The sequence below is a fragment of the Pinus tabuliformis genome, chromosome 1_1 (assembly GCF_031772625.1).
Source record: "Pinus tabuliformis cultivar Carrire ecotype Pingquan chromosome 1_1, CPIR1, whole genome shotgun sequence".
In the NCBI taxonomy this organism is placed as follows: domain Eukaryota; kingdom Viridiplantae; phylum Streptophyta; class Pinopsida; order Pinales; family Pinaceae; genus Pinus; species Pinus tabuliformis.
This window is the reverse complement of record NC_142297.1, coordinates 245,543,151-245,687,329: the sequence shown is the minus strand read 5'-3', so window position 1 is coordinate 245,687,329 and position 144,179 is coordinate 245,543,151. Positions and strand designations below refer to the sequence as shown.

Here is a 144,179-nt window from a genome sequence, read left to right as displayed (position 1 = left end):
ATGACAATTTTCGTGCAAAGAATATAACACATACTTAACATTTATTTTTATTGAAAACCTAGAAAACTCAAAAATAAAAAATATGCACAATTAACACAACTGAGTTGCTAACAAATTATGCACAACAAAAACAAGAAATCCAAGAACATAAAATTTCTACACAACTTTTGTAGGTTTTAACCTCGTACAGAAATTACCTGCATACGAATTATAAAACACAGAAAATAAACAATGCGAGAGCATAACACATAAAACACATATACACAAAGATTTTCCCCTAGATCCCAAAACCGGGACTACCAGCTTGATTTTTCATTATGTTCCTTTCAATGCTACAAAACATATTTATACATACCGAAGCATCCAATACCATGGACCGAAAACCATCACTTCAAAAAAAAACATGTGCGAAAATCATGCACAAAACCATAGGTAGGTCCTCCTAACCTAATATAGGGTCCAAAAAACAAAAATTTTCGAGGCACTGCCTCGGACCCCATAGAGGGGGGTTACTTGCACCCCTCAAACCCCCTATGACCCCCCCCCCGCTACGCAATTGACACAACGAAGGGGGGGCTCTAACCCCCTGGTTAACTACATGGGCTAGTCGTGGAAAGAATATAACATAACCCAACATTCTCCCACTTGTTGTTTTCTTTCCACAAGGGGCCACAAGAGAGCTTAGTCAATTATCCAGCCCTGCAACGCCCATTGTTTCTCTGCACCAAGAGAACTTCTCAGAGCTCACAGATTTTATCAATGCATCTGTAGTATTCTTCAAAGTGTCCACCTTTACCAACAACACCTTTTTTCCTTCTATCATATCCCTCACAAAGTGATACTGAACATCAATATGCTTTGTATTTGAATGATATGCAGGGTTCTTTGCCAAGAAAATTTCACTTTGGCTGTCATAGTCTATCCTTATAGCTCCCTGTACTAACCCCATACTTAAACACAATCTCTGCAACCAAACTGCTTCCTTGCTTGCATGAGTGGCTGCCATGTATTCTGCCTTTGTAGTTGATAGTGCCACTACAGATTGTTTCTTACTCATCCAACTGACTGCACCTCCAAATAGGTTAAACACATACCCACTTGTAGATCTTCTCTGATCAAGATCTCCAACCCAATCTGCATCAACAAAGCCACAAATATCCAACACTTTGTCCAATCCTGGTCTTTCTTGGTAGCACAAACCATAATCACTAGTGCCACACAAATACCTGAAAACCCGCTTCACTGTTGTCTAGTGCTCCTTCCCTGGTTTTGACATAAACCTGCTCAATACTCCCACTACATGTGTAATGTTTAGTCTAGTATAGACCATTGCATACATTAGGCTACCGACTGCACTTACATATGGAACACGGGACATGTCCTCTTCCTCTTCTTGTGTCTGGGGACACTGTTCAACAGATAACCTCACACCTATAGGAATAGGAACCTTCACTGGTTTACTATCTTGCATATTAAACCTCTACAGTATTGTCTCGACATACTTCCTCTGGTTTAACCAGAGCTTCCTCTTTTCCTGATCTCTTTTAATTTCCATGCCCAAAATATAGTTTGCAGCACCAAGATCTTTCATGTCGAATTTGGAGGACAATTGGGTCTTCAAATCCTGTATAATTTCTTTGTCATTTCCAACCAACAACATATCATCCACATACAAGACCAGATAAATAACACGGTCACCAATTACTTTAAAATACACACAGTGATCTGCTTTGCTTCTGGTGAGGTCAAGTCCCCGTATAAATGTATCAAATATCTGATACCACATCCTTGGTGACTATTTTAACCCATACAGAGACTGCTTTAACTTGCATACTAGTACTTTCTTACCCTTCATCGCAAAGCCTTCAGGTTGCTTCATGTAGATTTCCTCTTCCAGATCCCCGTGAAGAAATGATGTCTTCACATCCATTTGTTCTACCTCAAAATCAAAAGCAACAGCAACAACAACATATAAAAGTAATCTAATAGAAGTTACCTTGGCAACAGAAGAAAAAATATCACCAAAGTCAATTCCCGGCACCTGGGAATAACCTTTTGCTACCAACCGAGCTTTGTATTTCTCCACCTTTCCTTCTGCATTTGTCTTCTTCTTGAACGCCCATTTCCTGCCAATGGGTTTCCTTCTAGCCAGCAACTCCACCAGATCCCAAGCCTCATTTTTGTGTAATGATGCCATTTCATCAACCATGGCCTCTTTCCAGAGTTTTCCATCCTCTGAATCTAATGCTTCTTTCACAGTTCTAGGATCATCGTCAGTAATAGATAAAGCAAAATTTGAATAAAAAGCAGATGGACTATATGTTTCTAGCTACCTTATTTCTCGAACTGATCTTCTCACACCCGGAGATTGTGGCTCTTCATCTTCTGATTCCTCCTATGTTGTAGAGTTTGATTCTTCCTCCTTGAGCTCAAACTCTATCTTCTCAAGTTCCTTTCATTGGAATTCATGTTTAATAACATCTTTTACCTCTCTGAACACCACATCTCGGCTGTACACAACCTTCCTACTGGGTTCCAAAGCTTATAACCCTTTAAACCATCCTTATACCCAATAAAGATGCACTTTTCAAATTTACTATCCAACTTGGTTCGTTTCTCCTTTAGAACATGTACATATGCATCACATCCAAATACCCTCAGATGTGAAAGAGAGGGTTTCTTTCCTGTCCATACCTCTTGTGGAGTCTTATCCTCCAACGCTGATGAAGGTGATCTGTTGACCATGTAACATGCTGTGTCCACCGCCTCTGCCCAGAATTCCTATCCTAACTCGGCACCACTGAGAATGCTTCTTGCCCTTTCCATCAACGTCTTGTTCATTCTTTCTGCAACTCCATTTTGCTCAGGTGTGTATGGAGTAGTCTTCTGTTGTGCTATACCACACTTCTTACAGAATTCTTCAAATTCCTTACTGCAAAACTCTCCACCGTTATCTATCCTCAACACCTTTATCTTCTTCTTTGTCTGGTTTTCCACCAGAACCTTAAATTCTTTAAACCTATCAAAGACTTTAGATTTGTTCTTAAGGAAATATATCCATGTATTCCTTGAGAAGTCATCTATAAATGATACATAGTACATAGACTTACCCAGTGATGGAACCTTCAGAGGTCCAAACACATCACTGTGCACAAGTTCTAATATTTGTTTCGCCCTCTTACCACCAAAGGGGAAACTCACCCAATTCTGCTTCCCATATACACAATTTTCACAGAAATCTAAATCCAGAGAGTTATTACTCGTACCTTCTACCATACCTTTACCATGAAGTATATGAAGGCCCTTCTCTCCAATATGTCCAAGCCTTTGATGCTACAGCACGGTCTTCTCTCCAGAGACCACTAGATTTTATGCTCCACTTTCAGGAACCACAGAGTTGTTGCACCCATCAACAATAGTGCTACCTTGCATCTTGTACAGAGCTCCAATCGAAATTCCCCGCATCAATACCAGTGCTCCCTGAACCATCTTGCAGGTATCCTTCTCGAACACTGTTTTTACACCTACATCATCTAGTTTTCTTACAGAATTCAAATTTCTGGCCAATGCAGGAATATGCAGAACACCTGGAAGTGTTCTAACCCTTCCACCTTGCAACTTCAACTTTATTTTTCCGCGACCAACGATTCGAGCTTTCCTATCATCCCCTAAGAAGACATCACCACCATCATATTTCTCATACTCACAGAACCACTCTCTATGGGGAGTGAAGTGAAAGGATGCACTTGAGTCAATCAACCATGCCTCATGATCTACATGTGTACTTGAAGAAGCCAAGTACACATCCCCACCTTCATCTGAGGTGGTTTTCGCCTTTGTAGAAGGAGCATCATCAGATCCCTTTCCTTTATCAGGAGCTTTAGATTTATAGTCCCTTTTGTAGTGCCCTTCCTTTCCGCATTTCTAGCACACCACCTTTACAGGATTTCCTGGAGATTTAGATCTCCCACTCGATGACTTATTTTTGCTTCTGTTCTGGGAACATCCTCGTACAGACAAGGCAGCACCATTCTGGCTCTCCATATTTTTCCATCTCATCTCCTTCGTTAGCAAGGATGAGACTATTTCATCAAACTGCAAGGCAGTTGTATTGCTACCTATTGCAATAATCAGAATATCCCACGAATCTGGTAGAGAACACAACAAACTGATGCACTTATCTTCATCTGAAATTTTAATATCAACAGATAATAACTGACTTACCATAGTATTAAATGCGTTCAAATGCTCTGTCGCCAAGTCTCCATCTTTCATCCTCATGTTATACAACTTTTTCCACAGAAACAGTTTATTCATCAAAGACTTAGATTGGTACAAAGTCCCTAACTTGTCCCACAGAACCTTCATTGTCGCTTCCCCTGATACATTCAACAATACTGACTCTGAGACACACAATCGTATTGTGCTCTTTTCCTTCCGATCCAACTTCTTCCATTCTTCATCAGACACTCTTGTTGGTTTAGTACCCGAATCTACCATGATCCACTGATCTTTATCCACCAACAGATCCTCCACCTTGAGTTTCCACAACTCAAAACTCTGACCATTAAATTTCTCAATCTCTATCTTTCCACTACTCTCCATCTTCTTTCACCACCAGAATCGATCTCGCAGATCTCCCACTGAACAGGGTCTACCACAGGCCTGAGCGAAACCCCTCAACAACAAAGGCGTCCCCTTGAAGCCAAAACAACTCTGATACCAAATGTAGGTTTCAACCCCGTACAGAAATTACCTGCATAGGAATTCTAAAACAAAGAAAATAACCAATGCGAGAGCATAGCACATAAAACACATATACACAGAGATTTTCCCCTGGATCCCAAAACAGGGACTACCAGCTTGATTTTTCATTATGTTCCTTTCAATGTTACAATACATATTTCTACATGTCGAAGCATCCAATACCATGGACCGAAAACCATCGCGTCCAAAAAAAACATGTGCGAAAATCATGCACAAAACCATAGGTAGGTCCGCCCAACCTAATATAGGGTCCAAAAAACAAAATTTTCCAGGGCGCTGCCCCGTGCTCCATAGAGGGGGGTTACATGCACCCCTCAAACCCCCTGTGAACCCCCCCGCTACGCAATCGGCGCAATTAAGGGGGGGCTCTTCCCCCCTCTAACCCCCCGGTTAACTACGTGGGCTAGTGGTGGAAAGAATATAACACAACCCAACAACTTTTGCCCTAGAAAACCCAAGTTTTGGGAAAAATGACAAAGATGGATTTTATTAGGCTCCAGAGAAAAAATTTAGGAAATAAATTACAACAATAGATCCAGAGAATGCATAGCCAAGAACGGCCATAGAAATCATCTCTCTCCCCTCTACAATGGTACTCCCTGAAGTATGACCCCCTTTCTTTAACAAAACTCCACCAGGCTTTAGCCTCTCCTCCAATAGGAAACTTAACCTCAATACTCAACCTCTCTCTCCTACAAACATAGTGTAGAAAAACCTGTAGATTCACAAGCTCGTGTAATATACTAAAACAAGAGACAAGAATCTACTTCTACTCTTTACAACGGAAGCCCATAAACATCGAGCAAATAATAATCAATAGAGGAAGAGAATCAAAGGCACATAACACAATAAATATCCAGGGAAAGCCACAGCTCAAAACCCCACTATTTGTTTTGTATTAATCAGGAAAATCAAGATGAAATTACAATGCTTGTTCTCTCTAGAACAATCCCAAGGCTCAGCAAATTCAATCTCCAACTTATAAGCAAGCTCAAGGCCAAATCTTAGCCAATTCACAAGCTCTCCAAGTCTCTATTCCAACGTGTAATTCCTATGAAGAATAGCTTGTATTTAAAGAGAAATAAAGCCTCTAAAAATAGCGCAATCCCTCAAGGATCAGTTCCTGATTGCATGCATTATCAGTGCAACTCAGAAAAATCTAAAACAATTAGTACATTGTCCCTACACTCCAGTCTCAACTGGGTCTTTCTCAGAACCAACATGCATGAGTTTCTGATGGTGGAATCTTCAGTTAACTAGAGTATCACTAATTAGGTCACTAGTGTCCCAAATGATTGTTTACTCACTATTAGTTCCTGAAACTGATTGGAACTAATTTAACTAGACTTAACTCAATAAACTGAGTTAACTAATTACAACTCATTCATAACTCATCCTAGACTCCTATAAGTTAGGGAGAACATATACATGTCTTCTAAAAGACTTCCAATTCGAATTTCCTAAATTAGTTAAGTTAATTAAACTTAATTAATTATTTTCAAATTGCTATGAGAAAAGAATTATATTTTAATTCACAGTTTAATTCAAGGACAAGTTAAACTCGAATTTCTTGTTGCCATTTCTCAACACTCCCTCTCAACAAGAAAGGGATTATCCACAACCCCGATCTTGTCTCTCTGAAACTCGAATTTACATCTTGGCAATTCCTTTGTCAAGATGTCAACATCTTTCTCCTCCGTGGAAATGTAATCTAACAACATGATCTGCCTCAATACACAATCTTTGAGATGATGATACCGGATATCTATATGCTTGGACCGATCATGAAAAACTGGATTTTTAGAGAGTTTGATACAAATCTGATTACCACAATAAATCACTGTCAAATCCATCTACTAACCAAACAAATCAACCAGGATCTTCCTCATCCATATAGCCTCACATGCTGCTTGACTTGCAACCATGTACTCTGCCTCTGCTAAATTGAGTGCAACCGATCTCTGTTTCCTGCTGTACCAAGAAACTACAGCTGACCTAATACTAAACATCCCTCCTGATGTGCTCTTCCTGTCAAATGGACTTCCCGCCCAATCTGCATCGGTGAAGCCTTGAAGCTTCACTCCCTTTGTTCGTCTGTACTACAACCCAAACTGAGTAGTTCCTCTGAGGTATCTCAATACATGCTTTGCCACCTTCCAATACATCTTGGTAGGCCTAACCATCGCTTGACTAAGCTGGTTAACTACATAACACATATCTGGTCGTGTGTTCACCAAATACATGAGTGAACCCACAAGCTACCTGTAAACAATAACTTCCACTACTTCTCCTGAAGTAGCATCCTCCTTCTTCTAGTTACCAGTTAGAGGAGTCTCCATGGGTTTACTGCTCTCCATGCGGAATCTCCTAAGTATATCATTGGCATACTTGCCTTGAGAAACAAACAACTCCCCATCTCCTTGCCATACCTCCATGCCAAGAAAGTAATGCATGAGCCCCATGTCCTTCATCTCAAACTCTCTTGCAATACCCTCCTTGCAATTTTTGATGAGCTTCTCATCACCTGTCAGTATGAGATCATCTACATAAAGTACAATGATCAAAAGCTTATCTTCCACCACTATGTGATACAGGTTTGCATCTGCTTCACTCTTTGTGAAGCCCAACCCAATGAAGTAGTTATCTATCATGGTGTACCAAGCACGGGGTGCTTGCTTCAGCCCATACAATGCTCTCTTGAGTTAGTACACATGTGACTCATCGAGCTACTCTATGTACACCTCTTCCTCAATCATGCCATTGAGGAAGGCAGTCTTCACATCCATCTGATGGATACTCCAACCCATCTGTGCAGATAGTGCCAAAATAGATCTGATAGATGAGTACCTTGCAACAGGAGCAAAGGTCTCATCATAGTCAATCCCCTCTACCTGTGAAAAGCCGTGGGCCACAAATTTGGCCTTATGCTTCTCAACACTACCATCTACAGCTTGCTTTACCTTGTAAAGCCAACGGGAGCTCACAACTAACTTGTCCTCCGGTCTTGAGACCACATCCCAAACACTGTTTTGAACTATGGAGTCATACTCCTCCACCATCACATCAACCCAAACTGGCTGCTGCACTACTTCCTGAAAGGAAGATGGCTCTGTCACAACACATGCACCCATAAGTTCCATGTATCCAATGTACCTCTCTAGTGACCTCCTCTGTCTGCGTTGAGAAGAGGGTGCTCCCACATTCTCTCGTGCATCATCCAACAATCTATCAGCCTCTCTAGTGTGCTTTCTTCCCTCTCTGGAAGACTCTGCTTGAGTGGATGTCTCCACTCCTAGAACCTTTACATGTGGCTGCTCCACATCAATTTGAGGCTCCTCAACCTTAGAAACTAAAAGTTCCTCCTCTGCATGTAGCTCAAGCTCCCTCTCAAGGGATACTCGCATGACCTTCTCCTCATCAAACTTGACATCCCTGTGAACCACTGTCATCCAACTGGTTTGCATGTACACTCGATAGTTGTGGGGAGTATCAGTGTACCCCACAAAGATCCCCAACTCTGATGTTGGCTCAAGCTTCTTCCGTGCATCTTTGGTCACATGGCAATAAACCGATGACCCAAAAATCCTGAAGTGACCAACATCTGGCCTCTTACCGGAATAAGCTTCCTCTGGTGTTTTACTCTCAAGTATCCGATGTGGGCTACGGTTCTGAACATAAACCACTATGTTGCATGCCTCATCCCACAAGTGTAGTGGTAGGCCCTGATCATGCAACATCGCCCTTACTACCCCTACTATGCTCCTGTTCTTCCTCTCAGCAACCCCATTCTGTTGAGGGTTATGAGGTGTCGTCAACTCTTGTTTAATCCCTTCCACTACACAAAATTTCTTAAACTCATTGGAGACATATTCTCCACTGTTATCACTCCATAGAGCTTTAACCTTCTTGCCTGACTCTTTCTCGACCAATGCTTTGAATTCACAAAACTTTGTGAATGTCTGATCCTTTCTCTACATGAAAAATATCCAACATTTACGAGAATAGTCATCTACAAATATAACATAATACCTGTGTTTGGCGGTGGATACTGTCGAGAATGGTCCACACACATCTGAATGGACTCTCTCCAGAATAGACTCTGCTCGACTGTCTCTATCTCCAAAGGAAGACTTGGTGTATTTTCCCAAAGTACAACCCTTGCATGTATCAACTTGCTCAAGCGTACCTTTGGGAAGATCGGTAGAGATTTGTTGCAATATCTTCAAAGCCCCATGATGCAAGTGGCCCAATCACCTATGCCACAACTCATTGACATCTCGGCTCAACATCTTTTCCACTTTTGAACTCAAAGCAGCAAAATCCTCTACCTCTATCTTATAAACATTATGAACTCGAATCCTTATCTTCTTTACTTGACATGTGGCTATGTGTCAAAGGAATGCCTTTCCTTTCAAAAAGATCACATCATAGCCTCTATCCTCAAGCATGGCAATGGATACCAAGTTCTTCATCAGTCTCGGTACATGCATAACATTCTTCAAGGTGAGTGAAGTCGCATGCTCCCTCTAAAAAGTAATAGTGCCCACATCAGTAACACTATACTTACCATCATCATCCATCTTGATATGCATCTTGAGATCTTTCTCCTCCAGTTCACTAAATAACTCTTTGTCACCAGTCATGTGGAAAGAAGCTCCATTGTCTAAGTACCAGACACTTCCCATCATTGAAGACACCATGCATGCAATGAGGGAAAAGTCCAATTCGAATTGGGAGGCCAAATCCTCACTCGCCACTCCTCCTGAGGACTTCTCCTTGGACTTCTTCAATGGAAAATTTGTAGCAAAGTGATCCATCTTGTGACAATGAAAGCATTTAACTTTCATCATGTCCTTCTTCTTACCTCCATGATAAGAATCTGATTTGGAACGAGAAATTTTACCATTCCCCTTCCTTTCCTTAAACGCTAAGGCACATTTCTCTTCATCATTAGTCTTTGATGAAGATCCATCCCTAGTGTTGCTCCTGATCTCATCCAGCATCAAATCCGACCATAGTCATTCCCAATCTGGCAGCTTCTCCCGACCATTGACAGAGTCCTGATAACTATGCCAACTCTTTGGGAGTCCAAGAAGAGCAAGGCTCACCATATCCTCCTCGGAAACTGTGATTCCAACACTTCCAAGTTCATCCCAACATTGGGTGAACTTAGTCAAGTACTTTGGAATCATCTCACCTTTCTCCATCTTGATTTTACAAATTTTATCCTTCAGTACCAACTTCCTTTGATCACTGCTATTCTGATACAAGTCCGTCAATGTTTTCCACATAGTATGCGGAGTTTATTTTCCATGGAGACTCGAGACAATGTGGTCTCGAACTCCCTCAAGGATTATTCGCCTTGCCTTCACCACACTTCTTCCATTCGTCCAAGTTATGTGCATCTGTAGCTACTGGCTTGGGGACTTCTTGATCAATGAATTCCTTCAAGCCATTATCTTATAGCACAGTCTCCATCTTGTCCCTCCAGGGTATAAAATTTGAGTTTCCTTCCAAGGCATACTCAAGCCTCAACCCATGGAATGCCATCTTCTGATCCTGAAGTATGTATGCAAATTCGACTTTCACATGTAACCCAGAAACTCAAAACTTCGAAATCTCTTCTAGAGAGTTGATTGTAAATCAACGATATCTCCCTCATCCAAACTCCGATTCGGCCGATTTTTTTTGAATTTGGGTATATTTTCCCAAGAAATCCAAATATGCAATTTGTTTTTGAAAAAAAATCACATAAATTCTCTGCAAACTCTCGTCCCAAAAAACAATCTTGCTCCGATACCATGTAGAAAACTATATAGATTCACAAGCTCATGTAATCTACTAAAACAAGAGACAAGAATCTACTTTTACTCTTTACAACAGAAGCCCATAAACGTCGAGCAAACAATAATCAATAAGGGAAGAGAATCAAAGACACATAACACAATAAATATCTAGGGAAAGCCGCAACTCAAAACCCAGCTATTTGTTTTGTATTAATCAGGAAAATCAAGATGAAATTACAATGCTTATTCTCTCTAGAACAATCCCAGCACTCAAAATATTCAATCTCTAACTCATAAGCAAGCCCAATGCCAAATCTTAGTCAATTCAAAAGCTCTCCAAGTCTCTATTTCAATGTGTAATTCCTATGAAGAATAGCCTGTACTTAGAGGGAAATAAAGCCTCTAAAATAGTGAAATCCCTCAAGTATAAGTTCATGATTGCATGCACTATCAGTGCAACTCAGAAAAATCTAAAACAATTAGTACAATGTCCCTGCACTCCAATCTCAATTGGCTCTTTCTCAGAATCAACATGCATGAGTTTATGATGGTGGAATCTTCAGTTAACTAGAGTAGCACTAATTAGGTCACTAGTGTCCCAACTGACTGTTTACTCACTATTAGTTCCTGCAACTGATTGGAACTAATTTAACTAGACTTAACTCAGTAAACTGAGTTAACTAATTACAACTCATTCGCAACTCATCCTGAACTCCTATAAGTTAGGGAGAACATATACATGTCTTCTAAAAGACTTCCAATTTGAATTTCCTAAATTGATTAAGTAATTAAACTTAATTAATTATTTTCAAATTGCTATGAGAAAAGAATTTTATTTTAATTCATAGTTTAATTCAAGGACAAATTAAACTGGAATTTCTTGTTTCCATTTCTCAACACATAGCCTAGGGATTTACCCCTCTCTCGTTGACCAACACTACCATGCTATGACCCCTCTTTCTTTGAAGAAGACGGCCCCTTCTCTTAGTTGCTCGACCTTCCTTCTTCTCACCCAAATCAACCCTCTTCTCTCTCGCTCGATTTGACCTCTAATGTGTCCCCACTCATTCCAACAATTTATAATTTCTCTCATAACCTTGTTTCCTCCTTGAAATCTTCAAAGAAAATATCAAAGGCCAAAATTTGATCTTATCACTTTCGTTGATTTTTTCAAATGGAAATATTAATTTTCAAAGTTATAAACTTTAGAAATCTGAGTTACAAAGCCAATAATAACTAATTAAATTAATTATCATGTTTTTCCTAAATTTGGACTTAGTAAGAATTAAAAAATGTCAAAATAAGTAAAATTTCAAGATATATTTTGCATGCTTGGACACAAAATCTATGTGGATAGACCTACCTGAGCTACAATTTTAACACTCCCTTTGAGCGGGGAAGGTGTTCTACACTGCCCCCAACTTGTCCCTAAAGAATACAAACTTGTATATCATTAAGGCTTATGTGAGGATGTCTACAACTTTCTCATATGTAAGTACATATTACAACTTCACTATGCCTTTCTACACACAATGTTGGATGAAGTGGTACATGATTTGTGTGTGTTTTCAATCTATCATGAAACACTAGATTCTTTTAGAGCTTAATGTAGCTTTGATTGTCATAATGTATCACAATTGGCTCCAACTTTTGATCAAATTACCCCATGAGTAGATTCCAAAGCCACATGACTTTACATGATTCAAAACTTGTTACGATGTACTCAACCTCAACAGAACTTAATGAAACTGAATTTTATTTCCTATTGAACTAAGAAATCATTCCAGACACCAAGTTTAAATAAAACCTGAATTACTTTTCTCGTCAACTGTGTTCTCTGCCTAGTTAGCATCTGAATACCCAACTAACGTCACCCATCTTCGTGGACATAACTCAACACATGTTCCATAATACCACATATATACCTAAGTATGTGTTTTGTTGCCACCCAATGCACTCATTTTAGCTCAATGATAAATTGACTGAGTGTATTTACAATAAAACATATATGGGGTTTGGTGTTGACTAAATACATAAGAGACCTGATTCACAACATGTATAAAGGTGGGTAAACTACCTTTGACTTGGAAGCATAATTTTTCTTCCAATTGGTCACCATTGGCATAGCCATAGGCCCACAATATTGCATCATGAATCGCTTTAGGATCTCCACAACGTACTTCCCTTGTTCAAGGAAGATCTGCCCATCTCTCTTCCACACCTCTAGCCCCAAAAAGTAGTGCATCAACCCCATATCCTCTGTCTCAAATTTCAAAGAAAGATCCCTCTTGCAATCTAGAATAAGATTCTATAAACATGTAAGAAATAATTCATCTACATATAACACAAGAATGAGTGCCTCTCCCCTTACCAATATGTAGTACAAGTTTGAGTCAGCATCACTCTTGGTGAAGCCCACATCCAATAGATAGTTTTCTATCTTGGAATACCATGCACTTGGTGCTTGCTTGAGTTCGTACAATGCTCTTTTCAACCTACAAAAATGGGAATACCTCCCATGCACCTCAAATCCCTCTTACTGCTCTATATATACCTCCTCCTCAATCACACCATAAATAAATGTTGTATTGACATCCATCTGATGGATCTTCTAACCCTTCTCTACAACAATGGAAATCATGACCCTAATGGAGGAGTACTTGGCTACAGGGGAAAATGTCTCATCACAGTCAACTCCCTCTCTTAGAGAGAACCCCTTAACCATGAATCTTGCTTTGTAATTCTCAACACAACCATCAATAATGTGTTTTGTCTGATGGGTCAACCTAGATCCCACCACTACTTTCCCTTCAAGTTGTGGGATGACCTCCCATATATCATTCTTCATGATGGAAGAGTACTCTTCCACCATGGCATCCCTCCATACATGTTGCTCAAATGCCTCCTGAAAACTAGAAGGCGCAACCTCAATCAACTTGCTCATAAGAGACATGCTATGAAACCAGCTCAAGAAAAGATAAATCAACGCCTTAGAATTTAGCCTCTTCGAGGGGGAAACCTCCTTTACATTACATAAATGAAAAATTCTTGGATGATACAAATGAAAAGACCTCCTTTCTATATATAGGAGTCTAAGGGGTCATAACATAATCAGAGCCGACATAACAATAATAATGTAAGGGCACAATAATAACAATAGTGGGCTTCTATGGGGCACAATAGTAACAATATGGGCACTACATGGGTATATCAATATAATAAGTGGGTTTTGCTAATAACAATAAGGGGTTACACTAGTATTACAGGGGCCTAACATGCCCCTCTCCTTCAAAAAGCGTTGTCCTCAACGCTTGAGTAGTTCTTGATGCTTCTGTATAAAATTCTTGTCCTCCCATGTGGAATCTTCAGCAGGTAAGTTCTTACACTTGATGAGATACTCTGAAATTGATTGATTTCGTAGCTGTCGGGTTCTTGTTTCTATGACTGCTCCAGGTTCTAATATGATTTTTCCTTCCTCTTCAATTTCTGGCAATATTGTTTGAATTGAGATCTTTTGCAACTTTTGAATAAGTGGCCATACTTCTTCATCCTTCTTCCATTCATCCCTTGCTCTGTTTATCCAATCTGGTTGGATAATAGAAATAGCACAAAACAATGCTTCCACATCCTCATCCTTGAAGAGTCTTCCCATTCGGTAAGGTCGCCATTTTTTAAGTGCATGTAGTATTGCCAACATTTCCTTCTCATAAATAGCTTGCTTGAGATGTAGCTGTAAAAATACCCAATCACCTACATCAAAACATTTTTCACTACGATGTTGATCTACCTGTTGTTTTGTTTGATTTTGCACCGAAGTGGCATTATCCTTTAAAATTTGGAGAACTTGTTGTTGATGCTCGATATGATCTTTCACTGCTTGAACCTTTTTCTTGTTGATATGTCCTTCTATCTCTAGAGTTTGAGGAGAGGTAATTTCTTCCAATCCTTTACAAGATATGGTCAGATTCATTTCTTGATGCTCGATGTGATCTTTCACTTCTTGAACATTTTTCTTCTTGATATGTCCTTCTATCTTGATAGTTTGAAGAGTGGTAATTTCTACCAATGAATTACAAGATATGGTTGGATTCATTTCTTCTTTCTTGATGTGATATTTCACTTCTTGCACCTTTTTCTTCTTGATATGTCCTTCTATATTGAGAGTTTGAGGAGTGGTAATGCTTGCCAATGCTTTACAAGATATGGTTTGATTCATTTCTTCTTTCTCTGGGGTGGGGTCCTGACGTATATCTTCTTCTTTTGATGTTTCTTGATCCTTTTCTTCCTCCTCTTCATATTCTATGTAAAATAATTTCTTCTCAGCACACTTATGACCTTTAGCGCATTTGCTATCACAATTGTAACAAAGGCCTTTTTCTCTTTTTTCTTCCAATTGTTGTGGTGTAACCCTTGTAGGTTGTGGAAGGCTAGGAGGAACAACACTTCCATATTTATAGATGTGAGGGGTATGCTTCCTGGTTTCCATAATTTTTCTTTCCACTATGTCACAAAGCCCTTTTACTCTTTCCAATTGTTGTGGTGTCGCTCTAAAGAAGGTGTTGCTCTTTGTATCCTCATAATGTGCTATCATTTCCTCCGTGAAAATTGACCACGTAACAAGTTGTTTACGAGAACAAAGCCCTTCATACCATAAAAATTGATCTGGTTCTAAATATGAAGATGCAATACATACCTTTTGTAACAGTGGTACACCATGTAAATCAAAATATTGCTCCATCTGAAGTATCCAATTTACCGGATCCTTGCCATCAAACTTCCTCATCTTGCTTTTTCTTGATTTTAGGAGCTCGATCTTGAAACGACTCTAACTCTATAATTTCGGATCTTTAAGTTCTGAAATTGCGACCTATAGTAGCCCTCTGTGTCCTCTTTCCAATGCCACCAGTCTAATCCAAATTGGATTCCCCAAGAAAGAGTTATGCACAATCTCCCAAGATGACCTGATTATAGACATTTCTAGAAGTGAACTTGTATGAAGTGCCACGAATCACAGTTTCGACCTTTGGCTCTAAAAAAGATATAAAAGAAACTACAGTCCGTCCTCTTTCTGTATCTTCTTACAAAATTTCAATCCGATCCCCAGAGAGAAAGTTATGACGATTTTCCCCAGGTCACCTATTTGGAATGTAACAGGAGTCTGCAAAAAGACCAACTTCCTCAGATCATATCTCCGCAAATATAGCGCGAAAAGCTCTGAAATTCGGACCAAGGTTCAGCGCGATTTCTTCTCAAATGGGTTTTTTTTGCAACTTCTTAGACGTTGCAGAAAAAAAGTTATAGCGAAAATTCCACGAAGACCTGTTTGGAGCAGCGAAACCCTAGAATCCAAAGCTCTGATACCAAATGTTATGAAACCAGCTCAAGAAAAGATAGAAAAGATAATAAGTGGGTTCTACTAATAACAATAAGGGGTTACACTAGTATTATAGGGGCCTAACAGACATGTAATTGGAAAATTTATGTGGTGGTTCACTCTCCCTAACTAATGTCCTAAAAGCATCCACCAACTCCTAAGATTCCCATAAGGTACACTCTAGCCATTTCGACCTCTTCATCCAGGAGGTATTGGCTTGGGTAAATGGAGCATCCTACTCCTCCTCATGCTTATGTTGTTCAATCTACACACAAGTCTAGAGTATTGCAATCTATAATGGTTCTCTCTCTTCTTCCTTTGGTGCTTCCTACTTCATAACCTCTACTATAGCTAGCACTAATCCATGAGACTTTTTGAAAGCCCTATCCTCCTTGAATTTTGCATCCCTCTGCACCAATGTCATCCTAAGTGCAGTATTGTAGACTATGTAAGCCTTTGAGGTCTCACTCTATCCAATGAAGAAACCATTATTTGCAGTAGGCTTGATCTTCATACTCTTCTCTAATGGAACATGGCAATAAATCAAGCACCCAAAAAGACAAAGATACCCAACATTTAGCTTATTTCCCTATGGATGCCTCTTCAAGGGTCATTCTCCCCAACACTTTGTATGAAGTCCTGTTTTGTAAATAAAATATCGTGTTACACGCTTCTTCCTATAAGAACAAAGGCATATCTTGATCATGCAACATTACTTTCGTTGCCTCAACAATGGCTCTTTTCTTCCTCTCTGATGCTCTATTCTGTTATGGGTTATATGGAACTATCAACTCCCTCTCAATTCCATAATCTACACAAAACTCCTTAAAGGAATTTGAGTTGTACTTGCCTTCATTGTTAAAGCTAAGCACCTTGATCTTTCTCCCTATCTAGTTCTCCACAAGAGCTTTAAAATATTGGAATCGAATAAAGATCTCGTCCTTGGTCTTCATAAAATAGATCTATTTTTTCTTGGAATGTTCGTCTATGAAGGTCATGTAGTAGTTGAACACTTGAATAGACATGGTTAACATGGGCCCACATACATCTAAATGGATAAAATATAAATCCCCTTAGACATGTTGTCACTAGCAAGAAATATGGTCTTGGTGTACTTACCCATGGTACACCCCTTACACAGGTTATGTTGATCTATAGTGAAATCAAGGCACTCGTTAATGGCCTCCATAAGCACTTTGAGTACTCCATGGTGAAAATATGCCATTCTCCTATGCCATAGCCCCCCCAAGTCACGATTGTTGTTATTGTTGCTCACTGACACTTTAGTTGGATTGAAGTGAAGTCTATATAGCTTGTTCCTTCTCACTTCAAGCACCTTTGTTGTAATGAAGATGGAACCCTTGGGACAAATATACACCTTTACATATTGGAAAATCACCACATAACCCTTGTCCTCCAAAGTTGAAACAAAAATGAAAATTTTCCTCAATACTATAATGTATAACACATCCTTCACCAGTAGAGGCTTCCCGGGCTCCCTCTCAAACTTAACAGTTCTATTTCCTACTGGCCTATACTTGCCATTGTCACCAAGCTCAATGTGGAAATCCAAGCTTTTCCCCTTCATACTGGTAAATACACTCCTCTCATGTGACATGAAGTGCCACTGTCAATGTACTATGTGTTGATAGCCATTGAACTAGAGAGACATGAGATGAGTGAGAACTCATCCTCAAATCTAGTTGCAAACTCATCCATATCAATTATAATAGTGGCTTGCTTCTTTTGTTTTCCCTTTTATTGTTAGGGCGCTCAATGGAAAAATTCCCATAGCTAGTGGCAAGAAAATCATTTCACTTTGCGAGCATATAACATCTTTTTGTTTCCTTTTGAGTTATCTCCTTTAATGGAGCCTTTCTTGGACTTTCCCTTGCCTTCAAAGGTTAGGGCCAAGTTCTCTTCCTCGTCACCTTTCTTCTTTTGGTCTCCATGCTAAGACCCCTCTTAGATCTCCTCTTATGTGAAATCATCCCATAGCCTTTCCCAAGTGGGAAGATGCTCTCATCACACGATGCATTTTACAAATACATCCACTGCTTTGTAAAGCCATTCAAAGTTATATGCACCAGTTCAAAGTCAGGAATTGTCTCCCTTACAACTGCCATCTCACCTTGACTTGCGTGAGCCTGGTAAGGTAGGAAGCCACATTCTCTCCCTTGGACATCCTGGTGTCATAAAGTTTATCCTTTAGCACCATCTTCTAGTTCCGGTTATCATTTTGGTACAATTTTTCAAGTGCATCCCACATCTCTTTGGCAATATTTTCCTCGAACATATGGGGAATTAGGTGATCTTTCACTCTGCCCAAGATGATCCTCTATTCCCTTGCTTCTTTCACCTCATGGAGATGTAGGGAAACAAGATTTGACATTGGCACAACCACTATGGAGTTAGAAAAGTTCCACAACTTGTTCTCCTTGAGAACAATTGTGATCCAAACTTTCCACCGAATATAGTTTGAGGCTCCTTATAACCTGTCTTCATGCCTAACACTAGTTGCCATGGTAAGTAAAACCCTTGAATAGTTATTTATTGAAAACTCTAAAATGACCACAAACCCCTTTGAGATTTAACATGTGTAACACTTGAATTTCTTTCATAGGCTTTGCTCTAATACCATGTTAGTTTTCTCCAAGCCCAACAAAATGATGAACATGATAGTAAATTTTTTATACCCAAAATCTTATTTTTACGAAAAACCTGGGAAACTCAAATTTAAAATTTATGCACAATTAACACAATTGAGCTTCTAACAAATTATGCACAATAGAAACAAGAAATCCAAGCACATAATAATTTTACACAACTTTTACCCTAGAAAACCCTATTGTGGGGAAAAATCAACAAAGAGGGATTTATTAGGCTTCAAAGAAAATGATCTAGAAATAAATTACAACAACAAATATAGAGAATATACAACCAAGAACAACCACATATATTTTCCCTCTCTCTTTTCCAATGGTATGGCCTCTCCACAACAGAATATGACCCCTTTTCTTTAGTAGATCTCATCCCAAGTTTTGGCCTCTCCTCCAACAAGAAACTCGACCCCAATACTCAGCATATCTCTCCTGCAAACATGACCTAGGGATCGTTTCCTCTCTTGCTTATTACATCCAGGCTACAAAGCCTCTTTCTCTTAACAAGGTGACCCCTTCTTTCAGTTACTTAACCTTCCCTCTTCTCTCCCAAATTGGCCCTCTTCTCTCTCACTTGATGTGGTCTCTAATGTGTCCTTCACCCACTCATTCCATCAATTTATAATTTCTCTCATAACCCTATTTCCTCCTTGAGATCTTCAAAGAAAATATCAAGGGCCAAACTTTGATCTTATCACTTTCTTTGATTTTGTCAAATGGAAATATTAATTTCCAAAGTTATGAACTTTAGAAATCTGAATTAGAAAGCCAATAATAACTAATTAAATTAATTATTGTGATTTTCCTAATTTTGGATTTAGGAAGAATTAAAATTGTCGAAATAGGTAAATTTTTAAGACATCTTTTGCATACTTGGACACAAGGCTTATGAAGAGACACCTATTCGAGCTACAATTTTAGCATTCCTAAGGTATGCAATCATTTTTAATTTTACCCAAGTGTAACATCATTTCAAGATTTTTCTCTTGGCCTTCTCCTTCTCATGGAAATGCGAAATTTGGTTTGAACACAAATTACAAGTTTTGAGAATGCGGTAAAATTAAAATTACAACTTTTTTCCTTTTATGTTTGTTAACTCTAGAGGTCATCTTATCAAGATTTTCTCTTCCCCAAGTCAACCTGAACTCTAGGATATGATAAACATCCTCATTAATTCATGAGTCCTTTCCATTGAATGTGTTTCCATTGTCTTCCATTAGTATCTCAACATGTAATATATTAGTCCTTCCAATAATACCAATGCATATTCAACATCATTATCATAATTCAAGAGCATCACAATGAGGAGGTACATCTATATGCATTTTATTCAACAAGTGTGTATGCCATCAACCACAATGTTACCTTATTCAACATTATGTAAGCAATGCACATCCAATGTGTTCCATCTTGCTCCTTGACAAACAATGTAAGAACTCCCTAAGGAGAGGCACCTAGGTGTATGAATTCTTTATCCAACAATTCTTGTACTTGCATCTTGACCTCATCCAACCTGTTAGTTCCCAATCTATAAGGTGCTATTGATGAGGGTTGCTCCAAGAATTAGATCTGTAATATAATTCACTTCCTTCATTGGCAACAACCCTAGGAAATCTTCTAGGAGTACATCCAACGATTATGTGATGTGGGGTCTTTGATTACGAGAAATTTTCCTTCCTTTATGCTTGATTCCATTATGGCTTCAATGACATTAATGAGGTATCATTTACATCCCTTGCACACACCATGATTTTACTACATCACTAGATTTGCTTGATTGCTATGGGATTCTTTTGTCCTCTATTCTTTCCAAGCATCCCGTCATCATCTATACATTCAATCTTCTTCCTATAATAATCTACCTTAACATTATGGAGTTCCAACCATCTTGTCCTATTATTTCATCATAAGCCCCCACAACTAATTCAAGGAGAAATGTTCCATTTCTCCACCCTTCCAAGTATACTATGCATTCATTATTTGCTTAACCAATCCATTTCTTAGATGGTTTTCCATTTGTACCTTCCCTAGGTCTTAGAGATTCTTGGTACTTAACCTACGTTTAACCACCATTGCAAGAGATATGAAAATATGTATACTTCCTATGTCAATTAAGAAGATGAAGGGTTGGTCAATATACTACATTTGGCATTGATCATGTATCTTGATACCCTAGCTATTGATTATCCATTGTTGCATAAATATTTCTTTTTATTGCATCTCGCATAGTTTCCTTAGATGTGAAGTGGTTTATGTCTCTGTTGATATTATTTTCCCTTTTTAAACATTTGTATGATCTATGCTGATATTATCCATAGTTAAAACATTTGAATCTAGAATGCCCTATTCCTAAAATTCCATGAGCTTTGTCCTCTTTCCCAGACTCAAGTGATGGGGATGGACAGAAACTTTGTTGACCATACTTTCTCTTCCAAGTCTTTTGGTTATCGATATTTGGGTTCAGCTTGCCATTCAACTCCTCCTTTCTTCGGGACTTAGCCTTTGCATCACTTTTGATAACATATTTGATAAGAATGTTTTGATTTTATCTCTAGCATGGTCCTCAAGTCTCCCAATAAATCTCCTAACTCACAACTCTTCACTGAGTCCAAGTGAATATTTTTCTAGTTCTACAAGCTTAAATTTATACTCTTCCTCTATCACACTACCTTACTTTAGTGAGTAATACTTGTCTCCTTTCTTCTAGTAATACATAACATGTGGGTATTTCTCATAAAAGTGAGTCATGAACCTATCTCAACTTAGGTGCATTTCATCCACTTTTTCTTTCCACTTGAGATGGTCCAACCATAGGTTTGAATCATTGGTTAACTGGTAGCTAGTGAATTTGGTCTTTTCCAAGGGGTTAAAATCATACAACATCATGTGCCTTTCAATTTTCATTAACTATGATTCAACCTCATTCCATTTTTTATGATCCCATTGAAAGTGGGAAGTTCATAACTCAATTTGAATACTTAAGGCACTGATTTTGATTAGGTTCTTCATCGTTGGATGGTCTCTTGCCATGACTCTACATTGTGGATCCAAACGCTCTAGCATGACCTTGCTTTCTCGAAGGTAGGAGGACTATTCACTAACTTAGCTCTTTAAAGTATATGCTTCATGGGCCAATGCCTCATGGTTCTTGTGGTCACTAAGAGGAACACAACCTTGATTGGTCCCACTATTCATACTACATGTTCATGAACTAGAAGTGACCATGCCATTTTCTACCAAAATATAGGATGGTTCATAAGCCATCAACAAGCGTTTTGTGATCTGGGCATAACTATAAGACAATTCTATATCTATCACACTTAAATGCACTCTTCCTAGGGATTTTGATTTGTTTAATGTGCCCATTCAATCTTTGTGCAAACTCACTTATATTATATTTGAAGTAGATTGGGACAAACCTTAGTTCCTTCGTAAGTTGACAAAATTACAACCAAATCACAAAGGGTTTGAATATCGAAAAGCTTTCCTCATAACCTTATACCTCCAAACCATCTTATTCACTGAGGCATAGTCTTCTTATCACCCTACCATTATCCAATTCTTAAATATACCAACTCCTTGGGATGCAACCAAGGGTATGTGAACCTTATACTCAAACCATTACAAAAACTTATACTTTAAATTATTGTATCCCCTAACATATATTGTGCACATATGATATGCATATGATTAGTAATAAAAGAAAGCTCTAAAAATTGTTATTTGCAATAATTAAATTAAAACTATATGATAATATCAAACTAAACTAATTCTCATATATATATAGTCTATAATAACAATGTAAAACTCAATAATTAACTTGAATAAAATAAAAGAAACAATAAATTTATATTAAATCAAACATAAATAAAATGTCAATGAACCAAAAAAATTGATCAATCAAACTTTATAACTATTAGCAATTAGCTCAATACAATTTTTATGATAAAAACAAAATTCAAATGAACATCATCCACTATACAAAAATAAATAAATAAATATTTCTTTCCTTAGAAAAATTATCATTAATTTTCAAAATGAACATCCTCCATTATACAAAAATTAATAAATAAATATTTCTTTCTTTAGAAAAATTATCATTAATTTACCCACTAAACTAAAAACCTGCAATAATTTAACTGTAATTAAATTCAATAAAACATATCTTTATTTAATTTTTTGGATTATATATAATCCATAGTTCATCATTCACTTCAATAATTACAAGCATGCACATATTATATTTGTAAATAAACCTTACACCATATATTATATATAAATAAATATCCTCCTCATGACTAAAGGTTAAATCATGAGAGGGGGGTTTACACTTGACCTAGGTATATATAGCTATGTAACCCGAGTATTAGGGATTCGTTACAATTGAAAAAAACAAAATAAGCCAAAATATATATAAAAGGAAAGAAAACATTCTTATCCACCTAGTATATAACACTTTGCCCAACACTTCACATTCATGCTTATCATAACACGAGGATAAGGCCGAGGGTTCCCGCGGTCTGCTCGAGGTTGCAAATCGGCCAATGAGCATGGGGCTTGATGAGTAGTGAATGGGTAGGAGTTAAGGTCGATATTTGAGGCAAGACCAAGGCTCTATAGTGATAAAATGTAAGCTTTGGGGATGGCATTCAATGTTGAGATCCAGAGGAAGTTAAACAATCTAGAGGGGCAAGGCTGAAGCTACAAGCAAGGTAATGGGATCGCATTTCAATGTTGATCCAAAGGAGGTTAAACAATTTATAGAGAAGGCTCAAGCAAGAAGCAGAGGAGGTTAAACCATTTATAGAAGGCTCAAGCAAGAAGCAAGGTAATGGGGATGGCATTTCAATGTTGATCTAGAGGAGGTCAAACAATTTAGAGGGGCAAGGCTCAAGCTAGAAGCAAGGTAATGGTGAATCATTTTCTTTTTTGTGTTTTATTGGTATGGTGTGGTTTGAGGTTATTTTTGTTATTTTGGAAGTTGTTTGTGGTTTCATAGGGAATGGCCTTAATTACTTTTACTTTGTAGTTTGGTATTGTAGTGATTTAAGAGGAAATGAGGATTAAGTTGTGTGTTTTTCTTTTTAATGGTTAGGGTTTTATTGTATAAGTTATGGTTTTGTGGTAAAAAGGTTATATATTTTAATGTGTAAATAAATATATTAAGTTATTATGATTTAGATTGTATGGTTATGCATATTATTTATTTTATTTGGAGTTGTTTTTAGTGCGATTTTTGGATCTTTTGGTGTTAGAATCTGGCGGAAAAATTTGAGGTGAAATCTTGATTTTTGTTATTTAAACTGGTTTTTTGACTATATATATGAATTCAACACCCTCAAAAACACCTAGGGCACTTCGATTATGCAAGGGTTACCCATTAGACTTGTGATTTCTATAAATTCCTGCCGGATTTTAGAGAAATTAGACTGGAAAAACCCACCAGAAAAGCTTCCAAAAAGTCGCACTAAAGGCAACTCAATTTTATTTTATTTGAATAGATGTAATTTTTTTTTAATGATCTTTTTAGTCCGTATAAAATGTTTGGACTAAATAGTAAAGGAAATAAATAAATTGTATTGTTTTTTTATAATGCTTTCCTAGGGTTTGATTCTTAGAAATGAAGGATGTTTTGATCCTTTAGACTCTTTTCTTTCCCGTTCTAGGCAAGAAATCAACTTCCATCTTAGTTTGAAGGCAAGAGTGAGGTCATTGGTACCAAACCAACCCACAATTATACTCAATTTAAGAGTGTTTTTCTAAGGCTTGAAGCCATTATAACAATATTCTTTAAGGCATCAAAGCTCAACATGCCAATAGTGGGGATTTGAACCTAGATGGATAGGATAATAATCATCCTGCTTAACCACTTGAAATAACCCCAATTAACAATCCCCCCCACCGCCCCTCACACAAACATTGTAATGATATCCATGTTCTACATTTTTGTTTCACACTTAGTGAATGCGAGATGATGATATTAACTTTTCAAGAAGGCTAGGATTTTCTAAATATACCATAGGGTTGAGGGTTTAATTATTCTAATTAGGTTTTTGATTCAATTTATGCATTGTTGTGCAAGATCCAAGTGAATTGAAACTAATGCAAATTGAATGATTAAATAATGGTTATACATAGTGTAAATGGTTCTCAGCAAGGTAGATCATAGTAAATCGCTAACCCTACACTAAAGCAATTCAAGGAATTTAAATTAGTATTATAACCATTGATCCTACTCCTAAACTATTAAAATAATTTACTGGAACTCAATACAATCAAAGAAATACAAAACACAACATACACCAATTAGTTAGCAAAAATAAATATAATTATTACTTTTAACCTTCATCCCCAAACACCATAGTGTCTTAGGTCCCTAAGTCAACCAATATAAGCAGTAATTTCATCTATCTTTTAATCTCCCTAAGGATTCCAATTGCAGAAAGCTAGGGCTCTCATACCATTTTGTGATTGCCCATCTAAGTGTTTTTTTTGTCTTGTGCTTCTTCTTTAAGACTATGGTGCAGTGACATAAATTGGATCTAAATCAAATTGAGTGACCCAACAATTACAAGAGATCAAGATAACATGTTGAGATCCCATAATGCATATACAATTTAAATATGATAAATTACCTATAATCCTTAGCTTATTGAAGTCTAATCATTGATCTAAACAATGCTCTACAATCTCATGATCCACTTGTTAATTAAAAAAGGGGGAAAACACCAAAGGGTTTATTATATGCTCGACTAATGCAACTACTTTCACTAATAATGCCATGTTGAGTAGGGCTTGAGTTCAATGAGGTGAGGAATTTATGGCACATAGAAACTCTTTGCAAATAGTCATAAATATCAAGAATTATCACATAGAAAAATCCTAACTAATTAACATCGGTGTGGTCGACATGTTCTTGGTGTACAACACCCCTAAAGCCCCTTAAGATATGGTTTGTGGGGGCTTAGTATGACCCTTTCCCTTGGTGATTTCAACCACACTTAGTAATGGTTCTCCTTTGCAAGGATCTTACTACCAACCTTACCCTTGGTGCATGTAGTCACACTTAATAATGATGTCCCAAGGGCCCAAAAAGAATAATACAAGTATCCAAGCACAAAATGAGCCCTAGTACCCCATCAAAGGATAATGCACTCCCAACCGCCTCAGTCTACTTAGGCTAGGTTAGAACAACTAATAATTTGCTCTACTAAGTACATACTCCAAATCATATATTTCTTGAACAAAAGGATAAAGCCTTAATAAAATCCCTCTCATGCTCACCAACCTTCCCTATAGCAGGAAATATTTTTGTAAACCTCCCCATGTGTACCTCATTATTCTAAGATTTACCTCTTAGCCTTTCCCCTTTCCATACGAAGGTGAAACTAGGCTTGAGGATGAAATTAGAAGTATTAGGAATAAGGTAAAGATAAGTTACAAATATTTCCCTTTTGTCCTTTTACCCCAATCAAATTTAGAGGTCATTTTCTCACGTTCTTCCATTTCTTGGGGCTTCCTAAGCTCTAGGATATGGTACTAATATTCATTAATTCACGAGCCCTTTCCATTTGAGTGCATTTCCCTTATCTTCTGGCCAACTTATAACATATTATCCCTTCTAATATATGCCAATTTATATTTAACATCGTTATGGTAATTCAAAAGCATTATAATAAAGAGGGGCATCAATGTGCATGCTATTTAATAAATGTGTATAATATCAACCATGTCAATATCGTCAATACAAGTATCCCAAATGCTAAATCATAATCAAAGGTCACCGATGTTTTACACCTATTATCAAGAACATCAATGCTATGTAAACCATGAAGAAAGAAATATAAATACTTGTTATGATATAAGCAATCACATAGATGTCTAATTCTGTCATATTAATCATCAATAGAAGCAAACAAAGAGGGGATGATGAGTCTCCTATTAGTCAAAACCATAAGAATCAAGCCAAACATCAAAGTATCGTAATCCTTTTTTTCATCTTGAATTTAGTATTCTTTTACAGTTAGTGGGTTTTCTATACCCAAAACTATACCTCATCCACTGGGTTAGTGGGTTTTCTAAGTGTCATGTGGGAGATGATGAACTAATTACTACTAATCATAAATTATTCACATAAAATGATATTGAATAACAAAACCAACCATAATCATCAATATTAAATGGAAACATTGAAAATGTTAAGGGGGATTGGTGAAAGTAAATTGTATCAAAAAGCTAATTGATAATAATTAAAGATCTCATGATGTGGTCATAAGGTCAAATAGTCACGTATTAGGCATCTTCAATTCCCATGAGGGTATCAGGCCCCCAATGTTGCCATGTAGAAATCCATAGGTAGTGTTTGAATGTGTGAGGCTTGCATTGCACTCACCATGCAAACATAAGGGAGTTCCTTTGAGACTAGGCACTTCGGTAATTTTAGATAACAATGGTATATTCTATGCTTTAGCACAATTACTCCAATGTTCCTTTAACAACCCAATGACAATTTACAATTTAATTTCCAATATCAATCACATTATCCATTAATCACATTGACAGTAAAAGTAGATAGAACATGAAACAAAAAGTAGAAGACAAGCCAAGACAAAAGGACATTAGATTTGACGGATGTCAGGGAAAAACCCCAATGTGGGGAAAACTCTTTGATCAATTCTTCTTATTATTATATCAAAATGTTCAATAGAGCGAGAGAGTACAAAAGGTCAAAGTTGACTTGCAAATCCAAGTCAAACACAACTTTGTCAAATCTACATTCAAATTTTGCTCTAACCAGAAAGTTAAAGATGGTCAACACAATAGTAAATCTTCCTCTTTGGAGCTTGGTCATACCCAATCAAACGCGGCCTGATAAGGTGGTCAAAGTCAACCCAAAACAGTCTTGAAAATTGCGGTCGAACTTGGTCAACTCTACGGTCAAATATGTGGTTAACTCTATAGTCAGCCACGCGGTCAAAGTGTTCATAAATTCTCAGTTCCTGTGAAAAACTGTACGACTTTCCATAAACAAGATTTTCCCACAAAAATCATAGTCAAGGGTTGATTCAAAGTGCTCGGTCAATGCTTGTCAAAATCCTGCAACAATCCTGAAATTCAGCCCTACAATTTGCCTAGAAAAAATGTCCTTCTACCACACGTGTGTGAGAGAGAAGATCTGCCCAATAGTTATACGAACGAATGAGAGAAGGAGAGAGAAGAAATGTGTGTGATGATGATGCCAAATGAGGTGAGAGTGCACTTATATTTATACAAGTCGTTGAGGGTGAAGTGTCACGTTCGTTGGGCTTCATGAACCTACATGTTGATGTGACTGACCTGAACAATTTCCACATGTGTGGGCATAAATTCAAAAACACACTTCTACTTATCCAAATTGGATGATCTTTATATCAATTTTGGTCCTCTCGGAAAGAGGAATTTAATGCAATCATCATCTCCATCAAATGAGTTGTCCCAATGTGGAATTCGGTCCTAGTTGCCAATTTTAACACACTTGAGCTTGAAGAGGGTGCGGTAGTAGAAGGGTCATTGGTGGACTTCAAGCCATTTACTTTGCACTTTACTTTTTTTTGAATTGGTGAATTAGTAACTAGGGTGAGCTCATACTTGTATAACACGAGGTTCATAGTGACTGTTGCCACTATAACCTCTAAGTGCACACGTATGTCCCCTCATGCGACACACACGACTTGTCAGGGGTTTGAACTAACAATGTCACAAGGAGTGCTTTAACAATGCAACCTATCACCAACTAACATACACCTCGAGGGTATTTAAATTGAATGACATGCGGTTGGGCTTTGATCCACTTGTGTGTGCATGGGTTACAAGACTATTTAGTATAATCTCTTTGGGTGCAACACATGTTTGACCACTACCTCATGGTGCCCCCATAACTTTAGGCTAGGATCTCATGGAGATTGACCCTTGCTCGATAGTGAAAAGCTCCTTGGTTTCTACCATTGGATCCAGCCTCTTTGTGCAATTTAGCCCTAAAAATTATAATCCAAAAATTAGAATATTAAAAATGTGTTAGTTGGCCAAAAATAAATAGATGAGATATAATCTCTCATTAAAAAATTCAACAAGCTCTAAGCTCTAACCTTTTCTCTTGTATATAATCATTATGGATATGGCCATAATTTATAATTAAAAGTAAACATGTGAGAGGTTACCATCTTTTATCTATATTTAACTCCCTAAAAAAAGGAAATCGTTATAGTGACATTCCTATAAGTATAATTCCATTAAATTTAATTCAATATTGATAACTATTGATAAGTGTAGTTCCATTAACTTTAATCCAATCCTCATAAATATAAATAAATTTTGATAGTGGGTTGGTGTAAAATGAATCCATCAATTCAACTACAAAATATTGCAATTTAGAAAAAATCCAAATATCTCTATATTTTTTGTTATTTTATTTACATATAAATCTCATGTAAACATTACAACAACTAACAAGATTTTCCCTTGGACAATCAAACCTCATACTTAGGAATCTACAAAACCTCCACGAAAGAGATTTTTTATCAAACTTTGAAACCTCCTCCACAATACATTTTAATTGTCACAAAATAATATGAATGGATTGCCAAAAAGATATATGAGATAATTTAAGGATATTGTTGGTGGATAGCTTTGGAAGAAAACTTTGTCAGGAAAAAGGAAAAAATTACATGGGGCCTATATATCATGATCACATGGGGCAGTGCTATCACCCTGACATGTAGTAGATAAACCATCATAGAAGTTGATTGTAGCACCACAATCTTTCCCCATCTTTTAAGAAAAAAACGTTTTAGTCAACTAGCGGATCCACAAGTTTGATATTCCTAGATTTTTGAAAGGTTCACTTGAGTGCCGTATTGAAAGTTCCATCATTAAAAAAGAACGTGGAGTGCATTTGATGTGAAAACGATGGAGTGTAAGATAACTCGCATAAAGAGTACGCCACAAATACTTTGGTGAGTGTAGTTGAAGTATTTGTTAATCCCTAGGTTAGGGGAACATTTGGATGTAAAATTTGTAGTAATATGTGAATTTAGGTAGAAGTATGGAGAATCTAATCCAATTTATTAATTTATAGTACGAAAATAATTTAATTATTCAATGTGACAGTTCATCATAAATATTATAAAATTGTAAAGTTTAGGCAGGAGGGGAAGTGAGTTAGGTCTAATAATATAATAAGTTCGATTTTTATTTTTAATGAGTAATGATTTATTTAAGGTATTAGAATGGAGGTGGGAATGAAATTTGATTAAGGTGTTAGGAGAAGTATATAATTTTCGAATTTAAATTAAAGGTGTAAAATTTATTTGTTTTTATGTGTGGGTTTTAATATAATGGGTTTATAAGCTCCATGGGGTAGGCGAGTTGGTAATCACATCGTGGGAAGTCGTTAGAAAGGCGACTTCGCACTGAAGGTCACGAGTTCAAATCCCCCGGACTAAAACGGAGCTGTGGAGAGATGCTTCTAGTGGTTATATAGGTAGCGGTCAGAATCGACCCCGTGTAACGCGAGTCGCGAGGCTGCCCCTGTTGCCGATTCCACTGTATAATATATATATATATATATATATATATATATATATATATATATATATATAATGGGTCTATATTCACAAATCAAATATTAAAAGAACTTTATATTTTGTTAATAAAGAAATTTTTAAGTTAGTATTATATTTTGTTAATAAAGAAATTTTAAGTTGGTATGATTTTTTTGTTGGCTTGGTTCCAAGGATTTGAATCTTGAAATTTATTGTTCACATAATATTTTATCTCACGACGATTCCAATTGAGTTGCATCCCATAGACTTTTTTTCCTTCTTCTGATTTTAAAAAGAAAGGGTCAACTCTTATTTATTTATTCACTTGTTTTTTTTAAGGTTTCAATGTTTCAACAAGCTAAGTTCTGATAAAATAATATTTTAATGCATACTTACTTCTTAACAAGCTAAGTTCTGATAAAATAATATTTTAATGCATACTTACTTCTTAGCAAAACCTAACCATAGCCAAAGGAGTAAGTTAAAAAAAGGACAAACTCATTTTTTTTGAAGCCATCGTCATCTTCTTCTTTAATTTATTTTTCTAATGAGATAAGGTTTTGTCCTTATCCATTATTAAAAAAAATCAAATGATTTTGGTCTTCGTAAAATGGGTTAAAACCTCTAAGGACAAAGTTTCACAATCAAATTCCTCATCAATTTAATAGAATTAACTTCTATTAAAATTCTAACTAGTTTTGGTGAAGAATTTTAAAAGAAAATTGGTTGAGTTTGTTCACTTGTTAACTTGCTCGATGACCAAATATTAACTACCTAGTGGGTCTTCCTCAATCAGACCACATTGAATTTATTCAACACCATTTATTTAGTGGACCTTATTTAATGAGATCAAATTACATTTATTCAATACTAATTACTCAACATGCCTTATTTATCCACTAGTCCACATTATAGTCATTGACCACAATACATATCCTAATATTGATTCCAATGGGCCCATAGGTGTTTATTACACCCTTAGGAAGGATCCCACCATTCCATCCTCCTTTGCAAAGCATTGTTCTTGAGCTTTGATATCACTTGTAATGCCCCTTAGCACATAAAATGTTCACAAACTAGATATTCAAGAAAATCTTTATACTTCATTTATAAAAAAAATCCTGAGGTCGAGCAACACCTTACAATGATCCTTTTATGAAAGGATCAACTCTTGGTCACTTGCCTCTTCGAGTTGGCAACATCCTAATGAGCCAAGCTCTAATACATGATCACATAAGCATAACTCCATCCTTATTTGTAACTACTTGCAAACCTTGACCATAACCAAATGCTAACTACCACCTTTGAACTTCTATCATCCTTATTACAAAACACAAAATTGCAACTCACCATGCATTTATCTTTTCACTAACAATAAAAATAGATATATTTTTTATCCGATAAGTTAAAACACATCAAGTTTGATATTCATGTTTGAAAAAAATGTACAAACATGAGAAATGCAAAGGTGATTGAAAGAGATGCATGAGTTATTTGCCACGTACTACTCAAAATTAGGGGTTAGATGTTCATTTTTACAACCCTTTGCTTAAATGAAGATTACAAACATCCTTGACTCAACCAAGGTTAGTTGTTAATTTGACCATGTTTAGAACATCTAGAGCTATAATGATATTTTTTCTACTAACAATATTTTTTTTGTAAGTTGTTTGGTGGTGCCTTTTATTAATCAAAAAAATATAACGTTGATCAACCCATTCTCTGTAGGTGGCCTCAACCTGCCAAGTGGGAAACCGTGTTTGTTGACTATTTGTTCACTAAGTATCTGGTCCAAAATTTAAATGTTAACAAAATTTTCAAAGTTACAAAAGAGGAAACATCAACATCTGTCCAATAGTCTAGAGCCATACTACATACTACATCAAACATGCAAATGAAAACTAAGAATCAGAAAAGTTCACCCCCATCGAGGATTCTACTAACAATGTTAATTGGATGCAAGGATAATATTTTTCCCATCTTTCTTTGTGCTACAAACAAAAATAAAAATCCTTGAGTAGTAATGCTTTTACATAATTTTCAATATAACCATTAAAAATAAATTAGATATACCTAATATTTATACATCTTAAATTATTTTCACTGCACAAAAATATTTCTCTTTTTACAATTCCATATTTAAAACAATATATACATTTTTTCATACATATTTAATAAATTACTATTTTTAATACTTTCCTAAATAACAATTACAATAAGTTAGATACATCTCTTTAATATATATATCAATTTATATTTAAAAAATACATGTCCTTTAAGTTAGATACATCTATATATAATTATATATATAAAATTATCAATTTGATATTTAAAAAATACATGTACTTTTACTTAACTCAATATATTATTTATATATCTTTATCAACTTGATATTCACTTATATTCAATATATTTTATTTATATATCTTTTATCAACTTGACATTCACTTATATGCGATATATATTATTCATATATCTTTATCAATTTCATATTCACTTATATTCGATATATATTGTTTATATATCTTTATCAACTCATATCTGAAAAAAAAAAAAATCCATTTTCTTACCATAGATTCAATGAATCTCCATATATCTCATATATTTGACTATGACTAGACTGACGCATTATTCTATTTTTTTCCTCTATATATATGCAACTTCTTTCCATTGGAGCAAACTTCTTCTTTTTCGTACATAGTTGTAAGTGCCGCTTTATTATACGACATCTAAGGGTTAATGACTTCTTCGCGCATTTCAAGATATGATGGGTTTTTCTTTTTCTTCCATTTTTCTAAAGATTTCTTTTTAATTGAATAAGTAGTTTTGCTGATGAAAAAGGAGTGATTAACTTTGGACCACTAGTTAGTTTCACTGTTTTATTGATTAGATTAAAAGTGTTAAATTCATAATGCCTAGGAGAGGTTTTTGAATGACTAGTTGTAAACCAGGGGAAGATATCAAGGTCATATCCACATCGCCAATTGGAAAGGAGACTTAGGTTAATGTCATTGGTTATTATCATTTGACACACTATCATTAGCATTATTACATGCAGAGGGTTGATGATCATCATTGTGGAGGTGTTTAGTGTTTTTATTTATTTGATAAAAAATAAGGTTTTGTCTTTGAGTTTCTGCGAGTTTCATTATTATGTAGATCTTCCGGATATATTGTATTAGGTTTCTTTCTGATCGACGTTTCGAACCAGCAACGGTGGTTCATCTTCAAGATGTGAAAACCTCATCTCTATTTATTTAGAAAAAATGAGAACAATGTTTCTATAATATTTCACATCCTGAAGATGAACCACTGTTGCTGGTTCGAAACGTCGATCATAAAGAAACCTAATGCGATGTATCCGGAAGATCTACATAAAAAATAAGGTTGTTAAATTAGAATTTTATGTTTATTAATAAAATTTGCATAAATTGATTGAGAATTATTTTATTTCAAAATTGTCTTATTTAGTAATGAGAGATTTTGATGAAACTCTACACAAATATATGCATTTACCATTTGGCCTAATGATTAAGAGCATGTGTTTCTTTGTAAGAGTTTATATGTTCAAAACCAAATAAGGTATAGTATATATATTTTCGTAAATTTAGTAATCAAATCGTTATGCGGAGATAAGCCTTTTGCCCCACAAACAAAAAAATCTCAAACACAAATAAATAAATAATAACATTAAAATTAAATGTTTTTTTATATTAAATTTAAAATTATTTAATACATTTCAAAATTTTCATTGAGTTATGTAATTGAGAGGTAAATGAAAAAATTCGAAAATGTCATCTTCACCAAAGCTGAGATTATAAAATATGTCACCTTCAATGGAATTGAGATTAAAAATGTCACCTGCACTAGCGCTGGTGGTGGACAACGAGAGATTCCTTTACAATCAAGTAGGATTTGCATATTGAAAGTGGTGTTGGACAATAAGATTCCTTTAATGTCAAGTAGGGTTTGCATATTGGTACTGCGCTTTGTCACCTAAACCAATAACATGAAAGTTGAATTGTGTAAAGCACTAACAAGGGTTGTACTTGTGTGGGGTAAAATCAAGTTATGGTATAAGAAATCAGACAAGAGCCACTATGCAGATATTGGTGCATCATGGGCCTACTAAGTTGAGCTATAATTCAATAATTTCATGGTAGGATGGTGAGTGACAAGACCTTCACTAGATCTAAACAATGTGAAACTATTGATAACATCAAGACCCCATAGTGGTTGAGATCAATGCAAACTATGGAGTGGTGTGAACCCTAGGGTAAGGTTAGAGCACATTCTATGGGGACCTCACACAAAGCCAAACATTTTCTTTTTGTTTAGGTGTCATCGTAGGGAGGTTGAACCGCATGGGAAAAATAAGAGGGGACCCTCCTATCCTTTAAAGCTGCGCTTTTTCGTCGAGTAGCGAAAATCGCGATTAAATAAATTGAGAAGCAGTCAAAGGGTGGGAGTTTTAAAGAGTAGGTGTAAGACAAAATAGTTAATTTAAATGCGACCATGTGACTGCCGCCGGGTATTGCGGATCGGCAATCATACGGCGGAGAATAACAACAGCACCAGTCGGACTGTTCCTTCGGCTTCTATTCCCCTGCCTAATAGCGGTTTTGGGGAAGCGGTTTCGGTGGCGAAACCAGGGCGATTTCGAGATATGTCGGCGGGAAGGGGGACACGCGGAAGGCGTGGCGATGACGTGGCAGAGGTGCCTGACATTCTTGCCGGTGAGTCTGGCCATTTAATTTTATGCGATAGTATGTCGTGTTTGTCTTGCTGTTAAGTTGTGTTTGTCTGCCTCCTTGTCACTCGCTGCCGAATCTAGCTTGTCGCTGCGCATATTGTTCGCCTCGGTTCTTTTCATCGGACGGCGCGGGGATCGCGTGAGGGATCTTTGCCGTCGGATTTCGGCGCAGGCGCTTGGGGTTTAGGGGAGACACCTGGAGTTGGAGCCGGCCGTCCCGGGGTCGAATCCAGGGGGCCTCGTCCGTTAAGGCGAGGGCAGCTACGCCGTCGATCGGACGGTTCTTGGCGCTCTATGCGGCTCTGCGGCGTTTGATGGCCGGGTGGAAGCTGTCTGGGGTTTAGACGAGTGGAGTGAGTTCGGCTCGGAGCTGTGTCGAGGTTTCGTTGGGCAGAGGCTGCTCTGTGGAGCGGATCGCTCGCCGTTTGAGTCGGGTAATCTGCAACAGCTTTAACGAAATCTTGTTTTTATAGGGTAATATGTTCTGAGCAGTTTGCTGTTCTTATGGAGTATATGTCAACGAAACGCAACCATGGCTTGAAATAAAGGGTTATCATTATCCGAGAGTATAACAGCTGGGTTTGACGCATATCTAGAAGGAAGAATGAAAAATGAAATCTACCGGAAATTTAGAAGTCTTGTTGCGCATTGATGTTCCAAATCTGCTTTTCGGCAGAAAATGCATTTTTATTTTTGCTTTTTTCGAACATAATATATTTATTCTCGTTTTTCTGCCCAAAATGATCGGTAATGTAGTGGATAATCCGCGTTTTGAGTGCACTGCGCCGGATTTGTAGACATCTGTTAGAGAAGATGAGCTTTAGAAAAAAAATTAAATCATTTTGCTGACGATTTGGTATTCTTTGAGCTGTATTGCGGTTTTTACCTTCATCTTTATTTTTCTGCTAAAAATGTGTTTATTTATTTATTTATTTTTTTCTTTCGAAATATGTTTTATGTACGTTTTTCGCACAAAATGCAGTTATTTACATTTTTCTGCACAAAATGCAGTTATGTACATTTTTCTGCACAAAATGCAGTTATTTATACTTTTTATGCACAAAATGCATTTATTCTTCTTTAATGCACAAGGTTTTTTGTCTTTTGACTCGTAACCTCGCTCAACGTCTCAGTTTGAATGCACAGATTTTAGAGTTTAATTTACACTTCAAATAGACGAAACTTTATAATTCATATTTTTTTATTTTTCTTCACAAAATAACTGACATGTGAATGGAGAATTGATTTGATTAACTCAGTTAGAATGCGCAGGTCGCAAACGGGAAATTTGCGAGGTGGAATGTGCAGAACTGTGGAAGTAGGGTTAATGGAAGACAATTGTGCTTCTGATGATCGGGAGCATATAGTTTTAATCGATTATACGTTTGCTCTTTGTTAGTTCATTGGGTTATAGTTGTTTCAGTGGAGTAGCGTGCAGCAGTTTGATCGGCGAAAATGAAGAGTCCTTCAACCAGCTGCCTTTCTCATCCAGTGGAGGGTAATTCTCTTTCGTTCTATGCTTTTATTGCTTTCAAGATGCAGTGCTGCTGTAGGGTTTACAGGTGGGGTTGGTTTTTACGTTGAAATTTTGGCTGAGTTTGAATTAGCCCTTATCATTACTGCTTGATGACCACTAGAATAGAATTATAAATTATTTTGTTGATATTCTGGCATTTTAGAACACTAGTCTTAAATAACATAATTTTTGTTTTAACATAATAAAAGTAGTTTCAACTTTCACCACATTCACAATATTAACTTTTACAGACCAAAAATTTACTTTATGATAGCCATTTTATTTCTTTTGTGAGTTCTGAACCTTAAATGTGGCTTTAAATGTTCATTGTTAACTGTGGTGGATACTGTTTTGCGTTTGTTGGTGCTGAATTAGAGGTGAAACTTCTTATCGTTTGGTTGGCTGCGTTTCAATGGAACTCAACATCTTGTGATGGTAATTCTATTTCTTTAGTGGATTTTGAACGTTAAATGTGGCTTTCATGCTCCTCCTTATGGATTGTGCTGGACAATGTTCGGCATTTGTCGATGCTGAACTACATGTTGAACTTGTCATGTTTTTTGGATTTTGTTTTTTAAATATTTGATATGTGCATGCGTCTTAAAGAATTTATGCAAAGTTACCAGACTCTGCAAGGCAGAAAATTTTAGAGTTTGACTTGGGGCAGTTTCTGGGCTTTTATAGGCAGTTTGGTCCAAGTCAAACTCAGTAGACTCAAGTCGAACCTGATTAATCCAGGTTTGACTTGCCCCTGAGTCAGTTTGATTTGTTTTGCTCACAGCCAGAGTTAAACTTGCAAGTCTGGTAACTTGGGAATTATGGAGGGGTGATGCAGAGTAACTAATAGAATGGTAAGCTCATTTTTTATCAGAAGTATATTGAAGGTTCTTATTGCTGTCTAGGTAAAAACATGGTTGATGAAAAAAACCACGTGCACATATTTCTTTTAGAAATTATGTGGTTTCTTATATCTCACGGGTTTCTTATATCTTGCATGTTGTTGTGTATGTGTGTTTTCAGAATGTCGAATTTTACCTGTTAGCGTATGCCTATCTCAGACAATGTGTTGGTGCCTTCTCAGTGGTGGATGCAGCCCTGGACACTTATTCTCTCCTCACACTACTTCATCTGACTGACATTGTGACATCTATTAGACCTTTCTTTCTCTATTTTCCTTTTCTTCTTTTAGGTGCTGCAGCACATGTACCTTTTATTTTATTTTATTTTGTGCTTTTGGGGTAGCCTTGTGCACTCGTACGGGGCTTTGTCAGGGATTGTACTTCCTAGTTTCACAGACCTATCCTTTTGGTCGTCTGTTGGACATTAATAATTTTTTCTTATCTTGTCTGATCTTATCAGTGTGTATTACAAACTGCTTCATAGTGAAATTTTTTTTGAACTGTATGCAGTAGACTTAGCTTCCTTTTTTGGAAACCTGTTGCATGGTAACCATTGGTACTGAAGATGTCTGGACAGTTTTTATTTTTTTATTTTATTTATTTATAGTTTTATCCATTTAACCAAGCACTCCACCGGCTCATAGGCAAGGGTAAGATATCAGTAGGGCTCAAGGCCATGAAACAACAAGGCTTGATGCCATTATAATGATATATTCAGTATGAGCTTGACAGGAATTGAACCTGGGTGGTGAGGATAACAATCATTCTTTCCAACCACCCTAGATAAACTCAATTGACATGTCTTTGATAGCTTACATTGTAGATTGATTAATTGACCTATAGTACTGAGCTAAAATGCATCGTAGCTTGTTTGAAATCAGTCAGCAGTGAATGTCCAGATTTTTGTGGTAGCATATATATAAGTCAGAAAAAAACTGATGGTGATTGTCAAGTGTTTTAGTCGAGGCCCGAGGGTTTATGGTGTACCTGTCTGATCACCGTCATGTAGAACATTCAGAATAGCCACCATTTTATACTTGTTTTGGTAAGATAGGCTTTCTGTTGTTCTTCAACACACGCCTGTCCTAGAATATCTTTTGTGATCGTGGTATATATTTTGTGAATATACTGTTTTGGTAAGATAGTCCCTTTGTAGTTCTTCACGACACACCTGTCGTAGAATATCTTTTGCAATCCTGGTATATGTTTTGCGAATATACTTGTTTTGGTAAGATAGGCTTTTTGTAGTTCTTCAGGACATGCCTGTCCTAGAATATCTTTTGTGATCCTGGTATATGTTTTGTGAATATGCTTTTTTTGGTACGATAGGCTTTCTGTAGTTTTTCAGTACATGCCTGTCCTTCAATATCTTTTATGATCCGGTATATGCTTTGTGAATATTTAGTTTAGCAGTTTTCCACTTTACATTCCTGATTTAATTCCTCTTTAATATTTGTCACATCCCACACTTCTCGTAACTGACTTTCTTTAATGCCTTCCAAGTTCCAACCAAAAATTCATAGTTCTGTTTTTCCACAGTAGTTAAAAATTGATAGGTAGAACCTTGAAAAGGTTGGGCTATGTGATATTGCTTCTATTCCCAGCTCTATTATAAATATAATTTACACTTTCTGATGCTCTTTTGTTTTTGATTTCTTGTAGGGGAGCAGAAGAGCATAAATTCTGAACTCTGGCATGCTTGCGCTGGACCCCTTGTTTCCTTGCCCTCAGTGGGTAGTGTTGTGTATTATTTTCCACAAGGCCACAGTGAACAGGTAAGAATTATATAAGGGTCTCTTGGCTTTATCTATGATTGTAATGTCATATGCTCAGTGTAAAAGAATCACACTTATCATAACATGTGGAATCTGGACACCACCTTTTTCACTGTGTTAATTTTCATACCAGGTTCTGTTTTAAGATTTGTCTATTTAGGGGAATGTGAGAATTGACTGGAAGTTAAATTGTTAATTAAGTAACTTCAGTTCTGTTATGGAAGTGTATTGCTTACTTGTAAGGTGCCTCTTCACTTTCATTTAGTGAATCTATAGTACTTTATTTTAACAATTGGACAGCTTGAAAATTTTCTTCAAGTTGACTGGCATGTATACCTGTCTATATGTATACAAATATACAAGTTAGATGTTATTACTGCATCAATAATGATTGATCATTTATCACTAGAATGTTTGGATTACATGGACAAAGATTAAAGATATTTAATATAATACCTTATTTTACTCTGAATTTCTGAAGAGCCATATTCCTATCTCACACTAGTTGCTTCTGTGTTGGCTGGTCATTATCAGAGATGATATATCTACAGGCAATCATTTATGTTTCTCAACCTTCGAATAACCATTTAAGCCTTTTGCTTCCTCAACATATGAGCACCTGAAGCTCGGGTGTTAAGTAGGGAATTGGAGAGCTGTAAATCTATATTCTAATTTCTTCAATTGGTATATTCAATCACAATGATAGGTAATTATGGCCCCAAAATTTATAGGTTTCAGGTGCTTCATGTTTAAATTTTAAAACTGTTAAACATCTGACTTTTGGAAGATTAAAATTAGAGTCTTACACCTTCTTCCCCTTCACCTTCCTCTGCCTCTTTCTTCACCTTTGGATGAAAATGTCTTTGTGAAGAATCAATGTGTCTTTTCCCTCTACCTTGCCTAGGCTTTATAGTTTTAGTGGAAAATCTATTTTTATGATTACTCCTAGTCTAAATACAATTTGACTCAACTATTAAGAATAAGACATTTACTTGTTTACTCAAGTGAATGACAAAATAGAATTACTTTTTCAAAATTAGAATTGCTTTTCAAAAATAACTTTTTCAAAAAGATTGCAAACTACTTCTCACATGTTCACGCTAACATGTACGGAAATTTCTGTTCAATCTATAGGAATCTTGCACCAACCTAAATCTGCCTTTGAATGCCTCAAATTTCCTTTATGCCAAGGGCATGGTTAGGATATCAAGAACTTGTTGATCTATGGGTACATACTACACACTGGAGCTTCACTCCTCCCTTCTAAATCTTGTCTTGAATGAATTGCTACTTGATCTCATGGAACACTGGATTCTCAAAGAGCTTGATATAGGTTTGATTATCATAGCAAATTGCAGTGGGATCCTACCCTTGATCAAATAAACTTGCAAGTAACTTGTGAAGCCAAATGGCCTCACAACTTGTTATACTAGCTGCCATATACTTTGCCTCTATTGAGCTAAGTGCCTCGGAAGTCTGCTCCCTGTTGAACCGGGATATCATTGCCGATCCCAAACTAAAACAGCACCCTGAGGTGCTCCTCCTCTTTACTACACTACTTGCCTAGTTTGAGTTTGTACAACCCTGCAACTTCACCTCATCATGTTCATGATATTTCTGACCGTCCATTGTACGCCTCAAATACCTAAGCACATGTTTTTTTGCTACCCAATGCTCATGCCTTGACTCTACCATGAATTGACTCAAGGTGTTCACTGCAAATCATATATCTGGTCTAGTGTTGATCAAATAGATTAAGGAACCTATTAGTTGCCTGTACAATGTGGGAACCACCAACATTGAATCTGATGTTGTCACCTTCTTTAGATTGGTGATCTTGGATGTGGCCATAGGTTTGTAGTCCTCCATTTGAAATCTCTTCAAGATCTCAACTACATACTTACCTTGCCCAAGGAATTTAACTCCTCTGAAGTTGTCACCTTTTTTCAGATTGGTGATCATGTGTGTGGCCATTCTTCAATAGTCCTCCATCTGAAATCTCTGCAAGATCTCAATTGCATACTTACCCTGCCCAAGGAATATCTCCCTTGGTTTTTGCCAACCATCCAAACCTAATAAGTAATGCATCACACCAATGTCCTTCATCTTGAACTCAAGTACCATGTTTGCTTTGCACATTGCAATGAGCTTCTCTACATCTATAAGAAACAAGTCATCTATGTTCAATACCAAAATAAGCATATCGGTCCAACAAATATAATCTATAACTTCAGATCTGCTTAACTTTTGGTGAAGCCCATACTGAGCAAGTATCCATCAATCCTGGAGTACCATGTTGTCAGCCTTAGCTTGTTCATAAAAAGGCCTTCTTAAGCTTGCAAACATGGGACTTCTTCCCATGTACCTCAAAGTCGTGAGGTTTCTCTATGTACAATTCTTCCTTAATGATCCCATTAAGGAGAACTATCAACGTCTTCGTCATACTTTACATCCTTACTTACTATTGTTTTCCTTTGTGTCAGAATATAGATATTGTAAACCTTTGAAGTCTCACTATAACACAAATAAACCCTTCTAGCTAGAGGGCTCCAAGTTGGTCCATTTCTTTGTAGGTACATGAATATAAATAAGACAACCAAAGGTGCGGTAATGACTCACCTCTGGCATTCACATCAGTGAATGCCTCCTTTGGTGCCTTGTCATCCAAGATCTTGTGTGGACACTTGTTGAGGATGTAGACTGTGATGTTGCATGCCTTTTGCCCAAAGAAACTGTTAATTTTTCATAGGACCTAGATCTGGGCTATCACTGATCTTAGCACATAAAAGCATAGTGGAAATATGACAACTATGAAATCAACAAAAATACACAACGATATTAGCCCTGTTGTCACTCAGATTGTACAGGCACCGCGACAACTGGTCAGGTTGGGGGCTGTCACCATGATCCCCGACCTCTCCGTTCTAGCTGTCTCCCAACAATAGGCGATGTGGGGTAGACCCTATGGAACTGAGATGATGGAAGACAAGTTGGGAAACAACTTATCCAGGAGACACAATTGAGTGGCCTAGCTACTCGGTTTAATTTAGCAAGACTTAAGGATTCAATTAGATTTAGAACTGAGACCAGTGCCTTATAGAGTCAAAATTCTTGCCTATTACAAATCAAGCCCAAGTAACTGGATGGACAATTGTAGCTTAAGTGATCAACTAACCTACATGAGATGCAAGTCCTAGAAACTAGGTGTAATGCAAGGATCTTGGTTATTTTTAGATTATATGCCTAGCCTAAGTGGAACCTCTCTTAACTGTTTTGAGATCAATCTTTAGAGTAGGTTGTGGGATGGAAGCCAACGGGAGGCAAGCAAAGACTTGATTAACGATACCTTCCCCTGTGTTCCAACCACCCAGTGTCTTTGGCGTTGCAGAGACTTTGGCTCTTACGACTGCAAGGTTACTGTGTTAACCACTAGAAAGGTGCTGAATCCCTCAAGTTAGGTGAGAAAGGGTTGTCCTAGGAGTCTATAAACCAAGCTTAAGGTTGGAGGTAAGTCATTAGTGCAAATTAAACCTCGAATGCTTATGCAACAATTATGAGTGAGATTTTTAGCTTAAGATTTGCTTAAGTACCTTAAGTTATGATGAATCTTTAGAGACAAGAGTACTTGTAAATCAAAATGCAATCTTACAACCAAGAAAGTGCCAATATCAAATCCACAAGATACCAAATACTCAAGATATTCAATTAACAATCTTATGCTCTTAGAGAATGCCAATAATGAAAGATGCTCAAGAGTAAAACTTAAGATGCCAATTCCACAAGATAAATGATACAATTACCCAAGCTTCTTAAGATTATGAAAGAGCACAATATTAGCTTAGAACACTTATTCAAGAATGATTCAACCACAATGTCAATTAGATTTTAATGCTAAAATGACTTGAATGCTTTAAGCAAGATTAGATGATCTAGAGCTTAGATATGTGAGTGATTTAAGTGCAAAATTTGGTAATTCTTATAACTTAAGACAAGACAAGTGAATATTAGAATCCAAATAACCAAAATCAGCAGGAGCACTTCAAAATTATCAATAGTTATTAACTTTAGGACAACAACAAGTGAATCAATTTAGCTCCAAGAGAGAACAAGAATATAGTAACTAGATATGAACAATGAGATGCTCAACAACTTGCCAAGGTAGATTTATGAGTTTTATACCTCTTGAGATGCTATTTTCATAAAATATTAGATCTGAAAAATTTTTATTACAACAGTAAGAAAATGTGTAAACAGTGAGTTATTAGTGCTTTAACAAGTGCCAAAGTATGCCCAAAATTTAGAGTAAGCCTGCCAAACTGAAAATTTTAAAATTTTAGCCCTTTAAGATGTGATATTCAGAAAATATCGGATCTGATTTCACAGTTATGCAAAGATATTCTAGCAAGCTAAGAAGTAGATCTAGGCTAGATATTCAATGCCCAAGTGGCCAAAAATTTTATTATGAAACTTTTGATGTGTTAAGACCAATTAGATGTGTTTTGGGGCAATTATATCAGTGTTATAAAGAATTTATTACAGTTGTAGCAAAACAGAGATAAAATGAGGGTTTAGAGAGCAAGCCCAAGGCCTTGTAGATCACTTGGCCAAATATACCAAAATTTCTCCAATGATTTTGCCACCTGAAAACACCAACTTAGGGCCAAATTTTCTGCAAAACACACCAAGCTTCAGTCCCAAAAAATTTGAGAGATGAGCAGAGGTCAATTTAAGGTAAGAGAGGGCAACGCTAAGCCCAGTAGGGCTAGAGTTGGGAAAGAGAGGGCCTAGAAGGGCAGAAAGGGAGGATGCAAGAGGTCGAGAGGAGGATGAAGGAGGAAGAGGGCGTAAAAGCCCACGATAAGCCCCTCAGGGTAGCCACCTAGGGTAAAGGAGGGGGGATGAGGCCTCCTAGGCCCACGACCAGGTTTAAAAAGGCCTAAAACCCTTGACGCATGGCCAAATAGGGAAGGCCGAGGCTCCTAGAGGCTACGACCAACCCTAAAAGGGCTAAAAATGACGACGCAGTGTTAAATTTTGGCTTAACATGTTCTTTGCTTAGGATAGTTACTTCATTAGCCCATTGACACATCTATTAGACCATAAGCAATCACTTTAACCATCACCATATGACAGTAATTAATGAAAGAACATTAAATGCAAGAGCAGAAGACAAGTGAACACGAAGATATGGCACAAGCTAGGGAAAGACCCCAAGATGGGGAAAACCTTTGATCCATTCTTCTTATTATTATTATCAAATGTTCAACAGAGGATGAGAGAGTACATTCAATTTCAATGTTGACTTGTTAATGTGATAACCGAGATCATTGTTCAAAAGCCAAATAAGCACCCCAATCGAATATGCATGCTGTAGCCACAATCTGTCTTGATCAGTGGACAATGGTAGACAAAGCATACACTGAATCTCGGTAAGGGTTAATAGGTTCATATAATACCTTCAGACTTCTTTTCAATGTTGTGACCTTACTTTTGTGTTCTCTGTTCACAACCAATCAGAAAATCTGAGCTAGTGATAGCTTCTACATAGGCCTTTCGGTCTATCCAATACATGGAGACTAGGCTTGCGGCCTAGATGAGATACCGATCTGACTTCCTGCCTTCTGTGACAAGGGATATAAGCACTGCGGCCTACTTGTACCTTTTGTTAGGAGTGTGGATGTTAGTAGAGGAGGAAACCCATACATATGTGTGCCCAAAAACACAATCCAGTGGCCTTAGATAAGTGCGGCTCAATCTTTGCTCAATCTCAGTCCCGTTATGAAGATAAATGAGCCCAAACAAACTGATTTCCGTATCCTGTCTATGGAACACAACCCTAACCAATCCTTGAAACAATCCTCCTAGTCTCCTTACAGGCTACGACAAGCCTCAGTCAATGCGATCTTGCTTCAATGGAAAAACGGTACCAAAACATAGATGATTCTCCTCCCAAACTTGGCTCCTGCTTCTGGACATCCGAACCTCAGATCTACAACTTATTTCAGAACAATTTCGTACCTTTGTGATGTTCCAAATGAAGATGGAGTCACCTTAACATATAGGAATCGATGTGGGTCAAGAGACGTGTCTTTTGGACTTATTGAGCTGACTTAGAGATAAGGCCGACATTGATAATTTTCGTGTGGGAGAATAAATTCAAAATCCCACTTCTACTTATCCAAATTTGACGATATTTAGATTGATTTTGGTCCTCTTGAAAAGAGGAATTCATGCTACAATTATCTTTCCCAAAGGAGCTGTCCAAAGTGGAATTTGGCCCTAGTTTCCAATTTTAACACTCCCTCTCAACTAGGGAGAATTCCACTCGCGAATCCATCCATCATCATGAATCATATCTGAATCTCATCTCATCTCTGTTCTGCTCTGCTGAACACTGATATGAATAATAAAGAAGAATCGATCGAGAGTGAGTCACAAGACCTTGCCACTCTCCATTGACAAAAGTCAATCCACATAACCAAAGGGTGAACTCCAATTGTACTTGATCCCAAGTGATCAAGTTGAAGAAACATCATTCATCCTAGACATAGGGAGTACAACAGTACATGATGCGTCCATTGGTAGTGCTATGATCCCTATCCACTTTTCCCAACTCATTGGCCAGATGAGAGGTGCTTCCCATGTGTCCCGGACTACATGGGTAGGATGATGTAGAAACACCAGCAGGGAAAGAATAGATCACATCCTTCTCACAAAAACATGTAGGGAAAGGAGAAACCACATCCTACAAATACATGTCACAACCATACGTAGGGAAAGGGCAAACCACATCCTACACGCATGCAAACCACCAAGAGTAGGGAAAGCATGAACCACCTCCTACATGCATGCTAATCATCAATCGTAGGAAGGATCCTACACGTGGGGAAAGGATGAACCATGTCCCACCGAAATGTTAACCACCAATCCTAGGGAATGAACATCCTACATGTGGGGAAAGGATGGACTACGTCCCATCGACATGTCAACAAATGCCTATATGCATCTTTCACTGGGGTATCCACAGGAGAAGGTGAACCACTCATCCTGCTCATATGCCATAGGAGAAGGTGAACCACTCATCCTATTCATATGTCATCAACAGTAGGGGGAGGTGAACCACTCATCCTAAATACATGTGTCCGCAATTGTAGGGGAAGGTGAACCATTCACCCTACACACATGTCAACTACCATGGGGTATCACAGAGGAAGGTGAACCACTTACCCTGTACACAACACACCAATACGGGAAGGTGAATCACTCACCCTATGGTCGCTCATAGCTCAATAATTGAGGCTCTGCCTAATATCTTGGTGTTGAAAGCTTCAACAAATGCATGAAGCTCTCAAAGCAATTCCACAAGATTTAATTAACAATAACACTATTGTTCACTTAAGGATTCTAACAATGCGACTCCAAGTAGCAATATTTTGTTCATGACTACAAGTCTTATGCAAGCCTTGTTAGGAGCACTTTAGTAAGAATATGGACTCAGTTGGTCAATTACATTAGATCGAACAACTTCCAATCATGTTGACCAATTCTTGTTAGTAGCAATACCTCAGCACATGTGCATTAGCTGTCAAACAATTCCAGTTTCTAACATTATCTTACAGACTCTATCCAAGGTCTCAATGCAATTGGATAGATGCATGTACTATTGCAAAGGTTCTCTTTTGGGCAATAGCCTTACTCGACTGTCGTCAATAATAAGGCATAATAGCCGTAGTAGACATAAACATGAGAGCAATGTGAGTTCAAACCAACATTCAAATCGATATGTTACAGGTGTAGCACATTGTGTCTCAGCAACAACATAGCCAAAAACTCACACAGATGTATTCATAGGTTACACACATACTCAAATATATTCACATCGATCGAACTCCTAATTTTGCTACGTGGAAGCTTCATATACTTGATTCATTTGAAATGGTTCCAGATTAATCGATTGTTAACAGTCTAACAATGATATATCATTTTCGTTTATTTGATTTATATCTCATCCATCTTGTTGCAACTGTATTTCCATTCCTTGCCTTTCCTTCCAACATAGTTCCTGCTCCAACGATTTGTTTGTCAAAGAAATGGTGATCATGCTCATTCAAATTTCATGCATTTACAGACCAGGTCAACTTGCAATACGTAGATCAACGTATCGGTGGATATGGAAACAACGCCATTTATAGATTGAAACCTCGGTTACATCTCTATATATCTTCCATACTGAAAAAGCGACTTTAAGAATCAATCATCGGATCAACTTTAGTGCAAGTCTGAAATGATTGTCACAAAGATCTGTGTTAATAGGCTCAGAATTTGGCCTCAGAATGTTGTCAGGAGAAAGATCGAAACCCTATTCAATTTTCTCAGGGTAAAAAAAACAAAACCCATAGAAAAAAACATTAAACCCATATTATATTATCTCCCAAACTTCGACCTGTGCTTTAGATTCGTTTGTTTGGACAAGACCGCAAAGAATCATCACGAAATCAACACACGATTTTCAGAAATGATATCTTCAACCATACCTTAAATGTATGTGATATAGCTCTGAAATGGAGGGCTGAAGATGCAATCAAACCTTGTTCTGAGGAAGGCCGAGAGACCTTCTAATCATCATCAACATATATATTACATGTGGACAGAACCAGATGTTCTAGATATATACAAGTTGCTGTTGAGGTGATGGAGACTGAGGTCAAGCAACCTTTAGTTGTAAGCTGCAAAGGTAACATAGATCGTTGACATGTGGTATAAAATTCATCTTGGACAAGGAATATACCTCAAAAAAATTGTAGCTCTAGCTCTCAAGCACAGAGGTGATGGGTTCAGATTTCCACATAGGTTGTGCCACAAAGAGTTTCCCTTTTTGCAAATATTGTACCTTCTAGCTTGGGCTTGTCCTTGCTAGCCTTTGATACCATGTTAAATTTTGGCTTAACATGTTCTTTTCTTAGGATGGTTACTTCATTAGCCCATTGACAAATCTATTAGACCATAAGCAATCACTTTATCCATCACCATATGACAGTAACTAATGAAAGAACATTAAATGCAAGCGCAGAAGAGAAGCTAAGACAAGTGAACACAAAGATACGACACAAGCCAGGGGAAAACCCCAAGATGGGGAAAACTCTTGATCAATTCTTCTTATTATTATTATCAAATGTTCAACAAAGGATGAGAGAGTACATTCAATGTCAATATTGACTTGTCAATGTGATAACCATGATCATTGTTCAAAAGCCAAATAAGCACCCCAATCAAATATGCATGCTGTAGCCACAATCTATCCTGATTAGTGGACAATGGTAGACAAAGCATATACTGAATCTCGGTAAGGAAGCACTGCGACCTACTTGTACCTTCTATTAGGAGTGCAGATGTCAGTAGAGGAGGAAACCCATACATATGTGCCCCCAAAAACACCATTAGATAAGTGCGGTTCAGTCTCTGCTCAGTCTCAATCCTGTTATGAAGATAAATGAGCCCAGACAAATTGATTTTGGTCTCCTGTCTGTGGAACACAGCCCTAACCAATCCTTGAAACAATCCTCCAAGTCTCCTTACAGGCTACGACAAGCCTCAGTCAATGCGGTCTTCCTTCAATAGGAAAACGATACCCAAACATAAATGATTCTCTTCCCAAACTCGGCTCTTGCTTTTGGACATCCAAACCTCAGACCTACACCTTATTTCAGAAGAATTTCGTACCTCTATGATGTCCCAATTGAAGATGGAGGCACCTTAATATATAAGAAACGAGGGGGGTCAAGGGACATGTCTTTGGGACTTATTGGGCTGACTTAGAGATAAGGTTGATCTTGATAATTTTCGTGTGGGAGAATAAATTCAAAATGCCACTTCTACTTATCCAAATTTTTTGACGATCTTTAGATCGATTTTGGTCCTCTTGAAAAGAGGAATTCAATGCTGCAATTATCTTTCCCAACGGAGCTGTCCAAAGTGGAATTTGGCCCTAGTTGCCAATGTTAATACGCAGGGGCTAGAGAGTGAAACGCTGGTCTTGGAGAGGCTAGATCCGGGCCCGGGAGGATTGAAACTTGAAATCCTTGCTTCAAAAAAATTAATTTGCTTCAGATCTGAATTTTACTGCAAATCCTTCAATCGCTGGTCTTGGAATTTTTTTTAGAGGCTAGATCTTTCCCTCAAGGGCCTAGATCTTGCTCTATTCGAGCTCTTCTTGCTTGATCACACCTGTAAAAATAAATTCACAAGTGCCCAAAACCCCAATATATACAAAAAATTCTCAAAACCCCAAAACCCCAATTAGACAAAAGAATTTACAAAAGAATTTCACAAATTATTTACAAATGTACAAATATACAAGGCTTTTGAAAGAAATTTTGAGAAATATTTTTTTTAGAATTCATTTGATAAATGGCTAAGTGTATTTCTAAGAATTAATGCAAGTTATGTTGAAAAGTGTAACTAGGTTTGGTCTTCATAATGACATGTAATTGTGACTTTTATAAATAATGTAATGAAGAAAATAAAATTATTTTTGTAAGCCTTGCTTCATGGTTTCATGAGTAAGTGATTTTATTTTAGATGGCTCCCATTGAGAGCCTTAGGATTGGTCATTAAAAGTCAAAGAGTCTATGCCATGTATGAAGAACCCTTCTTGGGGATATAACAATGTATTTGAGTCTATAATGTGTCTAAATAGCCCTCCAACGACAAGCACACAGTCCTCTTCCTATGTTGGCCTACAAAATGAAATAATGACTCATGTCGGCTCACTCAAGGAGACACATCTATTCAAAGCTCAAGTCGGCTCATAGGCATATGGACGAATCACTATATATAGGAGGCTAGGCTCTTCGCATTACCATAGAACAAACTTCACATGTCTCTGAGTTTTTCAGTGGAGAAGGCAGATAGGAATTTGGATAGGATTCAGATGGGTGCAGTAAATGGGTCGGATGTAATCACAGTCAAAGGGAATACAGATCCCTCTATATTTTAGATGGATAAGACAACAAGACAGTTTTGGATCTCCACAGAAAGGTCTCTTTGTATTTCAGATAGTATGGGTGATTGAATGTTGAAGGGAATTGGATCCCTCTAGAAGCACGGATCATAGTGACAACAAGTCTAAGGTGACGATGAGACATAAGCTAGGATCACAGTGGCAATGAAGAGGCTCGGATGAATCAGTCGAAGGAAGATAAAGGGACAACTAGATGCTACCTTACAGTGATATGTACCTCTGTCTCAGTGTCATATCAAAGTGCAGTAAAGTGTCATATCTCTGTGATAAGAGGCTCATTAAAGGAAACAATGTTAAGGCAGTGATGAAGATCTCAATACCAAAGCAATAATGAAGATCTCGGTGGAAGAGGAGTTAAGAAGAGGTTTGACAAGAGAACATGTGTCATTCTTTCCCTTACCCTTACTAGAACTTGTTCTTTGCCCTTCTTCGTGTAATTGAATAGGGACACGTTCTCATTACCACCCTTCTTGCTAGCCTTTGACTCCATTCGAGTCAACTCTTAAATACAATCATCTCACAATCTTTCAGCATTGGGAAGTTTCTGACAAGCACAAACACATTGGCCAAATGGTTTCCATGAAACTGGGAATCCATTTAGTGCCATGTTTACCAACTTGGTGTCTTTCACCTTCCCTTTGACTATTGTAAGTTGATCACAAATATGTATGATTTTCATCAAGTAACTGGGAATGGTGTAGGATATTGTCATCTCTATGGATATGAGTTTGTTCCACAAGATCATCTTCCTGTTAGTGTTCTCACTTTGGTAGAGGCTTATCAGTGTATCGAACATCTCCTAGCACTGTTCTTCTAGGATATGTGAGGGATCAAGTGATCTTTAATGGCATCCATGTTCGTCTGTTTGGATTTTACCTACTTGTTGTGGGCTGTCAACTGCTATGGATTTGATGGTGGAGTCATTGCATATTGACGATGTCCCATGGATCATTCTCTTCCAACAGGAGAGTAACCTTGGCTTGCCAAGATAGAAAAGAGGCACCATCCAGTATATCCTTGAACTTGAGGCTAGGTGATGCCATCTCCAGTTTGCACATAAACTACTATTCTTTGGTCTTTTAATCAAATGTTAAAAATATAAAATAAATAATAAATAAATAGTGAAACTAATAACAATAATAATTTAATATAATGAATATCAATTTTGAAAGGTCATGTCTAAATGGTTATGACTATTCATAAGGGTACCTTGGGCTATATTAAGTAGGGCCTTATTCATTGTAACACCATTCTCATTCATCATCGATTCATTCTTTTATAAATCAATATATTTTTTTGAGCATTGAAAGATTTTGTGCATCATCTGGTATCAAAGCTCGTGGTTTAAAAAACCCATGGTATTGGAAAAGATAGGATTAAAAAAAGAAATAAAAAAGAAAAAAGGAAGAGTAAATTTTGATTTCACTGTTGGTGGTTAATAGAGCCCGTGGTTTCATAACCCATGGTATTGGAAAGATATGATTTCAAAAAAATCTTAAAAAAGAAGGAAAAGTGAATTTTGATTTTACGGTTGGTGGTTTACAAACCTATGGTTTTGGTAAACCATTGGCCCATGGTATTTTCTACCATATACTTTTTTTTTACAAAGATAATAACATTATTATCATATTTTAATACAATGTTGTTTTTCAAAAAAATGAATAAAAAATAGTGAGTTAAATTTTGTCATAATTAAATGAAACACTGCTTCGGTATTAGAATATTGTCTATATGAGTGAATTCAATACAAGATTGGTCAAAAGGGGGGTGGAAAAACTGAAGTGATGAAAAGGATGAGGCACCTTAGGAGTTAAGCGATAAACATGTGTTGTTAGAATCACAGATTAATCGAAATCATAATATCATACAACAAGATCAAGTAGAGCTAAATGTTGAGAAAACTAGGGCACACAGAAAAAGGTTTCTTTATTTGTTTTCAGGTCCGAGTTTGGAACTGACATTTCTTGTGATAAGTCCATCATCATTATTATTTTGCTGTGTTTATTATCATCAAGACAATGCCAATAAAGAAGATCACAATGCAAACAAAGACCCCAGAAATAGGCCCTAAGCTAGGGCAAAACCCTAAGAGGGGAAAACCCAAAATTTCTCTCTTCTTATAGAATATGTCCACTAAAGACTTCCAAGACCAAGACCAAGCCAAAACCCAAGTGGTAAGCCAACCAGTAGCCCAACCAAAAACTTTGCAAAATATTTCCTGTGGAAACCCTAGTTCCACCAAGGAACTCGCATATGTGAACCAAAGAGACACAGATCTGCCTTCTTCCTTTTTCTCCACAAAAATTTCGCTCCTCTTATGCCTTTGCTGGATCAGATTGCCTCTCTCCCTTTCTCGTTGGATGAGAGAAAATAACTTTGCTTGAGTGTGTGTCACAAAGGAGAAGAGGCTCCTCCTTTTATAGGCTTCTTAGATGAGCAAATTAGCCTCTCTAGGCCGACTTGATGCTCACTGGTTGACTTACCACTAGGAGGCTTCTAGACTTCACAAAATACATTAATAATTTTTCTTTCTTGTTACATGAGCCCTCCAAGGGCTAGTACATCATGACTTTGACCCTTTGACTTGTCAACAAGACCCCTAGAGCACTCAATGGGTGCTTTGACCTAGGACCATAACAAGATGGGCAAGAAACCCATTCACAATAATAATATTTTATTTTTTCCTTTTGACAAGTACATTAATAATTACATTTTCTTTTGACAAGTACATCATCAAGTCATGACCCAGTGCAATAAATGAAGACCAGACCTAGTTACATTTTCAACACTAAAGAGCTTGGTTGACAAAATTCATGTTGATTTAAAAGATCATTTCACTATGTTAGAGAGTCTCATAACGAACATTGCCAAGTGGCAAAACACTGCCAGTCCACAACAAAATTCTTCAGATGCTTCAAACCCACTAAGCTCGTCTACCATGCAAAACCCACAAATAAATATACCTTCAAGCCCACCTAACACACCACACCCACAATTAAATACAAGTCCTTATGTCATGACGATTCATAGCCAATTCCCACCATATAGCCAACTAGTATTTACATATCCACCAAGAGAAAAATGTGGGGAATGAAAAAACAAGGTGTGGCCATGCTTAACAAAGTAGATGAATATTTTGAAATCTATTGTATTTCTAATGACCATGAAAAAATCAGATATGCATCCATGCAATTGGAAGGAGACACATTTAATTGGTACATATGGTGGAAAAATTAGGATATTCAATAAATTGCTATAAATTTAAAGATGAATTCTTTAAATGATTTCAGGTTATCAAAAAAGAATATTTTTTTCACATAACTCACTCGGCTACAACAAAGGAAATTTGGAAGAATTTACACATGAATGGGAAGCACTAGCTGCAGGAGTACTTGGATTGTCAATAGGATGTTTAGTTCATCTTACACCACTAGACACATCCAAAATGAGTTAAAGCTATATGATATTACAACTATGGAAAAGGAAATCCATAAAGAAAAAGCTGCAAAGAAGCAACTTAAAAGGTTGTCGTTATTCAATAAGAATTATTCATGAGGAAAAGAAAGCAATAGTAGGTTTTTTGGAGATAAATGGACACTAGGACACAAATGCATGACCCAAAAATCTTATAGATATGAAGCCGCAAAAGACTTTGACTCCTCTTGTAGCAATTCATAAGGGGAAAAAAAGAAAACAATTGCCATGGATGTGGTAAAAGGTGGGCCAAGGGTCATAAATGTGCAACTAACCACACATATCATTGCAAACTTATAGATGCGAAGGGAGTGCAAGTTGACTCTGAAGAAGACATTATGGACACCGATGAAGATGAAGACTTATCAAAGGTGTCATTAGCATCAATCACCTACATCAAACAAACTTATAAAGTAGATAAGTAAAAGGATTTATTCCAAGTAGAAGACATACAACTACCTATATAGTATGATATATGCTACCTTATTTGAAGAAGAAGGGTACTATCCACAAAAGTTAGGGAATTATAGAAAAAGGAAACCAAATACCCTAAAGCTTAAAGGAAGCCTAAAAGGAAAAATATCACAATATTAGTGGGTTATGGGATTACCCATAATTTCGTGGACATTAATCTCGCAAGACAACTAAATATGTTTGCATACCTCGTGAAGGATCTCATGGTTACAATTGTTGAAGGTCAACTGATTGAAGGGGCCGACAATCCCATAAAGCTTTGGTACATATACAAAATTTTGAAATACATATTTGGTGTTAGGAGTTGAATGGTTAATGTAATTACGAACCTATGCCACAAATTTGTTGGAGTAATTCATGGAATTCAAATGGCAAGGAACGAGCTACAAGTTATATGGCTCCGCAAGCCAAAATATTTTGCAAAGAGAAGTTGCAAATCCCTTGTTTTTGCCACTAACTAGCCGCCTAAATAATCTCAAATCTACAATCAAGATGAAACACAAGGAAAGACAAATTTACTTGGGATTGCCTTGAAGCCAACACATTCTTTGAAGGGGTAGGCAATGTTATATATAAAATAAATAATTAAATAAATAGTGAAATTAACAATAAAATTAATTAAATATAATGAATATTAATTAAAAGGTCATGTCTAAATAGTCATGACTATTCGTAAGGGTACCTTAGGCTATATTAACCTGGGCCCCATTCATTGTAACACCATTCTCATTCATTATTCACTCATTTTTTTATAAATCAATATATGTTATTGAGCACTCAAAAGATTTCATGCATCATTAGAGTAGCTCTCATACCATGTAAATTTTCCAAATCTTATGTGTTTCCTGCCTTATGCTTCTTTATTAAATAAATCAGATCTTGAATTTACTCAATAATAGAAATGAAAAATCTAAGCATGCATCAATCACATAGATGGCTAGGAAATGGAAGCATAAAACATGAAACATGAAATTTACTCTTCAGATCAGTTTATCATTAATGATTCAAAGCATACTAGGAGACATGTTGAAATATGTAACTAGGTTTGGTTTTCATAATGTCTGATGTAATCATGATTTTATATATTTGATATTAAAGAGAAAATAAATTTATTATTGTCATTCTTGATGCATGGGTTTCATGCTCAAGATAAATTTATTTATAGGTCAAGCACCCATATTGAGTGCTTCTAGGTTTGTCATAGAATTATGAAGTCAAAATAGTTGTTGTCATACATGTAAGACCCCTTTGGGCATCCTGTATTATGTAAAAAAAATTATTTGAGTCATAAAAGACCCTCCGAGGCCTTGTCAAACAAGCAACAACAAGTCTGCATGTTACCCAACACCTGTGGGTAGTGTATATAGGAGAAATTTTATCTCCTAGATGGTCCTCAACCGACAGACAACAACTCGTTGCAGCCACCAGATAGCTCGATGGCACTTTGGGGCATGGATTGATGGGGGGATTTGGCGGAAAGAGTGGCCTAGGTTTGTACTCTTGTCTCCATTGCCTAATCTCAGGGTTAGCCTTGTATTCTAGTCCCGTGGGATCTCCTTTATTGGACATTAGCTTTAGGGTTGGCACTACATGAGAAATCCTAATTTTGGTTACGTGGTCCCGCTTTTCATCATGATATACATTCACTCCCTTCCACTCATTTTAGCCTCCCATTTATCTCTTTTCCCATCCGGGTCCACGTGTTCATTGGGTCCACATAGGGTTAGCCTTCTCCCCTTGTCCACACCTTAGGTGAGGTCTGGAACGATGCCTGGAGGTTGATGCAGCTAAAAAGAAAAGAAAAAGCATAGTTTCGCCACTCTCAACATGAAATGTACCACAAAATGCAAAAGATCACCAAGACATATAAATTTAGCACGTGGGAAAAAGCCAAGCATGAGCTCTGCCCCTTATCCATGGCCATCACCCTAGTTCCTATGGGCCCTAGATGAGCCCCCCCTCCATCATTAAGGAACCCATGATTGTCCCAACTTCTGGTGGGGATGAACTGCCCCACTTTAAGGGGGTATCCACTGCTATATATTACATAACATGCTCTCATCCCCTAGAACCCCAAGCAGTTATGAAAAAAATCAATCAAAAGCAAAAGGCATATGAATAAGGGTAGAAAAACAAAGGCCGGAGTACTCATGTACCACGATTTGCTCCCTCCTACACTCATATGCCTAGGTGTGGGCTTCCCTTATTATAGCTACCCTTATACCATAACATGTGGTCTGGATGATTCCCCCGATCCCCACTCCGTTCCATTACTTTATCATTTGCCACCTACCACTTGAGGGATGTACCATGGACATGTCTCCACTTTTAAAGATGAAACCACCTAATAGGATCCTTGGTTAATCCCCTTATTGAGCTTGGAGACATTTGTACATGCCAAAGCCCACTATGGAAGGTCATGCCACCATGAAGTGCCCCATTGATTCCATTACTTATAAGCTCTTTTACTTGATTATTCTAATGATTTGTTGTATTGGAGGGCAAGGGGACGCATTGGATCTTATGCAGGATTGCAGGTGGGTCTTCATTTGGGGCTTGGTCTCCCTAAGGCTAGAAGGACACACCTTGTGAACATCTAGGTGGGGTATGTGCCTTGAGAGACAATGATGATGGTGTTTATCAGTCATTGTCTCGCCAACATTGTGCTCTGATCTTCTGGATAGATAGAGTTGTTAGTCAAGGCCTTGCTACGTGACAATATCGTTGAGAAATCTATAGGGAAATGATTAGAGTGATTTCTCTTTTCTTGATAACTGCTTGTGATGTCTTTTTACTTTTTTCTTAATTATTAGCTTCTTTACTTATTACTATATTTTATATCATCAAACAACTATAAAACAAGAAGAACAAGAACACATGATATATGTTGCAAGCTAGGGCCAAAACCTCTCCACTTGAGAGGAAATCTCGTAAATCTCTTCTCTTCCTTATAGATTCTTCAATTGATGAATTCCAAGGCCTTAAGACCAAGACCAATACCCTCTAAGGCCAAGTCCAACTCTTCCGGACGATGTGCTTTCCTTGTCCAAGTCAAACCTAGTCAAATCTATTCCAATAGCACAACTTCGATCCCCAGTTGCAGAATTTTGGCCTTCACTACAGACTTGAAATTTTTGGCCCTCTTGCAGTTGTTGCTGCCACACATGTGAGCTGTAACACCCTCCTCCCACATCTATCCAAGTAAACAGCCAATCGGGGTAAACATGTGATGAGAAGTTACTATGATATGATTCGACCTCCTAAGTCACGTTAAGGAAGTGGATCAGATGGAAACACACCATACAAACCTTCAACATCACCAATAAGACTCCTAAGAATCATCCCAACCTTTTTGCTAACCAGCCCTCGAGTCCTACTGAGTTTTTAAGCTATTAAACCTCTGGACGCTCCCATGCTATGGGCATGCTAGCGTCCAGAGAGCTCTAGACGCTTCCACAAGCCTGCATGCTTGCGTCCAGGGAATATTTCTAGCAGACCTGTGCCAAAGTTCAAGGAATTTAAAGCACATTTCAAGCCTAGAATGCCGGCCACTGCCCAAAACTTGTTGTACTTTCAGAATCCATTAAACACATGATGACAAGATTAATAAACCAAAAACTAACTCCAGAACTAGGCCTGGCCATCCCCAACCGAGACTGACATTTTGTCAAACACTTGGGATCAATGCAATCTACAGTTGTAAATGACATATCTAAGCACAGGGGTCTCGTACTTATCTGAGATTCACTATGAGGCATTGTTTCCTTATCACTTTAGCTATAGTTTCATCTATTAGGCCATAGATACATTGTTCATTCATATACAAATAAAAACATGATGAGAGCTATACATAGCTACAGTCATAATACATGATCATAACCAGCATAATAACAACAAAAATACCAAGGATACGTTAGACCTATAATCCACATATAAACCAGTATATTACTCATGAGATAAAAAGGAGAAATAACCTCATATTAATGATGCAAAAGCCAACCCGGTATGGGACTACCACGTTCCACCTGACCGTAGAATGGCTGAGCCAAATCTCTCCTCAGCCATTAACCCCCGTGGCATATTCAAAGCATGAATGTGGGATCTCATAAAACACATCAATCCAAAACCATCCAGGGCTTCTAGAGGCCAACCAGATCAACTCATCAAACAGTGATTCCACCTCACGGTCGAACATCACAAAACCATCACCAGATTGGTCTCTACCCAAACTATCGAGGGATCCAGAGTGTTTGTTCCAACCTGACTTCCAGGACTAGTAACTCAACCCACGGCTATTGTTGGGCTCCAAAGTGTTTGTCCAACCAAGGCTCCAAGACTAGTAATTCAACCCACCAAGAGCTCTAGAGCGTTTGCCCAACCAAGGCTCCAGGACTAATAACTCAACCCAAGTTGTTACAGGGCTCCAGAGTGTTTGTCCAACCAAGGCTCTAGGACTAATAACTCAACCCAAGCTGTTATAGGGCTTCCAAGGCGTTTCTCCAACCAAGGTTCCAGGAACTAATAACTCAACTCAAGCTAAAGGAAACATGAGAACCAACTAGAAAACAAAGCAAAAGAACCCACAACACCATGGCTATCCAGGAAATGGCAAGATTAGGCAAATCCACTGTCAATCCAGGCAATCCTCCATGCCAATGATAGATCATAACCAAGTAACCACATGCATTTGCCATGCATGCCAAAACTAGTGAGGGAAACATACATGCAACTCGGTACCTGCAAGCAAAACTCACTGTAGCTACTAATCCTGATGTCCTCTTGCGCTTTCCTGCTCTTCCATTGCCTTCTTGCTCCAAAACTCCAAGTATGCTACACTCCTCCAAGAGTCCTCCTTGAAAACTCTTAAGTGTCCAAGAGTATGAGAGAGAGAGAGAGAATAGAAGAGAGCTCCCACCAAAACCTGTCAAAATCTTACCAACTGATCCTTAGAAGCCTTTTTATTAATGGGGCCTCTATTTTCTTCATTTTGCATTATTTTCCTTCAATTTCCTCCTCACATGCAACCACAACCTTTCACCTCCCCTCTCTCCTAATTTCCATTATTTCATAAATAAAACGCCAATTAATGCCTCTTGCCTTTCCAAAGCCTTTGCCATTGCCTCTGCCAATTTTCTTTAGCCATAATAAACCGAAGTGAACACCCACCAGGATGTTTTGCCCGCCATTCAGCTTGGAATACGTGTTCCATCAACCGTTGCCTTGTATATTTTTACATGGATTTTTAACTAGTGCTGTTATATGAGCTTCTTTTGGCCTTCCAAGGCTTCCTTAGACCTTCGCTTGGCTTTACCTTCCTTCTGGAGCTTGAGGATGGCTTCTTGTGATCTTTGCTTGACCTTCTTTTCTTTTCGTCTTCAAGATCGAACCTGTAGAAGAAAACCCTAGATCAACTGCATAAACCCTAGCCTTCCTTCACACGTGTGAGAGAGAAATGGCCCAAAGATAAGTCCCCTTCGTCCTCTTCCTTCTTTGTTGCCTTCTTCTTCTTCCTTCTTCGCTTGAATGAGTGAGTGATGAATGTGATCCAAGGAGGTCGAGTTTCCTCCTTTATATAAGCTTCTCAAGGTGGACATTGCTTCTCAAATTAGGCCGACTTGCTAGCTGCCAAGCTGACTTGGTCCTGGAGGGTATTTTGATACTTTTAAGGACAAAAATAAGTTTCTTTACAAGTTACAATTTGCCCGATGGGGTATTCAATTTATGACAATGACTCTTTTGACTTCTTGACCTCGGACCAACCCTAGAAGCACTCAATGGGTGCTTGAACTATAAAATAAAAGACCTTGAGAATGAAACCCATGCTCCAAAACTAATAATAATAATTTTCTTTCATTTTACAATTTACAAGAATCAAAAGTACATTTCATATTTATGAAGGCCGAACCTAGTTACACATTTTTCAACAAATATTGGTTGGTATGATGAGATGCAATGAGATAAGATGAATTAATAGCTTATGAGATGGTTTACCAATCTAACTCTTCTTATGACAATCTTCAGTATGAGAATGCCCAAGTACCATGTATGTATTATGAATACCTCCCTAGTTAAGAGGGAGTGTTGAAATATGTAACTAGGCTTGGTCTTCATAATGTCTATTGTAATCTTGATTTCATATATTTGATATTAAAGAGAAAATAAATTTATTATTGTCATTTTTGATGCACGGGTTTCATGCTCAAGATAAATTTATTTATAGGTCAAGCACCCAGTGAGTGCTTCTAGGTTTGTAATAGAATTATGAAGTCAAAAGAGTCATTGTCATACATGTAAGACCCCTTTGGGCATCTTGTATTATGTAAAATAAATTTATTTGAGTCATAAAAGACCCTCCAAGACCTTGTCAACAAGCAACAACAAATCGACCTACATGAAAGAACAAGTTGGCCTCATGAAGGGCTATTCGAACACCTTGTAAAGCCTATATATAAGCGACATCGACCTCACTTGAAGACCATCCAATCAGCTGTCAGGAAGATTTAGAAGACGAAAAAGGAGCCTAAATACCTAACAAAGAAGAAGAAGAAGAAGAAGTGGAGTTTTTTTGCATTGTCTTTGGGCTATTATCTTTCACGTGTGAGAAGATTAGGGCACCTATTGCAACAGCTAGACCAAATTGCAGAATTGCCAAAAGAAGTCAAGTTAGGGCATACTTTGCAAGCCGAGTTCCACAGAAGAAAGAACCATGTCAAACGAAGGAAAAAGGAAGGAAGAAATCACCATCCTTGTCACACTCGCAAGAGCTAGGGTTTCTGCAGTAATTGAGGTTGCAGAAGAAACTGCTGGGGTTGAAGTTGCTATGGTTGAAATTGCTGGAAAGAAGCTCATTAAAGGAAGGTTTGACTTTGGTCTTGGAGCAGTTTTTGTCAAGGGTCTTCGGTCTTGGAATTCGTCATTTGAAGAGTCTATAAGAAGAAAAGAATTCTGGTGGGTTCTCCTCTCAACAGGAGAGGTTTTGGCCCGGAATGATAGTCCTCTTGTCTCATTGATCTTTATTGTTTGGTAGCTGTTTGATGATGGAAAACATAATAATAATCAAGTTGAAGAAGAAGCTAATCAAGTTAAGTAAAAAGACATCACAAGCAGTTATAAAATTAAGAGAAATCACCTAACCTAGCTGTCTCTAGATTTCTCAACACCACAATAATGAGGTTTTCTACCTGCTGAATGAGAGAACTGCAAAGCAAGTTTGAGAAACATGCGGTATGACTCTGTCCTTATGATTCTATGGATTCTCCGCACGATTGTATGAAATTCACCGCACAGATTGATCTGCAACCTGTAATTACTGCCGGGTTGCTCTTCTCATTGCTGCACTTTTTTCTCCTTTCCTTGGCCTCCTCTTCACCTTTGGATGAAACCATATTTGTGAAGAATCAGTGTTCCTTTTCTCTCTACCTTGCCCTGCCTTCATAGTTTTAGCGCAGACTCTATTTTTTAAGATTACTCCTGGTCTAAGTACAATTTAGACTCAACTACTAAAAATAAGACTTTCACTTTTTTACTAAAATGAATTACAAAATAGAATTACTTTTCCATAACTAGAATTACTTTTTGAAAATAAATTTTTAAACAATATCTTGAACTACTTTTCAAATGTTCACACTGAGCATGTGCAGGAGTTCCTATTCGATCTATCATTCTCAATAGGATTTAACCCTGCTTATCATCTGAATCAGCAGTGCAGATGTCAACACCAAGTGCCTCCTAAATAATGCCCTTCAGAGAGGAGCATGGACTGGTAGCCTTTGGGGAGTAATCCTGGGTGGCATTAACTCTCTGCTGATGGTGCTTGGAGCAAACTTGCAAAGGATGATCAAGTAGAGCCACTTATAACATCTAGGGCTGAAGAACTCGTAGCAGAGGGAAAGAATTTAGTTATGCATCTTTGAGTTGGCCTGTGGCAGCAGTTTTGATCTTCCTAGGATCCCTTGCTGTTGCATGGTAGGGAGTCCAGGTGGCATGGGTCAGGGAGCAATGCCAGACAGTCTTGGTGTGCTCTATTGTGTTTAGGTTACTAGAAAATGGTCATAGCACAATATTGAAAAGTTTAGCATCTTCAAAAACATTCTCGTATTGTCTCTTGTAAAGTTTAGCATCTTCATTGCTATCCTTTCAAGCGTTTATCTGATGTTCTGCATTACATTCATTGTAGTAAAATATTATTGGAAAATCAAGCATAATTTGTCTTTTCTATTTGAACCATTGTTTACTAATTAACCTGACCTTTTTTTTCTGCCTCTAGGTTGCAGCTTCTACTCAGAAGGTAGCTGACACACACATTCCAAATTATCCTAATCTTCCTTATCAGTTGATGTGTCAACTTCACAATGTCACGTTGCATGTAAGGATGCCTGTGCTGTTAATTTTATAATCTAATAATTAAGGAATTTACTACTGTTCCAAAAGTGGTGCACATGCTAGGACTGAGTATCATATCTGATATCATGGTTGTTTCAGGCAGATGCAGAGACTGATGAGGTATATGCACAGATGACTCTGCAACCAGTGAACAGCGTAAGTGGCAAAGCCTTCTGACAGTGATTATTTCAATCCATTTGCAAATTTATATTAAGATTCTTGTTTGCTAATTGCACCAGCCCCTGTTTGCCTGGTGCCATGCTACACCATAGCTGCTGTATGGTGCTAGTGAACATGGAGATAAAATGGTTCAGTTGTCATCCAATTGAAAGAGTTGTTTTATGGTGACTCATTCATGGCATAAGTTTTTTTGTGTTGTATGCTTTTCATTCTCATCACATACTTCAGTCATCCTGAATGCACATCAGCTTATGAGATTGATACTGGAATTCTGAAAGTTGACTAAATAATTTTGTGATGTGTGATCTTATTGTGCACAACTTCCTATGTCTTCACTGCTGGTTGGATATGTGTATGTGTGGAGTTTCTTTCGTTTGGCCCTGAATGCTAGGAGATTAGGGCTTCTTCTCTCCTATGTTGCCCCAGGATTGTATAATGGGATCCCATCATGGTGCCCAAGGACTTCTACAGTGAGCCAGTGCCCTTGTCGCCTCCCTTGCCTTCAGCCATCAGGCCTTGGAGATCTTGACATCATCCTTAGATCTCTCTATCAAGATGTCCAGTTCTCCAGTATCATACTATCGATTTGTATTACGGCACCTATCATACTGCTATATATATATATATATATATATATATATCTCTTTTGGTGTCAGTTAGACCTAGTTATTACCTTGGATAGTTATCTATGATGCACTTTTTCTTTACCTTCCTTTATCTTGCAGTCAGCATTACCTAGGATTTGCTTTTGCACTCCCGTGCTGTAATCACATTGGATGTATCTTTTACTCCAATTGACTTACTTTTGTGGTCATTTGTTGGACATTAATAAAATTATCTGATGTTATTGGCAGCTTTTGGCCACTTATCGACTTGAAGTCTATCTTGTATCTCTTCCAGCCTCATTGCGCTACTCTTTTGGTCGCTTCTGGACATTAATATAATATCATATCTTCTCTCTCTCTCTCTTTTTAATATTCAAATATTGATAATCACTCTCTCGGGAGTGGATTGTGTTAATGAGTAACAGTTCAAATTGATGCAGCCTTGGTGCATGAGCAGATGCAGAAGTATATGATCGGGCTTTTGCTAATGATTGTGGTTTTCACTAGAAAAATATAAAGGTTTGATGGAGGGCAATTTCCTGAGCCTATAACTCCACATCAAACATGAGGCCTTTCTTTGTTTAGTTGGTAAGTCACATGACACGAGGACACAGAAGACATGAAAATACAAGAATCTGACACATGACACGGCGACCCCCTGGAACATGACACAGATGACACGATATATATATATATATATATATATATATCACAGATTCTTATTCACATGTTGATTACACAAATTCAATCATACATTATACATACAATCGCAATTTATCAATGATACGACTAGCACTTTCTACTACATCAATGACAATAAATTGACAAACACAAGCAATTAACCATAAACTGCAGTTTTGTCATTAAGTCGTCAAAATCAAAATGTATTACATGGATACTGAGTCTTGACTCACCGAGTCACTGATAGTATATGTGGGAATGCCAATGGAAAATACCAAATACAAAACAAGGTAGATACTAGAACCGTAGCTTAGGATATGTTGTAGCATATTCTTCTCCTTTTAATCCATTTTCTACATTAAGTCTCAATCCACATTTCAAATAAAATAAAAAAAAAATCAAAATAAAAAAATCAATGAATATATGTATATAATGATAATGTTAATTATTAATTAAATAATAAAACATAATTAATTTAGATTAATTAAATTAACAAATATATAGAATGATTGATATTAATTAAAGTTAACAAATTAATTAGATTTAGAATTAAAAGTCAATTAAATAAAAATATATAATTAAAAAAAAGTAAAAAGAAAGTAAAAACAAAAATAAAAGTCAAAGTTCAAAAAACTCCGCTCGCTAATTTTTGTAGCCCACCAAAATTTAAGGGGAATAAAATATTATTTTTATCAAACCATGTGCCAAAGAAAGCTGTTTGTGAATCCCCCCCTAGTTGTTTTGAAAACCATGGACGGGAGGCTCTGCAATTCATGAAAGGATGCCACATAAGAATCAGTGAAAACCAGTGGTAAAAATTAAGGACCCCCCTGCTTCCTTAAATATCGGTAGGCAGACCCCCCTGCAATTAATTCTAACCATAGATTTATACATTGGGATTCAAAATAATATTAGATTTAAAATTTTTATTTTAACAAATAATAATAACGATTAGATCAATTACTTTAATAATTTGTAATCAATGATAGAACTATAGTTTTACTATTTAATAAAATCAATTGCACAGAGTTAAAATAAATGAAAAATAAAATTAATAAACTGAACTAAAATTAATAAATAAACCTATTAAATAAAATTTGGCTCCACATATAATGTATTTGACTCTTATACTCCAGCAGTGGACATGATTTTAGCATATGAAGGAGGAAGATCAACAGTCAAAGGATCAGCTACAGATGTCAGGCAGGAAAATCAGCATCAATAAACCAATTTCCAGAATTGAAGGCAGAGAATTTTCCAATAGTTTCAAGTTTCCTGCAACAAAATCGAAATATTATTTATTTTTAGTTTCTCTTTTAGGATTTTATTCCAGGAAAATTGTAATAGTTCAGGATTATGTTTCCTATATAATGTTTGATTTGTAATGTAAAAGAGGTTGCTTTTTGATGCCAAAACTCTGAGATTTATTTGTAAAGTTTGCTGTTACAGAGAGTTAAAACTTAATATTGAAGGTTTCTAGCTTCAGTTTTATGACAAAACTTGTTCACATGTTTGTGCTTCCAATATGACATATCTTTATTGCATATGTTTGAGGTTGTATAAAACACTGGGCAAGGCTAGGTTGAGTATCAACCTCCCTAACAACCTACTGCATTGTTATGTTCTTTACTGAGTAGATCATGGTGACAATGTGTCACCGCTGATCCCTCTAAATCAATAAATCGCTACTTCTATACAAATTCTTAAATGTATTGTTGTTTGCTGTAGAGATCCTTATACACGTTTCAGTTCTTAATCAGATAATTAGACATCCAAGAAGGATATTTAATTTCTCCTCCATTCCTCCATCAAAACCTTTCAAGCTATGTTTTTCTGTCATAGCTAAATGCTGGCACTTGGATCAGGCTTCTGCAAGAGAGGGTTTTGTTTGTGAGCAGGGATTTGTGACTCATCAACAACCACCTATACAACAAATCCTAGATCTGGACGTTGTGCTTCATAGGCTGCTATCCAGTTATAGTAAACAACAAAAGGCCTCGTAATATTGAGGGAGCCCCCTCTAGCTCGAGGGTTAACTTGAACCTAAAGATTGGTTGAGTTGGTTTTTCAGCGTAATTTCGCAGCCAAGAACTGTCTTCGAGAAATAGTCGCAACAGGATGGAAGAATCTCATAGGCTATAACTCATCAACATTAAATTTAGCATGACTACCACTACTCTCTTTTGGATCCTCCTCTTTTGTATCTGATGTAATGTCTGCATTCGCTGGTGTGGAGGATGACCCCTCAAGAGTATCACCATCATCAAAAGTGATATGTTCTAGCACTGGCTCAACACTGCGGTCCAAACCCATATCATCAGGAAAGACATCCCACATCTTTGTTGTTCCCTTCAACCACTTATCCTTTTGCCTGTAAATAAGATGAAGATTGGTGTGCACATACACCATTGTCTCTACCTTGGATTGCTAAAGCATGCTCTTCTTCAAACTATACAGATTCCCATATGTGCCCCAATTCCTCTTGCAACAAGAGGATGAATTAACTTGAGAAAGGAGCCTTATGGCTAATTTCTATAGAGGAGGGATGTAGGAATTTACAGGGTAAGTTCCACAGAAAGAATACCAAAAGGACACCGCTCACAACCAGATCTCAAATCAATACACCAGTATTTTTGACGTGGTTAAAACCCTCAGAGTGCAAGGAGGGAAACAGTCCACGGCCTGTCCCAACGTGGGTACTACAGGCAATTTATTAATCAAAGAATGAAAATTTACATAAGCTTCTCTCATGCACGGATTACCCGAACAATGACCCTCCATGCGCTTTAAATAGAACTCATGGACCAATCGGGTGTCAAGCCACGGATCAAGTGTCGGTAATACCGAGGTGAGAGTGAACCGTCGGATCACTACATATCGTGACCGTCGGATTGTAAGTTACAAAATGTACAACGGTAAAGAAACACACTTTACCTAACTCTAACCTAACTCTATACTAGACCAAGTTGAACTTAACTATATCCTATGTGTCGGAATATCCTAACATCCCCCCTTAAGAACAACTTGGGATAGGATTGAAGGATTTACAAATATGACACAATAGGAGAAGGAAGGAGGCACTAGAGCCTATCCCCCCTTAGTGACAACTTCCTGAACTCCAAGCATATATCGAAGTTTAGTGAACTTCGCCTCTGTGAGAGCCTTTGTGAAGATGTCTGCAACCTGATCATCTGTTGGACAATATTGCACTTCAAGAACATGGTCATGAATGAGCTTTCTGATGAAGTGCATGTGTAGTTCAATGTGTTTGCTGCGCTGATGCTGGACTGGATCTTTGCATAGCTGAATGGCACTTTGATTATCACACCAAAGTGTGGTTGGATGCTGCTGCTCAAAGCCAAACTCTGATAGGATCTGACGAAGCCACAAGGCTTCCTTACTAGCTTCCACGGCACCACGATACTCTGCTTCTGCTGACGAAAGAGAAATGGCAGCCTGTTTCTTACAAGCCCATGTAATAGGTCCTGAACCAAGAGTGAAGACATAACCGGCAGTAGACTTCCGATCATCAGGGTCACCAGCCCAATCAGAATCAGTGAAACCAACTAACAGAGGAGCTGCTTTGGCACTGTAATGAATCCCAAACTGTACTGTACCTCGAACATAACGAAGTATTCTTTTAGCTGCTTTCCAATGACTTTCACGGGGGTTTTGCATAAAACGAGCAACAAGGCCAACAACAAAGGAAAGATCAGGACGAGTATGGGTTAAATACAAGAGTTTTCCGACAAGTTGACGGTATAAGGTAGCATCAACTTCAGGAGAAGTACAAGAGACTGAAAGTTTGACTCCAGACTGAAAGGGAGAAGGGGCTGGCTTACAGTCTTCCATGTGAAAATGACGAAGAATATCACAAGCATACTTGGACTGGGAAAGGAAAATACCCTCTTGGGATTGCAAGACTTGAAGACCGAGAAAATAGTGTAAATGTCCTAAGTCTGTCATTTCAAATTTCTTTTTAAGGCTGGACTTCACATGGTTTATAAGGTTGGGATCACTACCAGTAAGAATAAGATCATCAACATAAAGAACAAGGATGATAAGAGAGTTGCCCACTTTCTTGGTGTAGACAGTATTGTCAGAATGACACCTAGAAAAGCCAGATTCTAAAAGAAAGTTATCCATTTTGGCATACCAAGCCCGAGGAGCTTGCTTGAGGCCATAAAGGGATTTCTTAAGTCGACAAACAAGGCTGGAGTCTGTTTGTATGAAGCCAATGGGTTGTTCCATATAGATTTCTTCCTGCAAATCCCCATGCAAGAAGGCAGATTTAACATCCATCTGATGGACTTCCCATTTTAAAGAGGCAGCAAGGGAAAGAACAAGGCGGATAGAGTTCATTTTGGCAACAGGGGAGAAGGTTTCAGTGTAGTCAATGCCTTCATCCTGTGAAAAGCCCTTAGCAACGAGACGAGCTTTATGTTTATCAACTTTCCCATCTGGTCCATACTTGGTTCTGTAAACCCATTTACATCTAACAAGTTTGCGTCCCTTTGGTAGAGGAACAAGATCCCATGTATTATTTGTCATTAATGAATGATATTCTTCATTCATAGCTGCTTCCCAATGTGGATGGCCTGAAGCTTCTGCAAAAGTGTCAGGATCATGATTTACTGGAGCTTGAGCCAGTAAAGAAGAGGCTTTTTCAAACTGAGAACGTGTACGTCGCTGATCTGTAGGATCACCGGCAAGATCACCTGCTGCATCCCGAGTAGCACGGACCCATCTTGGAAGTTGAGGATCCTGAGAAGGTGGGGGAGGATTATCATCCTCGCTTTCATCATCTGAAGAAGAAAGGTTTTCAAAAGTAGAAGAGATAGGAAGAGGTGGCACATCCGCCGGACTAGGCTCGCAGGCCGATTTATTTTCATCAAATTTTACATCTCTTCTAATGATAACATTTTTGGACTTAAATGGAATAAGTCTATAACCTTTTACATCTTCAGAATATCCAACAAAAGTACATTTCTCACTCTTAGGTTCTAAAGCTTTATGCTTTTCATCTGGAATATGGGCCCATGCTTCACTTCCAAACACACGAAAGTGACTTACATCTGGTTTAATGGAACTCCAAGCTTCTTCTGGAGTGATATTCTCTAGAACCTTAGTAGGAGTGCAATTGATTATATAATTTGCACAATTAATTGCTTCGGCCCAAAAACTAAGACTGAGTCCTTTAGATTGCAGCATACAATTAGCCATTTCCTTTAAGGTGCGATTTTTCCTTTCAGCTACACCATTTTGTTGTGGAGTGTATGGAACAGTATGTTGCATTTGAATTCCATTTTCGGTGCAAAAGTTGATGAATGCGTTTTTAACATATTCTCCACCATTATCAGTTCTTAGCTTAAGAATTTGATGTCCAGATTGTTTTTCAACAAAGGCTTTGAAGGCCAAAAAAGTGTTAAATACTTCGCTCTTGAGTTTTAAGAAGTATACCCAAGTGCGTCTGGAGAAATCATCAATGAAAGTTAAGAAGTACTTGCAGCCAGAGAATGAAGCAACAGGAAGAGGACCACATAAATCACTGTGCACAAGCTGTAAAGGGGCTGAGGCGTGCCAAGAGGCACGTTTGTCAAAACTGTCCCGATGATGTTTTCCGAGTACACATCCGGAACAAACACCATCTCTGCAAGATACCATAGGAAGACCTGTCACCATATTTTCTTTACATAGATGCTGAAGGGAGCGATAGTTTAAGTGACCAAATCGCTCATGCCAAAGTTTGCTCACTTCATCATTATGAGCAACAAATACTGAGGGAAGATTGGATGACCCAAAGTTGTGAAACTTATACAACCTTTTGGAATCATCAGCAAGACCAGTAGCTAGAATCTGTTTAGGATCTTTTAGATCCTTGATTACAACATCATGAGGTGAAAATTCAACAATTTTACCTTCACCTGAGTGAGTTATCTGATAGACAGATAGAAGGTTGCAGGATAAGGTTGGAACACATAATACATCATTAAACTGACCATTGTCTAGATGAACAGTTCCAGTCCCTACAACGTTAAGAGATCTATCATCACCAATATATATATTTTTGGTGTTACAATCATTTAAAGAAGAAAACATGGCTTGGTTTTTGGCCATGTGACAAGAGGCTCCAGAATCAATGAGCCACTCATGAGAATGAGAAGAAGAAGAAGATACATTTAATGCATAACCAGACTGAGATGATTGACAATGAGATGCAGAAAGTGCCATTCCGGAAGTTGAAGTTGAAGTAGGCTCCACATGGATGTTATGTTTCTTCATTGCGGCTTCCAAGGCTTCCATCTTCTTAAAGCATTTAGATTCTAAGTGGCCATCTCGATTACAAAAGTTACAATGTCTATCAGTCTTCTTCCATTTGTTTTTATTGGTCTTATCATTTTGCTGAAATGATCTTTCATTTTGAGGCTGAGATGGTTTAGGACCATTTTTTTGAGGATATGACTTCTTAGGATTCTTTGAATTTGGTTGCTGCTGGGCGGCTAACGCTTTTGTGGAAGAGTTTCCAAGATTAAGAAGACCAAGGTGTAAGAGTTTTTCTTGTTCTCTTATTAAGGAATCACAAAAGGAGTCAAAGGAAGGGGCCTTGTAGTCTTGTCCTTGACAAATGAAAGCTTCCCTTGTAGAATGGAAAGTGGAAACAAATACAGAGTAGGCTGGTCCCAACTTAGTAAGGATGGAATAAATAAGGTTACCATCTTCTTTCTTAACTTTAACACCTTCCAAGAGATATCTAAGGGTCTTGAATTTGGACAAGAAATCTTCAATGCAAGAAAAATTATTAGGATCCAAAGTAAGCAGCTCATTTTCAAGTTGATGGGCTCTAATTTCATTTTTAATCCCAAAAATTTTAGCAAGTTTTTCTAATGCTTCATGAGGAGTCTCAAGTCCTGCAATGTGGAATCTAAGATCAGGAGAAATAGACATCCCTATCAAACCACGTGCTTGATCTTGTCTATTTTCCCATTTTGCCGCCTTGTCTTCATCTTTTGGTTTCTTCTCTTGGTTTGTGGCTATTCTGAAGAGACTTTTACTTCTAAGTAAATCTTCCATGTATTCTACCCATTGGAAGTAGTTAGTGCTGTCAAGAATGACTTGGCATGGACTTTCCATTTAAAAAAAAAACTGAAGATGAAGATGCTGAAAGTAAGTGTTCCAACGGATAGATCTCGAAAAAATAGGCGGTTTTAAAAAAAACGGCTCTGAAAAAGGCTTCCGGATGAAGAAGTTATGGCTTTTTGAAAAAAAATTGTTGACGTTGCCGGCAAAGTGCGCGAATGAAAAAAAATCCGCCCCCACAAAATGGAGACTTGAACCCAAGACCTCTACTCTCTTAAAATAGCTTTGAACCAATTGATCTATACAAAAAATTTGAGAGAGAGAGAGAGAGAGAGAGAGAGAGAGGGGGGGGGGGCCTTGGTTTGCGTGCTTGCCTTGAGAAAGCTCTTTTTCCCTACAAAACACAAAACACAAAACCCAACACGAATATGCAAAGAAAAACGAACCTTGCGGCTCGAAGTTAGCTTTAGCCAAAAAACTAGAAATTAAAAAAAAAAAAAAAACTCAAAGTTAGCTTTAGCCGAAAAACTAAATATTTTTCTCAATGTTTCTGATTTTCCGAGATCACACTAAGGTGCAGGGAAAAGAGCATACGCATGAGAAAAATCCTTCCTTTCTGTTTCTGATTTGCCCAGATCGCACAGAGTCGCAGGGCAAAGAGCATACGCAGAAATGAAAGGTATAGATCCGGTTAAAAAAAGGGGCTAAATAAACTGAGACCGAAATAAGCAGAGAGAAAATAACAGTAAACTGCAAAAGAAACACTGTATACCTCCCGATCTGAAAAATGACGCAGCTAGGGCTACCGGAAACCTTTTCGCGTGAAACGAAAGGGGTTCCTCACTGGAACAGATGCTCCGAACGCAACAGAGCAGTCCTCTCGGCCCGAAAGCAGTCAGAAACAGCAGATCTAGGAAACGATAGCCGCATGCAGTTCTACCGGCTTCAGATTTGGATCACCAACGGATGCGGCCCTCAAATAGCTCTGATACCATGTAGGAATTTACAGGGTAAGTTCCACAGAAAGAATACCAAAAGGACACCGCTCACAACCAGATCTCAAATCAATACACCAGTATTTTTGACGTGGTTAAAACCCTCAGAGTGCAAGGAGGGAAACAGTCCACGGCCTGTCCCAACGTGGGTACTACAGGCAATTTATTAATCAAAGAATGAAAATTTACATAAGCTTCTCTCATGCACGGATTACCCGAACAATGACCCTCCATGCGCTTTAAATAGAACTCATGGACCAATCGGGTGTCAAGCCACGGATCAAGTGTCAGTAATACCGAGGTGAGAGTGAACCGTCGGATCACTACATATCGTGACCGTCGGATTGTAAGTTACAAAATGTACAACGGTAAAGAAACACACTTTACCTAACTCTAACCTAACTCTATACTAGACCAAGTTGAACTTAACTATATCCTATGTGTCGGAATATCCTAACAAGGGAATGTTGCCCCATGAGTTTCCCACCAAGCATCACCCCGTTGTCTCTAATCACATCATAGCTTTCAAATCTCCCATTGCCAATGGAAAACTTTGGAAAGGCATCCTCCACCTCATCAAGGAATTCTTTATCTTGAAATATGCATCTCAATGCATCCTTCCTCCTTTGTGAAATCTCACCATCCATGTGAGGAGGGAATATACGTGAAGGTCAACCATTGAGCTACTCATTGTTGTAGTATTTGTTGAAATTTTAGTGTAGCTAGGACTAGAATAGTTTTTCACAATTGATAACTACTTCTATTGATGCAATCAATTCCTTTTTTATACTTTAATCAACAAGTAACTATACACGAAAAACTTCAACCATTCAATTCTTCAATAAGAGCAGTATATAGAGATCACAATAGACAATGAACAATAAAGACAAGTTTCTTCAAGATTAGGCTCACAGCTAGGGCAAAACCCATAGGGGGAAAACCTAAAAATTTTTTCCTTATGACAGAGAGATTTTGTTCATCAAAATTACATCAAAATTGTTCCAACAAATCCAAATCAGTCCTCAATGAGAAATACCAATCAAAGTTTGTCAGTATAGAGAGAAAGATCAACTTCAATTAGTTTGCACAACAAGGACGAAATTCAGGGCTATGATAACTGTAATAAGAAGTTGAAAATAGCACTGAAGTCACCACAAAAAGGTCAACGAACTGTCCACAGAAGGCTTGGCCAAAAACCGCAGTCAATATATTTGGTCAACGTAGGTCAACTCCAATGAGAGGCAATAATTACAGTCAACAAAACTCTGAAGTCCTTGGCCTCCAAGAATGATGTAGAACAAAAGCTCAAACAAAAGTAATGATGCCCAAGACAATGCGGTCAAGATAGCTCCAATAGTAAAGTCAAACCAAATCAAAAGAAACCCTTTCCTCTTCCTTCACACGTATGGTATTGCTTTGTGAATTTACAGATCGAACTTGTTATGAATTGGTGTCCAAATGAATGCCAACGAGCTCATATATATGTGTGTCACATGTGGGCTAACTAGCTCTAATGGAGCCGACTTGTTGAGCTTTTGAGGTCGACTTGTAGATGACAAAAGATAAATATCTCCTTCAATTTTGCAATGAAAAATGCTGACCTTAGCTGCTTAATTTTTCAACAGTATTTTGGATTCGATGAGTGAGCCAAGCAATGCCAAGGTGTGTAATTCTTGTCCCACCTGTTGACAAGAATATCTTGTATGGTGGTGAAGAAGGCCTCTGTTGATATCTCATACTCAGGGCACTCAACTTGAAAAATAATGCCCCCCACAAACTCAATCATGGAATCCCACCCCTCAGAAACCTCTCCTAGGAAGGGTAGGTTTGTGTTTGCAAATCATAACAAAGCAATGAGAGGATCCATGATCTTAATATTAAGATCTATGCTCTCCCACCAAGCATTATCTAACACTATATTCTCGACTCTTTTTGAGGTTGCTTGATCTATCTTTCTCCAAAAAAGACCAAAACTTTGAAATAACCATGGCCCCAAGAGTGGTCTTGACCTCCCTCAACCTCCTTAACATGATGAATGTGGAGGAAAACCATGTATGTACAATCTTCAACAGTGATAGATGTGTATACCCTTTGTAGATTGTGAGGGCATTGGTCTTTTTGAGCCGAGAGGCTCATTCTGCAACCCAGTATGAAGACAATGTGTAATTATGCCTGTGCTCAATTTTGAGTTGACACATGTCCCTTAAAAACAATACTTTAAATAAAAAAACACTATGGGCTACAATAAAAACATAAATGATGTAGTTTTAATTAAAAGCATTATAAAACATCAATAACGTCATTCTCATTGTGCTCACTTGGTTTATTGTTATTATTACAATCCAATATAAAAAAGATGATGTAAAAATATTTCACTCACTCTTTGAGTTATAAATAAAATATTTCGATCCCTATGTTAAATAATATAATTTTTAAAAATTAAAAAAAACTTCTATTACCCTTATAAATATTTCAATATAGAAGTTAAATAAATCGTTTGAATATTCATATTAACTAATATATTTAATATGTGTGTTAATGTTGACGTTAGTAAAATATTTCAGTTCTCCAAATTAGCACAAGTGAGGGAAATTGGTCCAAAGCTGGCTTTGAGCAGTGCATGGGGTTGTTTTTCGGCAGACACATGTCACAAAATCCACTAGTGTCCACTAATATAGCTAAATTGGGTCAATGGGGCTAGGAATAAAAGTGATTAGTAAACAATAAGTAGTGCCAAGAGCACCTCTGGAAACAAGAAATCAAAATCTATCACCTACATTTGAGAAAGAGTAGACAATAAGAAAGGGAGGTGGTGAACCCTCAAAAGCTTTGCAAATGAGCGTATGGAAAATGCTACCAAAAGGGTTCGTTAGGTTTGATCTGTGCCCCACAACCACCCATCAGCTGGACCTCCATTTGTGTGATAATTTTTTAATCAGGTACATGCCTGTCAATCAATATCCTCATGTTTGAAGAAATCTATTAAATTATATTTGCTTCTTGCTTGCCAAAAAACATTTAGTGTGTTAGTAGTAAGATTTTAGTCAATTTTCGTTGCCTCTCTACCTGACCATGGTTTTGGCAATTATTTTACAATATTGCAAATAATAATATTCAAATTTCAAAACCTTATAAACCTATGTAAAGGTTCATGGACGAAAACACCATGTTTTGAGGGTAAGCAGGATTCTATTGTCAACTCTGTTTCTCCGTGGAATCTGATTTTGAAAGGTGTCGATCCTAAAAATTGATGTGATTTATCCGGAAGAGTTTTGCTTTAGTATTATGTTATAAAACATCTATTTTTCATAATGCATGTTTATATGTGTTGTATCCCTCTTGTCTTAAAAAAATTGATGTCCACATCCTTTGCACTAAGGCAAGGAATGTATAATCCTTACCCACCATTTATGGAAAACTATTCTTGGAAAGGAAAAATTTGATTTAGTGACGGAAATTTATTTTGTTACAGTGCAATAAGGAGGAGATATTATCATCTGATCTTGGCCTTAAGCAAAGTAAACAACCAACAGAATTCTTCTGCAAGACATTGACTGCAAGTGATACAAGCACCCATGGTGGCTTCTCAGTTCCTCGTCGTGCTGCTGAGAAAGTGTTTCCTCCACTTGTATGTTACTCAATTGTGCTCTAAATTAAGATCTTCGAAATATTATCATTCTTGAATGTCTATCTTTGAGTGTCTTTTGGAACCAACTTATGATGTCTTGTCATTGTGATTTCATGTGTCAGGATTTTTCAATGCAACCGCCAGCTCAAGAGCTCATGGCCCGAGATTTGCATGACAATGTCTGGACATTTAGACATATCTATCGTGGTAGGCATAATTGAGTTTTAAGTGGTTAATTGGGCATGTGAAGATTGATCTATTTGACAGTTTGAACTCAAATTGGTATTTATTGGAGGACTTGTAAAGTTGCAGGCTGGATATTTCTTCCTTGTTGTGAGATTTCTGGAGTTAAATTGTCTTCTTCCTTATATGTGTAATTGTTATCTTTGAGATTACAGACAGACAATTCTAAGTTCAAAATCAAGTTTAGTTGCAACTCATGTGACTGTTTTCTCCTCCTTGTTTGTTCAGGTTTGTGGGTTTATAGTGAACTTTTGTATTTCCATTAATTTGTGCATATTGTCTTTGTCAGGTCAGCCAAAAAGGCATCTTCTAACAACAGGATGGAGTGTATTTGTCAGTGCAAAGAGACTTGTTGCTGGTGATTCTGTTGTTTTTATAAGGTACTATTCACTTGAAGTTGCAATTTGTCAATCACTTTTCTTTTACTGAGAACCGTGGATGGATGCAACGACTATGGGATCTTTCTTTCCTAATTTGTAGCTTCTTTTAATGTGTCTATCTCTGTGTCATGTCCCCTCTACCTCCAAATTCGAGGAAACATAGAAGGTGGTTTTCATTCACAGATAATCCCTTTAGTTTAACTTTATAGTGGATATGTGCCTTGGATATGCTGGTGTTAATCTAGAAATTCTACAATAGGGGTGAGCATTAGTCTTACCTTATTTGGAAGAATAGGTTTTATATACAACAGAGTCGGGCACATCTTTTGCCACTTGCTGCAAATTTGGAACAGCTAACCTTGACTTAGGAATATCTGCAATAAGTGCAACTTTACAAGTTATCTTGTCATTTTAAGACTCCACGCTTATTTGCAATTTAGTTTCAGTGCTTTTTCGATGCTGCAGCTCACATGGACTATTACTTTTCTGTTTTAGTCAACTGCTCATCGATATTTTCTGTGTTTTCCTTATGATAAACAGGGATGAGAAATCACAACTACTACTGGGTGTCAGACGTGCAAATCGGCAGCAAACATCTATGCCATTGTCTGTTCTGTCTACTGATAGTATGCATATTGGCGTTCTTGCAGCAGCAGCTCATGCTGCTGCAAACCAAAGTCCATTTACTGTATTTTACAATCCCAGGTCTGTAGGAGCTACCATTGCCATGATATTTTGATCTAAAAAAATTCTGCTGGTTGGTTTCAGATGTACTTGAATGGTTTAATCTATAACAGGACAAGCCCTTCAGAGTTTGTAGTTCCCTTAGCAAAGTACAACAAGGCAGTGTATGGTACTCAGGTTTCAGTTGGCATGCACTTCAGAATGATGTTTGAAACTGAGGAGTCCAGTGTACGCAGGTAATTTTGCTTTTCAGTTTATTTTACAATGTGCAATTTTTAATGCTCCACTGTGATGCAGAATTATCCGTCTATTTTTGAGAAATGTCCAAATGCTTTGTGTGTGAACAAGTTGATAGAGATTTCCAGAATTGATGGATGGTTTAGACTTTCCTTGCATACCTACCATATTATGTGTTTAGTATTTATTCAATGTATTTGGCAATTTCAGTTTATTTAATAGCGGGCAATATTTAAGGCCAACTGTGTCACAAATTTTTCTCTTAATTTATTTTCAAATATCAAATGCTTGGTCTGTCTAAAGAAGGGGATGGATTTGATCAGAATTGATTGGTGGCTTGGAATTTCTTTTGACACAATATTATGTGTTTAATATTCATTCAATATATTTATACATATAATTTGCAACTAACAAATATGCTACTTCATCAAAAAATGCAGAAACTAGCAGAATATGCTACAACAAGCTCTGTTCATCAAATTTGAAAGAGCGAGGAAATTGTGCTGTAATTTGTAAACGTGATAATTGCTGCCAAACTATACATATTAGAATTAAAGTGATGAGAATGTTGGAGGGTACCTGTCACAAAAACATACAGTGAAACACAATGTTCTCATAGAGGTTGCCAGGTATAATATTTCCTTTATTGTAAAAAAATATTTTCTCAAGACAACTCATCTGGCCTATTCTCCGAATCTCCACTACCAGATCTCAAGACCATCTGGTTTTGATCGTTGCATGATGATGTCCTTTTGTTGGCATTGGCCTTCTTGGAGCTTTAATCATTGCCAGGGATAGCGAGGTTCTGTGGTTGGATTAGCTGCCTGGATTTGTTCTACGATAATTCTTTTCGGGCAGAGATCCAGTTAACGTATGTGTGGATTACATGCATGCTTGCTGGTAGGGTACTTGGATTTTGTTCATTACCGTTGTCTAAGGAGGTGATGTTTTAGCCCAGAAAACAATGGAAATCCTGGCACGATTTTGACAAAATCTGGTGGAAATTTTTGGAAATCTAGGTTACAGCTGTCAAGCTTCAGGTTTTGGGTGCCCCAGGGGTTGTGGACTAAGTTACCAGGATTCGGATATGGATCCAGATATGTATACGGATCTGGATTCGGATTTGCTAGTTTTTTGAAAATCTAGGATCCAGATACAGCAAGGATATGTCAAGTACAAAAAATATAATAATATTTTTCAAATTTTAATACGTCAAGTACAAAAAATATAATAATATTTTTTTTTTTTTTTTGTTGACTATTGGAATCGGAAACGACGGTGGTATCATACTCGCGTTACACGGGGTCGAATCCCACCGGCTGCCAATATAACCTCTAGGAGGAACCATCCAGCCCGCAAGAATGGCCCTCGGTTAAGACGAGACTCAAACTCGTGCCCTGCACAGCTTCATGGACGACTTAGCAGATCGTCTGTTGGCCACGAGACCAAACCTCTGCGGGCAATATTTTTTAAATTTTAATACGTCAAGAACAAAAAAATAATAATATTTTTAAAATTTTAATGACCACATTAATTTATGTGACTAGATATTTATAAAAAGGCCACATATTTATATTGCAATGTGGCTAGATATTTTTTAAAATTTAAATAACCACATTAATTTATGTGACTAGATCCCGTACAAAAAATATAATAATATTTTTAAAACTTTAATATCTAATCTTCATTGTTCAGAATTCTAATGGATTTTTTTTTTCAAAAGATCCCAAATTTTTCACTAAATGCACTAAAACATTCGACAACCCAAAACCCTTATTGAGAATAAAGACAGTGTCAAATGTGAACTTTGAAGAATAGACAAAAAAATCAAAATGATAAAACTAGACGCTGAGTTGAAGTCTTTAACATTAGACGCTCAGTTAAAATTAGATGTGAATTTTTTAATTAACTAATGCCATTGGGAGTTGGGACCACGACCACTGGTATTTACTATTTTGTGGATTGGACATGGGGGAACAAGAGGTCAGTTCCGGACCCAAAGCGGAGATAGTTTACTATTCAATGTTTATTTAACGTGAAAAAAATTAAAAAATGAATGAGTTCAGACCCAATTAAAAAATTTAATTTAACATTAAAAATTATCAAACTGTGAATTGTTGCCTGGTGAATCGTCCTCAGAAAATTAAAACAATTAGTCGCTGCCTGGTGAATAGTCCTGAGTCTGTTGCACATCGCTGTTGCTCAACACTCTATGAAGAGCGATCACTGCCTGGTGAATAGTGTGCAGCAGACAAATGCTCATGCTCCCTATAGTGTGCTCCCTGGTGAATAGTGTGCTCATGCTTGCTATCTAGGCGCTATCTTTTCAACAAATGCCACAGCCAGCAGAGAAATTTATGCTATCCATCTTCCGAAACGAAAACTGGTGTTGTCTCGCTGTCCTTCTCTGTTGCTATAAAAATGTCAATGTGTGCCGACAAACAGTGAAAAAGATAATGATCGACATAAAGCCAAATAAAAACCTAAAACTGAAGTCTACAAACTAAAAACCACGCTGCAAAAAATTTGAAATCAGGAAATATCACAGGAATTGTTTCCGATTTTGCAAGATCCGTTTCCAAATTCAGGGATGCGTTTCCGGCCAACAGTGATCCGTCACATTGTCGATTCTTGGATGGATCTAGGCGGATCCGGATCAGATCCGTCAATCCGTGGATCCTAGACAATGGAGTGCCGGGTCTGGTAACATAGGTTTTGGATAGTGCTGAATCCATTTCCACCTTCAAAAAAACGATTCAAACACTTCTATGGGCGGATTTTTTGAAGAAAAGAAAAAAGCCGGATTCCGACAAAAAATGTCCGCCCAGGCGAAATTGTCGCCTTGATAGACAATGCCTTTGTTCATATATGCTCTATCTCTCTCTAGGAACGATGCATGCTTACGGGATTGGCTTACTAATGCTCTCCTAGATGCTGGATGGAGGACCTTTAATCATGACCAGGGATTGGGAAGTACTCGGCTTGGATTAGCCACATAGAGGTTTTCTACAATAGTTCTCTTCAAGCAGAGATCCAGATAATGTGTGTGGATTACCTGCATGCTTGCTGGTAGGATACTTGGATTTTGTTTCATGTATGCTCTATCTCTCTCCGGGGATGATGCACGCTTATGGGATTGGTTTACTAATGCTCTCCTAGATGCTGAATTTATACTCACTGGTAACTTTAATATTGTTGAGTGGCCAGAGCAATAGGGAAGGTGGGTTAACTTCTATGATTTCAGGCAAAAAGGTGCCTATTTAAGATGGATTAACTTTGATTTTTGGGACTGGTCCACTTGGTCTAATAGAAGGACAGTGGAAGATAGAGTTTATGCTAGGTTGGACAAGATATATACTCGTAAGGAGCTGTTTTCCTTTTCCCATTCTAGTGTATAAAGTGTAGGTATTTTCTCCCAACATATAGGCTCCAATGAAATTCCTCAATCTCAATTGACATTTGCAGATTAAGGATCTTCCCATCATATTTCTCTGCAGATTGATGTTGCACATCTTGAATTTGAGCATTGTTGTATTTTGATTGCTAGAGTCTAGATTATGGAGTTGTGGCCATAAGGGGAGATTGAGTGGTTTTGTGGTGGGTGGCAACAGTTAGGGGGATGGTCAATTTTCTTAAAGGGTGGTGAAAGATGGTGGCATGGTTTAAGAGAATGAGAGAATCTAAAAGACCAGGAATACGTTGAAATATGGATGTTACTTGATGAGGTATTCATAATTTCACTTCAGAAGAAGAATCAACAAATGGGGAGCACATTCTTAGGTCGATGGAGGAATAATATTCTCAAGTAGCTATAAAATCTGAGCTTGGTTTCATTGGTTGAAAACGTGGCGATGAACCCTTGTGCTAATGTTTTATTCTTTTTGATGGAGGAATAACGTTCTCAGTGTTAGAGAATCTAGGGCAAAGTAGTGCCCTTGTACCAATGTTTTATTATCTTTTTGATGGAGGAATAACGTTCTCAGTGTTAGAGAATCTAGGGCAAAGTAGTGTTGTGATGATTCTCTGTGACTTGATAACAATTTGTGAAGTCTTTTTACTTTTCTTGTTAGCTTATTCTTCTTCTTCTTTTTATTAGTGCATATGTGTGTGCTTCATCAAACTGCTATCAAAACAAAATAACAAAAACACAAAATTTGGCTCTCTGCCAGGGACAAATCCTCTCCTACCTTGAGAGGAAAACCCTTTGTAAGATTTCTCTTATTGAAGCTTCTTATTTGAACAACTGCCAAACCATAGACCCTTGACTAGGATATCCTCCAAGCATAAGTCAAATCCTTCCTCTTTCTGCATTGTTACTTCCGGCATATCTTTCGGCACTTCTTTGGGCACTTAGTCTTCCAGCACTTCGTCTTCCAATTAGAGTCCTTTTTCACCTTAGAGAGATGAGCTCTTGTAAGTTCTTGGAGGCTTGATCTTTCACCCAAACAAAGGACTGTTAGCTGTTGTCATCCCCTTACTGCACCTCGCATGTGTGACTGTTTCTAGCCCTAGAAACAGTCCTCTTCTTCCTCGGTTGTGTTTCTCCTTCCTTCGTTTGTGAGGCTACATTCAACGCTGGAGTACAAGGCCTTTGTAGGTCTAGTTACTAGCCCAAACCATAAATAATATGTCACTGCAACTTTACTGCTGATCTGGCCGCAGTTTGTCCCTTATTCCTTTGCACGTGTGGCTGTAGCTACTTCAGAAATGGTCAACTTACCTTCGCTGTTCTGTCTCCTTAACTAGCTGACTTCGTTACCCTATTTCTGCCCTTGTCTTCATCTTTTTAGCCCTTCTCTTGTATGAGGATTTCAGAGTCAAGTGTGTGTTATCTTTTGGAGTGGACAACCTCTATTGTCCCTCCAATTAAGTCGACATGACTGGCTGCCTTTAGGCCGACTTACAGTTTGCATTATAATGCAATTTTTACCCATCGTTTTGCTGCTTGTAGACTTCGTTGGTGCTAGGAGAGGATGACCATGCTTGGAGGTGTGCCCTTGACCTTGTATGATGTCATACATGATGTAACATGCCCTCAAAGGGGGTCTTATCATAATTACATTTTGACTTTTGACTCTCTAGAAGCACTTCAAAATGTGCTTGTCCTTTTTTCGATGAGCAAGAAACTCATTGACATATCTTATCAAAATAAATTTTCTTTTCTTGAATAAGTACAAATATCAAAATTATATTTATGAGGATTGAACCTAGTTACATTTTCTCCAACATTGAGGTAGCTATAAAATTTGAGCTTGGTTTCATTGGTTGAAAAGAAGGTATGAATGTTGAGAAATCTATAGGACTGCAATTAGGATGATTTCTCTTATACTTGATAATTGCTTGTGGTGTATTTTTATGTTTTCTTGATTATTAACTTCTTCATTTATTATTATGTTGTTCTTATCATCAAACAACTACCAAAACATGAAGATCAATAGTACACAAGAACATGGGATGTAGGCTGCAAGCCAGAGGCAAAACTTCTCTATGTGAGGAAAACCCACAAATCTCTTCTCTTCTTATAGATTCTTCAAATGACAAATTCCAAGACCTTTAGACCAAGACCAATACCCTTCCAAGACCAAGCCAGACTTTCTTGATGATGTACTTCTTCTATCCAAGTCAAACCCAGTCATGTTGGCATGGTTTAAGAGAATGAGAGATCTAAAGGATTAGAAATACGTTGAAATATGCATGTTACTTGACGAGGGTATTCATAATTTCACTTGAAAAGAAGAATCAACAAATGGGGAGCACATTCTTAGATCGATGGAGGAATAATATTCTCAAGTAGCTATAAAATCTAAGCTTGGTTTCATTGGTTTAAAACGTGGCGATGAACCCCTTGTAGTAATGCTTTATTATCTTTTTGATGGAGGAATAACGTTCTCAGGTAGCTATAAAATTTGAGCTTGGTTTCATTGGTTGCAAAGAAGGTGATGAATGTTGAGAAATCTATAGGTCTGTAATTAGGATGATTTCTCTTATGTTTGATTTCTCTTATTTTTACTTTTTCTTGATTATTAACTTCTTCACTTATTATTATGTTGTTCTTATCGTCAAACAACTACCAAAATATGAAGATCAATAGTACACAAGAACACAGGATGTAGGTTGCAAGTTAGGGCCAAAACTTCTCCACTTGAGAGGAAAACCCACAAATCTCTTCTCTTCTTATAGATTCTTCAAATGACAAATTCCAAGACCTCTAGACCAAGATCAACACCCTTCTAAAGACCAAGCCAAACCTTCTTGATGATGTTTCTATCCAAGTCAAACTCAGTCAAATCTCTTCCAACTGCACAACTTCGACCCCTAGCTACAAAATTTCAGTCTTCATTGCAGCTCTGAAATTTTCGGCCCCCACAACAACTGCTGCTTCCACAAGTGTGAGCGAAATTATGGCTTCCAAGGCTTTCTTGCTCCTTCGCATGGGTTGCTTCTCCTTATAGGGCTAGAATGTGACTTAAAAGTCCTTTCCTTGACCTTCTTTCTACAACTTGATAACTTTGTCCTTGCAACTGCAAAACCCTAGCCTTATCTTCGCACGAGAGAGAGAGAGAGATAGAGAGAGAATTAACCCACAAACTTCGTCCTTCATCCTTCTATCTTTCTTCACTTGCCTTTTCTTTGCTTGGATGATGAGGAATGAGTGACTGACATAGGAGGTTGAGTTCTCTCCTATATATAGGCTTCCAAGGAGGACGCAATGCCCTAATGAGGCCGCCTTCTTAGTTGCCATTTTGACTTGGTCTTGCAGGGGTATTTTGACACTTTAAAATGCAAAAATAATTCTTTTGACATGTTACAATGTGCCTAATGTTGAAGAATGTAACTAGGTTCGGTCTTATCAAAAGAAGAATGTAACTATTTGAGTCATTATGTAATGTACTTATCAAAAGAATAAAGAATTTTATTATTATTATTGTATCAATGACTTATTAAAGCACGGGTTTCATGCTTGGGTCATCATTATATTAGTCAAAGTCACCATAATGGACTCCTAAGATTAATATCGAGTCAATAGAGTCATTGTACAATTAAAGAGACCCTTCTTGGGCTTTGGAATCATGTAAAAAGGTTTATTATTGAGTAAAATATGATTTATGTAACCTCCACACCAAGTCGGCCTAGAGGACACCTATTTGACATCACCTGGACCTTATAAAAGGAAGGAGATTGAATTCATTTGGAGCATCTCATCTCAAGCTAGTTCGATATCTCTATAGAAGCTAGAAAAAGTGCGAAGTGGATCAAGGAAGCCAAAAGGAGTGTGAGTTGGGTCAAGGTCAAAGAGAAGGAAGAAATCAAAGTTTTAGTGCTACTCTCTCTTGCTTTTGTGCTCTAGTTTGGGAGACCGAAGTCTTCCAAGTGTTGCTGCTGCCAGTTGTTGCTTGATGCCGTAGTTGTTGCATAGTCGAAGTTGCTGGGGTGGAAGTGCTGCTGCAAAGGGGTTGAAGATCTAGAAGGGCTGACTTGGTGTGGAGGGAAGGTTTGGTCTATGTCTAGGTTGAAGAGTCTCAAAGAAAACTATTGAAGGAAGAGAATTTTTGATTGGGTTTTCCCCTCGAGGGGGGTTTTGCCTTGACATAGTGCCTACATCTTGTGTCTTGTGTTTTTGTGATCTTCATACACACATAATATGGTAATTGCTTGATGAAAGATAAGATAATAAAGAAGTAAAAGAAGCCAACATAACTCACAAGTAATTATCAAGAAAGAGGAATCAAACCCTAATCTACTTGCATTGATTTCTTGTAGAGTTTTGAAGATGTTCTATGCTAAGAGCAATTTCACTTTTCTCACAGCAATCATACAAGTAGATAAGCAAAATGCAGATAGAACATATAAGCAGATCTTACAGAAGACAAATCAGAAACAAGAAAAATGTATGTGTTTGTTTCGGCGGTCAACAGGATGCTTCAACCAGCAAAGTCTCCTTTGGTCAGCCAGCCCAGCATGTGTCACAACAACCCTCCAACCAGTAGATGAGTCAACCCAAGTCAGTTCTACAAAAGTCAACGCTGTCCTGAAAAGTCAACGCAGGGGCAGCAAGCTAAAAGTCAACGCAGCAGCAAAACGGTCAACCCTTTGACCTCGATTTTTGTGCCAGGTAGTATGGCCTTCAAAAATCGAACCTCCCACAAGTTTTCAGCTTGTTTGGACCAAGCGTTGACCAAAGTCAACGCTGGTCAAACTTCTGCGAAACCCTAGCAGCAGAAACCCTAGCAGCAGAAAAATCCTCTTCGTCCTTCCCACGTGTGGCTGAAATTCGTCCTCCAGGTAGCTCGTACTTTTAAGGATGAGAGAGGAAGATGTGAGTTGTGTTGTGATCAAATTCTCTCCAACTTTTCCTGTATATATATATATCCATCAATGAGGGTGTGTGACACATCTGTTGGGCATGTGAGCCTACATTACAAAACTGGCTGACCTTTGCACATATAATTTATTAAGAATAATAAATTCAAAATATAAGTTCTGCTCATCGGATTAAGACTATTTTTATATGGATTTTACACCTCTCAGAAAGAGGAATCCAACAAAAATATTAGCCTCTTAATCTGAGCATCAGAACATGGAGTTTGGACCTAGTTGTCCAAATTTAACACTCCCTCTCAACTAGGGAGAACTCCATCTATTAGTGCAATTAACATCGTGAGTCATCCCGCCGAAACTTGCTTTGCTGGCTTCTTTATTTCAGAACAGAAGTGGGTCAGTCACAAAGACATCATTCCTCGACTGACATAATCAGTCCAAAGGTCCCAGACCTCACAAATCTTGATCCCAGATCAAGTGGTTGGACCATGCCATCCTAGATAGAGAGTACGGCAATCTCTGATGCGTTCATCAGTTTTTGCTAATAGTCTCTAGCTTTTCCACACCTCATTGGCCAAATGAGAGGTACTTCCCATGAGCCCTGAACTCAATGGGTAGGATGCATACGGGGCACAGATTAAATGAGTGGCAAACCAGCTCAATAATCACAAGGGTGGGGCAGAAGCATTATGAGTGCTTATAGCTCCGAGAAGCTATCCCCAAAGCCCCCCAGAGCTCCCAGAGCTCATCGTCCAACAGGACCCACATCATAGGGTCTTTCCACGACACCAAGACTCTCACGGAAGGTTAGGAACTTGACCTTCCCCAGGGGCTTAGTGAGAATATCCGCGACCTGCTCATCAGTTCCTATATGATCGAGCCTTACGGCGCCTCGCTGTACCATATCCCGGATAAAGTGGTACCTGATATCAATATGCTTGGATCGGTCGTGGAACACAGGATTCTCAGTCATACGAATCCCACTCTGATTATCACAGAGTATTACAGTGGTATCTAGCACATGTTGGAACAGCTCACTAAAGAGCTTCCTCAACCAAACTGCTTCACAACAGGCCATACTAGCAGCAATGTATTCGGCCTCCGCGGTGCTCAAAGCCACCGACTTCTGCTTCCTGCTCATCCATGAGATCGAAGCAGAACCAAGATTGAAACAACATCCAGATGTGCTCTTACGATCCACCACACTGCCAGCCCAATCGGCATCAGTATATCCCTGGAGTATCACACTCCCGGCAGTGTATCTCAGCCCATGGTTTATCGTGCCCCGAAGATATCTCAAAAGATTCTTGGCACCAACCCAGTGAAAATGATGAGGCTCAACCATCTGTTGACTCAAAGTATTCACTGCAAAACATATGTCCGGACGGGTGTTCACTAAGAACATCAAAGCTCCTATGAGTTGACGATACTCAGTAGGATTGGCCAAGATAGGCCCTGCAGCGCTGCCACTCAACTTCTTAAAGTTGAGTTCCATTGGTGTCGACACGGACTTACAATCCACCATCCCAAATCTTTCCAGAAGCTTCACAATATACTTTCCTTGAGAAAGGAAAATCTCTCCAGGTCTCTGCCAGACCTCCAGGCCTAGGAAATAGTGCATCAGTCCTAGGTCTTTCATCTCGAACTCAGCAGCAAGCTCCCTCTTACATTAATGAATGAGAGGGTCATCACCTGTCAGGAAGAGGTCGTCCACATACAGCACTAGAATGAGAGGCTTTCCTTCCTCAACCTTAAAGTAAAGGTTTGGATCAACATTGCTTCGAGTGAAGCCCAGCTTCATCAAGTAACTATCCATCCTCTCATACCAAGCTCTGGGTGCTTGCTTTAACCCATAGAGGGCTTTCTTCAACCTGCAGACATAAGTGTCTCGATCTTGAACTTCAAATCCCAGAGGTTGTTCTACATACACCTCTTCCTTTATTGCACCATGCAGAAAAGCAGTCTTGACATCCATCTGATGAAGACTCCATCCTTGCGTAGCAGCAAGGGCTATGATGGATCGGATGGTGGTATATCGAGCCACAGGTGCAAATATATCGTCATAGTCAATTCCTTCCTTTTGAGAGAAGCCACGGGCAACAAATCTTGCCTTAAACTTTTCAGCACTCCCATCAGATCCATGTTTAATCTTGTAGAGCCATTTAGCGGTGACAACAGATTTGTCCTTCGGTCTCGGGACCACATCCCAGACATCATTCTTCATAATAGCCTCATATTCTTCATGCATAGCATCCTTCCAGACTTGATGCTTGATGGCTTCTTCAAAAGATCCAGGTTCAGGTTGTATAATAGTACTCATGGCAGCTAGATACCCTTGGTATCTACACGGCTTCTTGCTTTCTCGGAATGTTCCCCTTGGGGCAGCATGACCCTCAGCATCTTCGAGGGTGTCCCGGAGCCATGATGGCCTCTTTCCTAGAGAAGGGGAAGGATCAATAGGGTCCATTGGCTCTTCAACATCAGGCATAGTCTCATCCTGGGGTTCTTCCAGATTTCCAGGTCTTTCTTCATGGTTTTCTTCAGATCTAGGAAGATCTACTACTTTCTTCAGGGAAGCATCTTCGTCAAAAGTGACATCATGGCTTATCTCTACTTCCCTTTGACCAGGTACATAGACTCTATATGCCTTAGAAGTCTCACTGTAGCCCACAAACATTCCTTTCTTCCCAGTAGCATCCAGCTTACTTCTCTTTTCTTTCGGCACATGAAAATAGACAGGACATCCAAAAATTCTAAAATGTGAGACATCAGGTTTCTTACCAGAGAAAACCTCTTCGGGAGTTTTGGAGTCCAAAGCGGAATGAGGGCATCGGTTTTGAATGTACACAGCAGTATTTGCAGCTTCTCCCCACAGAAACTTTGGAAGACCCTGGTCACATAGCATGGCACGGGCAGCTTCCACAATAGTCCTATTCTTGCGTTCAGCAACACCATTCTGCTCAGGAGTATATGCAGTGGTAGTCTCCCTCTTAATGCCAGCTTCTCTGCAAAAGTCTTTGAACTCATTTGACTCATATTCAGTGCCATTGTCAGTCCTCAAAATCTTGATCCTCTTTCCGGTCATATTTTCCACCAAGGCTTTGAAGGTACGGAACCACATGAAAGCCTCATCCTTCTTCTTCAAGAAGTATATCCAGGTTTTGCGAGAGAAGTCATCAGTAAATGTCATATAGTAAGAACATCCCCCCAGGGATGTTACAGGCAACATACCGGAAAGATCAGAATGGACCAGTTGCAATATCTCAGATGTCTTTGTGACACTTGAGGGGAAAGGTCCCCTTGTATGTTTTCCTTCAGCACAGCCCTTACATACACCTTTATGATTATTTCCAAAATCAGGCATCCCTGTCACCACCTTCCTTGCTTCGGGAAGAGCCTTGTAATGAAGGTGTCCAAATCTTCGGTGCCATAGTTCGGTTTGACGGATAGTATCACAAGTCATAGCTCCCAACGGACTCCCTCCAACCTGGTAGAGTGTACCAACTCTAAAACCAATTGAGATAGCTTCCTTGAAGCTCTTCTTCCACATGAGTACCTTTCCATCAGAGAAAGTTACATTGAATCCTTTGTCTTCCATGGCAGATACAGACACAAGGTTCTTCTTCAATTTGGGTACATAGAGTACATCTTGTAGATGGAGGACTTGTCCTTGAGACAAGTGGAGGGTCACAGTCCCGGTCCCTTTCACAGGATAAGTGGCATTATCCCCAAGGGTAATTTCTAGATTAGTATCCCTTTCAACCATGTCAGAAAGTGCTTCCTTGAATCCGGTGATGTGTCTTGAGGCACCACTATCGATTAGCCAGACATCCATAGTGTCGGGCGGAGATGCAGCTGAGAGAGCAGATATTAGAATATACTCATTTCTTTTATCAACAACATTAGACTCCTCATACCTGTTATTTCTGGTCCTTTTAGAAGGTGGATGGTTTCCTTCAAAGTGAGCCTTCCTCTTTCCTTTGGATTTGTCATTTCTTTGATTCCCATTCCTTCGGTTGTTGTTGTTGTCGTCACTATCGGGAGAATTCTTCTGGAAGGGGCATTCTCTAGCATAGTGTCCAGTCCTATGGCAGGTGAAACATTTTCCCTTCTTCTTTTGAGTCTTAGTCCTTCCTTTGTCCTTGGAACCACCAGAGTTCTTCTTTCGGGAATGAGCAACATAGGCAGCATTTCTTTCATTATCAAATTCCTTCATCCTTGTTTCTTCTTGCATACATCTAGACAGAAGCTCATCAAAGTTAGGGATGGTATTATTGTTGAGAATGGTAGTTGTGAATACTTGCCATTCATATGGAAGTCCTCCAAGTGCAGTGAGAACCATCTCACGATCAGCTATTGTCTCCCCAATAGCTAGCAGATTATTCCTGGTTTCGGTCAACTTCATAAAGAAGGTTTGAATAGACTCGTCTCGGCCCTTCTTCATATTCTTCAACTTGTTCTTGAGGAATAGCACTTGGTTCACATTGTTTACTCGGAACATAAGTATCAGTTTGTCATACATCTCCTTGGATGTGCCTAGTTCAAATATGTAGGCAACCAGACTCTTATTTATGGATTCCCTGATTAGCAGTTTTGCTCTGATTTCTCCCTTCTTATATTTGTGTTTAACAGCAGTAGAGGCATTTGATGGAGGTTCTTGAATCTTCCCTGTCACATGATCTAGGAGATCATGATCTTCTAATTTGAGATCTAATAACATCTTCCAGGCATGGAAGTCATCACTTCCAGTCAGCTTGTCATTCTCCCTGAATTCAAGCTTAGAGGAATCCATTTCCTTCGATGATGATTGCTATAGATAGAGTTTGTCTTCACCTCAGCTCCGATACCATGTAGAGTTTTGAAGATGTTCTATGCTAAGAGCAATTTCACTTTTCTCACAGCAATCATACAAGTAGATAAGCAAAATGCAGATAGAACATATAAGCAGATCTTACAGAAGAAAAATCAGAAACAAGAAAAATGTATGTGTTTGTTTCGGCGGTCAACAGGATGCTTCAACCAGCAAAGTCTCCTTTGGTCAGCCAGCCCAGCATGTGTCACAACAACCCTCCAACCAGTAGATGAGTCAACCCAAGTCAGTTCTACAAAAGTCAACGCTGTACTGAAAAGTCAACGCAGGGGCAGCAAGCTAAAAGTCAACGCAGCAGCAAAACGGTCAACCCTTTGACCTCGATTTTTGTGCCAGGTAGTATGGCCTTCAAAAATCGAACCTCCCACAAGTTTTCAGCTTGTTTGGACCAAGCGTTGACCAAAGTCAACGCTGGTCAAACTTCTGCGAAACCTTAGCAGCAGAAACCCTAGCAGCAGAAAAATCCTCTTCGTCCTTCCCACGTGTGGCTGAAATTCGTCCTCCAGGTAGCTCGTACTTTTAAGGATGAGAGAGGAAGATGTGAGTTGTGTTGTGATCAAATTCTCTCCAACTTTTCCTGTATATATATATATCCATCAATGAGGGTGTGTGACACATCTGTTGGGCATGTGAGCCTACATTACAAAACTGGCTGACCTTTGCACATATAATTTATTAAGAATAATAAATTCAAAATATAAGTTCTGCTCATCGGATTAAGACTATTTTTATATGGATTTTACACCTCTCAGAAAGAGGAATCCAACAAAAATATTAGCCTCTTAATCTGAGCATCAGAACATGGAGTTTGGACCTAGTTGTCCAAATTTAACATTTCTCAACATGGTATCAGAGCTAAGATTAAGAAAGGTTGAAGATCACTTTGTTGGCTCAAAAGAAATGGACATGGATTCTCCCTCTATGATAAACTATATGAGAATGGGTATCAACACTGTTGGAAGCTGGGTCAAGAAGGTCATCTACTACTTATTCAACAAGGTCAAAACTCATGGGTTCTTGGCTGCTCTTACAGGATCTCTTAGTGATGGCAATGCATGGATCATTGATAGTGGAGAATCAAGGCACATAACAAGAGAAAGTAAACAACTTCATACACTATCAAGGGAGCCATCTTCTCATGCAGTGGAATTGGGTGACAACAAAAGCTATGTTGTTAAAGGCTTTGGATCAACATCGTTGAAGCTAGAAAATGGATTGAAGTTGCACCTCAACAACATACTATATGTTCCAGGTTTGAAAAAGAATTTGCGTTCTATTTCTTGTTTAGAAGATAAAGGGGATAGAGTTGCTTTTGTTGATGGAAAAGTATGGGTTTGGTGAAAAGACTCTAGCATTGATAAAGTTAGGGTTATTGGAGTTTGTGAAGGAAGCCTTTATAGAGTTATTACACCACCTCCTCAAGCTTTGGTTCACACAGAGATCAATCCCATTGAGCTATGGCATAGGAGGTATGGTCATCTACATTATAAGGTTATCCCTACTCTTAATTAATTGGTTCATGGCATCCCCAATATGAAATTAGATCATGAAGGTGTGTGCAAGGGATGCTCTTTGGGAAAACATACAAGAAAGCCATTTCCTAATAGTGAAACTAGGTCTAAAGAAATATTAGACCTCATTCATTTTGATGTGTGTGGGCCCATGTCTGACAAATCACTTGGAGGTCATCTCTACTATGTAACATTCATTGATGACCATTCTAGAAAGACATGGCTCTACCTTCTCAAAACAAAAGCCGAAGTATTTGAAAAGTTCAAGGAGTTAGATCCGAAGTGGAAACCCGAACCGAAAGAAAGATAAAAACTCTAAGGTCCGACAATGGTGGGGAATACATTTCTAAGGAATTGATTGCATATTGTAAGGAAGCATGAATTAAGAGGGAGCTCATTGTTCCCTATTATCCCGAACAAAATGGAGTGATTGAAAGGAAGAATAGGTCAATTGAAGAAGGCATTCGAACAATGCTCCTTGATCAAGACCTACCAAAATTCTTGTGGGGAGAAGCAACAATGCCAACCGTGTACATTCGAAATAGAAGTCCTCAAAGAAGTCTTAATAATATAACACCCGAAGAAGTATTCATAGGAAAGAAACCAAGTGTGGATCACCTTCGAATCTTTGGAAGTCTAGCATACATCCATATTCCAAAGGACAAGCGAAAGGAGTTGGATTCCACAAGTATCACAAGAATATTTGTTGGATATAGTCTCTCCTCAAAAGCATATAGAATCTACATTAAGGAAGGAAGACATATTGAAGTAAGCAAGGATGTCATATTCGATGAAAATCAAGCCTACAAGAAATCAAAGGATATTCCTATTGATTCCGATGACGAAGAAGTTCCAATATTTGAAGAAGGAGAAGACCATCATGAAAACCATACTGCAAATCAAGAAGAAGAAGGACCAAGTGAACCTATTCAATCTGTGATAATCCCAACCACAAGGAAAAGGCCAAATTGGTTAAAAGCTACATTAGAAGATGTTGAAGGACATGAAGTTGCGAAAGAAACCTTCAGGGAAAGTAAAAGACCAAAGAGATATTCTGGTTATGTTGGATATATGACGAAGTTAATTGAAGCTGAACCATCTATTGATTTGGGGTAGCATCAGATGTGCTCTAGCCACGAAATTTGGTGGAGAGGTTGGGGCACATGAGATCTCCAATACCCAGAAAGGGTTTGGGAAGATTCTAAATAGATCAGGAGATATTAAAATAATTAATATTTTTAATGGAGTCCCTAAGTCTAAACTTAGGGAAAATAAAATATTAATGTGTATTAATATGAATCTGTGTTAGAATGGTCCAAAAGACATGGATCAAGCCATATCTAATCTTAGCCGTTGATTAGGGACTTAATCTCGACCATTGAGATGTCAACAGGAAAAGTATAAGAGGAGGCTTGAGGGTCACTTGGAGAGTACATCAGATGATCAGTCATTCTATTCTCTAGAGCGGGGTTTGCTAAGAGAGATAGAATCAGTGATCGGGAGAGTAGTTGAGGGGCATTGAGTACAGAGAAACAGTAAAGGCAAAGATTGTGCCGGGAGAGCAGCGCAGCAGCCAAGGAGGGTGATGCAGAGCCAGCAAGGGCTGACGCATGGCCTCATGGGGCTGACGCAGGGCCAGCGTGAGACAGAGAGGGGCTGACACAATCCAGTTTGGGCAAACCCTGGGGTTGCAGAGCAGTTTTGTGCTAAGGAGCTCCCGGAATGATTTTCCGGGGTTTCAGCCAGGAGATTTCTCTCAAACTATGAGGTATAGCTACTGAGGAAATTCTTTGTTAGGTAGGGTAGTTTCGTCACCCAGATTGTACTCTGATATTCCTTAATAAGAAAACCCTTAGATAGCCTCTCCGGTTTTCCTGCATTGGGTTTTTCTGGGGACATTGGTCCAAAAATAATGGTGTCATGTGATGTGTTTGTTCTTGTTTCTTTTAGTTGCTGATCTGCAATATGTTGAGCATGCACTGGTGTTTATTTTCAATATTTACTTTGTAAATAACCTGTTAAAGAAAAATAACAAGTAGGTAGGAATAAATAAGAAAAAGTGCATGAAGGGTTTCTAAACTAAGTAAACTTAGAAACTTCAACACCATCTACATTCAAGGAAGTCGCTCATCAAGAGGTTTGAAAGAAAGCGGTGCAGGAAGAATATCAATCCATTATGAAGAAACCTTTGCACCCACAACAAGGTACACTATCATTAGATCTTTGGTTTCATTGGTTGCTACAATGGGTTGAAATATCCATCAAATGGATTTGAAGACCTTAGACTGCATTTCTGAATGGGACCATTGATGAGGAAGTGTATATCGAACAACTCGAAGGCTTTGAAGTTAATAGCAGGGACTCATGTTTGTAGACTTAAGAAGGCCCTATATGGTTTGAAGCAAGCACCTAGGGCATGCTATGCAAGAATGGTTGCATATCTCCTTATAATTGGGTTTGTAAACAGTTCTGCTGATCCAAATCTCTACATCAAGGTCGTGAATAATGAGCCCATAATTATTCTACTATAAATGGATGATCTATTCATCACAGGTGTGGAGCAAAGAATTCAAGAATGCAAGAAGATGTTGGCAGCTAAATTTGAGATGAATGATCTACCTGGGTCTAGAAGTATGGCAGAAACTTGGGGAGATATATTTGGTTGGGGCAAGGAAAGTACATCATCTAGTTGTTGCAACAATTCAGGATGATGGATTCCAAGCCTACGATTACTCCTATGATCACCAATCTCAAGAAGTTGAGGGGCTCTGACTCAAGTCTCGTGGATCCCACCTCCTATCATCAGTTGGTGGGCTTCCTAATGTAGTTGGTAAATACTAGGCCAGATATATGTTTTGCAGTAAACATTCTTAGTCAGTTTTAGTTGGAGCCTCGTCATGATCATTGGATAGTTGCCCAACACATATTTATTATTGAGGTATCTTCGTGGCACTATACATCATTGCCTAAAATATGCTAGTAAAGAAGTCAATCTAATTAGCTTCACAGATTTTGATTGGGGTGGCAGTGAGACCGATGCAAGGAGCACTACCGGAGGATGTTTTAGTTTGGGCGCTGCTATGATCTCATGGATGAGCAAAAAGCAAGATCCTGTTGATTTAAGTAGCGCTGAGGTAGAATATGTGGCTGCATGTGAAGTAGGAAAGGAGGTTGTTTGGTTAAGGAAGCTTCTGACAGATTTGTTCGAGAAGTCTTTGGGTCTTACTGTGATTAATTGTGACAATCAAAGTTGTATTAAAATGTTTGGAGATCCCGTGTTTCATGCTAGAACGAAGCATATCAATGATAAGTTCCACTTTATTAGGAACTTGGTGCAGAATGGGATCGTGAAGTTGGAGTATGTCTCGACAGATGAACATGTAGCAGACATACTAACAAAGTCTCTTCCTAATAAGAAGTTTGAATATCTAAGAAACATGTTTGGTTTAGTAGATATTGCTGATTGTATTGATGATAAGAGATTGGAAGAGATTTGTTGAGACTTTGCAAGTGAAGCATTGTCTGGGAGGACATCTGGCCGACACTTTGTGTTGATGTCTAGATCCCAAAGTAAGGAGGGTGGCATTGGTCATAGAGCTGCAACCTCAAATACACACCTAGGTCCTTGGGTTGGTGGTTAGCAAGTAAGCCTAATGGTACCTAGAGACGCTGAAAGCTTGAGTCCATCTTAGTCCCACTTAAATAGATCGCCCTGTAAGGAATCTAGTCCGTGGCATTGCGGTGCCTAAACTGTTGACTCTTGAGAGACCAATGGATAGATTGCCTTGGTCAGGAATCTAGTCCATGGCATTGTGGTGCCTAAACTCTTCATTGTTCATATAGTTTGAGATATTCCATTATATTTGTATATTATGAATACCTCCCTAGTTAAGAGGGAGTGTTGAAGAATGTAACTAGGTCCAGTCTCTATAAATGTATTTGAGTCATTATGTAATGTAGTTGTCAAAAGAATAAAGATTTTTTTATTATTATTGTATCAATGACTTATTAAAGCATGGGTTTCATGCTTGGGTCATCATTATATTAGTCAAAGTCCCCATTTTGGACTCCCAGGAATAATATTGAGTTAATAGAGTCATTTTACAATTAAAGAGACCCTTCTTGGGCTTTTGAATCATGTAAAAAGGTTTATTATTGAGTAAAATATGATTTATGTAACCTCCACACCAACTCGGCCTAATGGAGATGAAGTCAGCCTAAAGGAAACCTATTCGACCTCACCTGGAGCCTATAAAAGGAAAGAGATTGAATTCAATTGGAGCATCTCATCTCAAGCTAGTTCGATATCTCTATAGAAGCTAGAAAAAGTGCGAAGTTGATCAAGGAAGCCAAAAGGAGTGCGAGTTGGGTCAAGGTCAATGAGAAGCAAGAAATCTAAGTTTTAGTGCTACTTTCTCTCTCTTTCGTGCCCTAGTTTGGGAGATTGAAGTCTTCCAAGTGTTGCTGTTGCCAATTGCTGCCTAATGTCGTAAGTTGCTGTTGCCAGTTGCTGCCTAATGTCATAAGTTGCTGCATAGTCGAAGTTGCTGGGGTGGAAGTGCTGCTGCACAGGGGTCGAAGATCTGGAAGGATTGACTTGGTGTGGAGGGAAGGTGTGGTCTATGTCTAGGTTGAAGAGTCTCAAAGAAAACTATTGAAGGAAGAGAATTTTTGACTAGGTTTTCCCCTCTAGGGGGGGGGTTTTGCCCTGGCATAGTGCCTACATCTTGTGTATTGTGCTTTTGTGATCTTCATACACACATAATATGGTAATTTCTTGATGAAAGATAAGATAATAAAGAAGTAAAAGGATCCAACATAACTCACAAGTAATTATCAAGAAAGAGGAATCAAACCCTAATCTACTTGCATTTATTTCTCAACCCCCAATGGGGTCTTCTTCATATGACAATGACTCTATTGACTTCTTAACTCTATGGAAAACCCTAGAAACACTCAATGGGTGCTTGACCTCTAAATAAAATGACCTTGAGCATGAAACCCATGCTACAAAAAGTAACAATAATAATTTTCTTTCTTTTTACAGTATACAAGAATCAAGAGTACACCTCATATTTATGAAGACTGAATCGAGTTACATATTTCAACAATGAACCCTTGTAGTAATTTTTTATTATCTTTTTGTTGGAGCTATTGTTGTAATCCGTACATGTAGCCACGATCTATTCGTATGTACTGTCACGTGATTGTAATTATGGCTAAGGTCATATTTTATTTCAATTATTGTATACCAAGTTTATGGTTAAGGCCAACCTACTCAAACTTGATTTGTAGTTTCAATATTCTCTTGTGCTATGGGCTCTTGTTTTGTGGGCCCATAACCTTGTCTTAAAGTGATGCCTCGAATGAGTTGTATAGTTATATAACTTAAGCTCTCATTTGCATCATCTCATCTTTTGATCTACTTGATTTGAAATACTATGTGCTATGAGCCTAAGGGCACTTAATTTTGGTTGGCCTTTGTGATTTGCGTTTTTCTTGCTTTTTTCTTCTGCATATCTCTTTAGCATCCTAGATCTTTCTCTAGTGCACTTGTGACAAGGCTATTTTAGTATTTGGGTGAGATCTGGTTTCATTGATTCTTCTATTGACTCTTATAAATCTCAACATAGTGTCAAAGAGGGTGTGAACCTTACTCTCTCAATTTTTTCATTGATTCGAAGACTATTGGCTAGTGGCATCTTGTGTAACTAGGGTTTTCTTAGATCATCTCTTCAGGGATCTTAGAAATCTTTCTCCATCTTTTTTTGTATCAAGACTAGTGGTGCTTAGCCTTAGTAACGAGGTAGGTATTGGATCTTCAGTCTCTCGTGATTAGGCCACCCCACACTTGAACACTACTTAAACAACCACAAGATTTTTTCTTGTGATCACAATTGATAGGGGCACCAAGGAGTAGGCATATACTAACACTATTTCAATGGGGGTTAGATTTGTTAGATTGGGGGGGAGGGGGATGGCTTTTGTCCCACACTACTGAAGCCTTTGTCGACATAGGTCTTGGGAAAAGGCTATCATTTCTAGCAAGTAGTTCTCTGCATACACACAATCGTGGTTGGTCGCTTCCTTGAGACATCGAATGACATGATGGACCAATACTTCTTCTAACTCCTTTGGGCAATCTCTTATAAAAAGTTCTCTTTTTATTTTTGGCAATGGATATTAGGAGGGACACATATGCAAAGGTTGGTGACTCATAGGATAGAAATTATTCCTCTTCCTCATCAAGAGCCATATTCTAGATGCAGTGAGTCTTCTTACCCCCACTTCTTCTGAGGCATCACTCTAGCATGTTTGGCTATTGGTCCTTTATAATCCATGTATCGCTCCAAACCCACAATTATTTCTTTTCTTTTTTTTGCTATTTGAGTTTATATCTTAGATTATATATGCTTTTGCTTTTGTTCCTATATGGGAGTGGCCCATTTGCTCCTATAGTGCCAAAGAACACCTGAGTGGCTGCAGAGACAATGTGATGCATTGTCCAACTTCCAGGATCTTTGACAGCTGCTTGATATTCTATTTTTGAGTGACTAAGATTATGTTCTTCAATGCATTGAAGTATGCTCCCGTTGACTGCCAGCTCCACTTCCCCTTTCGAGGGTAAGTTATTGAGATTGGTATAATAGATACACATTTTGGGGTTCAATTCTTGGGGCCTTGGTTTACTTTGAGACATGCTTTTCATCCTTGCCTTAACAAGGGATATGGATACCTTTTACCACTTGAGAGACAATGCTTTTAAAGTTGTATCCAAATGCACCTCTAGGACATCATTATTGCGCCAACTTTTGCGTATAGCTTTGAGGTTTGGGGACTCAAGTTGCTTCAGGGCAACTAGAGGATGGAGAGAGTGTAGACCCTTTGAAACTTGAGGAAATTTAAAAAAATTTCTCTTGCCCTTACAACGTTTGGATTGTTAGTGACTGTGCTACTAGAAGTGGATTGGTACCCCTACTTGTCTCCTTTTCTTATGAGGGAATTGCATTTGCACACCCACTCGGACGGATCTGTTATGATTTTTAGGGGTCTCTAGGTTACTTTTACTTGCTGGCCTTCTATTCTCCTTTTGGGTATTAGCTAGATGTCCCAAGTCACCGCCTTCTTGAGAAGTTCTTCCATCTTGCTTATGTTTAGCAATATTGCTAGCAACCAACATTCCATCATTTCAGGAGATTCCTCTACCTTTTATTATTATATGCTGCTTGTTTATATGTATCACATATGGATTTCATTTCTTTTCTTTCAACAATGTTCCACAATTTTATTTTGGTTGTGGATTACTACTCTTGAATGACATGTTTAAAAAGGTAGAAGGTTGGGTGCAAGTATTGAGTTATTTTGGTTGAATAGATGCCCATCAGTCTTGCTGTATAAGCCATTGTATCTGATGCAGCCAGTTAGTTAGCGGTGTGCTTCTAGAAGCTACTAAAAAAATATTCCATAACTTCTTGGCTAGAGGAGTATTCTTAACCTTAGATTTCCAGAATGGTTAGTTTTCGCCATCAAGGTTGTGCATGTCTCTTCCAGCCATTGTGAACTTTTGTGCTTAACCTTATGAAATAATTGCCTCTTAAAATCAAAGCTTTGCTTAAAATGAACCTTGGTAAACCCTTTAGATGCTAACACCCCTTAAAAAACTTTTATTTCCTAATTTCTCTATTTAGGTGGGTAAAAACAACTCCCTTTGACTATTAATATCAATGTTATCAGAATCAAACTGGAACTGGCTGAACCGACCTGTTTGATTGGTTTTGGTGCCGTACCTGTCTGGTCAGCTATTTCAGACTGGTTAAGAACAGTTCCGTACAGAACCAACGTTAAATCACCAAATTGTTAAGTGTCATATGATGTCGCTAAGGACTCCCAAAAATCAATTTTAAGAAAAAACAATAAATCAAGTAAACGACAAGCAATGAAGACCTTTCGTGGATGGACTTGGACCCACTTCCATAGCTAGAGGATCTAAATGTTGGATGGGTACCACTACCTTCAAGGCCTGGGGAATCAAAGCCAGAATGGCAAATGCCATTGTAGAGTCTACTGATTTTGAGGATAAGGATTTAGATGTTTCTACCTAGTATCATATGATCAGATTGTAGAGTCTAGAGTCCAGTGTACACTCTGGTTACTCATTAGTACTATTCTTATTTTTGGACTTTAGAGACCATTTAGAGCCTATTTGTTGACGTATTTTTGTTTTAGAGATTTATTGCACTCAGTGCTATTTTGGTTATATGCACTTTTGCTATATAAATGAGAAACTTTGCATATTTATGTATGATGGTTTGTTTTCACAACTTTGCATATTTGTGTATGATGGTTTGTATATATATATATATATAATTTTTGGTTGACGAGTTTTTTGGTCCATTTTTTTCCGGTTCCAGGCTGGTTCACTTTTTTGATGTCAACTGGTTCAATGATTGGTCTGATTCTGATAACATTGACTAATATGCAAAACATGTATAAATATTAAATAGAGCATTCTTATAAAAAAGTGGGCCAAGAGAGCAGTCACCACAAGCTAGAAAAAATATTCTTTAAAAAGCCATTAAAGATACTACCAAAATTGCCCGTGATCATCTGTCATAACAAAACGCCACCACAAGCTAGAAAAACCATTCTTTAAAAGCCATTAAAGATACCACCAAAATTGTCCTTTATCATCTGTCATAACAAAATTGCCACTTCTCTACACTAAATAAGCTGAATGTCCTTACACAGCCACTTATCACTTGCCATATAACAAGAAAACGGTGATTCAAAAGCCATTGCCATTAAGGCGTAAAAAGGAAGGAAAACACTAATGCAGAAAAACCATTTAGGCTGCTGCTGGGATCTGATCCACATCAGAAAAACCATTTAGGCTCCCCATCCATCATTAGTTGTTCACAATTTTGCTTCAGAAAAATGATTTAATTTTGACTTTGAAAGTGTAATATATTCCTTTTTAATCAACAATTAACTGTAGAGAAAAAATATTCTCGTTTAAAGCAGTTTCGAGGGTGTCCTTTTCTAGTGTATTTCATGCTCAGTCCAGACTCCAGTGGTGAGCTTGAGCATGGACTATCAGAATATTCTTATGATAGTTTTGACCTGGTCAGTCTCACTACTGTCGCAATAGCAGCACCAACTGTGATGGTCCAGTGAACTCTTCGACGGTGAGTGTCTTTCAAGGGCATTTACCTGCTAGGAGCAGATGTTTTTCTCACTGAAATGGCTACATCAAACACAAATGATTTCTGCCAGACAGCAAATAGCTACTCTTCTATTGAAGTGCAAACAACTGACAGCAGATAGAAACTGAACTGGGAAGTTTGCAGAATACAATTCGAATTTTCCTTGCCCTTATCCATGAACTGACCAGAACTGCTAGAGTGCTCCCCACAAGTGGTTTGTATCTCCCTGAAATTCATCTTCTCCGGAAAGGATCAAAGTCACTTTCTGCAGTCACACCATGCTGGATTTCAGGTTACACATGCACAGAACACAAGATAAGAAAATAACTTTCACACTAATTTTTTAATGGATAATTGGCTTCTAATTTTTCTGCTGAAGCTGAGGTGTCTATCTTCACTATAGTAGTGTAGCGAGAAGATAAATCTTCAGCCCAAATTGCATCGGTCCCAAAATTGATTTTTTTATCTGAAAATTATGCATATCAAATTTTGTACAAGGACAGTCCCAATTTTAAACTCTGCCTGTTTTTAGCAATCCAAGGCTCCCATCTGAAATAGACATAACTTAGTCTAACATATGTACCTACTTTTGGTATGCCCATCCGTGGCTAGTATTGTTGGTTGGACGTTTTTGCTTTTCCATGTGTTTTGGCCAATGTACTAGTGTAGTAGGTCTTTGTGCTTTCTATAATTATGCTGGGCTTTTCTTTGTTTCCATGCAGGTATATGGGTACCATTGCAGGAATTAGTCCTCTTGATCCTGTGCGATGGCCAAAGTCACAGTGGCGTAATCTCCAGGTAAAGTTCAAAGAAATTTAAGCATTGCAATTAAGTCTTCTATTTTTCAAAGGAGGTTTTCTGTGCTGCCAAATCATTTCCTATCACTTACATCTACAGGACCAAGGTTGCAGCGGGTTGTTTTACATTTATTTGTATTTACTTTAAGCAGGTCAGGTGGGAGGAATCAGGTGCTGGTGAAAGACCAAATAGAGTTTCTATTTGGGAGATTGAGAGCGTTGCAACCCCCTTTTTTATCTGTCCTCCATTTTTTCGGCTGAAGCGCCCAGTACAACCTGGAATGTTTGGTAAAATATTTCCTGCATTTTGAAATCTTTATAACTTAAACATGGAAGAAAATAGAGTTCCTGGAAAGCTTTGATTGCAGACACTTTGGTGCTAGCTCATTCATCACTGTATTTAGTACAAAGCAGTTGAGAGTTTAATGTTTACAGAAATTCATCCCCTCATGTCGGATCAGTTCTTTTCCAATGAACGATGAGATTAGAGGGCCCTTCACACAATATTGAATACCGATATATTTTCTTTACTCCAGACTAACTTCCGGAAATATGCTAAAACTGAAGCACTTTATGATTACCGTATCATTTAAAGAGGTTGAGGGGCTGCCCCTGGACAATAGATTTAGACTTTAATCCACAGAGAATTTAGAACTTTATAATCTAATACAGTTTTAGATTAAGCTAAATATATGTTGTGCTATGTTGGTGCTTTTAAAACAAATCTGAAGTTGAATCTACAACGACTATTTTGTAAGATTAATGTGACATCAGATGGTAATAAACAGAGAAGGTTCAGTTCTTTACCACAGAATCTCATGGCCTATATTTACAGTCTGTGGTAAGGAAAAAGAGTGTGTTATGTGATAATCTATGCTACACTTATCACTTATGCTTTCGTTCAGCTTATTTCCCTATTACTTTTGATTTGTAATTCACTGTTGACATAAATGGGTCAAAATCATCTCAGCTTGGAAGTTTGAAATGTCTGTTAGTTTTCCCAACCACAACCGCAACCAGACCAGATATCTCATGTTGTTAGCATCCTTTCCAGATTTATGCAAAAACCATGTGAAGGACATTGGTCTGCTGCAAAAAGCGCCCTGAAATACTTAAAGGGAACTCAAGATTATGGACTCAAGTACACCGAGGTGGACGACTTCAGTCATATTGAACATTCTGATCCAGACTTCGACGGGGACAAAGAAAATTGAGTATCAACTTCAGGATATCTCATGAGTCTAGGATCAACAACTGTCTCCAGGAGGTCAGACAAACAGTCAGTTCTGGCAGATTCCAGAACAGAGGCAGAATATGTGGAGGCCGCAGAAGCAACAAAAAAAATTGTGTGGCTCAGGAAAATACTTAAAGATTTGCAGGAGAAACAAGAGAACTCAACTCCTCTACTTGTCGACAATTCTTCAGCGATCAAGTTGGCCAAGAATCCCAGATTCCATGATCAAACGACGCACATCAACACTAAGTATCATTTGATTCGATATCATGTAGAGGCAAAAACTATTCATTTAAGACATTGTTTCACAAATGAGCAAATTGCAGACATCTTCACCAAGGCACTTAGAAGAGAAAAAATTGAAAAGTTCATAACGATGCTTGGCCTCGCAAACACCTCTTCAGATTAAGTGGGGGGGAGGGGTATGTTAAACACCTAATCCTTTGGGTTTATGGTAAATTGTAAATAGTTATGAAATGGAAAAGTTGTTGGGCAAACTAACAATTTTAAATTATGTGGGGCATTTTTTTGTCTTTTATACACGTTTGGGAAATATACTAAGTAGTCTTTTCTGGTATTTTTAAACATTCATGAACTTGTTTCTTCTCTTTATTAATCGACGATATGGATTGGCATGTTGAAGTCATGTTAAAGAGAGTTTATTACATGGTTAAGTGATCAACATTTGATATGAGCATGCAACAACAATATGAAAATGACTCTATTCAAGTATTCAAGTAACAAAGGAGATTTTGTCACAATGTACGCGTATATACATTCTATATAGTATCAGCTATTTATAGGAGTACAAGTTTGTTTGGAAGTCATCATCTTTGACCAAGCATCTAATGGTTTTAATAACACATAGATCTCTAGATAAATGATAAAGTTCCACTATCACTTATGGACTTTTACAATGGAACAAGAGAAATATGAAGGATTAAAGTGTAAATCACAAATATAATACATAGTTGAACTAATCCCATTGGGAACTTGGGGACTATGCCTTATCAATTAATTCTTGATTATAGGTAGTCATCTTCGATTTTATTGTAGTTATTTTTGATCCTTTGCAACAAAGTTCAGAGTAATCCTAGGGATCCGTGTTGTTGGGGACTTGGCATGGATCCATGTTGTTGCTAAAAGTAGAGTGTTTGAACCAATGTCTTCAAGGAAAGAGGTTTATGGAAGGAAACTACTAATTGTCCTCCTTAAGAACATTATTAGTTGAAATTTGTTGAAAGACAAGAAGGATGAGCTCTATTGCAAAAGATATCATGTAAGAAGAGACATGACTAGGAAGAACTACACTAGTAGCATTGTACTTTGAAGTGTGTAACTTGATTTGTTTCATACAAGTGCATGGGACCAAGGAGTTGAAGGATTCCTTGTTCGAATTAGAGATAAGATAAATTGATATTAGGTTGTTCTTCCTTGCATCAATGTGCAAGTTTACTGTGAGAAGGTACCTTGAGTTGTATGGAAGTTTGTTGAGAGAATACAATATTATGAAAGCACCCTTGAATGTACCGTAAGAGGGACATCTATTAAATGTAGAAGTACCAAATAGGTTGGTAGGAGATGATTGCTAGATGAGTCTTTTGCACTGCAGGCTTGAATACAAGATTGTTATGTAGTGCACTATGAATGTTTGAAGTCTCTCAATTATTTAGGCAACTTTGATAAATTAATAATGAAGCATGTACTTGGAATATAGTGGGTATAGGAACATGGTGTAGTTGAGGTTGCATTAACTCACGAGAGTCTTCTAAGAGGATAATGAGATGGGACAAATATATTGGAGCATGATGGTGATCACAAACAAGTGTAAGAGGTGTAGACATTGCTGTCGAAGGGGCGAAAACATCTTGGGTGTTGACCTATGATTGTTGCAAAACTTGCTACAAGATTTGGAACATTGGCATCTTCTCTTCTATCTTAATGTTTTGAAACATACGTTGTCATTATGCAAGGGTTCCATGAAGCATCAACTTTGTTGTTGTCGATCAAACAAAAGTTGTGCAGTGCAAAAAGATTGGGAATTGATGAAGTCTCATAAAGAGTTGTGTGGAAGCAAATGGGGTAAAATGACACTATAAGTCTATAAAAATCAAACACAATCATTTATGCATTACAATAGTGAAACGATGCCTATGTAAGTGCCCAAGGGTACCATGGGTTTTGAGAGTGGTTCCATAGGTTGTATAAATGTAAACTAGTGATAGATGCATAAAACCCATAGTGCAAGTGTAAAAACTATTGTTTTGTCAGCGGTGAACAAAATCGTAATTGCATAAGATTTTTAGATATTTTTGGAAAAAAAAGGGTATAAAAATGTGATTATGGTGAGGACAAAATGAGCAATAATAAATTACTTGCAAGTGAACAACATAAAAACAAGACTTGGTGACATTGACATGCCTATAAATTACTTGAAATGCTTGGGAAAAGCTCAAAGGCACACATGGGTCTTTGTTGGATGTTGGAATTGTCTTCATCAAGCTTGATTGACAATGCTCTCAGACTTTCATATTCTCTTTTTGACTGAGACCCACCTAAGCCTTACCATGACCATTCTAGATTGTCTTGGATATCATTGCTTATCAATATGTAGATGGGAGACTTGGAGCTCTGACAATGTTTGTGGTTAAGGAGGAACTGTTTACTGATTTGGGACTCTCGAGGGTGGAGTTACCATAATTGCTTCAATTGATTTTGCTGGATTCATGTGGGTTAGGATTTGTATCATGCCTCCCACTTGAGGTATCTAAATTATAGTCTATTACATTCCTTCCATACCTTCATGGTTTGCTCTTCATAGGGATTCAAACAAGGACCCTTACTAGGAAGTTTATGTTGAAACTTGATATTGTGTAGTGCTCGACCTTAGGGGATGTCATCCTTTTGGGGAATTTCAATGCTTTGTGTTGGAGCTTGCCAGATCCCACTTCACAATAGATTTGAGGATGTTGTTTGACTTAACGAGATTGATCTATATTAAGTCGACCTTCATAGGATTCAGATGATGCATTGTGACCCCTTACAACTTATGATAGCTATTTATTGCACCTTGGCAAGTCTCATGAGCTCTTGATTATAAATGATGTTGATAAAATTGCCAAAAATTCGAGATCTTTTCAGCCCAAAAAACCATATTTTTTTTTCCATTTTTTGCCTTTTTTTGTTAATTAAAAAAAAAGAATATATTTTGTTGTCGAATTTTGCCAAATTTTTTGCCGACGTTTTTGAGAAGACCTTTTCTGGACACTCGCTGATTTTTTGCTGATGTCAATTTTTTTAACATTGTTATAAACAACTTTAGTAGATATTAAGATTCCATTGGATCACTTGTTTTTCTCCCTTATATCAATTAGTTTTTGGTTACCCTAATCCTTCTAGCTAACTATGCCCCCTTATCCTTCTCCCTCAAAGTCAACTATCATTCCCTTCTACCTTTACTCCCTTGAGCTCCACCTTGCTCCCCCTTTAGTGGCACCATGACTCCTTACTCATAGGAACTTAAACATAGGGACCTTCTGTTGAGAAATCAATGTTAATAATAATTAGGGTTTTGATTCCTCTTTCTTGATAATTACTTGTGATGTGTGTTGGCTTCTTTTTCTTTATTATATTATCTTTCATCAAGCAATTACCAAATCAAAAGTGCATGAAGATCACAAAAACAAGGGACACAAGATGTAGGCACTCAGCTAGTGAAAAACCCCTATGAAGGGGAAAACCCAGTCAAAATCTTCTTCTAATAGATTTAAATAAAGATGAGACAATCCAAGACCCTTTTGACCTAGACAAAGACCTCCTGCAGTCACCAAGCCAACCCTTCCTTCATGTAGACAAACTCTGTCAAATCTTCCAAGTGTTAACTCCTCAAATACTACTTCAAACCAGAATTTCAGCTTCCCAGCTTCAGAATTTTGGACCTGCAGTTACTACAGAAATTTCAACTCTTGCAACTTGCCCAGAAACCCTAAAAAACTTCACACGTGTAAGAGAGAGATGCCCAAGAATTTCGATTTTGTCTTCCTCAACTTCTATACTTCCTTCTCCTTGACTTCACTCACCTTTTCTTGCTCTTGAGTTGCAGATCAAACTTGTGGATGATATGATGCCAAATAGGTTGAGCTCCTCTTCTATTTATACTGCTTTTGCTGGGTTGAATAACCCTAATTTGGGTTGACTTCATTAGGAAAGGGCTGACTTGGTGAGGAGGTGACATATGACATTTTTGACTCAATTTTTTTTTATATGATATAAAAGCCCAAGAAGGGTCTAATAAATGTGACAAAGACTCTTTTGACTCTTGACAAAACCTAATAGTCTTCAATGGAGGCTGAGATGTAGAAAATAAATAAAAGAGCATAAAACCCTTGCTTCAAAAATATTTTTCTTTTACAGTAAAATTTATTTTCTCTCCTTTTGAGAAATATATTACATCATGACTCAAATACTATTATGAAGATTGACACTAGTTACATTCTTCAACACTCTTTCTTAATTAGGGAGGTATTCATAATTACATATATACATAAAAATACAAGGATGAACTCAAAATGATATGATCTATGAAGAATCACAACATACACAATGCTATAGGTTAGATACTTGACCAAGGTATCTAATTAGGTAGGACTAAGGTGTGTTCAAAGCTTCAACCACTATAGGTACCATCAGGCTTTAGCTCTAACACCAACCCAGGAATCTAGTTATCGTATCCAAGGTCGGAGCTCCACAAGACCAACGATACCCTCCCTACTTCGGGATGTAAACATCATCACAGGGAGACCAAATGTCCTCCCAAGCATCTTGTCTTGTCGCTCCAAGATGTTTCACCTCTCCCTATCTACTAAATATGTAATGTCAACTAGCCCCGAAATGCTTATGAAATATTTGAACTTCTTATTTGGAAGAGACTTCGTCAATGCATCAACAACTTGCTCATTTGTTAGAAAATATTATAGCTTCATAACCTCATCCTACGCCAAACTTCTAATGTAATGATACTTGTTGATATGCGTCGTGCTGGCATGGAACACAGGGTCTTCAAACATCTTGATGCTGCTTTGATTATCACAATTTATCATGGTAGGGTCTAGTGGTCCTCCAAACAAATCTGATAGGGGTTTTCTTAACCAAATTGCTTCCTTTCCTACTTCACATGCAACAACATATTCGACCTCAACACTACTCAAAGCAACTGGATCTTTATTTCTACTCATCCATGGAATCATTGCAGATCCCGAACTGAAATAGCCACCTGTAGTACTTCTTACATCTATTTCATTGCAACCCCAATTAGAGTCGATAAAACTTGTTAGTTTAATTTCCTTTCCATCATACTTCAGGTAGTGATGAATTGTTCCATGTAGGTATCTCAAGATGTGCTTGGTAGCTATCCAATGGTCATGAGGATGCTCCAACTGAAATTGACTAAAAACTTTTACGACAAAACATATGTCAGGTCTAGTATTAACCAAGTACATCAAAGAGCCCACCAACTTATGATAACTTGTAGGATCAGTGAGGCTAGAGTCGAAACTTCTCAACTTCTTCAGATTTGTGATAATGGGAGTTGTCATAGGCTTGGAATACATCATGCCGAACTTTTGTAGCATATTGATTATATACTTCCCTTGACCAAGATATATCTCACTGGGTTTCTGCAAAAATTCCAAGCCCAAGTAATAATGCATAGGTCCTAGATCTTTCGTTTCAAATTTAGCTGCCAACATCTTCTTTCATTCTTTCATTCTGTGCTCCACACTGCCACAAATAGATCATCAACATTTAAAAGTATGATGACCGGTTCGTTCTTTACTTTTTTTGATGTAGAGGTTTGCATTTGTAGAACTTTTGACAAAGCTAATCCTTAAAAGATGGGCATCCATTCTTGCGTACCAAGTGTGGAAGAATCTAGGGCAAAGTAGTGTAGTGTGATTCTTCATTACTTGATAACAATTTGTGGAGTCTTTTTACTTTTTTTGTTAGCTTAATCTTTCTTTTTCTTCTTCTTATTAGTGCATGTGTGTGTGCTTCATCAAACTGCTACCAAAACATAAGAACAAGAACACAAGATGTTGGCTCTCTGCCAGGGCCAAAACCTCTCTTCTCTTGAGAGGAAAACCCTTTAGTGAATTTCTCTTATTGAAGCTTTTATTGATCAATGCCAAACCCTAGACCCCTGACAAGAATATCCTCCAAGCACAAGTCAAGTCCTTTCCTCTTTCTGCACCTTGTTTCCCAACACTTCTTCCAGCACTTCGTTCTCTGGCACTTCTTCCGACACTTTGATCTCTGACACTTCGTCTTCTTTCGACACTTATTTCTTCTTTCAATTGTTGGTAAGTCTTGTTATACTTGCTCTAGAAGACATGCCTTTGATGAGACCCTTCCCTTATGATGATCCCTTCACTCTCTTAGCCAACCAATGAACTTTTATGACTGTCAAGGGAGGGCTGTTATGACAACAGTGCAGCCCTAATTCTCGCATGTGTGAGAGGTACCCTAGAGAATTAGGGTCCTTTTCCTTCGCCAGAGAGACAGGCTTCTTCACTTGTCTTGAGAGGCCTTGTAGGCTTAGTTTCAAACCCAAACAACACAAGATTATGGATTGCTTGTCCCTGCTGTCATAACCGTAGATTTTCCTCCTTCTCCTCGACTGTTTCTAGCCCTAGAAACAGTCATCTACCTTCGCTGTTCTTCCTCCTTGCTTTGCTGCACCTTGGAGACCCTTTTATACTTGCTTCCCTTCAATTTATCTCGGCTACTTCCTTCGCAAATTTCAGAGATGATTGAGTGCGTTATAGAGGAGTGGACAACCTCTATATATAGAGGACTGTCCCTCCATTTAGCTCGACTTGTCAATTGTTTGCAGGCCGACTTGTCAATTGTTTGTAGGCCGACTTGAGGAATGCTTGCAGGTCGATTTGTTGAGTAGACTTCAAATAGTTTCTATGGTGGTGTAGCATGCTTAAAGGGGCTTCTTGATGGTGCCTTTGCATAGGAGGAGACTTGACTTTGCTTGTAGGTTCTTTCTTTGACTTTAATACATATTTATACATGCTGTAACATACCCTTAAGGCCTTCAACATTTCCTTTTGACTATTTGACTCACCTTTAGTCTCTCAACCTCCTTGTTTCCTCCTTTGTCAATGTGAAGGCCAACGATCCCAAGAGTTAGTTTAGTAGCCTCCTTTTTCTTGTGGATTTCGTATTCCTGTCTCCTGTAGTCAGAATGCAAATTGACCTTAATATCCAGTGATATGATCCTTAATGGATGCAGGAGCTCCAATTATGCAAGCACAATAGTTGTTTGGGCCGCTCTTTTCAACTGCCACATAGTGAGGGGTCATTGGATTACGAGACCACATTGACAACCTTTAATTAGTGTTTTACGAGGATGAGTATGTTAGATTATGATAGAAAAAGATGTGGTCTAGTCTCTATGATGTTTAAGAGGCTAAGGAACACTAGATCTCCCAAACCTAGAAAAGGTTTTGCGAGAAAAGACTTGGAGATGCCTCAATTAAATTAATTATCCACAATTAAAATATTTCCTAAGTTAGGAAAAGTGGTTAATTAAAGTGAATTAATTGAGCAAGTTTGATTTTTCTCTAGAGACTTCTATTGATGAAGTCAAGATGATTTTAGCCATCGATTGAGATGTAATCATGGTTGTTGATACTCCACATTTCAGTTCCCAATTGCATGATTAGTGTCCCAGAGGCAGAGTGAATGGGTTTCAGAGGCCAGAGGAGGTAGGACGACTTGCAAGAAGATGATTCTGGGGCTGTACAAATTTTTTGGAGGTAACCGCACGCATTTATGGCTAGGCAGTGTAAATAGTCAGGAAGTGTGAGTTGCTGGGAGAGGGCCAAACCGGGTTGTAGAAAGAGATCTGGTGTCCCCAGTTTATTTTGCTAGTGGAGATTGCTAGAGATTTCCCAGAAAGGCAAGCAAATTATTGTACTCTTGAATTTGCTAAAGATAAAAATAAAACCGTCATCTGTTGCACTGGCTTTCCCTTCGAGGTTTTTCTAGGGACAATTGTCCAAAAATAACGGTGTCAATTTTTGTGTGTGTGCATATTTTTTCAGTTCCATGTTTTATATTTTGCAACGTATTTTTATTTGTGAAGAGTGCAATTGTGAACTATTCGCTATTTGCTATAATATTAATTTACATAAGGCAAATGAACTGCACAAGTTAGAGAATAATATCTAGTTTATTGCAATCGTGGAATTTTCACATGGTATCAGAGCATAAAAGATTGGATCAAAGGCTCTGGAGCGAAGGCCGTGAGGGTTGTGTAGTTCAGAGGGAGATTTGAAGCATAATGAACTAGATCTGCATAGACTTAGCCAGTTAGTGCGAATTGTAGAGGCAACAATTCAATTTTGTTGGAGAATGTAACTCGATTCAGTCTTCACAATGACTTTTGTAATCATGACAATGTGTAAAACGAAAAAGAAATTTTATTTGTTAAAGCATGCATTTCATGTTGAAGTCTAGGTCAAAGCATGTTCTTCATGCTTCTAGGGTTTATTGAGTCAAAGAAGAAATTTGTCATGTATTATAGTACATTTGGACTTTTTGTAACAAAAGAAAATTATTATTTTTGAGTCTAGATGAGTCACTTTGTTCTCCAAGGCCAATTCGGCCCTGCCATGAGTAGTTGGCCCTGTTCGGCATCTTTCGCTCTCCTGGATGACTATAAATAGAGGATACTTCCTCCTCATTCGAACACACACAAGTAAGTTCGATCTATGCATAAGACAAGAAGGAAGGAAGAGTGAAGGACAAAAAAAAGAGAAACCCAAGGAACAAGAAGATAACTTGGATATTTGGATTTTTTCGTTCACACGTGCATGTTAGGGTTTTGTGAGTCGTGACTATAGGGCCGAGTATTGCAGGCCCAGATTGTAGACCTGAGATAGAGGGCCGAAACTTTGAGTTGGATCAAAATTTGTGAGTTTTTACCATCATTGACTTGGCAAACGTTGACTTGATTGAAGAAGACTTTTGGAGGGTTGACTTGGTGCTTGGAGGAGGTTTAGTCTTTGGGTCTTGGAGGTCTCACTTTGATTTGATTCTATAAGAAGAGAAGAATTCTTTTTGGCTTTTCCCCTGGAGGGGTTTTGCCCTGGCTTGGAACCTATATCTTGTGTTCTTCGTGTTCTTGTGATCTTCATGTATTTTATGTTTTGGTAATTGTTTGATGAAGAATAAATAATAAAGTAATAAAAGGCCAACAAATATCACAATTAATTATGAAGTAAGGAGGAATCAATCTTCATCCTCAAATATATTGATTCTCCAACAGATTTCCAGTCTAGTTCGAAGGAAAGGTTCAATTTGTCTTAGAGCAATAGCAACAAGCAGTAAAGATTGCTGGAAAGGGTTTCCGGTGGGTAGATCATAGATTTGCAGGGTAGATCTAGCACAAAGATTTGCTGCATAAGGGTTTTGCAGTTGCAAATCTGCGCAGGGCAAGGAAGAGAAAAGCACATAGAGGGAATTTCCAAAAATTCTCAGAGGGTTTCTAGCATTCCAATAGTAGGAAAGGAGGCCATAGCAGGCAGTGTGATCTACCATTGCAAGCTTCCCAGTTCGGCCAGTGCATGTTTCAGGGTCAGTAGTGCGTGCGCTAGTGCCGAAAAAGCTTCCGGAGGTAGAGAGTGTTTCCCAGGAGTGAAGCATTAGACATTGCCAATTTCCGGAAAGAGATTCCAGAGGAAAGTACAAGTTACTCAGAGCAGATTTACACAATCCATATAGGAGTGCGAGTGCAAAAGCGAGGTTGAGTTAATTGGCTGGAAAGAGAAGGAGATTTCCCAATTTATTAGTTCTTGAATTTTTTGAGTTTCACAGATATGGCTGCAACCCGTGTTCCATGGGGACGCGTCCCCCAGGGTCGGGTGCGCGCACCCCTCGCACTCGGGACGGGGAGTCTCTTGGGGGTGCGTTTCCCCACGCACCTTTTTTGGGGAGTCTCGGGGAGACGCAAGGGGGTGCGTTTCCCCAGTGTGGGAGTCTAGACTCCCCAAAAAGGGTGCTTCTGGGCGTCCCCATTCAGTGTGGGAGTCTAGACTCCCCAAAAAGGGTGCGCCTGGGCGTCCCCCTTTAAATTTGTCTAATAAGACATAAAAATTAAAAATTAAAAATTCAAAAACAAAAATTCAAAAATCAAAACCATTAATTTTTTTTTTAAAACTAAAATTAAAACTAAATAACTAAAACTTAAAAGTCTACAAAAAAATAAAAATTAAAACTAAATAACTAAAACTTAAAAGCCTAAACCTAAAAGTCATGAAAGGCAAAACTTAGTTAAAAGCTCATTTCATTTCAACCCAAAGTCATTTCCATTTCCACGCAGAGGCATTTCCAGGCAACGTTGAAATACCATTTCCATGCACAGTTGAAAGCGTGAACAATGAACACGCCCAACCAACCTCCCTGCCGCTGCTGCTGAGCCAAGACTCTAAGCTAGTTGCCTTGCATTGCTCCAGCCCGCTGTTTGCCTGAACGTTGAGACGCTACGCTGAGGGACGGTGAGCCGAGTCATTGTTGTAGAATGATGAACGATTGAATGATGAATGATATCGATCAATGTATTTGAATATTTTATTATTGATTTTTATTTTTGTTTTTCGAATCTCATGGTATGTATGAATAATAATTAATTCAATAATGAGACTTGTCACTTGAGTATGTCATATGAATGATGTATGTATCAAAATGAATGATGAGGATGGATCAATGATTCAAATTTCAATTGTCTATTTAATATTTTTATGCTTTCATATTGAACAGTGAACAATGAATATGAACTTCAATTATATATATATATATATATATATATATATATATATAGATATATAGATAGATAGATATATATATATATATATACCTCGACAACTCCCCGCACCCCCGAAATTTCCCTAAAATTTGAGGGTACTCCCACACGTCCCCCCTGTGCGTCTCCCCGCACTCGCGTCTCCCGGCACCGGAGTCTTGGTGGAACATTGGCTGCAACAAGAATCAAAGATCAAGACAGGTTGGATGGATCCTCGAACTTTGGCATCTGGAAGGCAAAGATCCTATTCCGTTTGGATGAGCATGGTCTGAAGGAGTTTGTGATGGTAGTTTTAGCTGTACCAACATATCCTATCTTGTTACATGATTACAGCAAGTGTGAAAACTCGTAGATCTAACATTCTTAGGAATCCTACTACAACCGACTGAATCTACTTCTCCTAGATTTTAAATTATGTTACAAACTTATTTCAGATTTCTTCATGAAATATTGAAGCAAATCACTGAAGCAGCCTACACCAATTAAATATGATTTTGAAACATAGAAACTGAGCAAGGAAAATAGAAACACATAGGACACAATAATTTTTGGACAAATGTCCTCAGAAAAACCCAATATGGGAAAACTGGTGCAACAATTCTCAGGGTTTTATTATTATGCAGGAGAAAATCTGAGTACAATTCTCGGATGCTCAACTAGCAATTCGATACAGAAAGAATATTGAACAAAAGACTGGTGAAATGATCTCACCCAGTCACTGGAGAATCAATGACTGATCCTTCTGCTTTGGAGGCTCTACATCACCCTAGGCAGTTTCTGCGTCACCCCTCCTGGGTCTTACGTTGCCTCTCATTTGGATCTTCTACTGGCTAAGAAATCGACCTTCTACCTCCCAGTCTCACACCTTGGCTTTCGGCAACTGAATTTCGACTTCCCTCAGCAGGAACTCGACTTTCCCTTAAGGACTGCGCTGCCTCCGCGTCAACACTACGTGGGTCAACGTCAACCTTCCTCTGGACGTCTTTTTGTTCTCCCTCTGCCTTGTACTCTTAGGAAATTCCCTCTCTCAGATTCTCACTGCCCCTCTGCTGTAAGATCTCCTAAATCGATTTTCCTCCTGAGAACTTCTCACTTCAGAAAATCGATTTTCTCAATCTCTGTGTGTTTTCCAAATGGCCCTTAAGCCCCTTCTTATATCTTCTTGTTGTACAACCAACGACCTAGATTAAATCATAATCAAAGGCTCATATCGTTTTGGCTTGATCCATGGCTTTTTCTAGAAGTTTCACCCCTGATTAGATTAATACCCATTGATATTTTATTTTTCCTAAGTTTAGACTTAGGAACCCCATTAAAAATATTAATTATTTTAATAAAATCACTTCTGGGTGGAATTTCTCAAAACGCTTTCGGGGTTCTCTAGAATACCCATGGCAAGCTTCCCTACAAAATTTGAGGCTTAGAACACATTCGATGCTACCCCAAATCAACAAGAAAGACGTGGCTAAAGCCAAAAGGTTGGTCCTCGATGAAGTATGGGATCATATTGTCTCGCATATTGCAAAGAAGGGAACTGCAAAAGAGATGTGGGATGCCATCAACAAGATGTAATAGGATCCTTTCGAGAGTCGGAAGATGATTCTCAAGGAGAAGCTGAGGACGGTCAAAATGCAGAAGGGCAAGAACGTAACGTCCTATCTCACCAGAATTCAGGGAGTCAGAGATGAACTTGTAGTAGTTGGAGAGAAGCCAATAGAGGATGAATTGGTGCGCACAACTCTAAACGGGCTTACCAAGGTGTGGCAAACCTTTGTTTAGGTGATCACTAGATGGGATAAGCTACCAGATTGGAAACGCTTGTGGTGTGACTTCACTTAGGAGGAGCTAAGGCTTAGTCACATGGATGGTATGACCAACAGTGGTGGCAAGGGATCGAATGTAGAGAAGGAGGAGGAAAACATCACTTTGGCAGGGAAGGGAAAAGGGAAGAAAGGTCCCAACCAAGGACATGACTCTAAAGGAGACAAGAAGAAGAAAGACCCGTTGAGGGTCAAGTGCTTTGGATGTGGTGAGCTTGGTCACTACGTCAGCCAATGTCCGAAGATTAAGGATAAGAATGGGAAGCAAATAACAGCTTTGGTAGAGATTGATGGTTTGTCTGCCAAATTCGAGGATGAATTCGCTATGTTTGCAACATTATCCAAGGAGGTCTAGATCTAGCCAAGTCGGGCTTGATCAATAGATCAGATCCAGTTGTTGTGTGTTCCTCATTTGGATCATTACCTTTGCTCGGGAGCCCATAAGTAAAAGTAGCAAAAAGGATCGAAAGGTCAACAAGGTGCAGTCAGTTACTTGAGAGAGTGCAAAGCTAGTTAGGCATAATTAGATACTGAGGAGACAGTTGTAGAGCCAATTGTAGTGACTTAGCAGATCTATGAAAGATCAGTACACACAGGTGTTCGCTATGTTTGCAACATTATCCAAGGAGGTCTAGATCTAGCCAAGGCGGGCTTGATCAATAGATCAGATCCAGTTGTTGTGTGTTCCTCATTTGGATCATTACCTTTGCTCGGGAGCCCATAAGTAAAAGTAGCAAAAAGGATCGAAAGGTCAACAAGGTGCAGTCAGTTACTTGAGAGAGTGCAAAGCTAGTTAGGCATAATTAGATACTCAAGAGACAGTTGTAGAGCCAGTTGTAGTGACTTAGTAGATCTATGAAAGATCAGTACACACAGGTGCAGTGATGGCAGTAACACAAAGGCAGGAGAAAGTTAATGCGAATTGGCCAATTGTAGAGAGCAAGGTGCAATTCTATCCAGGGAGACTCCACCACAAGGGCATCAATAGTGTGAGATTTGAGTAGTGTAGTGGAAGCATAATTTGGTTCAGCTACAATAGGTAGCAGGTGAACCAGAGTATGCGCAATAGCTTGGTGGACAGTGATTACCAGAGTATTTTCTTCACAGTGATTTCCATTGACAAGAAGTCAGATCAGCTAGAAGATGTGAAGGAATAAGTTCACCAGAGGTATCACAGATGTCAAACACCAACAACGTGGAGCAATTCAACTGCAACATGTTCCCACAGACCAACGGGTCGCTGATATACTCACGAAGGCCTTGGGGACGACAAAGTTTGTCTACTTCAAGGAGCAGATGGGTATAATGGAGAACACCTTCCTCACTAAGAGGGAGTGTTAGATTATGGTAGCAACAAATATGTGTTCTAGTCTCTATGATGTCTAAGAGGCGAACATGAGATCTCCAAAACCCAAAAAAGTTTTCACGAGAAAAGACTTGGAGACGCCTCAATTAAATTAATTAGCCATAATTAAAATATTTCCTAAGTCTAAGTTAGGTAAAGTGGTTAATTAAAGTGAATTAATTGAGGAAGTTCGATTTTTCTCTAGAGACTTCTATTGTTGAAGTTGAGACTCCAACTAGAGATTATAAGAGCAGGTTGAAGGGTTTGGAGAAAACATCAGTTGTATTGTGAGTAGTTCGACTACCTAGTTGCAAGTATTCAATAGGGGCACAGTTGAAGCTAGGGAAGCATCAGAGATAGAGGGATCTGCAGAGATTTGAGAGCAGGAGTCCAGAGGAATTGTCCTCAGTATTTTCCAGTGGCCGAGAGACAAGAAGAGGAGACCGAATTCATCTTCAGAGGTCGCTATAGCTAGTGTGAGTAGCCAAATTTCCCAGTGCGATTTGTCGAAGGAGTCACATTTTAGTTGCCAGTTGCCGGATCATTGTCCTGGACGTAGAGCGAGTGGGTTTTAGAGGCAGAGGGAATTAGGATGACTTGCGGGAAGATGATTCCAGGGCTATACGAATTTTCTGGAGGCAGCCGTATGCATTTCCAACAAGGCAGTGTGAATAGTTAGGACGTGCAAGTTGCTGGGAGAGAAGGATAGATCGGGTTATAGAAGAAGATCGAGTGTGTCTAGTTTATTTTGCTAGTAGAGACTATTGGAGCTTTTCTAGAAGGGCAAGTCGATTATTGTATGCTTGAATTTGCTGAAGATAATAATAAAACTCTCATTTGCAACATTGGTTTTCCCTTCGGGGTTTTTCTAGAGGCAATTGTTCAAAAATAATGGTGTCAATTTTTTTTTTGTGTGAATATTTTCTTAGTTCCAGTTTTTATATTCCGCAACGTATTTTTATTTGTGAAGATTGCAATTGTGAATTATTCGTTATTTGCCGTAATATCAATTTACAAAAGACAAATAAACTGCACAAGTTAGGAGTATAATATCTAGTTAATTGCAATCGTGGATTTTTCACAGAGTACCACCCCAGGGTGGGGGGGGGGGGCGAACTCAGGGATACACAAAGGGAAACGTTTCTCAATGTGGGGGATGTGTCTCCCCAACAGGGGTACTTGTGTGCACCCCCCCTCAAAAAGGGTTGGATGTCCCCCCTGAATTTTGCTTGCAAACAATAATTTATGAGTGAGGAAGTCTAATATGTAACCCTATGGCCCTACTAATGCTGTGTATTTAATGGTAATGCTACTTAAATTTTTAACATTGCCATTAATTGACTTAGGATGTTTGAGAGTGGTTATGACCTCATTGGGTTTCATATGGTGAAAGTAGAATGTTATATCCCACTCAAAATCCAGTAGACTTAACAGTTTTCAGGATTGGGGGGATTGCAACGTTTCCATTGGATTCCATCATGTATGAGGGTATGGAACCAACATTTAATCAAGAGCACCAAGCCCTCTATGTACCTCAGTGTTGGTGGTATTGATTATTGAACTCCTCTGTCATGACCCTAGTAAAATTGTACCTATCACTCAAACAAAATTGCATGCTATATATATGAGGAACTTTGCATATTTGTTTTGATTATTGAACTCCTTTGTTGTGACCCTAGTAAAATTGTACCTATGACTCTAACAAAATTGCATGCTATTTATATAGGAGGGAGGACTTTGCATAGTCGTGTATAATGGTTTGGATTCATATGGATGCACATGAAAATTTATATATTTTTTTCTTGTCAAAATTTGAATATTTATGTATTTTTTGGTCGACTGGTTTTTTTTGTCTGTTTTCCCAGTTCCCAGATTTGCGATCGGTTGATTTGATCAACAGTTTGGTTCTGATAACATTGGTTCATTGTTCATTTTTACTTTTAACTTTTGAGTCTTGACTGTAGATACCGATAACTTGAGACCAAGTCTTTGACTCACCTCCTTTTATTATTTTTTGAGTTTGAGTAATTTCAATTTACTATTCCAGTATCCAGACTTTAGCATCTACTATTTTGCTTAGTACTAGTCAGATTCTATAATGGTGAATGATGAATTTAAATCAATGTTGCAAAAGTCGGGCTCGGGAATAAATCGGGAAGGGTCCGAAAATTGTAAAAGTCGGGAGAAAAATGAAAAAATCAGCAAAAACTAAGCAAAATTTAAAAGAAGTACAAAAATTCATTTTTCTTTCAATTTTGAAAAACTCATTAAAAACTCAGCCAATAAAATTGCTTAGTTGAAAACTCGTGATTGGCGATTTTATCGGGATTTAATCCCGATTTTGGTAACAATGATTTTAATTAATGTATACAATATTTTACTATTTCTATTTCACTGAGAGAGAGAGAGAGACCCCGACATCCCCCTGCCCCCCCTGACTTTCCGTAAAATTTGGGGGTGCTCCCACACGTCCTTGTGCGTCCCCCTGTTCCTATGTCCCCCATCCCAGAAACTTGGTGGAACATTGCCTTTAATCCTTTTGTAAATCCTTTTAGTTGGGGCAGAGGGTTGAGATATCACAGCCCCTCTGACATAATTGAAGCACCATCTTGCCTTTGGCCTAGCCAATTTTCCTTTGGGGAGGAGGGTTGTTGTAACACTCCCCTTCCAATCTTCGTCCAAGCCCCTGCATTACATTTGTTCCACCCTTTGCATGGCCTGTCACAAGGTTTACACCAAAATATTAAAAGAGACTTCGACCAAGATTTACTAACAGGCCTGAAGCTTAATCTGATCCTCTCGGAAAAAATTCAATGCTGAGTACTTAGTCCTTTAAATAATTACATGATCCATTCCGATCACAAATGAGTAAATTGAACATTGTTAAGTTTTGTATCGGATACCTGTTGTATAATTAAGTTTTGAAGATTTATGCTTCATCTGTTATTCAGATTGCAATATTTGAGTAGTTTTGTTTTGATAATTTGTATAGTTTGGACTTTCATATTTAAATCTTTAATGCAATTGCCTTTCAGGGGAGGAATCAGATATTGAAAGCGCCACCAAAAGATCTTCACCCTGGCTTAGGGAAGAGCATGATATTCTGGACTTTCAACATCCATTATCCGTTTTTGGTTTAGAGCCATGGATTGGCATGCAACAGAGACATGACGTGATCAACCCAACTGTGCCGCTTGATTACCATCGTCCTATTGCTGGTTCTACTTCAGAGGTATTTAGAAGCAATGATGCATGTAAAGAGCTCTGTGCACCTCAACAAACTTCACAACCTCGTGAAATGCAGCATAGTATTCCGCAGCAACAGGAATATCAATCACAATCTCAAGTCTCTTGGCAACAACTACAACAACAAATTCAGCAGCAGCAGCAGCAATTGACATCCCAGCAAATGGTGCTGCAGCAGCTGCAGCAAAATATTCCTCTACAGCAGTTACAGAAGCAAGTGCAACAGAACCCGATGCTGCAACAGTTACAGCAACAAAACCCAGTCCTGCAACAGTTACAGCAGCAACATGTACTGATGCAGAAGTCACAGCAACAACACACATCACTACAACAATTAAAGCAGTTGCAGCAATCTATACCAGAACTAAAACAATTTGAGCATCAGCCGCTGCAGCAGTTACAGCAATTGCAACAGCAACAACCATCTCTGCTGTCACAACAGCAACACCAGCAGCCTATGCCATTGCCTTCACAGCAAAAAATATTGTCCGTGCAACCAGAGCAATTACATAATCAGCATCAACCAAGACAGTCTCCTATGATGGGTCAATCTTCAGAAAATCACCTCCATAACCAGCAACTACAACTAGAAAAATCAATTCTGCATCAGCAACCAGCACAGCAGAGCCTGCCACCTGCTCAACAATTACAGAATCGGCAGATAGGACATCATTCTCCACCAACACAACATGGCCACAAACAGTCTGTGGAACATCCTCTTCATGACCATCAGCAACTGCAACCACAATCTAGCCAATTGCATGAATTAGAAGGCCAGTTATTGCATCCATTGTCCACTCGATCTCATGCATCTTGTAACTTGTCAGTGCCAACGAGATCTCAATCTGGATTCACTGACTCTGATGTTTCCTTTTGTTCCACCACAGCTCCTGTGAACAGTTGTCCATTGCAGAATGTCCTCACTAGGGCACAACCTGGTGGAATTAAATTAGAGGAAAAATCTCATTATTCGAACATGTTGAGGCCTGCACCAGACAATACACAAGGTGCAAGTTATATCTCAAACCATATTTCTGAACCTTTGGTTACTTCTTGGTTTACTTCTAACAAAGAACCAAGTCAGAATGAGTTGCGAGCTATACCGAATTTTCACTCGGGTGAAATAGATACATCGTCTTTTGGGTCTGCAATTTCTATGATACATGCTAATGCTGCTGTCCAGCAAGGTTTACCCACATTACCAAACACATCTACATCCTTTTGGTTTGGAAGTACTTCTCAGGATAATGAGATCCAGGCTGATTCTCGGAATACTGTTTCCTTTGGTGCTAACATAGAGAGTTCTTTGGCTGATCCTTCCAATTCAAGCCCCTTGGTAGCAAGGGTATTTAATGGAGTTAAGGATGTTCCATGCCAACTCTCTGCTGAAAGCATGATGTCTACATTAAGTACAGGCAAAGATGTTCAACCACAAATTTCTTCTGCTGGCATGCTCAGTCCCCATTCTTTGGCTGTGCAAGACCTTCCTGACAATTCAGATGTTGCAAGCACTGTGGAAGACAATACTTTCTTACAGAAAGGGCCACTTCAACAATTACCTCCACCTGTGAGAACATATACTAAGGTTAGTTAATGTTCTAGCACTCATAATGCTTTGCCATTTGATTGCTTGATGCTTGCTGCTGGTTATTACATTAAGAGTGATTATTTCAACTAGACATTTGGAGAAGTTAGTGTCTATTCTAAGTTGTTTTCTTAATGTTGGAGGTGTGACTTTGTGCTGTAGGTATACAAGCTGGGGTCTGTTGGAAGGTCTATAGATGTTACACGGTATAGAAATTATGGTGAACTTCGTCAAGAACTTGCTCGTATGTTTGGCATGGAAGGCCAACTAGAAGACCCTACTTCAAGTTGGCAGCTTGTCTTCGTGGACCATGAGAATGATATTCTTCTTGTTGGAGATGATCCCTGGGAGTAAGTCTTCTACCTGCCGTCATGCTCTCTTATTGCTCTCTTTTAGTAAACTTCCTGTCATACACACTTTTCAGGGATGGGTTATACAGGATTAGATTTAGAATGGAAGAGGAGTTATGCTACAACATAATTTCCATGGACGATCTAAATCATTCATTGTGAATTAAAATTAGATCATAAAACACCGAGTGATCGTGTAACACACTTTCTAACCAAATACTTTTTTAAATGCTGAAAACATGGTAAAATGTCATACTACTGAGAAACAGTAAGTAGTTTATTATTTAACAAGAGTGAAAGAAGAGAGTCCTATACAACTGTAGGCTGTAAATGAACAGAAGGCAGCTCATCCTTCCATAATCATGCTTAAGGGTGTTATTTAGTGAACAAGATGTTTCAATGAGGCTCGGTTGCACAATTATGAAGCCTGTCTAATAGTGTCTTGTAAAGGGATCTGAGGTTGTATTACTATTTAGCTGAAGTGAAGAGGTAATTACTGTTGAATTTTGTAGCTATGGTCGGTCTTCATAATTAATATTTTAGCCCTTGATGTATATGTAATAACAAATACAAGACGTGCTCTTCATGTTGGTTTTAAAAGAAAAATTTTGAATTTTCAAATTTGAATTTTTGGCACCAAATAAGGTCAAGTCGGCCAAGTTGGAAGAGACACCCATTCAGCCTCACAGAAGTCTATATATAAGGCACTCGTCCTCCTTCCCAAGGCAGTAATTCGGATCTCACAAGGACAAGTATCTGTGTTCATCGAAGCAAAGATGACAGATAAGAAGAAGGCTGAAATTCAACCGCAGCTGACCGAATTCTCTCTCTTCATTTGACCTCACACATGTGATATCCTTTTCTTCTGCAGCCTCGCACGTTTGGCGTTTCTGGGATCTTCTGGGCTGCAGGACCGAGCTTCTTTGGGCATAGTAGGAGGCCGAAATTCGGCCCTAGCAGATCAGACGTGCCCGAGTTCATTGGGAAATAGTTTGACTTGGCAAGAGGGCAGTTTGACCAGGTGTGGCCAGGGCTATGTTACTAGTCAGTTTGACTTGAAGAATTAGATGTATCTCTATTGAACTTAATAATTTCTCTAAAGAAAGGTTGCCGGGTTTTTCCCCATGTGGGTTTTCCTAGGGTAAAATTCTTGTGTCTCTTGTTTGGCTGTCTCTTTATGATCCTACCGACATTTTGTTTCTACTGTTGAGATCTTCTGTGGAATTGCTTTATGATGAATGTGAATGCAAGAAAGATTAATATAAGAAATCGTAAGAAGTAATTAGCAGATTAGAAGATCCTATGAAAAATCAACAATTAATCAAACTAATCTTTGTTCCAGAAACTCAATTTCTCCTCTAGTTTGGGTCCATACCGAAGTTGCACAAAACTTTGGAAACTGGTACATGTTGGAACTGGGAACACCCTGGAAATGTGAACCCCCACAAAACATGTCAGGAATATATATATATATATATATATATCTCGAAGTTATATGGACATGGGTTTTCTTTCAAAAATGCCATTATGTGAAATTGAAAAGCAATCTTTATAGATGAGGCTGTACATCCAAAATTAACCTTTATATATGAAGCTATATGTGCCAAAATGTAACATGAGCTAAGCCAAATAGATATCCATCTCATCTTCATCTTTATCAACAAAATTAGGACAAGATGCCTGTTTAACATTATATAGTGGACAAGAAGGAGGAAGTCCACTTTGACTTGCATCACCATCAATATTAAATGCAACAAGAGAGAGTTCCAAGTTTGAGGATTTTGGATATACATCACGTTCTTTATGAACTGCACTTGTATATTCTTCACACCTACGAGACATAAGGCATAGGCTCAAATGCACATGGACAAGATCAATATATTATGATGGCAACCTATTGTGCTTCACAAAAATGAATGAAACCATATGCTTTGGTGTCCTTATGTCAATGAGATGTTGCCACTTGTGAGAGAATATGGGTGGCAATATTTTGCAAATATACACCATTTTCCCTTGACAAGTCCACCTTTTAATTGAGTTCATAGTCCTCCTCTCATCCAAAGATGACTTGTCTGAAAAATCATCCTATCTAGTAGCAAAATAAACGAATTTGTTCTTTACCCCAATTTGTAAAGAAGATGAAAACAACCTGTGGAAGGTTTTCTTCACTCCATTCACCATCTCCCTATTTTCATGTAGGGCCTTCCTCTAACTATTACTTGTTGAATTTCCACGAGCTTGGGTCTAGCTTAGAGTCTTAAAATCACTGACGCTACCAAACCGAGAATCTCAACAAGAACTGCTTTTTACCACGAAAAATCTAAAGCAATAAATCACATATGCAACAATATACATAGTTTTTAAAAAGATTGTACAATAATGTACAACCCCAATCTTTGTTATATTAAACCAAATATGAATAATACAATAGTCTATGGTATACAAGATACAATGACAAACTTGCTGTGCAGACTCGATGTTGCATCTTGTTTTGTCGGTCCTTATCTCCCATACTGCTCATTAGTTGCCCATTAGTCCTTCAAAGGACAACACATCGAGACTCCAAGAGGGTTGCCACCTAACACTGCTGCAATTCATTTCTGTAGCATGTACATGGGCTGATCCGATCTGCTCCCTAGATAGACCTAATTCCCGAGTTCCAAACTGCCAAGCTAGCAGTCACCTTTGTCCATCAAGGTACTACACTTCGGCACCAAACTTCACCCAATCTTCAATTCCTCTTCGTCACTTCAAGTTAGCTCATCTAGGGCTACTTTGGGCTATCAACACGTTGCCCTCCACTAGACCAATGATGCCCAATACTTCACTATAAGTTTTGCTCCTAATTGAGTTCTTGAACTGCCCAAGTAGACGTCAATTAGTGTTTTAAGATTCAGCCGGCATGGAACCGATTCGACCGAGTTGGTCCGAGTCAAGGCCTCACCGGGTCGATTCGGCCAGTGAACCGGTTCGGCCGACGGGGTTATTAGCGAGCCGACCGAGTTGTTATACAACTCGGCCACCTCGGTAATAACCTGGTTGGCTAGGTCGAGACCGAGCCTACTTGGTCGGGTTGGATGACAGCGGCCCGTGAATTTAATTAATTTTTTTTTTGTTTTTGGGGGACTCCAAGGTTTTCACGATGATACTTTAATGGTTTTTTGTCCCTAAATAAGTTTATCTGGCTTGATCTTGAGAGGTTTGTTTAGGTGGTATCACATATGTAGTAGAGATTCCTTATGGGATAGCTTCATTCTTCTTCAAAACCTTCCAATAGGTTCTTTGCACCTTTCTTAAAGCAAACCTAACTTTGTGGCCCCAACCTTGGCCCTCCAAAGATGAGCATCAAGCCTTGAGTTGATTCCACGTGATGCTACACCCCTTGATGAGCCTCCAAATGCTAAAACACTAAACTTAAAAGCTTGGACGTTGGACTATTCGATGATATGCCCAAATGGACTAAAGATGCCCCCTGGCTGGCCTTGACCCTATTTTGGGGGATGGTGCCTTCTGCCAAAGCACAAATGAGGATGGTTATCATTGAGATGACTTAGGAGGGCTAGCACATCTCTCTTTGATGCCAATGCTTACCCTTAGGGGTGCCATGTCACTCACATGCTTGAAAAGGGTGACATAGGGTCTCTCCTAGATGACATCATGGTGGAGGATGCACTTTCTGAAGATGTACACATGCACTTTGGGACTTTCTTGGAGTGAGGAACACTTTTGGACCCTTGTATTAGTTCCTTGATGACTTACAATCTATTTTGGAGGATAACGCCATTTCTAGCCTCCTTGGTTATGTGTTTTTGTTTTGATCTCTATATCATCATCATGTATGTATTGGATAGTGCACTGGGTGCCATTTTGATATAATGGATATATTCATGAGCCTACTTTGATCATATGTTGTATTCTATCTATATTCTAATGCTATGTGTTTGGAAACATGAATGAAAATATTTAAAACTATGTTTTTTTATAAAAAAATAAATATTTAATGTATTTTCTAGAACGACCGAGTCATTGAAATCGAGCCGACCGAGTCGATACCCTTGGTCGAGTCGGAGTCGGAGTTCTAAAACATTTACGTCAATACATGGCAGTTATAGGCTTGCAATAATTCTGATCCAAAACTGATCCTTCACTTAGAATCTGCCCACTGGTTAGGGCATCAAATCTGCCCCCTCCGCTTTGGCTTCTACAAGCTACCATCCATCTAGCAAAACAACAAACTAAGAAGGCTAAAACATACCTTTCAACACTTCTTGTTCTTGGTTTCTTGTGATTATACTCTGCGATTTTCGGTCCTCCTAGGGATGACTGTAACTTCTGTTACAAACCCAAAACATGACCAAACAACCTTCAAATACTGTGTTGAGGCCCTCCCTTGACAACCCTTTACCACACTGCTACTCAGCCTCCAATGAAGAGCTGTTCCAGCTCCTTCACACCCTCTGCTCAACCTAGAAATACTACAGTTCAGGACTGCAGCAAATCCGTTGCTTGTGCAAGAGATAGACCTGTGAAAATTCCTCAACCAGAATCCCTACTGCAATAACTGATGATATTACTCCTATTTGTTAAATTCCTTTAAACAAATTACTTGCATTTTCCCACAGCAAATATCGTAATACATACCCTAAAGCCTTCAATTAATTAAATATTATGTGGAAACAAGAGGCTGAGCAAGAAAGAAAGTACAACACAATAGACACCATTATTTTTGGATAAATGTCCCTGGAAAAACTCAATGTGGGAAAACCAGTGCAGCAGTTTTGAGGGTTTATTATTATTACGCAGTAGCAAATTCTGAATACATCTCTGAATACCTCATGGGTTATTCAGTTACAGAGAGAAATACTGGCAGAAAGATTTGTGAGATTACCTCACACAATCATTGAGAGAAATTCCAACTGATCCGGTCACTGGATGAGGTGCTTCTGGCAAGCCCTGCGCTGCCTTTGCACAGTCCTCACCCAGTCCCTGCGTTAGCCCCTCTAGGTATTGCGTCACCCAGCCTGTTGTTCGATTTGCTGCCCGGAGTCACTGCTCTCAACCTCCCGGTCTCACACCCTGGCTCCCGGCTTCTGAAACTGACTCTGCTGCAAAATTTCAGACTCTCTCTCACCCTCTGTGCTCCCTCTACGTGGCCCTACGTCAACCTTTGCGTGAGAGCTGCTGGATCACTCTCTGCCTCTCTCTGGCAAAAAATGTGATTTTGTGCATAGTGCATTTATGTTCCTTGATGTGAATGTCTGTTTAAACCATGGATGAAATTAATGCAAATTATACATAATCACCAGTGTTGCAAAACTTGGTAATGGAAAAAAAAAAATCAGTGGGGGTCATCAACCTGGATCGCTAAATTTGAATTCTGGGAAAAAATCAGCGAGCCTTAAATTGGACTTGTAAAACTTGGTGAAACTTGGCAACCTGGAAAACTGGAAAAAAGTTGGAAAAATCAGGAGGAATTGGAGGATTTTCCAAGACTGATACTCAGTGTGTATCTGTATTTGATCACATACTATATGTGTAACGCAAATATAATTTGCAGTCATTGTAATTGTCTGAATCATGTATCTACTTACGTGTTGATCATGTGACATATCATAGACAGTAACATGGGCATTCTTTTCTTTGGTCTTTGGGGATTTTAAACACCTCCTTGAAGGATCTACCTAGTGTTCATTCTGAATATTTTATCAAAGATAAATTCTTTTGATATCACCAATCTATGTTGGATGTATGCTAGCGAAGAGGTGGTTATCCAGGTACTGACAACTGTTGCAAAAAAAATTGTAACAAGATATTTCTTGTATCATCCAACACTAACAGTTAACTCTAGGAAGCAAAAAATTTGGTGATGCATCCCAGCTAGGAATCCTCAAAAAAGCCACCCAAGCCATGCTATATAGATGTCTGATAATTCTTTTTCATTGGAAATCACAGAACTTGCTACTAAATTATATCCAAATTACTCTGCATTGTGCAAGAAATCATCAGCTATTGTGTGCAGCATACATTGATGTTCCTCTATGCAATTCCTCTGCTGAATGGAATTGATACATATTATACTTAATTGAGGCATGCACCCATTGATGGCTATATTATGTATTAAATCTCTGCAAATGTTGCAATTGTCACTGACAGAGATATGTTGTATGTCAAGCACTTATTCTACAGATGACTATATGCTCTATTCTTGGACTCACGAAAAAATTCTGAGCTTTCTTTCAGAGGATGCTCAACATCAATCCTAATAAATAAAACGGACTCCATTTCTGTTATGACCAAGCAGAGCTCAAGAAGTAATGAACCTTGCCCTTATTTCAGAATGATGAAGGCATGCGGCCTTCCCCTTGACTTTATGAGTGTATAACCCACGCTACATAAGTTTAAGTTTGATGTTTTATTCTCTATGAATCTCTTCCACGGCTGCTATTAGAATAGCCAATTATTGTGCAGGTGTTCACAGAATGCCTGAAGTAAAAAGTACTCCAAGCCTGGTAGGCCGGAATGTCAAGCTGCCTAGATGTAATCCCCAAGGTATCAGATCTATTGATCTTGTGATGTATTTTATTTGAGTCTTGACCAAGTATGCTTCAGGTCCCCTCTTGCCTCAACCTTAGAGACTCAGAGCTGTACCATGCCAGAAACAGGGAGTTGTCATAGTTAGACCTATTACCCTGTTAGATCAGATCAGTACTTCCTTAGCCAGCCAAGAAGTCTCATTGTTCTGTGCTTCGAGTTCACTAGTAAACATGCGGTTGATATAGACAGGCTACAGCCTTCTAATATTTTGTTTCCTATTCAAGTCTGTTATGCCAGCATTTCCAAATTGATTGCAATTGCAGAAGGCAATGATCACCCACTGAATCAGAATGGTATGCGTTGTCCACATAGGCGTCTCAAGCTCTGTGTTATCTATCACAGTGCATGTAATATTCTCTAATCAACCTCATTGCCAAATGGTTCCCTGCAATTATAGTTTCAGAAAAGTACAATACGTTGAGGTACATAGGTACATTGCGATCCTGCTTTACCTATTATTGACATTATTTTTAGTACAAGTACAGAATACCTACAATGTTTGAGCAAGTGTGACAAACATGCCTTACTCTCCCATCAGGGAGCTCTCAATTATGGTTTCTCAAAAAAGGTTGATCAATGATTACCATTTTCATTGATTCTTCCTTCATCACGTTTGCCTTGGATGCCTGGTGAATGCTTGTTGGCTATCCTGTGGTTAGGATCTAGTATAATTATAATAATCATATCATACTTTCATAGCCTATGCCTAGCTAGTGATCATGTTTCAGCTGTGTGCTGGCTTCTTCAGCATCTCCGGTTGTAGCAGTGGGTATATATGAATACGTTATGGATTCTTGACCTTCTGCAACTTGCCACCATGTAGATACTAGTATAGTGCTGCAACGAAAAAAAATCAGTGAAACCAGCAGAATTCTCAAGAATTTTAAGCGGCCATACAGAATCTTGCTAACAGAACACAAGATTGTTCAAATTTTGTCAATCCCAACTCTGCTTATATTAACAATAAATTTATGAAGGAATTTGGGAGCATCGGCCCATACTGTATACTGTTTGAAACTGGCAATATGCTGGCATATTTTCTGTTTTTCTCTGTTTGTATGGCTGTAAAGCAGCAGTGATGAAATGGAGACATTTATTCTAGACATGTGATACTGGTTAACTTCTAAAGAGCAATCAGAAGAGTGCTGTTATATGTTTAGAAGCAACCTCACCATATCTGCAGCCTGCTCAAACTCCAAATACCGAGTTATTGATGTTCTAATGCATTCTGTTACGTAGTATGAGCAGTGACGAAACATGCATACCTTCAGATAGTGACTTTATTAGCCAATCTGACATTGTTTGAGGTTTTCATAATACTGATTTCAAACTCCAAATCCACCGCAGTTATGCCTGTTCTTTTCTGTGTAATAATTTGGGCAGTGACAAAACATTCATGTACCCATTCATATCAACCAATTAGACATTGTTTTAGGTTTTCAATTCACTTATTTGAAACGTATTTGTCAACGTCTTTGAACTAGTTTCCAATGTTTTAAAATCTCAAATTCTTTTTCTATATTTGTTTTCGTATGCATGTTATCTGAGCGAAATTTATGGTTCTGTTTGCAGGGAGTTTGTAAGCTGCGTCCGTTATATTAAGATCTTATCACCTCAAGAGGTTTTACAAATGAGTCAGGAAGGGATTGAGATCATAAATAACACACCGATACAGCTGCAAAACAGTAGCTATTCAGATGATCATAATGCTTGGAGAGATCATTGTTACCACAGCTCTGCCAATCCTTCATCGGTATCTTTCAATCATTAGTTCTTCTGGGATGGTCCCTTTCTTTGACTATTGACCAGCACAAGTTTTATTCTGAGTTGATTGGATGATGCAGAGGTGAAACGTTTTCAGAATCACTGCCCATTGTTTACACCCTCATCTCTGAGTGGAGGCCTCCATGTATAATGAAGCCATATCTACCACCAATGATCTCAGTTCCTGCACTTAAGTGATTCTCAATATTGTCTCGGCATGCATTTTTCTAAGCTAAGAATCGCAAACATTGAGGTGCAGGAGCTTATATGGAATATTTGACATTTGTGGATGATGGCTGAGGTCTTACAAAGCACCGAGATTGGGATACTCCAGAAGATATTTGATGGAAGTATGTTGATCTTGTATTATATAAACTGCATTATTATCCAGATGATATTTGATGGAAGCATGTTGATCTTGTATTATATACTTCAGTATCAACGTGTAGCTTGTGACAAAAATAGACAAGTTCCGGCTTTGCGAAAGCCAGATAAATTTGCCATTGTTAAGTGCATTTTTTGTTAGGAAAGAAGTTTCTGTTTCGGTTGCTTCAAAGTGCTTTGACGTACAGGCTGCTGTGTCAGATTTTGCAGCCTATCCAATAGCTGTGTGCTGACTAGTAAGAAGGATATGCAAGTGAAATTCAAGTTGAAGCATCTCCAAGTGGTTCAGTAAAGTGGGGTTCACATATTTTGGTTTACCCCCTTTATTTTGATGCTTCGTTATTTTTCCTCTTCTAGAGATGCACTTTTGAGTCCCATCGACCTAATTTAGTCATTTGTGGACATTTACAAATTCTTCCTTTCTTTCTATGGTGATAGAGTATCTTGGCATGGAAGTTTAGGGAGATGCAAACTATCTGTCAGCTACTAATGATCTGACATTGAAGAATGTATCATATTTCTTTTGTAAATGTATTTTCCTGTCACGTGATGGTGGCAGTTGCCAGGATCATTTCTACTACACTACAATGTAGTGGAGCAAATACTGATTCGCCAATATTTGACCGTGTTTCTTGATTTCTTGGAAAATTGCTTTTTGACCCGTTTCTTAGATTCTGTAAAAAGTTTGCTGCTTGCATTGGATTCTCTTTGATCTTTTGGTCAAAGGATCGATTTCTTGAATGCATCTGCATAAAGTTTGTTTGATATATTTAAATTGCTTCCAGAACTTTATGTACCTGGATTTAATACCAAAAAGGAAACACACAATTTCCTAAGCTGTATTCCAAAATACTATAATACGAAAAATAACAAAATAATAATACCTAGAAGCCACAAGGTATATGACCTGACTATAAACACTAGGAAATAATAACGGTAAGGACGTGTAGGGGATCATCATGGTCATCAAAGGGTAGGGCCCAACTAGCCACCTTCACCGAGGGAGCATCATCGATATGCTTATTTCAATGATCATTAGCATTTTCAAGATGTTGCAATTCACTGAGATAGCTAGGTCGATGTTGAAAATTTCTTATCATTCATTGTTGGGGTAGGGGACTAGCAATGCCCATGCTCCCTATGCTCTTAAACCTACTTGCTTACTTGATGGTGAAGTTTGGTCCCTAACATGATAATGTTCCATCCATCAAATGGACATAAGAAGGTATCGTTGACATGGAGTTTGATCTCTAGGGTTACACTTGCTTGGTTATGGGGGAAAAGATCAAAAAATATGTTTTGATGTCTTAGTGTGCCTACATGGAGAATAATGGGGTTTTTGCAATCCTAGATATGATAAACTTAATCTTTCTCTTTCACTAGAAGAGTGCAAACTTCCAAAGGCTTCATCATTGGAGCAATCATGTTTCACATTTGGAATTCAAATGCCAAATCTCATGCAAATGACATTTTGATTGAGGTTTGTAGCATAGTCACTTATAGTTGAAGATATGATTAGCTTGGTAAACGTTGTCGCTAGCTTCCATTTCTAGTCCCTTGACTAACGCTAGAGTGCTAGCTTTTGGAGTTGCTTAATAAGTGTTTACACCATGCTTGGGGGTGCTTCATGTCATGTGAGGTGCATGGAGTGTTGATTCCCATTGGGTGTATTGTAATGGATTTACATATTGAAGATAACATTTTTATAGATTGCGATGCCTCGCCTTGTGCTTACAAGGCACACCTCCTTGGAGCATTAGAAACTTGCATGGCACGAAGACTTTCTTCATGATGTGTACTAGGAGAGTTTTAACAACTTGCATGGGGGCTTGTGATTGACTACATGACGTTTGAGTTGAGAATATTATGTAGGTGTTGTCCGTGTAAAGGGCACATGGCTTTATGTGGTTGTGTTGAAGCATTGGAGACCTTTGGAGGAGCACTAGACCTTGAGGAGCATTTAGCCTTAGACCCTTGCTTCTTGGTTGTGCATGCCTTAGAGTTTAATATGTGTCATTTAGAATTGTAGCAATTTACATCTGGGCCTATCTAGTGGCTAGTGAAGTTGCTTGTAGTGTACTAGGTGCATTGCTATTTTTGGGTTCTCATACCTTTCATATAAATAAATGGAGAAGTGTGTATTTCTGTCCCCTTATCATTGTTCACTCATGTGATCACATGTTTGTGCTAGAGATTTGAGAGTTAAAGTGAACAAACATCTTTGTACCCTTCATTTGTATTACTATCGCCTTTTGTTGGAGTGTGAGGGTTCTTTAAGTAATTCAAGGGAAAACTAGGTTTAGGGTTTTATGTATTCCAGGGTCCAAACTGTGTAGTTGCATATTTGAATTCCAACTTATGTTACTTTCATGCCTGAGCAGATTCAAAAAATGGCTATGCACGTATATTTGACATAACATTGAGTTGAATTTGTTAAGTTATTTAACACATATCTAAAAAACAAAGGACAAACTTACTATTGTACTAAGTATTTTTATATCTATTATATTAATAGGGATTAACATATGTATTTGACATAATACATTACTATTTGTATTGTAGAAAATTATCACTGTGGATTTGTGGGGCAAACCCCTTTTGGTTTCTTATTCTCACGGGGTAATCCACATAATTTCTCTATCTTTATTGTTGTGCTCGTTTTTAGGATTTAGTGAGCAATTTTTTTCCAAAACCTTTCTTTTTGGGGTTTTTTTTTTCTTATTTAAATTATACTTTTATAATGAGTTTTTAAATGTAAAGCTATATTAGCTAGTGTTTAGCTTAATAAAATGTAGTCCAATATTTTGATTTCACATTCATCTCTTGAACTTTGGTTAAGAGTGAGGTTTCCCACATTAGTAAGTGACTATATTCTTATTGAGAAGTATAACTCAGAGATGAACTTCCACACATATTCAGTGTGAACATGTGAATTAATTCAAAAAAGTTTTGATTTTTTATTTATTACTTTGTATCTAAAGGAACAAACAACTCGTCCAAGCTCATACTTGTGTGACACATGGTTGATTTCAACCGCTACAACTATAACCTCTAGGTGAACTGCACATGCCCCATGCATAGCCCATTTGGTAAATTGGTGTATTTGGACCTCAAACCACATACTTTATGTAAGACTTCATATCATGACCATCACCAATTGAGTTGCACTCAGGGGTTATGTTTTGAAAAGTTATTTTAATTTTGAACAATAATTTTATTTTGTAATTCACTTTGAGTAGAAAAAATTAGTTTCTTACTTTTAACAACTAAGTCTAAAATTGTACTTAGGTCAAGACTAATTTTAATAGAATTTTGCTAAAACAATAATGACAGGGAAAGATAGACTTTACTACACACACTTGAGCAGTGGAGCAAGAGAGAAAAATACAGACAGAAGGGGAAAATGCATTCTTGGTTGGCATGTTGTATGAGACAATGGTCTATATAGTTTCTTATAATCATATAGATAGGTTCTTAAAAATCAATAGTCATATAGACACGCCATATGGGTTGTTTTGTAAGTCATACAACGATGTTTTGTTATTCCTGGGTTTTTCAATAGGTTGTATAAGCCTACTTAGAGGCTTTTTTTGATATCCATACATGATATTTTTTGAGCAGTTTGTGGAGGTTTCCTTGTAAGTTTTTTTCAATGCAAGGAAAAGCTTATTTAGAGTAATTACTTGTGTGTGAGAAGTTAGTTTTTATACTTTTATTTTATTTTTCAACCATCTTTGTATTTGATGCGCGCTAAGATTTTTATCTTTGATATTGAGTAAATTCAATGTTCTAATTTATTTAATAAAGAAGCATAGGACAACAATCACCCATGTTTTGGAAAATTTAGATGGTATTAGAGCTACTTTGATTGAAAGATTGAAGAGTAGCAGTTTGTGTGTAAATCAACAATGTCATTAATTAGCCGCAGGTTCCAATACAAATTTAATGGTGCCTCTCATTTTCTATCTTGGTAGGTTAGGGTTACTCTTGTTGGAAGAGAATGATCTCTAGGACATCATGAAAGATTTGGTGACACCATAGGCAACAATTGGCAGTCCATGAAAGGAGGTAAAAGGCAAGTGGATAATCGTGGTTGCTATCAAACATCACTTGATATTTCACATATCCAAGAAGAACATTGTGAAGGAGATGTTAGATGCATTGGTAAGACTTTATCAGAGTGAGAATATTAATAGGAAGATGAGCTTGTAGAACAAACTTAGATCCACAGAGATGACCAAATCTGACATTGTCACTGTTAGGTCCCTATAAGACTAGTGTATCCCCCTTATTGTTATTGTTGTGCCCATGTAGCCCCCATATTATTATTGTTGTACCCCATAGAAATCCACTATTGTTATTTTTGCGCCCTTACATTATTATTGTTATGTAGGCTCTAATTATATTGTGACCCCTTAGACCCCTATATATACAAATGAGGTATTGTGATTTATATCATCCAAGAATTGTTCATTTATGTAATGTAAATGAGGTTCCCCCCTCGAAGAGGATAATTTTTAAGTTGTCGATCTATTTATTTGTGAGTTGATTGCATAACATTTGGTATCAGAGCTTTGGATTCTAGGGTTTCACTGCTTCAAATAGACCATCGTGGCATTTTTTCTATAAATTTTATTCTATGAAGCTTCAGAAGCTGAAATTGAAACCACATGGAGCCGGAATCTTGGTGAATCTCATGTATGGATTTCCGATCTTTTCTCGCTATGTTTTTGGAAATATGATCAGAGGAAGTTATGGTTTTTGCAGGCTCCAAAATTCCATCTCAAAAAGGTGACCTTGGGAAAATCGTCATAACTTTATCTCTGAGCATCAAATTTAAATTTCGTAAAAAGTGACAGAAATATGACATACTATAGTTTTTTGGTATCATTTTCATGGCTGAAAGTCGAAATAGTGACACGTGGCACTCCATACAAGCTCGCTCTACTGAACCAGTCTACAATCAGGTCATTGTGGAAGATTGGGCATAAATTTTTCTTAAGAATCCAACCTCAATCTGACTTATGGGGTTGGAAAGAAAACTCAGAAGGCTACCACATAATGTAATTTCAGAGTTTAGAGATTTGAAATTACAAAGATACAACATATTCAATATCAAGCTCGTATAAAGCAAGAAAAATGTGTGTATTTTTTTAAATTTTCATAAGTTTTTTTGAAAAATTAGTTTCAAGTGATTCAAAGAGAATAATGAAGCATAAATATCATTAATTGATGCCCCGAAGAAAGAAAATGGAAATACCTAGTAAGCAACCCGAAAGCTCTACTATGACACTTGAAGAATAAGAAGAAATGCAACATGATATATCAAAATTACGTGACCAAGTGTAACAAATTTCGCTGTCATAAAAAGTAACTAAAGCTAAGATATATGGTATAAAAAGGGACATGGGAGTTTTGAATGATGGTTTAAAATCAAACATGGAAGCAATGATGAATGTCAAGATAGAGGGGTTGAAGGAAGGTTTGGCAAAATTGCTAGAAAAAAGATGTCCCAGTGGTGACAAGGCAATCCATGAAAATCACGATAAAGACAAAAGGAATATCAATTATGATTTTAGACACTCCAATGTGGGGTTTAAGAACTGCCACATTCCAAAGAGAGATATGAGGAAGTTTGATGACAAGGATCTGGTAACTTGGATACTACAGATGGAACAATATTTTGATCTACATGATGTGCAACCTTCACAAATTGTACATATTGCATCTTTATATTTAGAACCGAATCAGTTTGAATGGTATATATGACTTTGTTATCGTAAACCACTTGTCACCTGGTTAATTTTTACGGACGAAATAATAGCACATTATGAAGATACAAAGAGAAACACCTTCTTTAACCAATTGATAAATCTCAAACAAAAGGGTTCAATGGTGGAGCACATTGAAAGCTTCCAAAAACTGAATATTAGGGTAACCGATATTTCAGAAGAGCATATGATTGATGTATTCATAGAGACTTCAAAATATAATATCCAACATGAGATTCACCTTTGGGACCCTGATTCATTGGAGAAGGCATTCAGGGGGGCAATAAAAATTGAAAGCAAAATTATGGAAACAAGGAAGTCTACCACTCACAACTATAAAGATGGAAGTGGTGTTGCCCATAGTCCTCCACAACCTACAAGGTTGACACCACAACAATTGGAGTAGAAAAGAGCAAAAGGGCTTTGTTACAGTGGTGATAGAAAATACACTAAAGGTCATAAGTATGTTGAGAAGGAATTATTCTACATAGATTATGTAGAGGAGGAAGACAAGGAACAAGAAACATCAAAAGAGAAAGATATACACTAGGAACGAACCCCAGAGAAAGAAGAAATGGATTCGACCATATCTTGTAATGCATTGGCAAGATAGAAGGATATATCAAGAAGAAAAATGTAATAGCGCTGGTTGATTCAGGTAGTACCCATAATTTTATTCATTGTAAGACAACCAAGGAATTTAATTGCTTCCTATATCCAACACTAGAGTGTCAAATGATGGTTGCAAATGGAGGACTCAATAAATTGCTTTGGAAAGTTCCATGATATCAAGTTAACCATGGGGAATATGTCTTGAATAGTCTAGTGCTTTCCATTCCAATGGGTGGTGCTGATGTTGTACTAGGAGTCCAATGGTTACAATATTTGGGGATGATAACTTTCAATTTTCAAGAACTTTTCTTCACATTTTTTTGGAAAGGAAGGGAAGTTGAATAAGGGGTATCATAGGGAAACCATGAATGATAATCAACTTTAATGGCATGACAAAACTTATGAAGAAAGAACAACGGGGCGTAATTGCACAATTATGCTCACTAGGGGTCAAACATCAAAATCATCTATTTCTTTAGATCTCCAAAAAGTCTTGAACAATCATTTCAAGGTGTTTGAGACTCCCAAAGGTCTACCACCTATTCATGATTAAGCTCATGTGATTCACTTGATTCCAGGAAGTGTTCTTCCAAATATCACACCTTACAGAGATCCTTATGCCCAAAAGAGTGAAATTGAACGTATGGTTGCGCAAATGCTAGAGGCTAGTATAATTCAACCCAGTCAAATTTCTTTCTCTGCTCTAGTAGTATTGGTGCACAAGAAGGATGGATCATGGCGTATGTGTCCATATTATAGAGAGTTCAACAAGCTCACTATTAAAGATAAATTTCCCATTCTATCATTGATGAATTGTTGGATGAATTACATGAAGCAATTTACTTCAACAAGTTGCATCTTCGTTCAATGTATCATCAAATTAGAATGAAGACTAAAGACATTCATTGAACAACGCTCATAACTCATGAGAGTCATCATGAATTTTTGGTCATGCCTTTTGGCCTTACTAATGCACCTTCCACATTTCAAGGTTTGATGAATTCCATTTTCAAACCCTTCCTTAAAAAATCTGTGTTAGTATTTTTTGATGATATACTAATCTACATAAGTATTGGAAGGATCATGTTCAGCATGTTGACAGAGTGCTCAAACTATTGGCGGAGAAACAATTATATGCAAAAACCTCCAATTGTTTATTTGGAGTATGAGAGGTGGAATAGTTGGGTCATATTTTATCTCATGAGGGTGTTAAGGTAGACCTCAACAAAATTACAACCATTAAGGAATGGAAAATCCCCACAACCATAAAGCATTTTCGAGGATTTCTCGGGTTGACAGGGTATTATCGCAAGTTTGTTAAGAACTATGGGAGTATAACGGCACTTTAACATCATCACTGAAGAAAGATGCATTTTCTTAGACTTCGTAAGAAAAGAAGGCCTTTGAACATCTTAAAGAGGAAGTGTGCCAAACACCGGTCTTAGCTACGACATACTTCATTTTTTTTTTTAATTGTGGAATGTGATGCTTCTGGAAATGGAATTGGTGCTATTTTAATGCAAGAAGGAAGACCCATTGCTTTTGAAATTCATCTAATCAAAGGAAAGTATTTACACAAACTTATTTATGAGAAGGAAATGTTGGCAATACTACATGTACTAAAGCAATGCCAATCTTACTTAATGGGAAGACACTTCAAGGTAAACACAGATCATGATAGTCTTAAATGATTTTTTGAAAAAATATTATCTTCAGAAGAACAACAAAAATGGGTGAAAAATATGTTGGGTTATGACCTTGAAATCATCTACAAAAAAGGGAAGCAAAATGTTGTTGGAGATGCACTCTCAAGAAATGATGATGATGTGGAAGCATTGCTTTGTGCCATTTCTATTATCCAACCTGAGTGGATAACCAAAGCAATGGATGAATGGAGGAATGGTGAAGAAGTGTGGTCACTCATTCAAAAGTTGAAATAAGATCCAAGTACATCTGATACATTTAGTTGGAAAAATGATTCATTATGGTACAAAGATCGCTTATATCTTTGTAAGAATTCCCAACTCAAACAAAATATTCTTTTGGAATTGCACACCCCTCTCTTAGGAGGGAACTTAGGATTTTTATAAAATTACCATAGGGTCAAGAAATTTTTTTGGGATGACCTTAAATTTGATATTCAGAAATTTGTGGCAAAATGTTTGGTTTGCCAACAAAATAAATTTAAGACAATTAAGACCCCGAGTCTGCTACAACCATTAGCCATTCCAAGTCAGCGTTGGGAAGATGTATCAATGGATTTTATCATAGGTTTACCCAAGTCTGAAGGAAAGAGTGTCATCATGGTGGTAGTTGATAAACTTACCAAATATGCACACTTTTGTGCATTATCTGATCCTTTTTAAGCTAGCACAATTGCTACTGCATTTATGGAAACAATTCAAAAGCTTCATGGAAATCCAAAGATTATAGTAAGTGACAAAGATCCTATTTTCACTTGAAATTTTTGGACAATTATTTTCTTGTCTTGGTACCCAATTAAATCATAACTCATCTTATCATCCTTAATCTGATGGGCAAACTAAGATAGTGAATACATGTTTGGAAGGATATTTTCGTTGCTTTGTATATGACAAACAAATACAATGGGTCAAGTGGTTACCTCTAGCTGAATGGTGGTATGACACTTCCTTCCATACTACAACAAAATGACCCCATTTATGACACTTTATGGATATCATCCACCATCCATCACATCATATTTAAGAGAAAATTCTAAGGTTCAAGAAGTGGAAGATCACATCGAGCATCAAAAACAAGTTCTCCAACTCTTAAAGGATAACCTCACTCTGGCGCATAATCGAATGAAACAACAGACAAATCAACATCGCAGTGAAATAAGTTTTGATGTAGGTGACTTGATTACAACCTTACAAACAAATGTCTCTCAAGCAAGCTAAGAAGGATAATAAATCATCACCGAAGTACTACGGTCCTTACAAGGTGATGCAAAAGATTGGTATTATGGCATACAAATTGGAGCTGCCTACATCTTCCCTACTACACCCAGTTTTTCATGTTTCATGCTTAAAGAAGCTTATAGGTGAAAAGCTTCAAGTTCAAACAGAGTTTCTAGAACTTGACGAAGAAGGAAAAATCATATTTGACCCTGACGCAGTCACAGAAACAAGAACCCGACGGCAATGAAATCGATCAATTTCAAATTATCTCATTAAGTGGAAGAACTTACCCGTTGAAAATTCCACATGGGAGGATGAGAATTTATATAGAAGCATCCAGGACTACTCAAGCGTTGAGGACAACACTTTTTTGAAGGATAGGCTCCTATAATACTAGTTTATCCCCCTTATTGTTATTGTTGTGCCCTTACATTATTAATGTTATGTAGGCTCTGATTATATTGTGACCCCTTAAACCCCTATATATACAAAGGAGGTCTTGTCACTTATATCATCCAAGAATTGTTCATTTATGTAATGTAAAGGAAGTTTCTTCCTCGAAGAGGATAATTTTTAAGTTTTTGATCTATCTATTTGTGAGATGGTTGCATAACATTTACCAATTACTTGATGAAGATCATATATATTTCTGATCAACTTGCAGTAGTTGAAGAGAAGGTAGAAGATGTTGAATTGGTGCACACATGATTGAATGGATTACAAGTTTTTTGGGAACCATTTGTCCAAGGTGTTTGTGTTTGTGAGAAACTTTCCAATTTTAAAATATTGTGGGATGATTGTGTCTAGGAGGATACTTGGATGGAGTCAAAGGCCACTTAGAAGGGTAGTGATGAAAACCTAGCCCTATTTGGTTAGACAAAAAAGGGCATAGGAAAAGGTATGAGTAAGGGTAAGAGAAAGAGTGAGAAGTCATACTCACAAAATCATGTGCTTTATTTGTCACAAGTTTGGACATTATGAATCACAATGTCCAAAAGGGAGGAAAGGAAAAGTGAAGTAGCAATTGAAACATGTAACAATCTTAACAAAAATTCAAATGGATGTGTTTTTTGCCAAGTTTGAGAAAGAATTCTCATTGGTTTCCGTATTTTCTACTAGGACAATTTTGAGGAATGGATGATATGTGGACAATGGAGTATCTCCTCACATGACGTAAACTCGACAATTATCTTCCAGTATAAGAGAGCAAGACTCAAGAGTATAGGTTGAGCTTAGTGATGATGCAAAGTATTTAATAGCAAGAGTTGGTGCTTTTTCCTCCTAGCAAGTCATGTAACTATTTAGAATTTAATGTTGTGTTATTTGTCCCTAAGTGTAAAGAATATTTTCTTTTGATTTTGGTTATGGAGGATAAAAGCTTTGTATTAGAGTTCAAGAAAAGACAATTCTTTATCAAGTTGGAAGAATCTAGCCCAAAAGAAACACAAGTGACTAGAGTTAAAGAAGGAAATTTGTACAGGTTATAGGGTGAACTTGTTTGAGCCATGGTTCATAGGATTAATAGCATGTGTGTGTTTTATGGTACAATAGGATGGGTATTTGCATTATAGAGAATTTCTTGTTTTGTCAGAGGTTTCAACAATGAACAAGGAGTATGCAGAGGGTGTGTGCTTGGCAAACATGCCAAGGTTGCTTTCCTAAGTAGGTGCACATATCTAAGGAGATTTTACACTAGAGATTCTAGACCCGATTCATTTTAGAGTATGTTACACTGATGTCAGTGACATCAATTTTGGTAGTTACCCCATGTTTTCTTTAGGGGGATTTTGAGGTCTAAAATGAGCCTCCTAAGAAAAATGTACAACCAAAATAAACTTTATAAGAACCAATAGGATTCAAGATGATGATGTCAACCATGGAGGATGATTCACCATTTTTGGAGTAAAAATATTAAAAAATAATAAAACTATTTTTTCAACTCATATTTTCAACTTATATCCCTAAGGTTTTACTTAAATTTAGAGTGGGAGTACTCATTGGATGCCAAATTTAATTCCTCATCCAAGGAGTACCCATGTTGCATATTTTCAATGGACCCTGCTACATGAAAAATGAGAAATACATGAAAAAATGTAATTGCAATCACGTTTTTCATGTATTTCTCATTTTTCGTGTAACATAGCCCATTGAAAGTATGCAACATGGGTACTCCTTGGATGAGAAATCAAATTGTGTATCCAACTATTGTTTTCACTTGAAATTTGAGTAAACCCAAAGTGAGATAAGTTGAAAATACGAGTTGAAAAAATAGTTTTTTCCTTTTTCCCTTAAAATTTGATGATGTAATGTAATCTTATTTTATTATTTCCAATATTATTTTATAATTTCCTTTAGAGGCCCATTTTAGACGTCAAAATTCCCCTAATGATGATTTATTTTGCAAAATGTAGATATATTTCTTGAAGATGAAGGATGAGGTCTTTAGCAAGTTTCAAGAGTGTAAAGCTTTTGTTGAGAACTTGACAGAAAATAAGACCATTTTAGATTAGATAATTGGGGTGAATATACCTTCAACGATTTTTGCAAGAAAGAAGGAATTAAGGGTGAGTTAAGAGTTTCATGCAACACCTAATAGAATGGTGCTGTAGAGTGAAATAATCAATCCATCATAGTGATTGCTAGTGCCATGATCCATGACTAGGATTTGCCCATGTTTCTTCGGGTAGAGGTGTTGAAAATAGCAACAAGAAATGCTAAAAATAGAAACGCTATAAATAGCATTTTAGGTACCAGTGTTGGACATAACAACAAGGAATGAAAAATGGAAATGCTAAAAATAACATTGCTATAAATAGTATTTCGAGATGGATTCCAATTTTAGTTAGTCCCTGAACTAATATTGAGAAGTAAAATTTGAATTTGATCTTAACAACTATTTGTAAAATAATTAATTAATTCATCTTGAGTTAATTAGTTGTAGAAAATCAAACATGAAGCCTATGTGAATACATGCAATAGTTTCTCTATTGATTAAGGAAGTTATCCCTTGATTAAAGGAGATCAAGATGAGTTGTACTTTGAGTTGTAGTTAGTTAGCTCAGTTAGCTGAGTTAAGTCCAGTTAGATTAGTTCCAACAGTTTGTGGAACTGATTGTGAGTTCAATTAGTTAATGCATGCATGCATATAACTACTGCACTTCAGATAACTGAATATTCTCTCATAAATAACTCATGCATGTTAGTTCAGTCAGAGACCTAGTTGAGATCAGAGGAAGGGACAATGTACTATCAGTTGGAGGATTTTTCCTATATAGGAAATTCATCCATGCAAAAGGAATTATCTCCTTCAGGATTGCACAGTTAGATCAGAGGTTAGTGAGTGTGTGAAGAGGCCAATTCACACAGGTGGCAGCACTGGGCCCCAAGTAAAACTGCGCAAGGAAATAGGAGGCTTGGAGGGCAGAGGAGAAGGTTTGTGAGAAGCCTTTGACTGTTTATGAGCAGCAGAGGGATTGTACTGAGAGTTGGATAGCTTGTGAGCTAAAGCTTTGTGTAATCTAGAAATATTTCCACTTGTATGATAATACAAAGATTGGGGTTTTACGTTGAGGCTTTCCCCGGATTATTCTTCTGTGTTTCATGTGTATGATTTATTCTTCTCTGTTATATGTGTTCTGATTGATCTAGCTCAAATTGACTAAGCGTCCGCAATGTTTGGTTGTAGAAGTAGATCTTGTATTTTTCTTTAGTATATTGCATAATTTGTTGATCTACAGTGAGAATTTCTACATGGTATCAGAGCTAGCTGATCTATAGAGAAATTTATACATGGTATCAGAGCTAGCTACAGTAT

At 37.9% G+C, this 144,179-nt stretch overlaps 1 protein-coding gene across 4 annotated transcripts; it reads left to right on the top strand.

Moving 5' to 3' along the window:
* Window positions 1-35,053: 35,053 nt before the first annotated feature.
* On the top strand, window positions 35,054-131,103 carry LOC149212442 (auxin response factor 19-like). 4 transcript variants are annotated; one of them, XM_089391850.1, is made up of 16 exons: window positions 35,054-35,353; window positions 36,192-36,417; window positions 36,811-36,870; window positions 38,997-39,109; window positions 62,344-62,442; window positions 62,559-62,615; window positions 75,470-75,625; window positions 75,748-75,832; window positions 76,158-76,248; window positions 76,789-76,953; window positions 77,046-77,168; window positions 101,795-101,870; window positions 102,022-102,157; window positions 120,174-121,969; window positions 122,132-122,319; window positions 130,486-131,103. In XM_089391850.1, exons 2-16 carry the CDS (start codon window positions 36,375-36,377, stop codon window positions 130,682-130,684), a joined length of 3,387 nt encoding a protein of 1,128 aa, XP_089247976.1. In that variant the 5' UTR covers window positions 35,054-35,353; window positions 36,192-36,374; the 3' UTR covers window positions 130,685-131,103. The 4 variants fall into 4 exon arrangements, with proteins under 4 accessions (XP_089247976.1, XP_089247977.1, XP_089247978.1 ...); XM_089391853.1 differs by lacking the exons at window positions 35,054-35,353; window positions 36,192-36,417 and adding exons at window positions 37,217-37,286; window positions 37,456-37,575 and having other exon boundaries at window positions 36,852-36,870; XM_089391851.1 differs by lacking the exon at window positions 36,811-36,870 and having other exon boundaries at window positions 35,055-35,353.
* The last annotated feature ends 13,076 nt before the right edge of the window (window positions 131,104-144,179 follow it).

Excerpts from the sequence above, each read along its gene's own strand:
- LOC149212442 (XM_089391850.1), top strand. The coding sequence starts at position 36,375 with ATGAAGAGTCCTTCAACCAGCTGCCTTTCTCATCCAGTGGAGG. Across the intron at positions 62,443-62,558 it reads TTCACAATGTCACGTTGCAT|GCAGATGCAGAGACTGATGA; the intron begins GTAAGGATGCCT and ends TGGTTGTTTCAG. Across the intron at positions 77,169-101,794 it reads GAGGAGTCCAGTGTACGCAG|GTATATGGGTACCATTGCAG; the intron begins GTAATTTTGCTT and ends GTTTCCATGCAG.